At 40.8% G+C, this 122053-nt stretch overlaps 5 protein-coding genes across 10 annotated transcripts; all 5 read left to right on the top strand.

Annotated features, from left to right (window-relative positions):
• The first annotated feature begins 1357 nt into the window (after positions 1-1357).
• LOC137594780 (protein shisa-5-like) lies at positions 1358-9427 on the top strand. Its single transcript, XM_068314290.1, has 5 exons — positions 1358-1490; positions 2439-2592; positions 2904-3046; positions 5849-6097; positions 7401-9427. Exons 1-5 carry the CDS (start codon positions 1424-1426, stop codon positions 7586-7588), a joined length of 801 nt encoding a protein of 266 aa, XP_068170391.1. The 5' UTR covers positions 1358-1423; the 3' UTR covers positions 7589-9427.
• A 139-nt stretch (positions 9428-9566) lies between these two features.
• LOC137594782 (protein shisa-5-like) lies at positions 9567-13200 on the top strand. Of its 2 annotated transcripts, XM_068314291.1 has the most exons (5): positions 9567-10454; positions 10745-10898; positions 11048-11199; positions 11342-11500; positions 12014-13200. In XM_068314291.1, exons 1-5 carry the CDS (start codon positions 10388-10390, stop codon positions 12139-12141), a joined length of 660 nt encoding a protein of 219 aa, XP_068170392.1. In that variant the 5' UTR covers positions 9567-10387; the 3' UTR covers positions 12142-13200. The 2 variants fall into 2 exon arrangements, with proteins under 2 accessions (XP_068170392.1, XP_068170393.1); XM_068314292.1 differs by lacking the exon at positions 10745-10898.
• Positions 13201-25736: 12536 nt separating this feature from the next.
• itga7 (integrin, alpha 7) lies at positions 25737-62708 on the top strand. 5 transcript variants are annotated; one of them, XR_011035350.1, is made up of 27 exons: positions 25737-26230; positions 45444-45571; positions 46129-46208; positions 46425-46680; positions 48256-48387; positions 49048-49155; positions 52748-52955; positions 53219-53415; positions 53552-53640; positions 53728-53855; positions 54041-54136; positions 54269-54330; positions 54606-54775; positions 54871-55020; positions 55643-55758; positions 56118-56304; positions 56411-56485; positions 56675-56754; positions 56898-56975; positions 57326-57428; positions 57546-57749; positions 58045-58161; positions 58280-58393; positions 58789-58887; positions 58984-59109; positions 59437-59601; positions 60807-60946. XR_011035350.1 is itself a non-coding variant. In XM_068314286.1 (26 exons), the coding sequence occupies exons 1-26, from the start codon at positions 26013-26015 to the stop codon at positions 60960-60962; spliced, it is 3477 nt and encodes a 1158-aa protein (XP_068170387.1). In that variant the 5' UTR covers positions 25737-26012; the 3' UTR covers positions 60963-62708. The 5 variants fall into 5 exon arrangements, 4 of the variants coding, with proteins under 4 accessions (XP_068170387.1, XP_068170390.1, XP_068170388.1 ...); XM_068314286.1 differs by lacking the exon at positions 59437-59601 and having other exon boundaries at positions 60807-62708; XM_068314288.1 differs by lacking the exons at positions 25737-26230; positions 59437-59601 and adding an exon at positions 38808-39292 and having other exon boundaries at positions 60807-62708.
• Positions 62709-64181: 1473 nt separating this feature from the next.
• npffl (neuropeptide FF-amide peptide precursor like) lies at positions 64182-65691 on the top strand. Its single transcript, XM_068314293.1, has 3 exons — positions 64182-64382; positions 65005-65120; positions 65520-65691. The coding sequence occupies exons 1-3, from the start codon at positions 64236-64238 to the stop codon at positions 65638-65640; spliced, it is 384 nt and encodes a 127-aa protein (XP_068170394.1). The 5' UTR covers positions 64182-64235; the 3' UTR covers positions 65641-65691.
• Positions 65692-79941: 14250 nt separating this feature from the next.
• Positions 79942-120673, top strand: LOC137595465 (protein phosphatase 1 regulatory subunit 1A-like). The gene is made up of 7 exons (XM_068315600.1): positions 79942-80293; positions 92862-92922; positions 104455-104492; positions 104655-104718; positions 106958-107140; positions 117799-117927; positions 118578-120673. Exons 1-7 carry the CDS (start codon positions 80213-80215, stop codon positions 118649-118651), a joined length of 630 nt encoding a protein of 209 aa, XP_068171701.1. The 5' UTR covers positions 79942-80212; the 3' UTR covers positions 118652-120673.
• The last annotated feature ends 1380 nt before the right edge of the window (positions 120674-122053 follow it).

Here is a 122053-nt window from a genome sequence, read left to right as displayed (position 1 = left end):
CTCAGGAAGCAGCTGTAGAGAGACCATCAAGCCCAACTTCATGCATGCAGTGCAGAGATTATTCAATTACAACATACTCTGATGGCATCTTATTAGCTGTGCCTCCAACTACAGCAGGGGGAAAGGCCCCGTAGGATATTGAGACATCCAGTGTGGAGCAGACTCAGGATGCTAGCGTGACTAAGATAGCTCTGAAGGAGCTAGACCATTGCTGGGAGGAACTGGAGGAGAAGTTGTCTCCTCCTGAGGAGACAAAAATTCAGCTGGAAAAGGGCAAGTGCTGCAGCAGGAAGAGGTGGCCTCCACATTTCAGCTGAACTGCATGGAGAGATCCTCAGCTTCCAATCAGGCTCAGCTTCAGGAGAACAAGGAGGAGACCTCTCTGGAGGATAAAGACAAGACCAACACCTGGAAAGATCAGAGCCCCATTCCAGAAAAGAAGGCACAGAAGATGTGGTCCATGCTTGATATGGCTGGCCACACTGAAAGTGTCCATCTCCAAAAGGCTCATTCTAAAATAACTTGTTTAACACAGATAAAAAAACAGACAGACAGGCAAGATAGATACTTTATTAATCTGAACAGAAATTATGTACATGTAAAAATGTAAAAAAAAGTGTTAACATGTAAAAACAAGTAAATACCAGAAACATCAGGCCAAAGAAAGATGGTGTAAAACTGAGAATGTTTCTCCTGAATTACATCACATCTCTGACCCACCGTAAAAAATAAGATGTAATAAAATGAGCAGACAAATGTCCATTGGTGTCCTACATGTTATTAACTGTTTATTAGATGAATAATTTATTAGATGCTGATCCGTTCTCAGTGGAAACACCGTTGATGCAAGAAGAGGACTGGATGATGGTGAAGGAATAGTTACCGTCCTGTGAGAGACACTGAACAGTTTGACAAGTTCGACGGAGGCCTGGTTCTCTGGAAAAACATATAGCACAAAAAACTGAACAGAAAAATCGTACACACACACACACACACACACACACACACACACACACACACACACACTCACACGCACACAACCTCATCCAACCCTCGTTGGATTAGGAAACCCGTCTACCTATAGTAATGACGTGAATGACTGTGAACGTCATTACTATAGGTAGACGGGTCCTTAACCATGTAACTTCTATAATATTTACATTTCTAATTGTAATTGTGAAAATAATTCATCAGACTTACAACATGAACGTTTTCATAGCATTACGCTTCGGTTTAGCGATGAACACATACTCTACTGGCTCAACACAGACTGTGACGTAACGGAGCGGTGGGCGGGACTTCGCCACGTGGGCGGGACTTCCACCGTGTGAGGAAACAGTATTTTGTTTGTAGACGGTCTTCAGCCAATTGCCTCAGATCCTACGTCCTGTTTGCAGCTACCTCACAGGAGTACAGTGTAACCATGTCGTTAGGCCCGTCCAGTATCGGTGTGCTGGTTTTATGTGTTACTCTGACCCCTTTTGTATCTGGTGAGTTTGATTATACGTTTTTCTTTGGTTCGCTGTTGTTATTGTCATCGCTACAGTAGAACGTGTATGTATGTTAGCTCGGTTAGCTTTAACTCGTAGCTGAAGCCGATGCTAAATTCTGGGCGATGCCAGTGCCGTTAGCTTTGGTGACTTTGATAACTTTTTGATGTTAGAATGTCTGTTCTAGGTTGACTCGTTATAAATCGTATTCAGTTGCTCTTTATGTGTTACCACTGCGACTGCCAAAGCACTAACCACAAAAAAACGCCGACCCAAATAGTCGATGACGAGTGCTGCTTGTACTCTATTCCACAACATGTAACCACACTGAGTAAAAGGCCACCGCGTGGAATCGTTTTAAAATGCATGCTCTGTTGCAGTAGCCAGAATAAAACATGTTAGAAACTGTTTACTCTGTATCCATATCTCTTGGATAGCGATATGTTGACGTTTTAGTGTCCTTTCGCTTGTTACGGTACCGAAAATATTGTCAAGGTACGAATACAACTCTCAGCTGAGAAAATGCGTCACATATTCGTCAGGATAGTGATGCCATCGATGGATTGATATACCCATGTCTAACCGTTCCCTTACAGAAGTTTCGTTTTGCTCAGATGAGGTTGGCCACCCACCCTCCTGTGAACGCGTCTGTTCGCAAGAACTGCACGCATGCGCACACTGGATTTTACCCAATAAACGAGGCGGCAACAAAAAAATTCACAATTATGAGACAACTCATGGTATTCAAACCAAAATAGCGCTAGAGATGAATGTATTGCACAACAAAACTAAGAGACGTAAATAATCGTCGGTCTAATGTAAATAACCCGAAATTCACTGATGATGTGTTTAATTGGGGTGGGGTTTTTCCCTATGGTGCTCCTGATAGGTGACCAGCACCAGTGACAGCCAGTCTAACCTTTCCTGCTCTTGTCTGCTTTCTTACAGCAGGGATTTGGGACTGTTGGTCCTACAGAGATGAAGACGATGTCTACCACGGGGCGAAGAAATGCAGGATAGGATTTTGCTGTGGCACCTGCAGGAACAGATACTGCTGTCAGGATAGCTTCTGGCGTTTGTCGGAGGATAAGCAAGACAACTGGTAATAAATTATAAATAAATTTAACTAGAGTTAGCACTAACTAAGATTGAAACTTAAATGTGTGCTTCAGATACATGTATAGAAGTGGTTACAGATGAGATGTTAACGCTCATTTTGCCATGATTTTTGCACTCAAACAAAGGGAAGTGGTGATTTCGTTTTAGTGACCAATCAAATGCAACTGGCACCAGCCTTCTGTTCTCATACAATAGAATAAATCCACTTTATCTTAGCCTTTCTTTACGTGATTGTTTTGTACCAAAAAACTAATAGGAACATGACTATTGCCTGACATGAATTCTTTTTTACAGTTACAGTTCCAGTTACAGTTCCGAAGGATCACAATTGCCCTTGGTGCTTGGTATCGTCAGCATTGTTGTCATTATTCTCATCATCATCTGCTGCTGTATTTGCCCTTGCTGCTGCTTGTACAAGATGTGTCGCAAACCGCAACGTAAGTAGCAGCAATCAGTGGGGTTATTTGTGTTGGGGAAAAATTTTGGAGTGTGTACTGAGAGTGGGAGATGTCAGTCTACTTCCCAAGCACTGCCGAAACACCCTTGAACAATGTTCCATACCCTTTATAAGTTGCTCGTGTGTGTGTGTGTGTGTGTGTGTGTGTGTGTGTGTGTGTGTGTGTGTGTGTTAGGGGCCTGTACCCACTATGTATAGTATATATGCATACAACTAATTACCAGTGTGTGCTAGAGTGGATTAATTATTTCCCTATGGGGGTTACAGTAATACTATTGATGAAATTACATAAACATTTGTTCAAGGTTTGTACTGTTTATCGTGTCTTACATAGCCAGGATATCGTTCCATTACTTTAGTTCTTCCAACTAACACATTCTCTGTTATACAGTTGGATATGAACTTTAAAAGCCACTGCAGATTGTACTCAGTGCAACCATGAGCATGTTAACAGAGGAGAGGCAGAGTGCCTATCACATTTATAGGTTATAGATTAATGTCAGTTACATCTTTAATAAGGAAAGAAGAAAAATAAACTTGACAGAGTCAAAGATTAAATTTAAAAAAGCAAAAGTAAATTTCAATGTTTTTTTTAGTTACATTTTGTAGCCACTAAAAAACATGAAACACTCAGAATCGTCCACTACAGTTGTATGCAGCATCCCAGGACACACACTAACTATACGTGATTCATGGTAGATGATTATAAAAGAAACTACTTAAAAATGTTTGTCAAAATTTAAATACATGTCAGTGTCAGTGAGGCATTGGTGTCTCATTTTGTTTGTCTTAACTCTTGACATGTAAGAGCAAGTCAGAAAACCTCTCAATGTGACCACATATGAGGAAACTTATTGCTCTCTGCAACATTTGATTTTACTGAATTATTAGGAAATCGTCATCTTCCCCTTCTACAGATTGATGTAACGAAGCTGTAATGTCGGGTATGCCTCCCAGAATGTGGACAGTCAACATTGTTACTAAAGTCATCACCAGATCAGAAAGGAGCTGTTAAACTTTTAAGGTGTTGTTAGCCTTACAGGGTAATTTATATGTCATATCTTGGCTTACAAATGAAAAGTATAAGAAACATTATCTGCTTTTAATTAAATCACTCGCATTTTCATTAAATGGGGTTTTCATTAGTAAAAAAAAAAAATTCATTGGTAAAAAAATAATACTGAGGTTTATTATTTTTATTTTTTTGACACAAGTCCACTGGTACAAAAGAAAATCAATGGTAAGTTTTTAAAGTGCTGTGAATTTGTGTCAAAACAATTGTTTTTACTCATTCTCACACAACAGTCTGGACCAGACATGTATTTGGTTGTGCTCAGTACCCCCAGACTATTTTTTTGTTCCTGCATTAAGTGCTACTTTCAGTATGCCACAAAGGGACCATAAATCTACCAGTACACAGTAGCCATTGGGCCAGTAAAAATATCAGGGGGGGTAACATTGTGATACTTTTTTTTAATGTATGCGTCTTAAAACTTGACATCAGTAAATGAACAGTGTCTCCATTGCATGAATGGAGCAGATGGAAAACAACTTAGACACCGACATCTGTAACTTAAATGTGTCATAGCATCGCTCTGCAAATTTTGGGTCCACCTAGGGTGGCAGGTTTTGGATCGCCACTTCATCGGCGATTGGATTTGAAGCTGATAAATAACTACGATTACTGCAGAGTCATTGGCTCAGTGGATGCAGATTGTGCAGCAAGATCCAGATTTTAGAATTTGATTCCGCTGTTAAAATAATAGAGGTAGAACAAATTTCTTTGTTTCTTTTGCAAGCAGCTTGTCTGCTCTTGCAGTACATTCTTGATTGAGGCCAAATGCACATGACTGAAACAAGCATTTTGAAAGGAACAAAAATGCAAAGGAACAAAAACATGAATTGGAAACATTTCCAAACTACTAACATTAAATGTTCTCGTAAACAAGGGGAAATGTTTGCGGACTTTCACGTATTATATTTTACAAGCTTTGTGTTACCAGAGAGTCACCTTGAGTCATCTCTTCTCTGTTTATAAATGGGTGGATGTAATTGGAGTTTTGTCGTAAAGTTCTCAACCATTGCTTCTGCTGCTAGCGTTTGACTTTTTATAGTTTTCTCTTGTAGTGCTTTGGCTGGATATTACATATTTATTCACATCCACTTATTTATTCATGCCCACGTAACACGCGTCTCTTTAGGATTTCCCCGTCTATGCTGTGTGTGGGTTTGGAGTGACTCTCTGCACACTGTTGCATTTCCTGTCTGTGGTCATAGCCTGAGCTCTGAAAGGGAACCACAGAAGAAAGCACAAGCAAGAATGTGAATTCCCTGACTTGAGCTTGTTGCGTGTTGGGATCATATTCTGGAATGTCTGAGCTCCACCTCGTGTGACTCATTGTTTCCATGACAACAACTGTCGGGAATAGATCCCACTTCATTTACAGGAAGTGGTTGTGATGTCTCCCTCTTATGTTGAGGATGAGCAGACACTACTCAGATTTATAATATTTTTAGCTTTTGAGATTTTTGTTTAGAGACGTAACGCCTTGCTTTCTTCCCTTTATGTTCAGCGCAGTTCTGTTTTTGAAAATATTTCCTGTGGTAAAAATTAAGTCAAACATTTTGTGTAACCTGAAAAAAAAATTGTTCAAGTTTGTGTAACAAAACAAATGGCTTCTTTCAGACATTGTACTTCTCTTTTTTTAATGTTGTAATGCTCTGTACCAAGCTGGCATATATTAGCCATGTTTCTCATCTGTTCTGTTGTGTTTGCTCACAGCTGTAATAGCTACCACCACCCACACTACAGTGGTCACTAGTGCACCTCAGCAGTATCCACGGCAGCCAATGGAAGCAACTCAACCTGCATCCTACCAGGTCGGCCAATTTCCACCCTACCAGCCCGTACCAGTGCAGCCGGGTTACGGATCACAGCCCACGCCTCAGGGGTATGGAGCCCAACCCATGCCATCGCCCTATCATGCACCGCCATTCGCAGCAGGACCGCCACCAACATATCAAGAAGCCAGTGAGTGTGGATTCTTGTTACAGATGTTATTGTGACAGACACTTTTTAAATCGTGTTACATAGCTCAAACATGGTTAAACCTCCATGGCTTTCTGCCACTTCAAGATAATAACGGGCTCCATGGAGCCTTAAGGGCTGCATATTATTCCTCGGGGATGAGTCACATTCAGGAAAGAATTTGCCCTCCAGAGGATCAATGAATTATTGGTGGAAAAAAAGAAATGTGTCACACATTTTTGTCAGTAAATAAATGCTAAAATGATAGCATGAATAATAGCACAATGGGCAAATAAAATGACCTTCAATAATCTTTGGAATTTAACCACATTCCAATTAAACTATCACTTTTATGCTCTGGGTTGATTTAAAGGACCTTCTGGCTCCCAAAAAACATCTTTTCTTGAGAGGATATTCTGTTCTCTAAAAAGTTATTTGCACTAATAACACTTAATCAGAAACAGAATAGCTCTTGTTTCAATGACCATCAGTATTTCTTAATCTAAGCCACAATCCCAGTGAAACAGGAAGAGAAATGAGGGCGGCAGCGGCTCAGAGGTAGAGCGGGTCGTCCAATGGTGTTCAAGATCGGCAGTTTGATTCACGCTCTCGCCCAGTCACTTCGGAGTGTGAGCTGACACTGGGAGGTGTCAGCTCACCTCTCGAGCACTGCCGAGGTGCCCTTGAGCAAGGTGCCATCCCCTGTATAGCAACTTGTACAGATGAACCACAAAAACGTGCAACCATAAAGCTGCTTATATTGTTATATCTATAGGAGATATTACAGCATTAATGTTTATCAACCAGATATGCTTAAAAGAAACGTTGACAACTTTGTTACATAAGGTAATATTAAGTATGAAGTAATTTTAGCTTTTGTTGAATAACACTAAAAACTAAAATATTTTCTATATAAGCAGCCTTAAGAAGCGCGCACAGCTTTCCTGCATGATATAGGAAAAGCTTAAGAAGGAGATAAACCTTGCTTATCTGCTTGTCTGATGGACCTTTTAGGCTTGTCAGAAAAGTGGATAACTACAGTAGGGGGTGCATACTGTGGAAAAAAGCACCATCTAACTTGGGACACATTTTCATGCAGTATCAAAGTTTGCAGGTTTGTTGCATCAGAAAAGGCAAAATCTGACATGGAGGGGGAGTAACTGCTGCATGTAGGAAGTTGTGTCATGTCATGATTTATTTCTAGTAGAAATCATTGATAACTGTTTGGACAGAGCTGCACTGTAATTTTTGTTTTTAGCATTTTTCGCCATTTTAAGCTATTAACTTGTCTTCTGTCTGTGCCCAGCCGGTCCGGCCTACCCTCCCAATCCAATGCCTTACAGCCACGCTGCATTCACCTCTGACCAGCCAGCGTATCCCCTGCAGCCTCCTGCACAGCCACGCCAGCCCGGCGCCCTACCTACAAGCACAGACTACCTAGCCCAGCCGGCATACAACCCGGATTATGTTGCACCACCACCTAAAACAGGATAAGGAAGCCAAGCTCTCTCTGTGTGCTTCAGCAGCATGTTGGAACTCAGCAGAACTGGAAAGGTTTCATCTGAACCAAAACAACTGAATTCTGATTGTCTTGATTCAATTATAAAAAAGCTATGATGCTTTTAGTGGTTGTAGTACATCTATTCTATGGAAGAGTTGCCAAGTGAAAATGTTTATACCTCTTTACTTGTATTGCATGTACTTACAGTTTACAAGTAGTAGAGTTTGTATTTCATTTCAACGTTTCTTTGGGGCTCCATTTTTGTCATCAATTAAACACAGAACCACTGAGCCTCATTTTAAAGAGTTGATGAAGATTTTTAAAAAAGTATTTTCCAGTCTTCTAAACATGTCTTTTCGCCCTCCTAGTCTAAACCGAGCACTGGCCGAACCCACGTGACCCCTTACGTCACGTCACCATCTTCAGTGATGATTGGGGCTTGCTGCCGCTGTAATTCAGACACATGAAGTTTTTTGTATACTTTTTCATGTGTACTTCCACATTGTTTTCTGTCTGCAGCTTTATAGATACTACTAGGGAACAAGTCAAACATGTATAAACTTGTCATAAATATCAAGTCATTGTCAGTTGACTACTGATATTCAGATTGTCACAGCGTGGGAAAGCATCAATAAAAGGGAATGTCATCCTGCCACTTCACAATAAGCCTTATACACTGGGGAAATTATCTAAAAATTAGACTTTTGCATGTATGTAAAGAAGGCTACACAAATATTTTCTATTTTACTCAGGATAATTTCATGTTTTTTTTCTGCCCAACTGCAGCGCATGTACAGTAACTAACTGAAATGCATTGGTGGCTGAGAAATAACCAAAGAACATTTTCATTCATAATGGAACAGTCGTGAAGTTCACAAACAAATGTCAGATGCAACAACTGTGCCTTCTCTATCATTTTACTTTTATCGTGTTGCCGTTTTCAAATCTTTATTTTCTAGTTCATGATTGATTTGTTAACTGCTGTTTTGAAGGCGTACAGTCACTGCAGTGAAATGTATTCTACATTGATGACTTCTGCTTTTTGAGGCCTTTGAATTTCTCTTCCTTTGGTTATAATGAAAACTGCATGTTTTGAATTTAAAAGGTCATTTTCTTACTCAGTATTGTTTAGTTCTCCGTGTTGAATATTATAGGATATTATTTTATGTAAATTAACGTCACCATTGCCTTGATTAGACTGCAGTAGCACAGCAGTCCAAACTAGAAGGCTTTTTTTTTTGTCCAAGAACTAGACTAATAAATCCTCTTTTCTTTGTTTTGTCTTTCTTGGTTGTCACAGCTCTCATTACAATTTTCTTCCAACTGAAACGATTTGACAGTTGTGTTTCTAAAGTGACTTTTTCATAATATTCATTTCAACTTCGATAAGGAAAGTTTGGCTCATGTGACAAGCCGGACATTGATCTTTGGAGGAACTCTGCTGTTTAATGTCCCTCATTTAGATGTTGTCGTGGTCAAGTTTAGCCATGCTTCATATGATGTGGAAATGATGTTGAATCCCATCTATGCTGTTACTGCTTTTATTTTACCAGCTGATGAGAGAGAAAAAAAGTTACAGCTAATAAAAAGGGCCTTATATTTCATATATCCTGTTAGTTTGTGAAGCATTTATGAGGAATATGCAAGTGTTTCATTGACCAAGTGTTCTGTGTATGGTATGTCATTGTTAGCTTGCCTTTTGTCTGAACGTTATACCAATACATGTTTGCTTCCTGTGATTTCAGTCCTTTGGCTTGTGATTTTAATTTGAGTGTTTTTATGTTAGAGTTGATTATTTGTGTTGCATTGAGAAATATACCAGCAGAGATTTATTATTGTTTGTCTTTTTATTAATTGGCCAAAATTAATTGGCCTTCAAACCACTGCTGAAAATATATAGACATTTCTTTTTGTAAAAACAAAACAAAACCCACAACTAAATTCTGCTATGTGCAATAAAAATGTTAATGTAATACACTTATTTTGTTTTTACCCAACTTTTGTTATTGCATTTACAGAATATAAGTACAGTACACTTCTTTTAAGTATGATAATCGAGTGATATAAAAGAAAACACACAAGACCAAATAATTGTAACCACAAAGTAGAAAATAAATATACAACACAAAAAAAAGGTCATAAGTACAGTAGAATGTCCATGTCCGATATAAATCTATTGTTAGATACCCCCGTACTTCTCAACCACTCTGTCAAGTGTACTGACAGATGGGTCTAGTCTCTTACAAAAACCTGGCGTTTTGTCCACTGGCAAGGTGGACATAACTTCAAAAAATCACATTGCTGAACTTAAAACCCAGTGCACAACAAAAAAAAAAATTAAGTATATTGCTCCGAAAGCATTTCTTAATCTTATTTGGACTGACAACCAGAGATAAAGTGGATTATATTCTCATCCAAAGCTCCTCTGCTCACCATTTTTTCGTGAATGTGAAATTAGGACATTTTGCACAATCCTGCTGACAAACCAATAGACAGCCAAGAATGTAAATATAACCTCTTTGTTAAAGGAAACCACATAGCGTGGTGGTTTATGCAGGAGGCAGTTTTTTTGCGTATTTGTCTTTAGAACAGTACTGTAATCTTAATTTGGAGTTGGAGTTTCAGGAACTGCGAGAGATGAACAGAAAGGAGCTCTACCATAGGCACGTCTATGGGATGAGGTGAGGAATGCTGTTAGACAACTAGCTACAGGGTGTGACAGACAAAGGTAACAACAGTTGTCAAACTGCAGAGTCAAAATCATTTTCTAATTACACAACTTCATTTCAGGAATGGTTTCAAATATTTTGCCCATTCTAGTGTGTGCTGCATTTGTGATCCTACTGCCGGCAGTATGGGGTGAGTTTTATTTACTAGAAATGTACATTTGTCCAGGTGTGCATTTTTAGGATTTCCTCCTTCATGTGCTGACAGATACAACGTGAAACCAAACCAAGTCAGTTAATAACCAGGTACTGCAGTTTTGTATACACAACTTTGCTCTTACTTCTTAACTGGCTGTTTTGACTTCTAATGAGAGATTTTACTTGTATGCTGATGAACTGTCTGTTTTTGTCTATAAAGAGAGCTTCAGCTGGTTTGTTAGTTCAACTGACCCTGTGTTTTGTGTGTTTTGTTGGTTGTTACAGCTGAATATTGTTACCAGCATTGGCACACGGATGGCTACTTATACAAAACTCAGCTATGTAATGAGTACTGTTGTGGAACCTGCAACAGGAGATACTGCTGTGATAACAAGTATTATCGTATTTCTCAAGAAAAGCAAGAGGAATGCACTGGAGGGTGGGCTCCTGCTTTGAACCAGTGTTTTGTTTAATGTGATTAAAAAACTGTTTGTAGTTGTGGAACACAGGAAATGTTAGCAGTTTCATGAAAATAATTTCATTGTTTTCATCTTTGTGCCTCAATGAAAGTTTGTCTTTTGCCTGCAGACCTATCCACGAGAAACACTCTAAACTCGCTGTGATTCTGGGAAGCATCTTTGGGGTGGTCATACCTGTCCTCTTCTGTGTATGTCTTGTCATCTGCTGTGTGGCTCCTTGCTGCCTGTTCTACAAAAAGTGTAGAAAAAGACGAAACCGAAGTAGGACATACTTTTCATTACATTTTTAATTTGTGTAGGCTGCTGCAGTGTATTTTATAAAGTGCATTACAGTGTGTTTCAGTCAGTGTGATATCAGAGAACACTGGACATGATTCTCTAATATCTCTGACTTTGCCCACAGCTGTGACAACCACCACCACCGTGGTCAACACACCCCTGCAACCACTCTCCCCCTCTGGCTATCATCCGTCCCCCCCTGCCTACCAGCCTGTACCTGTCCGGCCTGTATTCACAGGCCCGCTCAACCCTACAGCACCACCACCCTCCTACTTGGAAGCTAGTGAGTTATGTCATAGTTGTAAAGTTAAGAACTTGTGGTTTTCTTTTGGGTGGTGTCTTAGACACAGAATTACAACATGGCCACATCCAATGGGTTCATGACTTTAGTTTTCTCAACTTTCCAGCATAATTGCCCATTAGCATCATCAACATTTGTGTCTTGTGTTTACACAGAAATACACTTCTCAAGTATTTTAGGAAGTTCTACTTGTTGTTCAACAGATTTTTTTCTGCATGCAGCACAAATTGCTGCATTTATCACAACTGCACAGTCAAAATCATTCCAACATCCTTAACAAAATCCTTCATCAGAGCACATTTTGGCAAATCACATGCCATTAAAACATTATTGCAACATTCATAGATTTGCTTTGAGCTACATAAACTGTTCATGTGTGATCTTATTGTTACTAAAGTTGTTACAAGTCAACAATCTCAGACAAAAAGAAAACCCTTGAAAACTGCAACATTTGTCAATAATAATGAAACAAATACTTGTTTTGTGTCCTTACAGATAGTCCAACTACAAATCCACCCAATCCAGGGCAGCCAATGGGACTCCATCCCAGTCAGCCACCTGTGTTTGATGATTTTTCACAGCCGCCCTATAATCCAACTTATGGTCTAAATCGGCAGGTTTAGATTCAAAAACACACTTTTGAAAACCCTGGCTGCACCAATGTTCTTTTCTTTTCAAATGTAGCAATTAATGTTAGAGCTTTACACCTTTTGCCAAACTGAAAATTCGATGTCTTAAATACTTGACTTAAAAACTTATCTCTGCTGCAATTTGCAATTACTGTAACCTGCTAAGCTTGTGCTTGTCAGGGATGCCGTTGCCATAAATGGATGTACACATGAAGTTGAGAGGAGCTCCTCTGCAGAAGATCACCGTCTTTGCTGCAGGGGAGTGCAGACGTTTTGTGGAGCAAGAAAAATTACAGTGACTTGTGTTGAAAACAGACTAACAAACTGCATTCTTGTGTCTGTGGCTGTGCAGGAGACCTCCAGTCCAGAGGAGAGACTTGTCTTTAGTTTATTGATATGAAAATGAAAGATGTAATAAGATTTTTTTTTTAAATGTAAAGGACAAACTTGAAGAAAAAGTTGTATTGAAAAACACACAAAATTAATGTGCAATTAATGTAACAATAATATAATATACACATAAAGTTTGACAATAACTAACATTTTTACATGCCGTCTGTTTGACAGTTTTATTAATCACTGAAGCCACAGTCATGTCCATGTTTTGCTTTACTGTTTTTTATAAAACAAATGTAATCATAATGGTGTCAGTGTTGTGACAAATCAATGTGTGATGTCTGCATGTGCAAAGCGAGTTGAAGGGCCAAGTAGCACTGGACATGAGTGTGACATCTCCACAACATATTGTGTGTCATCCACAACCCTGAATTTTAAAAGGCAACCAGCAGCCATTAGCAGCTAAAGGTTAAGAAAAATGACCAGAGGCATCACAAATATCCTTGTTTTTTTGTTGCTCACAAAATATTGCTTGTACATGTGTAAACATCTTTAGCTGTTGTTGTGTCCACAAATTTTTTTTCCCCTGTGGATCCTCAGAGTAAATGCACAAAGGTCATATCAAGAAGTCTCTTGTTGCAGCACTGTTGCTTCTGCCTATGTGTCTTTGTGGAAATGGTTCAGTGTAGCACTGAATAAAAGTAAAACTAAAATTCTTCCAGCACTCACTTGGCCTATTTTGTCTCACTTGGCCTAGATTTGAAATATCTGGTGAAATAACATGGAAACTATTGTAAGTAAAAATCAAGAGTTTAGTGTGAAAATGTTAATGAAAAATAGGATCCAGTGAAATTCTACAATTTGATACTGGTTATTAACATGGAAGCTTTTGAAAACCAATGGCTATTTAAAATAAAGTTGGTGAATGTTATGAGCCTTTGTCATGATTTTAAATCATACATTTTACAGTTAATAGTGACATAGACGTGTATAAAGGTGTTATGGCAGGCAGCTGTAATGTTTGGATGGTCCCTAAGGATATTGTTCCCAGAAGTGAGGTAGACAGCCTCCCACTGCTGGCACTGGGTGATGAGGAAGACGCTCGATAAAGAATCAATGTCTCCTAAATTTCAAACATAAAATTTAATTCCACCATGTTGCAGTATGAGGTAAGCTTCACTTATATAAATATATATGCAAATATTTTGGGGGTGGGAGGGGGGATTTTTGTTCATATCTCTCCCTCCGTTGATGTCTGGTAGTCAAAGAGAAACAGAAAGTTATTAGTCATCAAGTGTCATTGCTGTTGTTATGGTGTGATTGATACCTATTTTGAAATTTTAAATATTCTTAAAAAAGACTATTTTTCTTATTTTAATTTTATAATGTCCTTTTTTATTCTATAACACTGTTATCTGACCCATTTCCTCCAGATGTGTTGTAACTGCTTAGGGTTAAGGTCATGTGGGTTTTATCATGACAATCATGTGTTAGACTCACAACTGTAAGAGAAGATGCTGTCTTCCTGAGGATAATCAGGAAGTGACCCTGACGTCAATGCCCCAAACACAAAGGACACAAAGACCCATCACCACATTCACTAGACAACTTTATCTCTGCTGCAATTTATTTTCAAGTTATTGGAAACTAACGTAAAGTTTTAAGACTTGTTGATGTGGAATCAGTTTGTGAAATCTTTAACAGTGAACACATCTCGTCATGATGGACATATTTGATGTTATGTTCCTCAGAGGTGAGACATTCCTGTCTGATCAAATAATATCAGATTGAACAAGTACTTCTGAAAAAAGCTTTCTTGTCGAACAGGTTTCATAAATACTCTTACATACAAACTTAATCCTTGTATGGTGTTTGGGTCTGTGGGACCCGTTTTCTTTTTTTTTTTTTAAACAAAAAAGAACTCAGATTCATTGGCCTTGGCTCATTTTCTGTGAAGAACATATATCAGAACACATTTTCAATGACCACACACTGTACACCCCCCCTACACATTTATATTACATAGAGGATGTTCCATAAGACCTAATAAGAGTGGAAATCGTAGGTCCTGTGTACCTTCACTCTGTTCTCCTCCTGTCTGTCTGTGTGTGTGTGTGTGTGTGCGTGTGTGTGTGTGTGTGTGTGTGTGTGTGTGTGTGTGTGTTTGTGAGTGTACATGTAAGTTTTGTGTTTCTGTCCCTGCTCTTTCCACACAAGGTTGCAAAATTGTCGCAAAATTCAAGCACGAACACCACCTGCCCTCACATTTTACCCTCTGTCTTGCAGGAACCATCTCATACTCTATCCCAGCTGCAAATTGGGGGTGGGACACACTAAATATAGCTTTCCCAGTATGGTTCCTTATCACAATTGATCAAGATGGCCATAAGATTCTCTTCTCAGAGGTACTTGCAATTAATTTTGGAAGAGAGAAGATTTTGATGATAATGTTGAGGAAGAGGTTTCAGATTGTGAGGATCTCATATCTGAAAATTCATGTCTTCTAAGTTTGTGTACACGGCTGACACGTCCCTGGTATTTTATGTGCCAAAGAAAGGCAAGAATGTGGTACTCATGTGTACACTGCATAATGATGGGAGAATCTGTGGCCAGGAGCATCAGAAACCAGAGATCATCATGGATTACAGTGCCACAAAAGGAGTAGACAACATGGACAAGCTGGTGACTGCCTATGATTGCAAATGGAGGCCACTCCATTTGGCCACTAGTGATATTCTTTGACATATTGGACATCCCCGAGTACAAAGCGTTTAGCATCTGGATGGCACTGAATCCAGAGTGGAACAGAGGGAAGCTCCAGAGGAGACGCCTCTTTCTCGAGGAAGTGGGAAAGGCACTGGTCAGGCCTCAAATCCAAAGAAGACATGTTCCAAGAACCACAGCCTCTGTAGCCATCATGAAGAGGATTCAGGAGGAGAATGCTAGTGCCCCATTCATCTGACCTAGAGAGCCACCATCTGCAAAGCCTGACATAAGTGTGTGATGCTGTTGCAGTATATGTCTGACATTCATGACTTGAGAGAGAGAAAGGTGTTCCTGATCTTTTCATTATTCTAGGTTGCGGCCAGCAGCAACAAAATGAAGCGCTGCAAAGTGTGTGGACCCAAGAAGGACGGAAAAACACAATATACATGCATCAAGTGCAAGATGTCCATATGCAACATAGACACAGTAAAACTCATGTGATGTATAGGCTGCCTATGGTTGACATGTCTAGACTGACATGGTTACTGTATGTGTTCAGCTTGTGCTGTGTAAACTGACCTCTTCTTCTCTTCTTCTTCTTTTCCTTTCGGCTTTTCCCTTCAGGGGTCACCACAGCGAATCAGTTGCCTCCATCTAACCCTGTCTTCTGCATCCTCTTCTCTCACACCAACTACCTTCATGTCCTCTCTCACTACATCCATAAACCTCCTCTTTGGTCTTCCTCTAGGCCTCCTGCCTGGCAGTTCAAAACTCAGCATCCTTCTACCAATATATTCACCATCTCTCCTCTGGACATGTCCAGACCATCTCAGTCTGGCCTCTCTGACTTTATCTCCAAAACCTCTAACATGTGCTGTCCCTCTGATGTACTCATTCCTGATCCTATCCTTCCTGGTCACTCCCAGAGAGAACCTCAGCATCTTCATCTCTGCTACCTCCAGCTCTGTCTCCTGTCTTTTCCTCAGTGACACTGTCTCTAGACCAAACAACATCGCTGGTCTCACCACAGTTTTGTACACCTTTCCTTTCATTTTAGCTGAAACTCTTCCATCACACATCACACCTGAAACTTTTCTCCACCCGTACCATCCTGCCTGTACAGGCTTCTTCACCTCTTTTCCACAATCTCCATTGCTCTGGACTGTTGACACTAAGTACTTAAAATCCTCCACCTTCTTGATCTCTTCTCCCTATAACCTCACTCTTCCACTTGGGTCCCTCTCATTCACACACATGTACTCTGTCTCACTGTGGCTAACCTTCATTCCTCTCCTTTCCAGGACAAACCTCCACCTCTCTAGCTTCTCCTCCACCTGTTCTCTGCTCTCACTGCAGATCACAATGTCATCTGCAAACATCATAGTCCATGGAGATTCCTGTCTACCCTCGTCTGTCAGCCTGTCCATCAACATAGCAAACAAGAAGGGGCTCAGAGCTGATCTCTGATGCAGTCCCACCTTCACCTTGAACTCCTCTGTCACACCTACAGCACACCTCACCATTGTTTTACAGTCCTCATACATGTCCTGCACCACTCTAACATACTTCTCTGCCACTCCAGACTTACTCATACAATACCACAGTTCCTCTCTGGGCACCCTGTCATAAGCTTACTTTCCTGAGTCCTCTCGGTGTCCCACTTCTTTTTAGCTAACCTCTTTCTCTGCATACACTCCTGTACCTCCTCATTCCACCACCAAGTCTCCTTATCTACTTTCCTTCCAGATGACACACCAAGTACTTTCCTACCTGTCTCCCTGATCACATTAGCTGTAGTTGTCCAGTCATCTGGAAGCACCTCCTGACCACCCAGAGCCTGTGTTAACTCCTTCCTAAAAGTCATGCAACACTCTTTCCTTTTCAGCTTCCACCATTGTGTCCTCCGCTCTGCCTTTGTCCTCTTAATCTTCTTACACAGTCATCCTACACACCACCATCCTATGCTGTTTTGCTACACTATTGCCTACCACTACTTTACAGTCACTGATCTCCTTCAGATTACACTGTCTACATAAGATGTAGTCTACCTGTGTGCACCGACCACCACTCTTATAGGTCACCCTATGTTACTGCCTCTTCTGAAATAAAGTATTCACTATAGCCATTTCCATCCTTTTTCCAAAGTCAACTACCACCTGTCCTTCTGCATTCCTCTCCTGGATACCAAACCTGCCCATCACCTCCTCATCACCTCTGTTTCCTGCACCAACATGTCCATTGAAGTCTGCACCAGTGACAACTCTCTCATTTCTAGGTATGCTCTGCATCACTTCATCAAAGTCTAACAAGACTCCTTCTCCTCCAGCTCACATCCTACCTGTGGAGCATACTAAGTAACAACATTGCACGTCACACCATTGATTTCTAGCTTTAGACTCATCACTCTATCTGACACTCTTTTTACCACCAGGACATTCCTAACAAACTCCTCCTTCAAGATAACTCCTACTCCATTTCTCTTCCCATCTATACCATGATAGAACAACTTGAACCCTGCTCCTAAATTTCTAGCCTTGCTACCTTTCCACCTGGTCTCCTGGACACACAGTATGTCTACCTTCCTCCTCTGCATCATGTCAACCAACTCTTTACCTTTTCCTGTCATAGTTCCAACATTCAATGTCCCTACTCTCAGTCCTATACTCTTGTCGTTCCTCTTCTCTCTCTTCTTACAGGCACACTTTCCTCCTCTCCTTCTTCGACAAACAGTAGTCCCATTTCCACCATCGCCCTGTAGGTCAACAGCGCCGATGGCGGTCGTTGTTAACCCAAGCCTTGACCGATCCGGTATGGAAGTCATAGGTTTGATTCACATGTTTGATTTGGCAAAAGTTTTACGCCGGATGCCATTCCTGACGCAACCCTCTGTATTTACACTGGCTTGTGTCCTCTTGCGGCTACATTCTGTGTAAACTGACCTGAATGAGTTAAATTTCTAATGAAGTTCATATAAATAAAAATCAGTTGTTATGGAAAACCTTGCTTCACTTGTAAATGTGTGGAGGTTTTTCCACTCATATCTTCATTATAATTGATTTTCTTTTTTTATTACATTTTGTTAAAAAACAATTAAACGAGTGGCACTTTAATTCATAAATATGATCTAACAAAGGTTAAAGGTCAAATTTTAACTATATATGCTTTTTATATTACTTGTAATTGGGATGAAGTAAACATCTGTTGAGTATTTTAGCATAAAATTGTTAGATTTTGTTGTAATAAAAACCCCCAAATTCAGTGGGTCCACCAGACCCATTGACACTGGCTGAGTAACAAAAATATGAACAGCACACAAGGGTTAAGCGTTCTTTTAAAAAAAGCTGATTCTGACAAATGGTAAGCCAGTCAGACCAGTATATAACAATTAATTTTTTCAGATCTTTTTCATGTTGTACTCAAATGCAAAATTCGAAGAATTATTAAATGAACCTCTCCACTACATTGGAGATTTTTTTGAAAATATTTTATTTTCCCAGTGTAATCATGGAAACAGAAAAAAAGAATGATCATGACAAAATTCTTTGTGTAAAAAAAATGTAACAATTCTTTTAGTTCTTTTGAATTGTGTTTTGGAAAGGAAATGTGACAGCAGATAAATAAACCCATTCATTTATACCTTACTTCCAGCTCATTATTATTTCAACAAATCACATTGTTGTGATCAAATACTCATTTAAAAGATTTCTCCCTATATCCGAAGCAGCTCTGCTGTTCTTTGGGGACACATCTTCGGGACCATTGTTCCCATTCTCTTCTGGTTGGGCATCACTGTCTGCTGTTTGGTCCTTTTCTGCTCGTGCTTCAAGAAGTATGAAAAGCGACACAGACAACCACAAAGTAGGTTGTATTTTCTGTTACCAGTCATTCTTTGTCAGATGTCTGCAAGAATTCTTAGTTGTGGCATATGCTGTCATTGAAAAATGGAATCACATGCACGCGTGAATTGAGATTAAAAATTTTATGACAAACCTTTGTGCAGTTGGCATTTTATGTCCAAGCCAAACTTATTTTCAAACCTGTAGCTGTGATGACCACCACCATGGTGTATACTCCACCCCTGCAGCCTCTCTCTCCAGCTGGATATCTGCCATCCTACCCAGGTTACAAGCCTGTGGCCTTCCAGCCTCCATATGTAAGCCCACCCAACTCTTCAGAGCCACCAGGTTCGTACGTGGAAGCTAGTGAGTGTTTTTCCTTTTATTTATTTATTTATTTATTTTTCAGACATTTACAATTTTTCACATCCCACTGAGTGACTGAGATGTATTTCATTGTGATTTAGCAATATTGTAATTGATAAAATATTTGAATGCTTTTCCTCTGATTTCACATAACATTGAGGGTCATATCTTAGAATTATGGGACATCAAAGAAATTCTAAGGATATTTTGTCACATATTATTGGAGGTATGCCGAATGTTTGACATGATGTGTTTCTCCGTGCCATTGAGCTCAGAAGAGGTCACTGGCTCTCACTGAGTTAAACTGAGGCACAAGTCTGTGTAATTGCATTACACAATAGTTTTTTCTTTAATAAAAAGTTGAATGTACACAATTTTTCACGAACAATCAACCAAAGATTTTTGCCCTTTCAGCTGATCCGGCTTACTCTGCAGCAGCATTCATTCCAGTGCAGCTGATGCATCCTAGCCAGATTCATGCACCACTGCCACATTGAGATGAACTTCCACAGCTGGCACACAGCCCTGTCTGTAGCCCAAAAGAGGAAATAGCTGCTGTGTCACAATGAAAACCACTTTTGTATGACAGCAAATCTGAGAGACCTATATTTTAATATTGATGCATAATTAAGATATTATTTCATCATGATGTTAAGATAGTTGTCTAGTTTTTTTTCAAAAATTGGATTGACTGTTGAAATTAATTTTAAAAAAAAAGAATGGATAAGTTTCTAAACAAGTGCTGTTCCAAAATAATCGACTCATGATCAGTAGAGGCCAGTAGAGGTCGCCTCTGTCTCATTTTTCTTCTTCTTTTCCTTTCGGCTTTTCCCTTCAGGGGTCGCCACAGCAAATCAATTGCCTCCATCTAACCCTGTCTTCTACATCCTCTTCTCTCACACCAACTACCTTCATGTCCTCTTTCACTACATTCATAAACTTCCTCTTTGGTCTTCCTCTAGGCCTCCTGCCTGGTAGTTCAAAACTCAGCATCCTTCTACCAATATATTCACTATCTCTCCTCTGGACATGTCCAAACCATCTCAGTCTGGCCTCTCTGACTTTATCTCTAAAACCTCTAACATGTGTTGTCCCTCTGATGTACTCATTCCTGATCCTATCCATATTGTATGGAAAAGTTGTCATAGTTCAAACAACAGTATGTAAGATACAGCATTACAAACAAATGAGCTGTGTTTGTCTTGCTGTAACAGTCAGAGTATATTTATTGTCTTGTTCAGGGAAATCTATTTTCATCGTATCATATGCAGTATCCAGAGCTGAAGCTATTGTCGTCGTAGAAAGATGCTGGTGCAGTGAGATTAGTGTATTGTTGGTGATGTCAATGATAATTGGAGTGATTTGTAATAATTATGTCACAACATTTCTTAACCAGTCCCTGAGCTGCGATCACCTTGGAGTGACCTTACCTTTCTGCAAACTCATTTTTTGCTTCCTCTTTTTGCTCCGGGCGGCAGTGGCTCAGCGGTAGAGCAGATATCTTGTAGACAGATTGCCCCAACCATCGGCGGATCGAATCACGCTTCCGCCAGGAGGGAGTGTGAGCTGACGGTGGGAGGTGTCAGCTCACCTCCCAGCCACTGCCGAGACGCCCTTGAGCAAGGAGCCGTCCCCCCTACAAGCTGCTCAATTGGGGCGCGTTCCTGAAGCCGCTGCCCGTCACTCTGCCTCCCGATTTGTGTTGTTTGATGTGTGCTAACTGCTAACTGCATGCTTACAGGCCCCCCTGTGTGCTTTGTTTCATGGTGCCTGTGTATACACTGATTGTCATTAACTAACACAAAGAACATGTAAAAATACCTGAGTGACTATGTAATTTCCCTGCGGGGATTAATAAAGTGTACTATTTCTTCTGCTTACTTATAATTGGGTCACACAATAATCAAACAGAAAGCAAAGTTTCTTAACAATCAACACAAGTGCAACTTTTAAATAAGTCGTTGGCTTTTGGTGAGCCCTTTAAGTGGAATATTCCGACTCAAATTCGGAATACTTGTCAGATCCAGATGAGACTTTAATGCCTAGTAAATTGTCAGGGGATGTAGGCATGCATTTTACGTCATCGTAGACATTATTCAAGACTTTGCAAGGAACATTTGGATCCCAATGATGATGCTGATTACCAGCAGACTAATCCTTGGATCAGAATGTAATGTAATGTAATGTAAACAAATGCTGGTAAAACGTTAACTTCTGGGTAGCTGAAGAATATGGAGATAAAACCTTTTAATCTCTATTATGTGCTAGGAGACACTATAGAGAGAGACACAATGTCCTAATATTCTCTGAATTCATATGTACAGTCTTGCAGGCAGATTCTAAATATTTTCAAGGTTTCATCAGACTGCAGGTCAGCATTTCAGAGAAGTTTCCAAACACATTGAACACATTCAGCTGTCTCTTCACCACGAAGTGGTAAAATCAACAAACTCACAACGTTCAGCACGTTGTGAAAGAATGTGGATGGTCTTTTTGCTCCCTGTGAGACATTATTTTTGAAGTAGGATGTATTTTATTAATGATGATGATGTTGATAACCCTTTTATTGGCACATTTGTGTCATTCATTGTCAAAACTAAGCTTTTCCCATAAGAATTAATCAAAAAAATGGAGAACTTTACCAGTTTACTTCATATAAGTCCATGATAAAAGAAATGTAGAGTCACACGTAACCTATTAGTCATGGTAGTTTTTTTATTGATGTTATTTACCGTATTGGCCCGAATATAAGACACTGTTTTTTGCATTGAAATAAGACTGAAAAAGTGGGGGTCGTCTTACATTCGGGGTCTAGACATTATACCCATTCACAACGCTAGATGGCGCCAGATATCTTTAAAGCGAATACTGAACTTAATTCCCCAGGACAAAGCGAACCTCTGTGACGAAGAAGACAAATAAAAAATAGCGGTAAGAAAGAAAGAGAAGAAAATAAGAGAAGAGATAACAGAAAATGAAGAAACGTAGCGCCAATCTGGAGAAAAGTGGGTCGGTTCTCGGATGGTAGCAAGGTTGGTGCCACTTACCATTCATTTAAAAATGTGATTGCACTTTAGTTCACATATTTAAATGTTCAGATATTAAGATGTGATACAGTTTTTGCATGGTTTGAATGAGGCAAAATAACATGCTTTTTCTCGAATATATTGTTATAATCATTTGTTTCAGATGTACTGTAATTATTTTCTGTATAAAAATCAAATTTGGTGTTCAAAACATCTTTTTTCAAACTTGAGTCTTGAAAAAGAGGGGGTCGTCTTATAATCAGGGTCATCTTATATTCGGGCCAATACGGTAATTCTCACCTGAAACTAAAAATGACTGTATTTGTTACTTTACATTAAGTCTTTTATCTCCAAAACGAGAGTCCTAAAAAGTCCCATTCCCATTCACAAAAATAATTCTCGCATTTTGGATTAATAAGGTAAATTAAATCCAAATCTTTCATGTATTCTACCTACTATGTTTCTACAGTAGTCCAGAATGGACAAAGCAGTCATTGGCTTTTTCGTTACCAGGTCTCAGACAATACAACACTGACAAATGCCACCAGTCCAAACACACGGGAGCTTTTTAACAACGAAATCAGTGGGACAAGACCAGTGTGCTCAGACTATATTCCCTTCCTGTGGGATTGTGCACAGTTAAATAGCTGTAGTGGGTGTGCTTGAATTCAATCCTATAATGACCAGCAGTGCTCCCTCTTATAGAATCCTTCACTATCCATTAATCAATACAGTAATAGTGCTGACTGCGGCTACTTCTGTCACCAAAGTGATGGGGGGTTATAACAGGAAAAATGACCCTGCCTGTTTGTACTGCTCACTGCTTGCTGTCTAAAATAAGATTCTTCCTTGAAGTGTGGCTCAGACTGCTAATGACCACTTGTGTATGGATGCCAGTCAAGGCCGCCAGCGAAGATAATCTTTACCTCCAGCCAATACGTCTGTTCTTTTCCCTTCCATCCCCTTCTTGTTGCGTCTTTGTCTTCCATCCATCCCTCTGACTGTGCTTTGTTCTGTCTGAAAGCGTTCTTGTCTGGCGTCCTGCCTGAGCTCCATTAAGATGTTTTCAACATTTTCTCAACATCCCACACCATTCCTGTAATGTTTTTGCTTTTTCTTCTGCTCTATGGAACATTTATGGTGTTTGTACTGTCTCAAAACTGAGCTGCCCTGCACACAGGGAACTGATGATGGTCTCGCATTGGATATTCAAAAATAAAGTTTCAGATATTTATTCTGGACACTATAATGCGCCTGTGATCTATGTCTTGAAGCCTGCTGACCAATTTGTACTGTGTGTCCTCCTTCTGGCAACGATGCTCCAGAGAGATAGTCACTCCCACATGCTTTAAAACACAAACTTCACAAAATGATATATGTTTCACTATTTTAAATCTGATGTGTTTTATTATTTATATTTTTACACATTTTCCCAGTTTTCTCTGAAGTTACAACAGATGTAACCATTTTTATAGCATCACCATGCTAGTTGGAGCATGAATTTCAGGATGCACATTGTTCTCGTCAGAATGAATTGTTTGAACTTTCGTACTTTTGTCTCATCGTAGAGTCAAAAATCTCCTTGCATCCCTTTTCTGTAAGCACTTATTCCTACAGGGTGACTGGGGGCTGGAACCTATCCCAGCAGACACTGGGCAAGTGGTGGGGAACAGGAGTCACTATTTCAGTGAAGAAGCCGCAGCACCATAGAAGGAATCCAACAGCCCAAGTGTAGTTCAGGCAATTTGTTTACGAAGTATCTAATATCTAAAAAACTACTGACATTCCCTACAGCCAGAGCTCTGTTTTGGCATTTTAAGACACTAAACTAAGATGATGAACATGGTATAAACATGCTAACTTTGGCATGTGAGCATTGACATTCTCAACTACAACTAAACGTCAGTTTCGTGAGGGTAAGATTTATTGCAGGAATGCTGGATTTGACTGTGATCATTTTGGCTAGCTGTACCTGATAAAGTGACAACTGGATATGACGTGAAAGCTCATCAACTCCTTTTTAATACCACACAAGGGCAGCAGGTGGCAGGGGACGTTTGGCACAATGCCAGCGAGGTCATGCAAGGAGATCGGCTTCATCTTCCCGGGATCTGGTGTGTGTAGACAATGATGATGATTGTGCAAAGGGACACTAATCTTTCTTTTAATCTGCCTTCATGTGCATATTTTTATGGGTCTTTGCTGCTTCTTTGTCAATTTGAAGATATCTTATCAGCAAGTCAGATACCATGAACAAATAAATAGTCATGATAACTTGAGTAAAAAAGGCTTCTCGTTAATCGTTTGAGACATAAATTCACCCAACTACAACCCACACAATAAAACACAACACTTGGATTGTTACTTTGATACCTAAATCTTATCTGCATGAACAAATCAGGCCTATGGAACTCTTATGCCCACTTAACTGCAAGAAAACACTTTTGATGCACACTCAAAATGTGAACATTTACCTATAGAACCTCACTTCTATGGGACTGATCAAGATCAAGATCTTCCTATACTATTAGTATATAAGTGGTGTGTGTGAGGTTTATGGCCTAGAACATTTGATGTGACACTCTGACAGCTGCACACAGATTGACTGACAAACACAAATCAGCTGGTTAAAGCAGCAGCTGTGGGTGAGAGGGAACAGCCAAGGTAGGCATTATGGTGTTTGTCTGACTGCCTGCAGGAACATGTGTAAAACTATTGGACTAAAGCATCTTTAATAAACAGCAGTCCTGTAATGTGTCTCATTATATAAGAGAAAATTGAGCAAAAATCAGAGCAAATACATTTCAACCACAGTTCTTTTTCTTCAGGAGATAGTTTGCTGGGTCACTGTGTTCATGTTTAGCTGCTATAGTATTTTAGAATTGTTCCAGATCGCTGCCACCTGAAGTCAGATGTCTGGTAATTTAATGTCACTATAAAAGAAAAAACCTTCAATTTTGTCCTCCGGCTAACTTTTTGATGTTCTGACTTTCTTATTATTGACAAGCACCTGTATCACCAAAGATTGTCTACAGAAAGAGGCAGTTTAGATCATGCAAACTCAATAAATAAATAAATAATTCTGCTGCCCCCCCCCCCCTCTTTCTCTATTCAATAGCCTCCAAGTATCTTGACAACCTTGCCTGGTATTTTGGCACCAGTCCCTAGAGTGTTGATGTCAGCTGAGAGAGGGTAGGGTGGGGGGACTGAAAGAGAGAGAGAGAGATAGAGAGAAAGAGAGAGAGAGAAGGGGAGGAGGGGAGGGGTGAGCGGGCTATTCAAGGCACTTGTCCTCTGTCTCCCTTGGAGCTTAGAGGAGGGGGAGGCGCACATGCATTGAGAGAAACACTCGCACACACATATGCTAGTAGCAACCACATTTTCACAGCCTGCTCTTCAGACTGACAGCAGCAAGCGGAGTTGAGCGCCAGCACCGCAGTGCAAGGGAGGAAGGAAAAGAAAAAACAAGAGAGACATCCATAAAGGAGAGGAGACTGCACAGGATTTGCTTTATTTTGTCACCTTTAGGGCTCAGGGAGCCATAAAAAGAAGCTGCCCCCTACTCTTTTTGAACTGGCTTGCTCTGTACCTTGCTATGGCAGCCCCAAAGGGACATGGGAACCCCATCTCACTCTCATTCTGTTCCTCTCATCCTGGGACGACCCTCCTGTGGGCTCTGTTGACCCTTCTAAGCCAAGTGTTGGGCTTTAACCTGGATACTACTCACACACTCCATAAGCTGGGAGACCATGGCACCTTTTTTGGTTTCTCTCTAGCACTTCACCAACAGCTTACCCCTGAGCCTCAGAGCTGGTGAGTGAGTGAATGCGGCACTGAGCCTGCCTCAGGTGTCAGTTATGTTTCTGACCTTCTGTTACATTGTGTGAATGAGTTGTTCCCTGAATCTCTATCACCTGTATGCTTAAGACATTCAGCATACGCAGATTTATCCATTTCAGGCCTTTCAAAAGCAGACATAGGAGTTGTGTGGCCACTGCAGTCAGCATTTTTATGCTGCACCAGTCCTTGCATCTGCTAAGTCATTGGTACTCTCATAACTCTGCACTGACTGCAGGAGTTTTAGTATGTGCAGCATGAACAGCCTGGCCTCTGAGTTAGAAGACAGTGATTTACAGTGAGTGGAGAGTGGATCAGAGTAGGTATGCTGAATCAGCTGGATGGCAGCAATTTTTGGGATAAAAAATGTTTTTAAGTGATTTCTCCATAGCAGGTCTGACATAGATGCCACACTAAAGGACAGGATGTATTAACAGTTCAATACTGTGTCGAGCTTTGTGTTTTTGCTTATTTATATTATCATGCTCGCTTTCAGATCGTCTGTTTGAGAACTGATGTGTGATGTGTGACTGGAACACTCCCAAGTCTCAGCTCTCCAGAAATCATGAATAAATTATGGCTGCCTGTAAATCTATGGAATTGTTTGCTACATCACTATAAATAGGAGGCTGCTTTAGTTTTTCTTTCTTTCAGTTTTGTGATTAGTATGTTCACTGATGAGTTGAGAAAAAAAATGCTACTGTGTGGTCCTATTTTCTGCTTTAAATTTGTATAGTTATAAACCGGTTAAACTTTCCTGTACATTAATTATCCTGTACAACCTCATAAGTTTCTCTTTAACAGTTTATCTAAAGTACATGTGTCAAACTCAAGGCCCAGGGGCCAAATTTGGCCCACCACACCATTTTGTGCGGCCCGTGAGAGCATAAAGAGTGTCCAAAAAATAGGTCAAAAGCATGCTTTGATCAGAACCATTTCCCACAATGCAGGAATTAAGCCCATTTTAACTTTGACAAAAATGTTTTCAACAAATTTAATGTCCTAACTTGTGTTTGAAGTTATTTCTCTTTATTTATTTGGATAGTTTGATCCTTGATTGATGGAGTTCTGTGGGTTTCATAGCCTGACAAAATAAAAGAATTTATGTTATTACAGAGCAACCAGCAAACATTTTTTCTTTGCAACTGTAATGTTTGTAACTTCAATAAGTAATAAATTCAGAGGTATTTAACATTAAGGAGTTCTTCTTCTCCTTTCTTCTTTTTCCTTCAGGAGTAGTTACATTTATTTTACATGACACTGAGTTACATTTAGTTACATTTATATTATGCTGATTTGGCCCTTGGTGAAAATGAGTTTGACACAAAGAGTATAAGAGAAATGTGACAAATTAAATTGACAGGTGGAGGTAGAGTTGTTCAAATCCTGCATTGAGATGTGTGAATACCACAAAAAAAATCCTTCATAAAAATTACATTAAATTCCAAGTTTGAGATACTATTTACAAAAAATTTGAGACTATTAAAATGTAAAAAAGGTTCAAGTACTGCACATTATTATACATTCATTGTTGATTGTGTATTGATTTTGTACACTATAGCATGAAGAATATTTGATTATGCATATGTTTTTATATACCGGTACTGAATGATTTGTTAATACAATATATACTGTCAACATTTACCGGACTAAAAAAACGTTTTATAGAAGGGAATTCATTTGTAGCTGAAAGCTGCAGTGCTTTATCACTCTGAATACCAATAGTGCAACAATATATAATGAACATCCTTTTCACAAATTATTTGAACCTATTTGAATAAGGTGAACAACTAAGCTTGTGTCTGTTTTGGAGCTCCATAATTAACTGTTGGTTCCTCAGTTACTGTTACAGGCGACAGTCATACTGTCGCTTGTAAGACAAATGACATCAGCAGCGACTGCTACAGTGTCGGTCATGTCCCCCATCTGAAACCTGCTCACTGTCAAGAAGCATTCCTGGAGTTTATTTTAATAACTGAGGCTGAGTTCATAACTGAGGTCAAAGTGTCAACAGCTACCGAAGAGAGGGAAGACGAGGGAACTAGCCTTTGAAGGAGACAACGATGAGCTCACCTGATGTGTTGCCCCTCCTGAGGTGAATGATGCTGTTGCCAGTATGTTGTGACATCACTAGTACTGGATCAATGATGAGTTAACATCTACTGTATCTTTGAATGACTCACATTTCTGTAGTCATGATTCTGCAAAAATGTGGCATTTTATTGAGTTCCTTTTCAACTTAATGTCTGAACGTCTTTGTCATCCTTTATATATCTTGTCCTAATCTAATAAAACTAGCGGGAACCCGTGGAAATTCCACGATAAAACAATAATATCAGACTTCACACCAAACATATGAAAACCAATGTATTGGTATTATAAACCAAGCGCACCCATCACGCAGTTCTCCCACCAGCAGGCAGCTTATCCCAGTCTGACCCAGAACTGGCGTTGGCATCTTTGGCGAGGAACGTGAAAGAATGAATGAATTAATGAATAAAATAAATATATAAACTTTATGACTCATAAAGAAAGAAACAGACAAAAAAATATCCAACTGAGAAGCATGTCAATCGACTGTTATACGTCAGAAAATAGCCAGTTTTAACTGTCCATTCTGTGGGTACATGTAGACACAGGTCACACACACTAAAATCACAGCTGTTTTCGTCGCAGGGAGACGCCCCTCGGATAGAAAAAGTTTCAGTTACGCCGTCCACACGACAACGAATACCCGGCGTTTTCAAAAAACTTCACTTTGGCCAGCATTTTCGTCCAGGATATCTGCGTTGTCGTGTGAAAGAAATGCTAACCGACACAGAAAGCTTCGCTGGCCGATGCCTTACGCCATATTGTTCACATGATTCTTTCTGGCAGAATTGGTTGGGTGCCATGATTGGAGTTGGTGGTTAAAAATTGTGAGTGTGAGGTTTTCAAGTGACCTTATTCAAATGTCTAGGTGGGGATATATACTGTATATATATATATGTATATATATATATGTGTGTGTGTGTGTATATATATATATATATCTCAGCTCATCGTGGATTTTTGATAGGCAGTCACGTGATACGCGCATTCTATTGGCTGATGGCATCCGGAAGTGCGCTCGGTTCTGTGAGTCTCGGACTAACTTGAGACACAAAAGTGGTTTTTTTTAGCAGTCAATAAGGCTGTGGGAAAAGGTTTTACAAATAGAAGGTGGTTTATTATCAGTATGGGGTCATAAATGTTTACATTACTGTAAATGATAAACAGTTTGTCGTTCTATCACAGAATTCATGAATAGCGTGTTGTTCCTGGAACGCATTAACCGCAAAGAACGAGGGTGCACTGTATATACTGTATATGTGCAAGCTGTTGTTTACTTAAACAGATGTACAATGCTATTTAGATACATTTATAGATTTTTTGACCATCTTTACAGCGATCTGTAAAGATGCTGAGAGGTTTGAGAGTTAACCAATAATTAATGGTTACATGAAAAGTGAATCATAATTTGCGACACAGTTCAATGAAAATTGGAAATGTAGGAGACAAGGTTAGACAATGTTTTGCTGGAGGTTCATTCACCAACCAAATACCCATTGTCATGTGATGACTTTTATTTTGGTATTATAAAAATTCAGTTGACCAGTGATTGAGGCATGAAAAATTATTAGAATATATAAATTGTTAGTTTCTTTTATAAAAATAATTCTATATTCATTTATACTCAACACTAATATGCTACTTTGGCTCGAACACGACTGGCAAGGGGAACCCAAAAGCACGACAGAGTAGCAGGCGAGTAAAGTCTCAGAAAAGGTTTAATTATACAGGCAGGGGTCAGATACGTCCAACAAGCAGATGAATAAGCTAAACGACAGACGAACGGGCAGTGTCCAAAAACCAGGCGGGATCATACAAAAGATGGCAGTCCAAAAACCAGACAGATGAATCCGAAGAGGGTTTGACGAAAGGCAGGGTCCGGGAAACAGGCTGAGTCAGTCACAGGAGTCAGAGCAACAGGCAGGAATCAAAGGCTGGAGAGTCAGTGTGAACACTAAACGATCTGGCAGAAAACAGAAAGCTGAGCTGGCGTTTGGAGAGTAGAGGCTGATTTGGGAATGGCTGCAGGTGTGTGAAGGGACGGCAGGTGCAGGGACTGAACTGACTGTAGATGAGAGGATCTGGAATGACATACATGTTAGGAGAAAAAAAAACGAAGAAAAGGAAAGCCTAATTGTCCGGAGACATGACACTTTGGTGGAAAAAATGAAACTTTTGATATAGTTATTAATTAATTTCAATGTAATTTCAATTTATTTCAATGCTCAAATTATCTGTAGATTTAGAAGAAAAACATTTAAATCACACTATTAAATATCCAACAGACCGGAAAGTACACTGCTGGGTCTTAAAACTTCCAAATTCTTCTTCTTTTACTTTCGGCTTTTCCCTTCAGGGGTCGCCACAGCGAATCAATTGCCTCAATCTTACCCTCTCTTCTGCATCCTCTTCTCTCCCACCAACTACCTTCCTCTCTCACTACATCCATAAACCTCCTCTTTGGTCTTCCTGTAGGCCTCCTTGAGGGCAGTTCAAAACTCAGCATCCTTCTACCAATATATTCACTATCTCTCCTCTGGACATGTCCAAACCATCTCAGTCTGGCCTCTCTGACTTTATCTCCAAAACCTCTGACATGTGCTGTCCCTCTGATGCACTCATTCCTGATCCTATCCATCCTGGTCACTCCCAAAGAGAACCTCAGCATCTTCATCTCTGCTACCTCCAGCTCTGTCTTCTCCTCAGTGACACTGTCTCTAGACCAAACAACATCGCTGGTCTCACCAGTTTTGTACACCTTTCCTTTCATTTGAGCTGAAACTCTTCTTTCAGAAATCACACCTGACACTTTTCTCCACCCGTTCCATCCTGCCTGTACACGCTTCTTCACCTCTTTTCCACACTCTCCATTGCTCTGGACTGCTGACCCCAAGTACTTAAAATCCTCCACCTTCTTGATCTCTTCTCCCTGTAACCTCAACTGCCAAATTACTTGAACAAAATACAGGGGTCATCTGGTCAAAACCCCAGGACAGCCCTTATGACATTATGATTTTATCATTATAGTGGACTGTGGCTCAAACCGCTTCAAGCTGATGTTTCCACACTTTCATTTAGTGAAATGTATTATTCAGATAGGAACACAGCAGTTACCATTCCTGTCTGAATGATATATTTCCATTAGAAGAAGAAGCTTTATAATGGTTCCCTCCCTGTAACACTGCAGCTCAGATTTGGGAGTTTCCATCCTCCTATTATTATCCATGGTCCTCTAATGTAAGGTCTCAAGGAATTGCCTCAAACATATTGTAATTAGATTCCACTATCTCATTTTCTCTTCATATTATGATGGTTTGGGTGACTGTCGCCTGTGGTCATGCTGTGTTCTGCTCATTATGTGTTGTATGACCAGATTCTATACTGAAAATGATACTAGTGCTTTGATGCACTTAGTCATGGCTGTATCAAATCTCTTAAATGCCATTAGAAGTTGGGGTTGTCATAAGTATAAGTTGGACAGTATGTCCGAAACAGAATATCAGATGAGTCACGATTCACTTCAAAAGCATGGCCATACAAAGTGGGGAACAGACTCAGATTTTAATACAGCTGGGAGGTTTATGGAATGAATGTCTTCTTGTTCCATTTTACACTATCTATTCAGTACAGATTTATGGCTGCTGCAAACTTCCAAATCCTTTTAAATATTGCTGCAAAGGCTGAGGCAAAGGTCAGCCCATGTGACACAATGCTCTCATATTCAGTGATTTGCTGTAATCAGATCCTGCTCAGTGACACATGGGAAGGAAGTAGAAATATGCCACACTCAGTTGGAGATAAGAGCGTAACTCTGGCCTCCTGGACATTAAAACTTTCTATGTAATCTATTTATATTGTTGTCCTTAAGCAGAAGACCCTCACAGCTCAACTTCTGCCAGTGTTGATGGCAGACAGAGGATGAGATTAGACGGTATTTCAGTCTGAGTTATGTGTCTGTTTGCTATTTATACTGCAATGAGAGGTGGTTCCGCTAATATTTCACTGCCTGGTGAGGACAGAAAACCCACTGAGCTTCATCAAATCACTGCCAATCTCACTGAACTCAACCACTGCTTGAACTTCTTCTTCTCCTTTTGGCTTTTCCCTTCAGGGTTCGCCACAGTGAATCAGTTGCCTCCATCTAACCCTGCCTTCTGCATCTTCTTCTCTCACACCAACTACGTTCATGTCCTCTTTCACTACATCCATAAACCTCCTCTTTGGTCTTCCTGTAGGCCTCCTGCCTGGCAGTTCAAAACTCAGCATCCTTCTACCAATATATTCACTATCTCTCCTCTGGACATGTCCAAACCATCTCAGTCTGGCCTCTCTGATTTTATCTCCAAAACCTCTAACATGTGCTGTCCCTCTGATGTACTCATTCCTGATCCTATCCATTCTGGTCACTCCCAAAGAGAACCTCAGCATCTCTGCTACATCCAGCTCCTTCTCCTGTCTTTTCGTCAGTGATACTGTTTCTAAACCAAACAACATCACTGGTCTCACCACAGTTTTGTGCACCTTTCCTTTAATTTGAGCTGAAACTCTTCTGTCACACATCACACCTGACACTTTTCTCCACCCGTTCCATCCTGCCTGTACACGCTTCTTCACTTCTTTTCCACACTCTCCATTGCTCTGGACTGTTGAGCCTAAGTAGTGTACTTAAAATCCTCCACCTTCTTGATCTCTTCTCCCTGTAACCTCATTCTTCCACTTGGATCCGTCATTCACACACATGTACTCCGTCTTACTGCGGCTAACCTTCATTCCTCTCCCTTCCAGGACAAACCTCCACCTCTCTAGCTTCTCCTCCACCTGTTCCCTGCTCTCACTACAGATCACAATGTCATCTGCAAACATCTTAGTCCATTGAGATTCCTGTCTAACCTCGTCTGTCAGCCTGTCCATCACCATAGCGAACAAGAAGGGGCTCAGAGCTGATCTCTGATGCAGTCCCACCTCCACCTTGAACTCCTCTGTCACACCTGCAGCACACCTCACCACTGTCTTACAGTCCTCGTACATGTTCTGAACCGCTCTAACATACTTCTCTGCCACTCCAGACTTCCTCGTACAATACAAAGTTCCTCTCTGGGCACACTGTCATAAGCTTTCTCCAGATCTACAAAAACACAATGCAGCTCCCTTTGGCCTTCTCTGTACTTCTCTATGAACATCTTCAAAGCAAATACTATATCTGTAGTACTCTTTTTTGGCATGAAACCATACTGCTGCTCACAAATGCTCACTTCTGCCCTTAGTCTAGCTTCAACTACTCTTTCCCATAACTTCATTGTATGGCTCGTCATCTTTATTCCCCTGTAGTTGCCAAAACTTTGCACATCTCCCTTGTTCTTAAAAATGGGCACCAGTACACTTCTCCATTCCTCAGGCATCTCCTCACTATCTAAGATCCTGTTGAAAAACCAGTCAGAAACTCTACTGCCACCTCTCCTAGACAATTCCATACCTCCACAGGTATATTATCAGGGCCAGGTGCCTTCCCAGTCTTCATCCTCATCACTTCATCCTGACTAATCTTTGCTACTTCCTGGTCCACAACATTCACCTCTTCTAGCCTTTGTTCTCTCTCATTTTCCTAGTTTATCAACTCTTCAAATTACTCTTTCCATTTTCCCATCACACTACTGGCACGTGTCAATACACTTCCATCCCTATCCTTAATCACCCTAACTGACTGCACGTCCTTCCCATCAATGTGTCTCTGTCTTGCCAACCTGTAGAGATCAGTTTCTCCCTCCTTACTGTCCAACCTAGCATAAAAGTCATCATAAGCCCGTTGTTTGGCCTTTGCTACCTCAACTTTCACCTTACGCTGCATCTCCCTGTACTCTTGTCTACTTTCCTCAGTCCTCTCAGTGTCCCACTTCTTCTTAGCTATCCTCTTTCTCTGTATACACTCCTGTACCTCCTCATTGCACTACTAAGTCTCCTACTAAATACTTTCCTACCTGTCTCCCTGATCACGTTAGCTGTAGTTGTGCAGTCATCTGGGAGCACCTCCTGACCACCCAGAGCCTGTCTTAACTCCTTCCTAAAAGTCACGCAACACTCTTCCTTTTTCAGCTTCCACCATTGTGTCCTCTGCTCTGCCTCGCCCTCTTCGTCTTCCTCACCAACAGAGTCATCCTACACACCCCCATCCTATACTGTTTGGCTACACTCTCGCCTACCACTACTTTGCAGTCACTGATCTCCTTCAGGGGCGGCACAACACGGCGGACCCGGGTTCGAGTCCCACTGATGTGTCTGCGTGGGTTCTCTCTGGGTTCTCCGGCTTCCTCCCACCTCCAAAAGCATGCGCTTCAGGTTGATTGGCCATTCCAAATTGCCCGTAGGAATGACTGTGTGTGTGCATGGTTGTATGTCTTTGTGTGTGGCTCCGCGGTGCACTGGCATCGTGCCCGGAGTGTCTCACGCCCTATGCCGCCGAGATAGGCTCCGGCTCCCCGTGACCCACTGCGGCGGATACAGCAGTGGTAATCTGAAGATGACTGACTGATTGATCTTCTTCAGATTACACCATCTACACCACTGCTTGAGCTAACACTCTAATATATGTGGCAAATGCCAGGAAAACAAAATATCCCAGCCTTACAATAAAGTAGCATTTTATTTTCACATTAATTTTACAACTGCAGTACACACACAAATACATTGTATGATCATTTATTCATATTTCCCATTTTCTGCCAAATGTTATTAACAGTCTACAGCCATACTATAACTTCATGATGACATTGCAAACACACTGATAATTACATGTTTAGATTGAAATTAAATTTATTTCCCATTTTTATTTTGTGCATAATCATGCTAAATGATACGTAATCCTCTTTGGCTTTGAATCTCTGTACAAACCAACAGACAGATCGCAACCATTGAGAGTCATCAGCATGGTTAACAAAAACAAACATTCAGTTTCAACAAACTTTCATCTACCCACCTGAATTTAAACAAAACCAGACCAAACAAAACCAACCCATGCCAAAATAACCAAACGAATCCAAACAAAACCAATCTACCCCAAAACCAACCCAACCCAAACCAAACCAAACCGAACCAAACCAAATCTGTGACACCACTAAATCCATTGCTAAAGGATAATGAGTAACTGTTTACTCAGGACATCTGCTGGAGTAGTTTACAAATTTTATGTAATTTCTTTACATTCAGGACTTTCCTGTTTTGGAGCGCTTTGACAAAGAAGGGCATCACTTCTAATGTAGGTCACACATCATCTGTTATTGTTTCCTGCTGAGGGAGAATGATCTGGCCTTGAAGGACTATTCTCCTTTTTGACCCAATTGTTAGCTTTCCTTTTCATGTAATGTTCTGAATCATACTAGTTTCCTCTCTGTGGACATGTGTTTTATTGACAAATTAACACATTCTAACAATAACCGCACAACCCCTATCCCTAGTCCCCTCATGGCATGCTCAGATCAACTCACTTTGGTCCGAGCACAGCTACACATTCACATTGTCAGATGGTTCATGTTATATTTCAGGATTCATGGAGATTGCTGTGTTGCATTATTTTATGGTTATTACTGTATTATCCCCCCTTTCACAACAAAGGTAACCCACAGCTAGTTCAGGGCTGGTGCATCGAACAGCTCATAGTTTGTAAACCCAGTCTCCTTTTCCATAGATATAGAGCCACAGCAGAGCCATGTCATTACATTAGAATGTAGAACATCTCAGGGGACAGTGAGGCTCATGTTTACCAGGGACCCTCCACTAGTTCTTTCATGAGGAGTTGTATGGTCTCAACACTAGCAGATATGATCCTGGACTTTATATCTGGAATTAGATTTCACTGACTGAGTTAGTGTCTAACACAGAACTTTATAAGACCTAACAAACATATCACTGAACTGAAGGCTTGATTAACACAGCTTAAACATGGAGTAGAACATGTAAGGAATAATTGGAGGAACTCCACATTTAAAAGATTATGAAAGCATTAAAATACATAGGATAATGAACTAAATAGCAAGACTTGAATATGTTGTTTAGCATTTTAGGTAATACTTTCTGTGTGGAGGACACTAAGGCCCAGGACTGTCCACACGATGCCGGAACTTTTTGAAAACGCAACTTTTTTGTTGCATTTACGCCTTCCGTCCTCAGGACAACGCAGATATCCGGAAAATGCTGGCCTAGGTGGATTTTTTTAAAAAAACGCTGGGTCTGCGTTGTCGTGTGGATGGTGTATCCGCAACTTTTTATAAACGCTGACGTCTTGCCTGCGACAAAAACTGCTGTGACGTCATATTTATGGGCCCGTGTGTACAAACATGATGGATGTACGAACCTTGTTGATGGCAGCATTCTTGCAGGCGTCTTGTGACAACAAAACATGGAGGATTCCTATTGGATAAAATTTGACTCAATACTGCCACCACATGGTTTGGCATGCTTATAGCCATCTTCGAAAATGCACTGATGCGTTTACGTGTGGACGGAGATTTTTTTGAAAATGCTGTCATGTGGACGCGAATCGTTTTCGATGCGTTTTCAAAAAAATCCATCATCGTGTGGATGGGGCCTAAGTCCAGCATGTTATAAGCCTCGCATCACATGAAATGTAACACTGGGGAATACGAACAGAAGAGATCTTTCCTGGATCCTTCCAAACACAAGATGCCTCCATATGCACCAGATTAGTTGTTGTCAGTTAAAGTTACTGTATTTCCATTGTTTTTGGATTAGACAAACTTGTTCTAACACATTTACCTTTCTTTTTGTTTAGTACTTATATAATTGAGTGTAAATTGGGCCCAGCATGGCAGCTTCACACGTTTATAACACAGGGGACGTCTGGGAGCTCATTTGCATTTAAATAGGCCAAATTCAAGCTGCTTTTTCACCCTCAGCAACAGTTGAGAATGAACCTTCCCCCATTTCTCTCTTAAACTCATCTCATGATTTTACTGCTGTGTTGCAAAAAAATCCTAGAGGTCATTCCTGTGACAACCTACTAACCCAGTTAGCAGCTTTGCAGCAAAAGATGTATAATCCTGATTTTACAGTCAAGCATGCACAGAAACCAATTTACAATCCATGGTCTTTATTAGCTGCTAGCTACCCCCTGTCTGTTTAGGCACCTCCCATTCCTTCACTCAGTGTTGCCTGTGTCTGGACAAAAGCTCGGTGGGAAGCAGTGCTGCCTGGCAGAGAGCTTTCAGGAATATTACTATGTGGACCGCATGCTCACTAGGAGGAAATTGGACAATCTGCAGAATCAGGGGGATGAAACAACATGGATCACATGGAGAATTAACAAAAATGCATGTTTGGTGGGATAGAAAGAGCTGATTCTGCATCTGCACGTAGAGATAGTTGGCAGATAAAACACTCAATTTGTCCAGCATTTTCACTACAAATATTTATATTTGATGTGAAATTAGCTTAACTGTTATCCCTATTATTTTACGAACATAAAAAAGCAAAACTCAGCATTAAATTATCAAATGAAGTTGACTAAATATATTTGATCTGTAATTGGGGGAGGGGTTGAGGGTTGGATGTGGACGGCAGTAATGGGGATGAATAAATCTTGGAAAGCCTCCACTTTGGTTATATGTGTGTGTGTGTGTGCGCGCACATGTGTGTGTGTATGCACGCGTGTGCGTGCGTGTGTGCGCGCATGCTCGTGTTTCTGTGTGTTCGTGCATCCATTTGGAGACAGTGGGGTTGAATCTAAGATGCAGTTTAATCAATCCCCTGACATAAGGTGTCATGAAGCGCCGACAGATAACAGATATTGGAAAAAAGCCATAAACAGCAGAAATGAACAGGAAATTACAAGAGATGTGAAGACTCTTTATTTTATTTTATCAGAGGAGATATGTTGGTTGATTATGACGAAACTCTTTGGTTACAAAAAATCATCATCATCACCATCATCAGTGTTTAACTGCATTGCCTAATACAGTTAAACACTAACCCTAAACCTAACCTTAACCCTAATCCTGATTAGGTTGTAAGGGCCAGAAGGTAAAATTTGCCATTTGTTAGCGTAACATGACGAGAGGAAGAGGAAATCGGAGATGGGAACAAAAGGGATACTCTAGACCAGATAGTCTCTTCTATGAAAGAGTTAAAGAGTGAACCTGATAAGTTAAGGAGTGACTTTGATGAGTTAAGGAGTGTGTTTGATAAAAGGTTGGAAGACAAGCTAAAACCGGTGCTGGACGTCATGGAAGAAATGGAAGGATGAAATGAAGAAAATGCGAAAAGACATTGATGAAAAAGACCGAAGAATTTTTGTCTTAGAACAGGGACAACAAAGAAAAAGAATGGATAATTTGGAGCAAAGCATTCATATAAATGATGTGATCGTCATTGGCATCAAAATCAAGCTGAGGAATTACGCACATGCTGTGGCCAGAGGCGACGGAACTGAGCACAGCGCTGACATCAAGACTCTGGAGCAACAAGTGATTTCTCAATTGAGGGATCTTGAGATAACTATAGATCCGAACCAGATTGAGACATGTTACCCATTACCATCTGAAGGTAGGAGACCACCTGCAGTGCTTATAAAATTCCAGAATCATAAACACAAGATTCCTCTTCTGAAACAAGCCTTCAAGCTGAAAGGAAAAAATGTCTACATTAATGAGAATCTCACTAAGAAGAATACTGATATCGCTAAAAAGGCTAGACAACTAAAGAAGAATGGACTTATCGACAACACCTGGACGAACAACTGCAGGATCTTCATCAAAACAAAGGGGCTTTCTCTGGAGCAGATGAAAACAATGATGATCAGGAGTGCAGAGGAGTTGGTGAAATACGAGCAATAAAGATGGGCAATAGTTGTTATTATACCAAAGATCAGTACAACAGAGTCACATCAATAGTGGGAGCTCTACACCAATTTTGGTACACATCATGGATTCCATTGAACAGGTAAAAAACCATTCAACATCATCAATGTCAGAAACATGAATTAACAAACAAAAAAACAAGGATTTCTGCTTGGAGACTTAATGTTGACAATATAATAGAATGTGAATGAAGGTGAAGTCAAGTCTGTTATATTAACATAAATAAATAAATAAATACATCAAGTAAATATTTATATTTATTAAATATATATATATATATTACATGTGTTAATATTTAAAAAAAAATAAAGAAAATGTATATAAAAAATTACAATCTTTTCATCTTGCCATCTATGCAATGCCTGATTCTTTATACGGACACCTAAATCGCATGATTTAGGACAGGATGATCAGGTTATCAGGAAACCTTTTAATGATCATAGTTATGGTTTATTTAATGTATTTGTTTGTTCATGTGAATGCATTTTCCATGGATGGATGGAAGAGTAAGAGAACTGTATGGTGTTTCAAATGTCAGATTTATAGAAAAAACAACAGACAGAAAGCAAAAGACAGAATTTAAGAACCAAATCAAGAAAATGGGTAGACCAAAAGATAGAAAACAGGGGAATAAAAGAAGTTGATTAATTAAACAGGGAAGGATAGTGTAAGGGTGATCTCTTCTTTACGTTTTGGACCTGAGGGCCAGTCATTTCCCCGTCTAAGTCTGGAAATGGTTGCTCACGTATTGATCAGTCATGGGCCAGGTGGTGAGCTTAGGGGTCGTTAAAAATGCATGTGAATTTAAGATGGGGTTCTAAAAGCTTTGTGTATAAAATAAGTCTATATTTCCATTTCGTATGGATGCGTAATTATTTAGTATTTTCCTTTTTTTGTTTGTTTGTTGGTTTGAATAAACTGGCCTTATGACGTCACTGAACAATGTGCTGAAGCAGGAAGTTGAGTCACATCCGTGGGTAGTGAACCGCCACATCTCAAAGGGGTTTTGGATGGTCTAGCAGCTGTTTCTGTCTGTCTTTTTGTTGTGCATTTGCCAACTCTTTCTCTTCTTCTGCCGAGAGAAGGGCACAAGCCGAGATGTGAAAAATGTGATGATTCACAGTTTGTTCACCTCATTCTCAGCTGCCATTTTCCTATCAGCAAAAGTGACAGAAGAAACTGGAGTCAGGTGTGAAATGGCAATTTTCTGAAACTGTCACAGTTGATGTCGTTGGACAGACTGTAGTCGGCGTGTTGATCCTTAGTTTACACAGTTATCGAACAGCCTTCTGTTGTCTGGTGTAAATTTGCACATGTGGGCTAGTTTATAAACAAATACCATTTGTGCTCTCATGCCTCTTTTAATGTCTGCATGCTTGCACGCATTTCCTCTGCATGTATGTATATTTGTGTATGCATGTGTGCACGCGTGTATGTGCGTATGTCTGTGTCCAGGCCAGAGGTCACAGTCTTTTCGCAGGATAACAAAAGACCTTAGGAGCCCCTGGCCCCCATGCTGATCTTTTAGAGCCACTGTCTATAGACTATTGCTCTCAGATGGACAGATGTTAAAGGGTGTGAGCAGATAGATTATGAGAGATCGACTGAATGGTTTTGTATAATGGAAATGTTTAGAGTGTATGTGATTCAACATTACACAAACTTTGTAAGACCTTTATGGTCCACGCCTGGAACATTCCAGAGCAGGGTTGGCTTAAAAAACTTTCTGTCGCTCTTTACTAAAATTTTAAGTGTTTGTCTTCTGCTCACATTAAAACTCTACAGTATAGTAATTTTGTTTATGTTTGCCTATTTTATGTCTGTAACGCCATTTACCTGTTTTACTCCTTTTTGGGTCACAGCGCAGCTTTGCTCCTTCCAGAAACAAACAAAACAGGACTTCGGTATTACAAAATGCTTTTTCTTTTTACAGATGTGTTGATGGACTTTGTATACTTTCATTTGCTGCTGTTACCAGTCATTTTTAGTAACCAATAGGTTATAGCAATTTTTCACACACACACACACACACACACACACACACACACACACACACACACACACACACACACACACACACACACACACACACACACACACACACACACACACACACACACACACACACACACACACACACACTAACTTTTAAAAGCTGTATCTTTTAACAGTTAAAAAACTCCTGAATCTCTCCCTTTCAGTGGATCCACTTTAAAATTCCAGCATCCCTGGAAGAAATCACGATTTAAGGATTTCTTATTTAGTCATGGTCATGTGATGTTTATCTCGTCAGTCCAGCCTTGCTGCTTACTTTCAGGGAACTCGGACGAGCATAGCGATGTGCTTCCTGAGGTTGGGAGAGAAGTTAAGCAGGATAGGACTGTGTGTGTGTGTGTGTGTGTGTGTGTGTGTGTGTGTGTGTGTGTGTGTGTGTGTGTGTGTGTGTGTGTGTGTGTGTGTGTGTGTGTGTGTGTGTGTGTGTGTGTGTGTGTGTGTGTGTGTGTGTGTATGTGTGCAAGGTTGGGTGGGGGATGGCAGTGCAATGGTATTGGGGGAAGGATGGTCAGAACGGGGAGAAGAATGACTTTTGGGGTCACTGCACACGCTCCCTTCATCAAATTGATGGTAAGATTGTATCGCGGTGAAGGTGTACTCTAATCTGTCTGTGATGATTGGCTGGAAAACAATGACAGAGGGCAGCTTAATGAATCACTTTGACATGCGAAAAGCATTTATTGGGATTTTTGGAAATGTGTTGTGATACTGTTATTGTTTCAGTGACAACAGCTGATTCATTTATCCTGTACCATGTATACCATATTCACAACACATAGATACAATCAAAACTGCACACAATGAAAACACCGGACAAAAAAAAAGAAAAGGTTTCCCATGTTTTGTCGGATATAGCTACATAAGAAAAAGGTCAGTCAGTCTGTCATCTTCAGAGTACCACCGCTATATCTGCCGCAGCGGGTCACGGGGAGCCAGAGCCTATCTCGGCGGCATAGGGCGTCATAAGAAAATGGTGATAAAGTTAATGATGTGACGTTATTATTACTTTCAAAGATGTAGCTGAGATTTAAAATCTCTTTGCTGAGGATCGTTTCCATATTATGCATTTGTTTGGAAAGACTTTCATGATCCCCTGATGATGAATTTCCATCAGCGTCTAGCACTCCATGATGTTTGTATTTCTACTTGTAGTGGAAATCATTCGAATATATTAAATGGATTCACCATCAACATTAGCACAAACAGTATGATTCCCTGAGAATGAATCCTAATAAAATACGAGACAACATTTCACCTACCACTCTAAATAAGTTACAAATCTGCATAGTACTTTGCTTTATAATCCACCCAAAGCAAAATGATGTAATGTAATCACAGGAATGGCTGTTACAGCTCTGTGGAATACGGGTGTATGTTAGTATTTCATCAGACAACGTCACTGTCACGCCTAAGTACTGACACCTCTGGTTCTGGTCCAGGGAGCAGTAGTAGCAGCATACCCATAACCCGTAATATATAACACACACACACACACACGCACGCACGCACGCACGCACGCACGCACACACACACACACACACACACACACACACACACACACACACACACACACACACCGTATAAATGCATTTACTGAAAGATGAGCATGGCGGTGGAGATCATGATCAGACAACATCTCTGACTCAGTGCTGAACAATGAAATGAGCTCAGACTCGATGGGAGTCATTCTATCTGTGCCAAATTTAGGACATGCGTGTCTGTCTGTATGTTGGTCATGTTCAAGTCTCAGTCACTTCATCTCAAAGAATGATGGAGAGGACTGAGCCAACAAATATCTTCCATTGGATGGCAACTAAGTGAATTAAACCATTTTTAATTGTTGAATTCTCAAGAGTAAACAAAAACCCCAGAAGCTAATACATTTTTAATGCATGAAACCAAGCAACTGAAAATAATCATCATGAAAAGCAATGACTAATGAATGATTGATGTTTTTGCAAGAGACTTTATTGAAGCTATATAATCAATTCCTGATGTAACAAAGAAAAATAAATAACTATTGGTAATCATACTAAATTTAAGGCAATTCAGTCACCTCCCTCTTACCTTATTAAATCAGTGCAGCTTCTTGTCCAAATACTGGAATCTTAACAGACCTTCCATCTTCACCCCCTACCCCCCATCCCCAACACCTGTTGAAGCATCTGTACATGCGGGTGAAAGGTAGAATAACTCCTAAACATAAAACAGAGCTCCCTGGAATGTGGCGCTATAAACGGGATTACACAGGGCAGCACATCAACAGAACCTGTCAGAGAAAGAAGAAAGCAGATCTAATTGATGGATTGGACAATATCAGGGCTAGCTTCCATGTCGGGGCAAAACATTTTATGTGTGTTCTGCCACAGGGAAGAAAGTTAAGGTGTTTTTTTTACATTGGAAGATAAAAAAGTTATGTTGAGAGGGAGGGTACAGCATTGCATAAATCATATTCCATTTTCATATCCCAAATTCTGATTGCCTTGTCTTTTCTTTTCTTTTCTTTTCTTTTCTTTTCTCTTTTCTTTTCTTTTCTTTTCTTTTCCTTTCTTGTCTTTTCTTTCCTTTTCTTTTCTTTTCTTTTCTTTTCACTACACGTGCTGCCTCAACATGTTTCCGTGCTCCCTTTACCAATCCACATTTCTTTCATGTGCATGCCAAAAGATGTTTTTGTGGTCACATAGATACCAACAGTCTGACAGAAATTAAACATGCTAGCTCAAAAACCAATATCTAAACAGGCCCAGTGTTGTGGAGAAAGTAGCATAGTTGTGCAGCAGTTTTGAAAATGTCACTTAAACTTCAGCAAATAGTTTCTGATGGTGGGCAATTACAGAAATCTGTGGGATGATGATTTTACAGACAACTGGAGATGGAACTTTAATCAAGTAAATAAAATTCTAATCAAAAATTTAAAAGCTATAATGGTTTATATGTCATAATTTTTTTTTTAAATAAATGGCTTGAGTCATATCAGTATTATACATCAGATACAACCAGCGCTGGCTGACTTATTTTGGCTGGTTGTTGTTTGTGACCACTCAGACTACTGTTCTCTCTGCTGGCCTGTACAGGGTTCAAGTCCTACTATCAGCTTGCTACACTGTATTTATAGGAAAATACTTCCACAGGGATCATTCTAATTTAAGCACGTACATAACAAGGTAGATATTTATACTTAGATATGTTTGAGGGGACTTTTGACACAACATCATCATTATAGTTAGGTGTAGGCACAGTGGAAATGCTATTGTTGTGACACTCAGTTTACTGTTGATCCCTCACACTCTGGTTTTCTTGCCATTTTATACTAAACTGATCATTCTCCTCACCTACTGTTTCCCGGTGTCTTGCCTCCATACACTGCTGACAGTGTTGAGTGGAATGTGGCTCAACGTCCAGTTTTTAAATAGCACCCTAGTGTGAGTCAGTCAGTCCTAATAAGGCAGAAGGCAGTGACACTGGACCTAAAATACCAGCAACCACCTGACTGAGAATAAAAACTTTCCTCGTCTAAATAGCGAAGGATGATTGTTGATAGCTACAGTATGTTTGTACAGACAAGATGCAGTATGTCCAGACTCTGCAGAGCGGTTTTGAATCAGTTTCAAGTTGAGATAAAATGATAGCGCGTGGGTGGTCTCAGCAGGAGGAAAATATGTGACAACCCTGAAACAAACTCTTGTAGTTAGGACAGCACTAGTGGACAAACACACCTAGTGGACAAACACACCTAGTGGACAAACACACCTCGAGTTTGAATTCAATATGATTTCATGTATGGTTTTTTTCATTTTTATCCAGCAACTGGCTCATGAAGCAGGAGAATCATCTCATGGATTGTTTTTCTACACTGCTTAAGGGCTGACCCAACTTTATCTGACCAGAATCAGCTCCTGCTGCTCTGCCTTCACTGACATGTCAGATTATCAGCAGCTTTGACATCTGCCAGATATTTTTCTTTGACAAGCACTTTTACTGAAGTCTGGAAATTGGTATATGAATCAATCTGAGTGATATTGAATGGACCACAAGAGTGGCTGGTGTGTAGTATCCACTCTGGTGGACCACTTGGAACAAAATTTGTGTGCCGATATATCTTCCCAGTACTGTACCTATGAAACAGAGAGATGTAATCATTCAGTGGATGACATGAGGCACTGGTCTGGTTTCTTCAGGATCCTGGTGGGGGCACCGCAGGCCGCAGGTCAGGGCCCTCTGCGGGGGAGTCGGCCAGGCGCCCTGTTCAGGTGTCCAATCACCCCAGAGGAATACGACTGTGAGAGGGTGGATATTGATACTGATGGTGAGTGTACTGTAGCTGAGCTGAAACCATAGGTTGACTGATTGATGTTAATTAAATGAGCAAAAATTGTCTAAATCAACTCCTCAGATAGTTTTTGTGGATTTTTTAGTTCAATTGGCTTGTAAACTTTTAATTTACAACTAATTATTAGTCAAAACAACCAATTTAAACACAAAATTTAAATTATGACATGTTACTAGTTCAATGCAAGTTATTTATTTAGTACTTGACACCAATCGATAGTTGGAAGCTGGAAGACATTATTTAAGTAGTCCACAAAGATAAATGCACTTTTTATCTTCGATCTCTAACGTATAAGGTTTTCAAGACAAGTTCATTTGATGCATGATTAAGTTGTTATTATATCTTCATATCTTGTGACGCTTCTAGAAAATGTTTCCAGTCTAGTTGACTTACTTTAAATTTTACATGTTTCATCATGTATATTGCATTAGAGAGAAGTTTTAACTGTTGTTTGCTTTCTGTAGTTCAGATCCTGATTTTTTTGCAATGTGGAAACTGTTATCATTACGGTTTCCTCCTGTGCTTCCCTTCAGTGAGCCTGAACAGAGAGAGCAAAGACAACCAGTGGCTGGGAGTGACTGTCAAGAGTCAGGGGATTGGAGGAAAAGTGGTGGTAAGTGAGGATCACATAATGTAAACACATCAGGACAGGAAGCTGCAGGAAGGTCTGCCTTGTCTATGGAAATAGTAATGCTATTTGACCTCTGACCTGGTGAACATTTCCAGCTTTTATTTGGAGTCCTTCCTGTAAAAAGTAAGATATATGATTAACAAGCAAAGGAAAATCATAAAGAGCAATACTCCAATTCCATGTTCTGTCTCTCTTTAGACTTGTGCTCACTTGTATGAACTGAGGCACCGTGTCAGCAAACCGTCAGAGACCCGTGACCCTATCGGACGCTGCTATGTCCTGAGTGAGGACTTGACGGAGCGAGACGACCTGGATGGAGGAGAGTGGAAGTTCTGTGAGGGCCGACCTCAGGGACATGAACAGTTTGGCTTCTGTCAGCAGGGCCTCGCTGTCAGCTTCACCCCAGACAACAACTTTATTCTGTTTGGGGCCCCTGGGACATACAACTGGAAAGGTAAGGTGTCTAGTTGACCTGCAGAAGGCTGGACCACAGAAACAAGGCTGACAAAAATGCTTGCTTTGATGTCATATTTTTAAAGCTGAATTATTTCATTAATTATTTGATTACATCCCACAAAGTGGTGGTGTATTGTAGTTGTTAGTGTTTGTGTGTTCGTCCGTTCATCCACCCGTCTATCTGTTCATCCTGCCATCCGTCCACCAAATATCTTCGCAATTGTTGCAGATAGAAAGGTGAAACAAAAAGCACATTACTGGGGCGGCAAAAGGGATGAAAATGAGATGATGACCTTGACCTTGAAAAACTAGGTCAAGGTCAAATTTCAACTTTTGTTCTCTGAGGAAGATAAGATAGAAAAATGAGGGAGAAGGCCAGTTTGAGTAAGACCGTAGATCAAAGCTAGTGCTTTGATCTATGAAAGTAGGTCAGAGTAAAATACTTACATTCAGGGGTGTCGCGGGATGTTGCAGACTCTGACTGCCTTGGTTCTAGTCTATACTGAGATATTTTTGCAAATATCTCAGGAACCGGATAAGATAGAAAGACAAAACAAAAGGCATTATATTCATGGAGCCAAGGGGATGAAAATTGGATCATAACCTTGACCTTGAAGAAGTAGGTCAAGGTCACATTTTCACTTTTATACCTTTTTATGTACACATCTCTGAAACCTCATGCCAAATAGAATGTACCAGTTACATGTTGGATCATGGGTCTTTTATTAAATGACCCTGACCTATGAGAGTAGGTCAGGGTAAAATTTTGATTTCAGGGGTGTTGCGGGATGTTGCAGTCTATGAGTGCCTTGTTAAAAACTGAATTCATTGATGAGCTCTGTGACAGTTTAGAGTAATAGTAGAGGTAGAGGAGACAGAGCCAATCAATGTTAAAGCGTAATTAAAAAAAATAGAGTTTAGATGAATCAACTAGTAGCAATGAAAAAGAATCACATTGATTTATAAACCAATCTCGTGATTGGATTCAGCAGCGTGCACTTAATCAAAGAAAGATCAGAGATTATTCTGATGTCATATTGGTTTGATTTATTTTGTATCGCTGTTGTTTTTCACGTGAAATCAATGCTGTGTTTTACTTTGTTACAATCTGTTAGAGCTTATTGTAATTCATGCGTTGAACTGTATGTCATCAGAGAGAGAGAGAAAGAGATAGACTTGTCCCAGATTCATTCAAACAGGTTTTGATGCCCTGTTTTCATGACAGCATTTTTTTGATGTGTAGAACAATTGTCTCACACAATGATAAGTAAAAATGATTTGAAATGTTGTAGTATGCATACAGAGGCAGTGGTTTTTGGTTTAACACTTTACAGATCACAGCAGTGGTTCAGTAAATCGACTTTGGAGAAGCATTGATGAGCTTATTGTTGTCTATCTATTAACTAGTTAAACTGTGATTGCAAATATGATCATAAAAAGCAAACACATTGTATGATTTGTTCTAGTGTTTATGTTGTGTGTATGTGCATGCATGTGGTGTAAGTGTAATGTTGTAAATTGTGTGGCTGCTCTCTTGCGACTTTGCTGTGGCCCTCACCTTTTCCCATTCTAGGTGAGATGAGAGTCCAGCTCCTAAACCAGACTCTGCTTGACCTTGGTTTCTATGACGACGGACCCTACGAGGTGGCAGATCAGAAACAACTTAATGCCAAGCTCATCCCTGTGCCCTACCACAGTTACCTGGGTAGGATATGCCCTCCCTGCTCACTGCTGCCTTTGCAGAGGAGAAAGAGAGGGCTGGGGGAGGGTGACATCAGGGCTCATACTCTACCCCAACATGGATGACTGCGGTGACTAGAAACAGCTGACAAATGCCTCTAATTGGTCACTTCCTGTGGATTATTTCTGGAAATGCCTATCTATATTTGTGACTCACAACACCCTGAATATGACAGCCTCATTTAAAAAAAAATATCTTTCCCGTGTGAATGTGGGTGGAGGCTGGTAAATTGTTGTGATGCCAATATTTGCTCAAGTGTGGAGCACTCCCTGGGAAAATATTGACCATATAAATAACTCAATAGTAGTGATGTTACCCTAATTTCATCCACATCTAAAAACAAAGCAGGACAAAACTTTAGAGAGGGTGGTGTACAACTAGTCAGGGTACAGTCTGAGCCTGAAGTGTCATCTCTCCACCTGGTGCACGGTGGTTTTGCAGAAGAACGCTGCAGAACCACAAAGAACAAAAAGCAAACAATCACAGCCTGTCTCACCTGCACCTCCCTCTCCCCTTTTCTCTCTTTTTTCACTCTTTCCTCCCCTCACCATTTCACCACCCCATTACTCCCCATCCACACTCCCTCCACTGTCTCTTTCTTTCTCTTCCCGTCTCGGGCCATAGGGCTCTTGTTTATGGCTAGCCCCATTGAAGATGCACTGCTGTACAAAACTCTGGAGCCCTCCAACCGGCCCACACCATTTGAAGATGTAGCTCATAATAGCTACTTAGGTTTGTAGGCCTGAGGTGTTTTTGTTCAGACTAGATTTGGGCTTGTAGTGGAAGTAGCAACTCCCTGTCTCTGTCTATGTCTTAATCCTTCCTTCCAATCTCACCTTGTTTCTATGTACATAGATATTTAGTTTGCCACTTGTGCACTGCTTGAGGCTGCATCACCTTTACTGTTATAAAGAGACAACTATCCAAATTTAGTCTAAGTGACTTCTTTGTCTTGCTCTGACTTCTTATTTGACAGTCATAAATAGATGGTTGTCTCTTTGAGTAGCAGCAGGGCGTGTTTTGTCTCTAGATATCTGCTAACTGTAGTGTGTTGAATCGATCTGCATGTGTGTGTCAGTATGAAGCTTTCCAGGCGGTGGTTTTCTTGTGGTTTGAAAGGTTTAACCAAAGCTGTTTAAATCAATCCACTGGACTGTGCATTTTAAAATTAACCCAGGTGATGTGTCTCATGCTAATGACCCTCATTAGTATACAAAGGCTCGGTGACACTTGCATTACAACGAACCCCCTTTGACACCCCTTGGCACCCCATCAACCAACGTTGAGGAGCCAGGAGGGTTTCAACTACGGTTGTTGTAATGTGAATAGCACTGACCACACCCCACAGGGTTAATAAGCTGGGACAAGACCAGCCGCCTTCAGAACTGAAGAAGCCTCTTGGATGAGAGGCAAAACGTTTTCAAGAAACTTTCTTTAATTCCAGTGGATTGATTTAAACAAATTTGGATAACCATGACCTGGATAACTGAGAACCTACACAGACATCTCGAAAGGTTTAACTAACAAATAAATCCATCCGTACAAGTAGCCGTCTTTAGGCTCAACATGGGGCACATTGGTGGTTTGAGCTTAATGCTAACCTTAGCAATTTAACATAGTCATTTTGACTAGTTGATCTTTAGCTACTGTAATGTTATTAACTACCATAGCTTAACATCTCAACATGCTAATGTTTGTTAGCATAAACTACACACGGGAAATAAGGTTAGTGTCTCAGGTATTTTGTCATATGGATGTCGGTGCCAGGCATACAAAGGAAGGTTCAGCAAAGTTATTGCATTTCATCCTGAGAGGAAAGTAAATGTCTGTGTTAGAAATATGGTTGTTGATTTATTACAACTAGATGCAAACCTCACAGATTGTAAAAGAAGATCACCTCTGTCTGTGAGAAAGTCTGTTTGAATCAAATACTTATTGTTGAGATATTTTCTCTGCATCAATCACAACATAGACCTGCTGGAGGCGTCAGGCAACACCAAACTATGATTCATCTTCAAGTCTTGTTATAGTTTGTAATAATATAATATTTCTCGACCACAGAGGACTGACATTTGTGTTTTTTAATTTAAAAAAAAGAACATAATATTGTTCTGCGTCTTTGGTGTTTACCCTCAGTTTAACACGCCTATTTGTTGTTATTGTGGGGTTCCAGTCATTACTTTCCACTAAAATGTGTGGATCTGCCATAAATCTCTTCATTCACATACCTCCCAGCCTGCTTACCCTCCCACTCTGCACAACGAGCTATCTCCTTGGCAACACTAATTCCCACAAGACCTTTTAGCCTTCATTTATGACTCACATGCTTCCATTGATCCTAATCAGATGATATACCACACCCAAGCATGTTTATTAAAATGATAGAGACAGTGTTTCATTTAATTCTAATTATTTTCTCATGTCCCTGGGTTTTACTTGTGTCCTTTAATATGACTAAATACATAATTTACATTCCGAAAGCCGTAACTGTAAAAAAAAAAAAGGACATCCTAATTCCCTCCTCTGATGCCAATTGTGTGAAAGTTGTCTCTTCTGGTTTGAACCTGAAACAGCATTTATGCTTGTGACCTTCAGTCTTGACTTTATTCTACATAAGTTGAAGTACAAAAGCAAAGATGTGTAAAACAAGCAAGCAAACAAACAAGCACAAAACAAATATTATTACTTTTTAAAAATATGTACAGTAATTAGATTTTATGTAGCTATTTTCTTGGTGGCATGAGACAATATGTAAACTGAGCTAAGAAATCAGAAGAACAGCACAACATGGAATAAAATCTATCAAGAAAGAAGAAGGCAGATCTGTAGTTAGTAAAAATAATGTAAAATATGAAATGTACCAATGAATTCATGGTTATTACATAAGAATATCAAGAACATTGTTGACTGAAATGATATTTAGTGCTTTTGAATTAATGTCTCTGTCCATTCAGATTCAGTCCATTCAGATTCTGCAGCAATTCTGATGCTACTGTCATCACAGGACTGTTGTCCTCACCTCAACTTGTGCTTCATACAGAGAAAATTTAACAGATCAAACAATATATATGAAAATAAATAACAAAATACGAGTAATGACATTTGTGTCATTGAAGAAATAGCTAAAATCAGAATCCCAAATGAAAATGTTCACACAGAAATATGTCACATTTGTAACATAACAGTAGTGAGACAGAGTTCCATGTTTGAGTGCAGTGACTTTGGGTAGGGGTGGAACATTTAGCTCTCTGTGCTGCTTTAAGCATCCACCCCCCCAATGTTGTTTTATAGCAACGTCTTTGGAGCGAATCTGCATGTTAAACCACCCTCGGTGGTAGAAGTTGCACCGCTGTCTCCACCCGCCCCTGTTTACAGGGTCTGTGTTACAAACTGTTGCATTCCACACCTGTCACCCTGGAGCTGTTCACTGTCTCTGTTGTTGTCTCCTTTTGCATGTTTACTCAGCACTAACAAATGCAGCCCCCTCCCACCCTGCACCCGTTCCCAAATGCTCTGATTGATTACCCTCCCTCTTCACCCCTCCTGCCTGTTTTTATATTGCATGTGGTGTCTTCTGTTGAAGAATGTTTTATATGATGCATTATTTTCCACAGCTTGACAACAAAACACACACACACACACACACACACACACACACACACACACACACACACACACACACACACACACACACACACACACACACACACACACACAAACCCCTCCCCTATCCACTTGTTCACTGTGCTGCTATACCTTATTTATATGCATCCTCACATTCCTACACACACACACACACACACACACACACACACACACACACACACACACACACACACACACACACACACACACACACACACACACACACACACACACACACACACACACACACACACACACACACACACACACACACACACAGGCTATAAATCTGATTAACATCCACCCACTGTTTATACACTGCCTTTACTCGGGGCGAGCAGCAGCATCATGAATCTCACGAGGCATTAGCTGAGACCCATACATTTAATTCTATTAGCATCACAGGCCGCCCTCCGGCTCACGCTATTGGCTGCACAGCCATCGCCGGCTTCCAGCAACCCTCCACCAGCAAGCTAAGCACACAGAACATTTACACCCATCATGAGTTTGACATATAATCAATAGTCACTTAAGGTACACATTTCATTAGTCAGAAGATGAGCAGAACATCCTTCACTGGGAGGAGACGAGTCTCCCATCCTCATGGTCAATACTAACCTATGACCCTCTCCTCCTCTGGTCTTGTTTTGCCCTCCATCCTGACTCCATCTTCTTCTAGGGTTTTCAGTGGACTCCGCCATGGGGATAATGAGCCTTGGCGAGCTGACCTTTGTTGCAGGTGCACCTCGAGCCAATCACACAGGAGCGGTGGTGCTGCTGAGGAAGGACAATGTGCACCGGCTGGTGCCTCAGCACATTTTCTGGGGGGAAGAGCTTGCATCCTCATTTGGGTACTCCGTGGCAACGGCAGACTTGAACAGTGATGGGTGAGCAATTATTTGTTGAAACAAATAATTGTATGAATAAATTATATTTCATTGTAATAATTGATTTATGTTCAAAATGCTTATGTTAGATCTAGTACAGTGACTTGTACAATATTTACCTACAATAAGATTGAAATGTTCAAAAGACAAAATTTCAGTGAAGTAAAGAGATGAGTCAAGAACTGTCAAATTTCCCTTCAGTGCTTTATGGAACTTTTTAGAATGAGTATTTTTTTTAACCCTGTCTCTGTTTCTGTTCCCAGTTGGACTGATCTGATCGTCGGAGCTCCTAATTTCTTTGACCGTAAGGCGGAGATAGGCGGGGCAGTTTATGTGTACCTGAACCCCTTCGGCCATTGGGATGATCAGGCTCGGCCCATCCGCCTCAACGGAACCTATGACTCCATGTTTGGAATGACGGTGGGCAACGTCGGAGATCTAGACCAGGATGGATATGGAGGTGAGAATTAAAGAATTTAATAACATGTATGAAATGTTATTACCGGGTAAGTACTTTCACCACCAGCTAGTGGGCTATCAATCCTTTAACTTCTGTTTTGTTTCTAATGAAGCACACTGTCTCCAAATTCATGTAGATATCGCTGTGGGGGCTCCGTTTGATGGAGACGGCAAAGTTTTCATCTACAGAGGCTCAGATTCTGGAATTGAAACTAAACCTGCTCAGGTGAGTCCCGAGATTCATTCAGTATGATTGAAGTGATTAGAATGATTAAATCAGGTGATGACTCATCACAGCTTCTTATTTCATCAGGTTTTGGATGGTCGTGACTTTGACGTGAGACGTTTTGGATATTCCATCTCTGGTGGTCTGGATATTGACACCAACCACTACCCAGATGTCGCTGTAGGTTCTCTTAACGATTCTGTGGTACTCTTCAGGTGAGATAACTTTAATAGAAAATTCTGAATGACATGCATTTTATGGAAAATCCCAAGTTTAAGTAGAACACCAAATAAATATGAAGCTTATCATAAGACTTGAATTCTTATAATGCATATTTAGCACAATTTAGTGGGGAAAAAATGCTTTCTTCATCTCACTTTATGCTCTTTGTGTCCCAAAGATCTCGACCAGTTATTCATGTCGTAAGAGAAATAGCTATTGACCCTCAACACATTGATCTGGAGCAGTATAACTGCAAGGGCAGAGATGGAGTTTGGTAAGAAGGGATTATGTGACAAGCATTTTGCAAAAACAAATTAAACTTGAGAAAACGTCTTCTTCTGCTTTACAACACCGTCACAGAGCACACAGATAACACTTCTCACTTTCACCTGGCTGCTGTTTTTAGTGTGGAGGTCAAAGCCTGCTTCATGTTCACATCCTATCCAGAAGACTACTCACCACACATCAGTAAGTCACGGCCAGTTTGGTTCTTCTATCAAATAGGACCTCGGTTCTGTCTCTCAGTGAAGGAATAATTTCTATTTGCACTGTGAAGTAACTCAATCTGCAGGACTTTATTTTGGAAAGATCACAGCTGTTCCCTCAAATGGGAAGGTGGGGGGGTTCATAAATGTTAGGCCCCTGGTGGGCTCTTTAAGTGCTCTCTGTGTGCTTCCTGACATTTCTGTTCTTTCAATCCCTTTGGTTCTCCTACTCCTCTCCCATGTTTTATTCCCTTGAAGCCCTGGTGGTGCGTTTTGAAGCTGACACTGAGCGCAGGAAGTTGGGCCTCCCGCACCGTGTGAATTTCCTGGGCCGCAGTTCCCTGGAGTCAGAGTATATTCAGACAGAAGAAGTGGACATGCATCGACAGCGTCACCCTGTGTGCACCACTGCTGTCTTCCAGCTACATGTCAGTAACACACACACACCCTTTAGGACTACAAATGAACTCTTTGACCAAATCTCACAAAGCAATTGATGGGTCTTTTTCTTCTGTCTATGCAGGAAGGCATCCGTGACAAACTGCGACCCATCTCCTTGGCGATAACCCACACCATCAAGCCTGTGCCACCACGTCGCCACTCAGGCGCCACGAGGCTGGAGAAGTTGGCACCAATACTGAGTGTTTACCCCTCTAACACGCTTCACTCTGAGGTCTGAAAGCAAAACAGAAGCACAAGTATTGTACAATTGAAATTTAAAAAATCTCTTTCTTTGTTAATTTTTTTTTTACAATAAAAAACAAATCCTTTTGAGACACTCTGTTCTCTTCACACAGCATTCAGTTAAATACAATTCTGCTACAGGGAGATCCTTGGCACACGTTGAATGATTAACAACAAAGACTGAGTTAAAGGATGTTTTAGATCAGCATCTTCTTCTGCAACCTCATGCTGATTCTCCTTTTATCTACTTTCTGCATTCATATTTAATTCATGCTGCTATATAGAAAAGCCTACAGCCGATTAAAATAGAAAATTGTGTATTTTTATTTTTGATTGCATGTGAAAACAAACAAAAAAAAGCATCTTTTGTAATTTCCCAGAGCACAAGGTGATGATTTTTTTGTGTGTTTTGCTTAATCTGTAATTAATCGAGATAATACATGCATTCTCAGGTGAAGCTGCAATCAGGGGATTCCATTACTGAAAAAACAAATCTTTTGTTAACACATGTCACCTTTTTCATGTTACATAATTTAGTCCTAATTTAAACTTTAACATCAGAGATCAGAAATGCTTTTTGATGCAGCTCATCTGTCTCCTCCCCTCTGAAGGTGAACTTCCTGCGTGAGGGATGCGGCAATGACAAAATCTGCCAGAGCAACCTGAGGCTGAGCTACCAGTTTGGAACAAGACCTCTGAACTCTGACCACTTCATCCCTCTGCCAAAGTTAGTGTCTCCAGAGCGCAATCCTGTTGCCTAGCAACCGATAATCCATGTCTTTACGACAAAAACATACTCCTTACCAGCGGATAATAAACTTCCATCTCTAAGGTCCATCATAAGTTGATATTGATGATTTTATTAATGGTTGCTAAATTATATATTCATAGTTTTTTCATCAGCTACACAGAAATTAGTGCATTATTTTTAGTAGTTTATGACCATCTTTATTTACATTTGTACATTTACATACAATCAGTAATTTTCAGTCAAAGGTACTCGAGGTAATCACACACATATCTGTAACACATTGTCTGTACCAGATACTTGTTTCTTTTGAATAACTTCTCCCTAACGTTCCACAGAGATGAGTACGATGTGCAGGTGTTCTCCCTGTCAGACCAGCGGTTGGTGGTGCTGGAGGTCACCGTCACCAACATGCCCTCCAACCCTCTGAACCCCGACGAGGACGGAGATGACGCCCACGCTGCTCAGCTGCTCATTTCTCTTCCAGACACTCTTTCGTATGCTGGCTCCAGGGTCCCACCACAGGTAAGAGATGATGGAAGAAGAAAAAAAACCTTTGTGGAGGCATATCAGGTATGTGTTTAGATCTCTAAGTTTACTGAGTGGTTTTTGTTTTTTTTGCTGATTGTAGATGAGATGCCAAGCGAACACGAATGGATCCCAAGTTGAATGTGACTTGGGAAACCCTGTGAAAAGAGATACAAAGGTAAGGACAGGCAACAGCATGAGTTCATTCAAAGCTAAAGTGGGTTTGTTTCTGGCGTGCCTTTTTGTAATCATCTCCAACAACGTGATAAAAGTCAGAATAATCTGACTTTAGCCATCTCTTCATCACGATCAAACGTCTTAGACTTACTGCTTTTTCTGACATCATCATCATTTCACTTTTTTTCAGCTGACCTTTTCCATCAACTTGAGCACATCTAGCATTACGATTGAGACCACTGAGCTGACGGCTGATCTCTCATTGACAACGTAAGCGCCCCCCCCCTCCCCACACACACATGTCAGCTGAGTAGATGATGGGCCCATTCCTCTCATGTCCAGCTATGATTACTTAAGTGCACACAAACCAGGTGATGTCTGATCCCAGTGCTTGCTCATGGTTTCCTCCTCAGAATCAGTGAGCAGCCTGACCTTACACCAGTCACTGCTTATGCTAAAGTCATCATAGAGCTCCCTCTGTCTGTCATCGGGTGAGTAGGTCTTCAGTACCTTCATAAATGTGTCTGCTTTAACTGTCATTCTGTGTTAACCTGTTCCAAGACTGTTTTTTCATGATGTTCCCTCTGTCATGTTTTATCTGCATTGTTTCATACATATTACCTCCACATTAACCTGACATTTCTGGTCCTGTTGGAAACGATTTGTTTTTAACTTCTTTTTGATAGAGGAATTTAAAAATGAGTATGCATCTGAACCATTAAGATATGCTAAATCCATAGCTTGTGTTTAGATTTAGACAGTACAGCTACCATACCCTTTATAGACTGTAGTATGTTTTCAGCTGTCTGAGCCACTGATGTAATCTCTGTGTTTACTGCAGACTTGCTCGTCCCCATCAGCTGTTCTTCAGCGGGACAGTGAAGGGAGAGAGCGCCATGACCAGTCTGGAGGACATTGGCAGCCCTGTGGATTTGGAGTTTGTGGTAAGAAACCTATCAATGGGTGTTCGTATGTGTAGAAGTTAATCTATTATAAGGTGGCAAAAATCAATTATGAACATAGATAACTGCTGATAATGTCTTCATGTATGTTTTTGTCAGGTCTCTAATCCTGGGCAAGCTCTGCAGACACTTGGTTCGGCCTTCCTCAACGTCATGTGGCCTTATGGACTGTCCAATGAGAAATGGCTCCTTTATCCATCTAGCATGAAGTTTGAGGGTCACCCAGACACACACTGTACCTTATCAGGGGCTATGAATCCTCTGAAACTGTACAGCTCTTTACCACAGCTTACCAATTACACGGTGAGCAGGAAATCTCAATTTATCATGACACATTTAATAAATCATCAACATTTGAAAATATTTTTTCCAGATAATTGAGTTTAGATGGTAGCTGTCATAGTTAATTGTCATCAAGTAAAAAAACTGTGAGCTGGAAAATGCCTTACGTCAGTAACATTTGAGGTTGCAGGTGGTCAAATATATTTCAGTGAAAGTCGTCCTCTATTATTTTCTGCACCATTACACTGTAAGGTATAAAAATCCAGATTTTTTTAGATTCCAATTTATCTATGTTTGGACATGTGGTTATCTTCAGTCTGGACGAACGCGTCGCTCTCACCCAGAGGACCAGGGTAAAGTGATGACCAAAGGGAGCACAGGACGAAACACCCCAGCTGTGGCAGCTTCAGAGAGGCGAAAGTCATTGAAACTGGTAAAAAAAGACAACAGGAAAGACATTACCTAAAGACTATTCAACACACCCAGTGGATCAATTTTCTTTCTTAGCTACTCTTGTCAGTCTCTGGTTAAGTCATCATGTTTTCTTCCAGGATTGTCTCTTGGGGTCGGCGCGTTGTGTTCTGTTTCAGTGTCCCCTCCACAGCTTCTCTGGTCAGGCTGTTCTCACAATCCGTGCCTGGCTGTGGAACAGCAGTTTTATTGAGGTAAAAGAAACCCCCGCCATCATCACATTAACATCTAACAGTACATTACATTTACAGCTGCTGGCACATGAACACTGAGGTAAGTCAACTAAATGAACAGTAACTGCAGCAATTTAACTAAAAGGATGAAGCTTTAATGCTAAGGCAGTAAGAAAACTGCCATCATGATATTCAGCTTTAGTCATCAGTGTAGAATTAGCAAGGAACACCTATCCGACATGGTCTTTGTTGAGGTTACAGAAGACCAAAATTTTCTTTACAGGGTTTATGGGATGTGAGGCGTCACAAAATATATCCATGATCACATGTCACAGGCCAAAATGTCAGGGTTAAAGTTTGCATTAATAACAGTTAGGAACATCTTCATTCGTGTCTCTATTGTGGTTGTTTCTCAGGAGTTTTCAGCAGCCAGTGCTCTGGAGCTGCTGGTGAGAGCAAACATCACGGTGAAATCCAGCATCAAACATCTAGTACTCAAGGATGCTGCAGCCCAGGTACCTCAGTTCATAGATACACATCTGATTTATTCACTGTGCAGTGTAATCTCCTTCTAAAGTTGCTTTTCTATCTCTTCCTCCCTTCCCCTGCAGGTTCCAGTAATGATCTACCCTGAGCCTGGTCTGGTTGACCAGTACTGGATCCCCTGGTGGATCATCCTCATAGCTGTCCTGGCAGGGATCCTACTGCTGACACTACTGGTCTGCATACTGTGGAAGGTAACACAATACTTAAATGAAATTGTAACACTTTTTAATACATCCGCTATGTTTCAGTGTCCCAAAATAGTAAAATGATGAGAAATAATTTCAAATGATTACAAATATATCTCTGTCACCTCACCTCATGAGTGTTACTCAGGCTTTTCCTCTTTCTGCAGTAGTCCACTTATTTCTGTCTATTTTTCAGTTCTGATCTCAACCATTTTATTCCTTCCAGCTCACTCATCTGTTATTTTCCTTTTATTAATGTGTGTCATCCTTTTTGTTTTGTCTCCTTCTGTTTCATCTGGGTCCTCTTTGTCTTTGTGGGAATCTGTTGCCCAGTTTGGGTTCTTCAAACGCAGCGAGCCACGCCGGCACTATGAGACGGAATACTACCGTGCCCACTTGGGGGTCCAACCCTCGGAGGCGGAGAAGCAGGCATCAGAGCTATAACATAGAGAATATTCCCCTCTGGCCTGCTCTCCCCTCCTGCTTTCCCTCCATGCGGTAAAAATACCAACGATCGCTTCGGTCTTCGACCCACACTGACGTGGCTGATGGTGTTCATAATAATGTGAAATATAAACAAAATTATGCACTCTTAATAACAAAAATTCACAGTGGAATGGTGGTTAACTAACCAAACCTTTTTTTAGCCCTACCTTTTTTAGTCACAGTAGGTACAGTGGGTTTGTCCGATTAACTGGAATAATTGGGCCAGATATGGAACTAAAGGTTTAATTAAATAAAAAAAGTCATTAATGAAGTGTTTTCATAGACTAAAATGGTGAATACTGCTGGCACACTTTACCTATAAGCTAGTCAATGAAGCTAACATTAGCTAGATGGGTTGGTTGTGTTTCCCAGTCGATGATCTAAAATATGCAGAAATTGAAAAGTGAGAGGAAGAAGCCTTATTCCCATGCACATCAAATAGACAAGAAAATGACCCATGAATCAGAGACAAAAAGAATTATTTCAAAGAAGCCTGTTTCATAATCTCCAAAAGACACATCACTGATTCAACTGAAAACAGGAGGTTAAGGTATTGATGCCGATCTGTTGTGTTTTCTGTTAAATCACTGAGAGGAATTATGTCATTTTTCTAAGGGACTCCTTCACATTGTTCTTTCAGTCTTTGCTTATTGAACACCATCCAACCATCTCTGTTCTGTGTGCTGTTGGAACACAGTTGAATCAACACTTGTTCATTCTGGCTCCAGTCTATGAAAAAACTCACCATCAAATGAGCACTTACTGCACTTATTGTACACTGTCATTCAAGACTTTTCTTTAATTTGACCAGGTGCCAGAATCAATCTGTCATTAATCTGAGTGCTTTTGTTTGTATTATGTGCAATTTTTCTTAACACTCAGCACTTTGGCTGTGGGGTTGTTTGCAATTCAAGGAGACCTTAGTTTGATGCTAAAGAATGCAGAGCATGTTGATGTGTTTTTATCCAAAAGTCACCTTGACTGCAGATCATCAGATAATCACTTTTTAATTCTCCTCTGTCTGAAATGACCTAAAATGATGTGATTTTAGTGGAATAAATAGCATTTTATATCTCTTACTTGGAATGATGCAGAAAAGAAAATAGACTCTATACAGCATGACATCATGTAATTTCTTTGCTTCCTTCCTTCGTCCTCCTTTCTCCCTTTCCTCCTCATTACACCTCTACCTGCATTCATGTTTCCTGTGCCAACAGTGCGGTTTCTTCCGGCGGGCCCACTACAACGACAAATTGCCTCAGTACCATGCGGTGAAGATTCCTCGTGAAGATCGACCACAGTTCCAGACGGAGAAGTCAGGAGTTGTTCATAAAAAGGAATGGGCCACGCACTGGAGCGACGGGACCTCATAACTCCCTCTATAGCACTGACTGACTAAATTAATTCAAATCCCCATGCGTGAAGCTCATTCTGTCTTCGCATTGGAACTAATGGACTAAAAGGTGCACATAGACTGAGACATATCGTGCACTCTGGACTGTGTCAGTACTTACATATTGGTGGTCTGTTACACAATGGACAGATTTATATCCTCCCAGAATGTAGTCTGCTAACAGCTGGGATTGGATAGTCTATTTATACTGTACATACACATCAGTGTTTTACAGTAATTACTGAAGGCCAGCAACTAAATTAGAAAAAGTGTAGGAGCTCAATATGTTTTACAGCCTGCAGAAGGAGCACTGATGCTCACACGGACCTCATTGTCTGCTGTTTCTCAACTGCCAGATCAAAGGACGTTTAAAAAAAACACACAAAAAAAACAACAACTCAGAGACATGCATGAATGCACAAATATACAGTATAATGAGTGAGACTGATATGGCCAATGATATATAACATATTTTTTATACAATTTCTTTTGTTTATTTTACTCAGTGGTAAACATTGGAAAACGTCAATAATCTGTACAATAAATGAGGTGAGATGTTTGCAAACACTGAATGTGTTATTGTATGGGCTTGCTCATTCCTCTCAGCTGACTAGAAAAAAAACACTGAATAAGTCCACATGACAGTTTTTGTATATCTTTATTCGAGGACTTTATTTGTCAATATCATTTGATTTTTGCTAATATGTCAGTCAATTGTACTGTATATTTATATTGTCTGAGTGAACTTGAATAAGAATAAGCCTATGACAGCCATGGCCATAGAACTGTTAGTGTGTCCATGTGTAAGTGAAAATGAGCCAAAGATTGATTTTTGAAAGAATTTCCAGGCTCATAAGGACATTCGTGAATTTGGTGTGAAAATAAATCCTTAATAATTCTCATATCTGACTGAAATGGCTTTTGAGCAACACCAACTTTATGTTTTTAATATGTAAAAAGATTTCTCCTGCAGATCATAATGTTTTTATAAATAGTTGTTGAATGCTTTAGTTGCATTACATTAACCTGCTTCTCACACTAATGCATATTCAAAGAATATCAGCCAGGCTAGAATAGAATATTAATTTCAGTGCTGACATTTCTTCGTCCAAAAAAAGTGCCTTACTGAGAAAATGGCAGATTGTGACCAGCTGGTGACAGGAGGCAATTTGGGAATGAAATCTGATTAGTTAGTGTGATGTCTGTCGACAAATAATTATCAGTCCAACAATTAAACAACATGGACAGAGAGAAGCAGAATATATTGGCAAGCATACTTTTTTTTTTTTAAGTAATGCAGTTGGAAGTGGCTGCAACGCATGAAGAGACAGCTTGTTTTAATTAAGTATTGCTGGACAATCTTTGTTGCATGAAGCTCCTGTTGCTGTTTTGACATCCCCTCTCCCCCACCCTATTTTTACATGACCCAGTGTTTAATTTATTGTTTTGCTGCACTCTCTTAACAATGTAAATAAATAAACTCATCAGATTAAGAAAGTTGTGTCATCCTCAGTTGAATTTTAGCAACTTTTGTAATTTACTCAATTTTGCAGTTCACATAGAGACCACTAGATGGAGGCAAATAACAACTGGTCCTCTTGCTATCAAGTATAGTACAGTAATTGTTTTCTGTGTGATACAAAAAGGAAGTGACAGTGATTCAGAGTGTAATTGTCGCCATTTTAGGTCTGTAACAAAACAACCACAACGTAATAAAAACATTTGTGTGGAATAAATTTGTATGATTCTATTTCTTGTGGTAATCTTGTTTCAAATCCAATCAGTTGCCCCTGGTCTATTTAAAAAAGGCCCCCCACTACCCATTCTCTCCTGATCACAGATGAGTCTTACCACTTTAATTCCTCTTCTGATAGATAGCTAGACAGACAGACATCAGACAGAAAGACAGAGACAGACAGACAGACAGACAGATGTTATTCATAGCATGGTCAGCCATTTGTGTGTGTGTGTGTGCTTACGTGTGTGTGCTTACGTGTGTGTGTGTGTGTGTGTGTGTGTGTGTGTGTGTGTGTGTGTGATGATTAGATACTTCTTTAATACTAGATTTGACATTAATGATTTTTCTTTTCATTGTGTCTAATGAGTGACAACTGGCTTACAATACACGTACGCCAATACTTCACACACACATAAACACACACCATGTGATGAAGCCGGTGCCACTCTCACAAATGATGATAAAAGTTAATTTAGCAGGAGGGAGGCTGACATTTAACAAATGGTTTTCTCTCCTTTGGGAGGAGATTTTCTCTGAAATCTCTTCAATCAGCAAAGTAAAGAAAAACAGCCATAAAACCTCCTCTTCTGCAGCGTAAGCAAGGGATTTGATGACTACATTGTGTCACTATGGTACATTTGGAGAAAGCATACATAAAGCACGGTCACTGACTCTTACCATCATAAACATACTGTATGTATGAAAGTAAACGTACATACTCACTACAATGTAGTCTCTATAATACTAAATCATTTTTTCAAAAACATTTCCACAATAAACATAAACATTAATGTATGAAACAAACTCTTAGTTTTACCTTTTACTGAACCACGTCACTGTAAAACTTGCTGTTATTCTCAAGCAATAATCTACAATATAAAAAGTAATAGGCCACCGACGGGTTATTGTTGTATTTATTTCTTTTATGATTCTCTTGTGTCTGATTTTAGGTTCATTACATTTTTTCTTCAGCTCATTATTGTTTTCCTGTTTAATCTGTTGAATTCTGGAGTGTCTTTAAGTCGGTAATGAGTGTTCTAAATGTCTGTATACGCTCAGACCAGTGGACAACAGGGACTGGAGGATCAGAGTCCATTTACAGGGATTTATATGTTTAATAACTGAGAGGCTTCTGTCGCGCTACCCTAAGGGCCACATAATGAGGCACTCTGGCTCTCAGTCATCACTAATGTCCTGATCCTGCTAAAGTCTCAAATTAGACAGTCCGTCCTCCATCCTGTCCCCTGTTCCCACTTGAACAGTGACATCTTTCTCATGCTCTCTGGGGGTTTTGCAGCCAGAGACCTTGAGGTGTATATAAACCCAACGAGGATGTTATCCTCACTGAAGTTAGAATTACACTGAACGAAGAGGACACTTAACCCCAAGCAGTACGACTTTTTGGTTGTTCTCTTGGTACCAAGCCTTTGACTTCAATCGGTTCCACTGTACAATTGAAATCTCTTCCTTGCCTTTGCCATCAACATTAAGCTGACCTCCTCCCAGTTTGAGACCATGGACACAGCTGCAGTGGGGACTGTCCTGGCTCTGGTCGTGGCGCTGGCTAGCATCAGTCAGGCTCTTCACATCGACGGCAGTTTGGACAGAAATGACATGCTGCCGGGCTCAGACGAGAACACGGTGGACCACTTGCTGGAGCTGGTGAGACAGCACAACATGATCTAACTTGAATTGCAAAACTCATTTCAAGTACTTCAGTATTTTACCTTAGCTTTTGGATTTGACTGTAGCTGCACCAAGGAACAACAGCGTTTATGTCAAAATTTCAATATTGCAAAATTAAGTGGGCATATTTTGTCAGTAATTTGTGTTAAAATACTCCATTAGTTAAACTGTCAGTATCAAAGTGAAAGAAAAGTGCTTCATAGCCTTGAACTAAACACACATTTCAGAGAAATTGTCCCTTTATTCCCTTCATGTGATGAAGTATGCAAAATATTTTTTAACCAACAAATAAAATCCCATTCAATTTAGATTCCAGAAAGTCTTCCACTTCACAAGAAAGCGTGAAATGCTCCAATGTACTTTCAACACGCTGCCAGAACAGGACAGAGCAGCAAGACTCAAATCACTGAGGAAAATGTGAAGTTTTCCTATTGTGGTGTGCAGAAACAGACGGATCTGGGTTCTGCAAAACACTTTGCAGAAAGATAGCAGCAGATGTGTATTTGATAGGGTGCAAGGTGTCTTTCTTCAATCACATTGAACTAAGAGACAGTGCATGTGGATATTTAATGTTCGTATGTGTGCTGTTGTGCTCCAGGCAAGTGAAAACATAGAAAGAAACAGTGACGATCGACTGCTGACCGAGGTGCTCAGAGCTTTGCTGCTCGGGTATCAGAGAGAAACCAGGAACTCTGTCCTCCATCACCCACAGAGGTGAGGAGTCTGGGATTATCACACATACAGTGTAAAATTATCATGGAGCAAAGAAGTCACTTACTGGGCTTTCTACAATCTGCAAAAAAGCATTTATATGAAATTGAGTTACTTTTTAGAAGTACTGGAGGCTCACAGGTACATTTGGATAAAACAAACAGGAGCTGCAGAGCCCAGGAACAAGTCAGGGTTATAGGGGCTTCTGGGAAGAAAACATTAAAAGTGCCCCAGCAGAGACAGGTAGCACTGATCCTTCTTGCTCTGATCATTTAAATATATGAATAAATTAACTCGAGAATGGAATGTATCAAAATTGTCTATGTGCTGAAATCTATCCTTTATATTAGGTATTTCAAAAAGGTTTTAAATCCATGGTGTTACTTCCTGACTCCCTCACAGGTTTGGCCGCGGCTCCAAAGGGCAGGTGGTGCCAGAGGATCAGATGCATTCCCATGACTGGGAGGCTGCGCCCGGTCAGATCTGGAGTATGGCTGTGCCCCAGAGGTTTGGAAAGAAATAATCTGGCAAAGAGATCCACAAAGAGTCCTGGCAACAGATCGAACAACAGGCAGTGCTGGTTGGACACACAACATTTGAATAATGAAAGCTCATTTCCAGCATTGCTCCATCAGGCCTTACTAGTTACTCTAAGTTCACTTAAAGATGATAAAAATTTTGTTTCTGATGTTGCATGTTGATAAATACATCATTTCTATTTGTTGTTGTTGTTGTTGTTGTTTTGTTTTGTTTTATACGTCTCATTTATCCTGACTAGAATATTAATTAGCAGTGTTTGCTATACATTCTTTTGCTACATATTTTGATATTCATTTGTTCTCTTGTCAAATAAAAGAGCTCTGAACTCAGGAAAGAGAAAGGGATTTCCTTATCACATTAAAAGTTCCTTAAAATAATGTACAAAAACAAATTCAGAAAACAACACACATAAAGAAGTAGAATGCAAAATATTCTCAAACAAAAAAAATCTTACATAGATGTAGATGTTAAACTACTCCACTTTATATCTGCAACCCATAGATGTGCATGATTAGTTTTTTTGGTGCATGGATGGGATGCATGGAGCCCTGCTCTGCAGAGCAGTGGTTGCTGGGTTTTGTGTGTGGTGTATTTAAGGGCCACCTGGGGATGCAACATGCAATAAGCCCCAGCACTAATTAAAACACAGCAACATGCAATTACTCTACATTTTCATGGTTTCCGCAGCCAATTACTGGGAAGGGAAGTGTACGAATCCCTCTTAGGAAGAGCCTTTAATAGTCTGACCTCCCATTCCCTTTTACAAGCACAGGAGGCAAAATGAAGGATAACTGCATAGGAGAATATTGACAGATGATCTCTATATTTTTACTTATGATTAGGTCACTGTTATGTTGCATCTGTGTCAGATGTTTTCTCAACATTTACACTTTAATCAAGATCCATTTTTGAATTATGCCTAAGACACTTTACACTAGGGCATATTTTTCTCGTTATCTCTCATGAGACATTGTATTTTAAATTTTTGCGTCTTTGTCTGTCAGCATGCTGCATTTTTACATGATCTATAATTAAACCAAACAAAACAGGAAAACAGATTTATAAAATAAGAATTTAAGTGTATTAAAATTTTATTCCAGTACAGCAGCAGTTCTAAAATATTGTAGAAATTTATTAGTGATGTATAAATTGGTTGCTACGAAGCATCTTAAATACTGTTGAACCAACAGTGATCAAGAATGATCAAGCTAACTTCTGAATATTTGAACATCATATGAACCAACAGATATTTGGACATTTTCAGCTCATATTCTATTAATATAGACATGGATCTGTGACCACCATTACATGTGATCTTGTTTACTCCCTGATAAAAATTGGTTCTACTATTTATTAGCAAGCTAAAGCACAATGTGCGTGGATTTGCCTTATAAGTTATAACCTTATAAGTGACCTTTACGTCATTAAGGTCAGGGCATCAAGTTTCTAATATTTGTTTCAGCTGATTGATTCAATGATTACATTTTTTATTATAGAAAATGGTCAGATTTTTTTATTTCAATGAGAAAGGCGTGTGAGCTGTGAAAAAGAATATAAGGCTACGTGAAATGTGTTACAACATGAAGATAAAGAGAGAACCTAGAACCAAGGCATTCACAGACTGCAACATCCCGCGACACCCCTGAATTCTAAATTTTACCCTGACCTACTTGCATAGGTCAAAGATCAAAGCTAGTGCTGTGACTTACTTTCATAGATCAAAACAGTAGCTTTGCTCTATGGCAGGGCTCAAAATTGCGAACATTTTGGTCCCATATGCGCCCAAATTTTTATCAGTGCGACTACTAAATATATTTGGGAGCACCAGTGCGACTAGGGAAAAAAATCTGGTGCGCCTTTTTTCCCCCTCTTCTCTCTTGCTCTTTCTCTCTCTCTATAGAGCAGGGGTCACCAAATGGCGGACCGTGGTCCGGATCCAGACCGCGTGATGGTTCTGTCCGGATCCGTGACCACTCCATGATAAATTCACGAGAGTAGATTTTCTTGGCGCATTTTTACTTGCAGTTCGCGACAACAGACGGCAGGCGCTGCTCCTTCAGTTAATACAGTAATAGCTCCACTCAGTTCAGCCAATCAGATCGTTTGTCTACCCTGCGCTGTCAGCGTACCAGAAAGTGAGACAGATCGCTACCGCTGTGAGTTTACCGCTACAGCGGAGCACAGAAGAAGGGAGACAGCATAGCTCCAAACGAAGGGAGGTCAATGAGGAAAATCGCTGGTTAACAATGAGTGGACGAAATTCATGTTTATTCCTCCGTCAGGCAGTTCAAAAACATTTTACCTCATATGGTCTGAATACGCAGCATGAATTAATTAATAACTTAAAGCGCCACTATGAAACAAAGCACAGTTTTTGCGCAGAATTTTCCCTGAAGCTGAGGGCAAAATGAAGGAGAAAAATGCAAACAAATGTTCACTAAAGGCATGGTGGAGTTTAGGGCAACAGAAAACATCTTTTAGTGATGGGACAGTTGTGAATAAGTGCTTAAAAGCTGTTGTTGACATTTTGGTTAGGGGAAAACAGAAAGATGAGATGTGTGGAAAAACTCCCAACGTCAGCTTCAACAGCAACCAGGAAATCAGAAATATTAACATCTGGATGCAGCTAGCACCATGCATCCCTGTGGACATTGATGAGTTGTAGTTTGTGTGTGTGTGTGCGTGTGTGTGTGTGTGTGTGTGTGTGTGTGTGTGTGTGTGTGTCAGCTTCTTTCACAATGATAGGAGCTCTTTGCTGAATTTAACACCACTATGAAACACACACAAGAGGAGAGGACATATAAGCAGCAATAAAAGATGCTGATCAAGTCCAGTGGTCTCTTTCACCACACATGACAGAGACCACCACAAGGTGTGCACAGGCACCTTGTGTACAAGGTTACTTGTGTACAAGTAAATGACTGTCAGGCCACATGCCCCTTTCTCTCATGAAGAAAGTTCTGTTTGCATTTTCCCCTGAAAGAGCCAGTTTTTATTCATGCTTTCTGAACATGTTTTTTTTTACTTGAAGTGTAGGCCTTCAGTTCTTTAGGCTGGGATGTCTTTAATTTACGAGAAAAAGGATTATTCAGCTCTTTTTGCACTTTATTTTTTAATTCTCAGGTTTGTGTGTTCTTCAATCTAACATAATGGCTTAAAATTTATTTGCCTGGGTCTACTTTTATTTATGGTGAGGTAGAAGAGCTAGCTGTGCACTCACGTAAACATATCCTGCATTGAAAATTGATAATAAATGATAATGTAGATATAGTGGCCTGCTATAAGACACAAATTGGACTTGGGTTTGGACCTTCTACTAAGAGGAAATTTTTCTAACCGGACCTCCGTGACTTTTAATTGAATACCCCTGGTGTAGGGGGTCCTCCTGAGGAGAACTTTGTGGCTGGGCCTTCAGTGAAAAGGTGGATGAAAGAGGGACTGAGAGCCAGGACACCCAACTAATGTTACAAACATATTTACAAAAGTGTTGACGGTTCTGTGAATAAAATACATGCCATGTTACATATATTGTCTGTACGCCTTTCTTTTGGGTAGGTGCTCCTAAAGTCTTTGCTGGTGCTACTAACTTCTAAATTTGGGAGCATCAGTGCTACCAAGAAAAAATAATAATTTCAAGGCCTGCGCCGACCATCTTCCTCGTCTTTCTATTTTATCCAGTTCCTGAGTGTACAAAAGTATAAATTTGACCATGACCTAGTTTTCTCAAGGTCAAGGTCATCATCTCATTTTCATCCCCTTTGCCGCCCAAGTAATGTGCTTTTTTTTCACCTTTCTATCTGCAATGGTTGCGAAGTTATTTGGTGGACTGATGAATGAACAAACGGATGAACACTGACAATTACAACACATCACCGCTTTGAAGCGGGATGTAGTCAGGGTGTGGGTGCCGCTGTACAGGCAGTTGCATCATCTGATCTGACAGCTGAATTAAAGAAAGACACATCTGACTTTCATGAGTCTGCAGGGGCCCCGAAAAAGCATCAGTGTGCAGCCATTATAAGAGACAGACAGAGAGACAGACGGACAGACAGACAGACAGACAGACAGACAGAGAGACAGAGAGACAGACACACACACACACACACACACACACACACACACACACACACACACACGCACAGACAATCATGCCTTCTGCATTCAATAATCATCCATCCATCCATCCATCCATCCATCCATCCATTTTCTTCAAGACAAGACGATTATAATCATCTTGTCTACAGTCACTTTTTCTTTATCACTGGTGTTGCTGGAGCCGATCCCAGCTGACTACAGACAAGAGGCACATTAAAGACAAACAGCCACTCACACTCACAGACAATTTAAAGCTGATAAATTCACCTCCGGAGAACCCGGAGAGAACCCATGCAGACACGGGGAGAACGTACAAACTCCACACAAAACGGAATTTATGTAGCACACTAGTCAATTTGACACTATCTTTTGCTGACCCTTCACTCCTGCTTCCTCTCATGGCAATCACCTTTGAAGAGAGAGAGATCTCAGTCATTTCCAGCCATGACTTTGACAAAGCACAGATCATCACATACGACAGACTAGAGTTAGTGTCTACTTTAAAAATGTCAGTGTTGATAGGAACATGCTGGAGTGCTCCTGTGAATGATCAAACAATTTCAAGTTATATAACTTTACAGTGGCTTGTTTTTAACAACAGCTAACAATTTTTCCCGCATATGAGTGAGACATACAAAACATCTGACTAAAAGTCTGCTTGAGGCTTCAGGCTCCCTCATCAAACTTGATAGATGAAAATTTCACCAGCACTGACTTCCAAACTATTTGTGATGTCACTAATTATGTTCGCACATCTGTCTCTGAAAATCTGGTTTTCATTGAGTACAGGGATGATAATAATAATCAGGGCAGAGAGCAGTTGTCCTTTTGATGAAAGGATAGAGGTTCAATCTTTAAATTTCACTGGGTTACAACCTGAACCCTAATTAACTCTCTGGGCACCCTGGCTAAGGGGTAAGATTTGTCCTCTCATGTTTTTGTCTCATCATATCCCATTTGATCACATTTCAAATTCTCTTCTCTTCTCTTCTCTTCTCTTCTCTTCTCTTCTCTTCTCTTCTCTTCTCTGAAGTTTCATCTAATGAAAAATTGTAAAGTGTTCTAAATGGGTTTTTTTGCAAAAAATCGTCCTCTTCGGAAGCACTTTAGTGCTTTCATCTAATGTAAAATTGTAAAATGTTTGAATGTGATAAAGTGTTTTTGCAAAAATCAAAAAAATCTCTTCTATTCTCTTCTTGTGGAGTTAGAGACAAGCGCTTCCACAGGAAATCAGAGGTGTACTGAAATCCTCAAGTCCAAAAGAATGGCTTTAGCCGACCTGTTGGATACTAAAGTACAGGGTGCACTGGTCCGATCCAGGGTACAAAATATCACCGGTGGATGGATGCTCCCTCTAGCTTCTTCTTTGGCCTGGAAAAGAAGCATGGACAGACCAATGTGATCCACTCCCTGCTGTCTGACACAGGACAGGAGCTGACAGAGCCTGGACAGATCAGAAGGCGAGCTGTGAGTTTTTATTCATCTTCGTATGACAGTGAATACCGAGAAAACCAGCCACTGTTAGAGGAGTTCTGTGCAGAGCTACCTCAGGTCTCCACGGAGACAAATTCACAACTCGACCAGCCACTGGAACTAGAGGAACTCCACACTGCCCTGCAGAACATGCAGTGACGACGACCTCCGGGTATCGATGGTCTGACGGTCGAATTCTATACAGCCTTCTGGGACATTCTAGCACGTGATATGCTGGAAGTGTTCACCAAAAGTCTAGCCTCAGGCTCTTTGCCACTGTCCTGCCGGAGGGCGGCCGTTGCCCTCCTGCCTAAAAAAGGCAATCTGCAGGACATCAAGGACTGGCACCCTGTGTCACTGCTCTGCACCGATTACAAGATTCTGTCCAAGGCTTTGGCTACCAGGCTGAGGGAAGCTATGGAGCAGGTCATCCACCGGGATCAAACCTACTGTGTGCCCGGCAGGTCCATGGCAGACAATGTCTACCTAATTCGTGATGTTTTGGAGGTTTCCAGATCATTGGGTATAAACGCTGGTCTCATTTCATTAGATCAGGAAAAGGCATTTGACCGTGTTGAGCACAGCTTCCTTGGACAACTATGGAGAGATTTGGGTTAAGCACCAAGTTTATTGCCAAGATCAAGGTGTTGTACAGTGAGTTCAGAGTGAGTTCAGAGTATTCTGAAGTTTAACGGCAGTTTGTGTGTCCCCTTCAGGGTGCATCGGGGCATCCGGCAGGGCTGTGCCCTGTCTGGGATGCTCTATGCACTCTCTCTGGAACCCCTCCTCTGTAAAATCCGCAAAAGCATCGACGGTTTGATTTTACCTGGTGTTAGAGAGCATTCTTTTATATGCCTATGCTGATGATGCTGTTGTTCTTATCAAAAACCAAAGGTATGTTGATGTTTTGGTGGATTTGACAAAGTCATTCAATGTTTTAACTGCTGCAAAAGTAAGCTGGAACAAAAGTGAAGCCCTTGCTGTTGGTGAGTGGCATGGCAACCTCCCGGTTCTTCCTCAAAACTTGTGTTGGAAGACTGACGGTCTCAAATATCTCGGTGTGTACCTGGGAAATGAGACAACAAGCAAGAAGAACTGGCAGGGCGTCATTGAAAAAATAGAATGGAAACTTAAGAAATGGAAATGGTTGCTCCCCAGAATGTCGTACAGAGGTCGAGTTTTAGAGATAAACAACCTGGTGGCCTCACAGCTGTGGCACCGCTTGGCCTGTATGGACCCTCCATCAGGGTTTCTAGCCCAAATCCAGACCAAACTTGTCAACTTTTTCTGGGATGGGCTGCATTGGGTGCCTCAAGGAGTGTTGTTTTTATCAAGAGAGGAGGGGGGACAGGGCCTCATCCACCTGACTAGTAGAACAGCCACGTTCAGATTACAGTTCATCCAGCGGTTTCTGACCGGACCAGCGGATCTGACGTGGTGAGAGGTGGCCAGCTGCATATTCAAACGTGTGAGTAACTTGGACCTGGATGATGCACTGTTTTTAATGGACTCTAAGTTTCTAAAGTTAAATGGTTTGCCTCCGTTTTATCTTGGTGTTTTTAAGTCATGGGCCCTATTTAAAAGCAGCCCAGGAAAAAGCTCTGACTCTCTGTTCTGGTTCCTGAAGGAACCACTAGTTCATGGAGCCATGCTGGATGTCTGCAGTGGAGCCACACCTGGGCTGTCTGCAGCGCTTTGCAGAACCAGGACCATGACCCTCCAGCAGCTGGTGGACAACGCCAGGCCTGCGTTGGCGGATTACCAGGCTGTGAGCTCCCTGCTGAACATCCAGTCCACCAGGGTGGCTCAGAGGGTGCTACAACTGTGGAGGCAAAGATTCTCCGGGAAGGAGAGAGGCCTCTTCCTGGACTATAGTACAGGGACTGTACCGGACAGCAAAGATCCTTTCCCTGAGGTCCACATCAGTCCCCTGTTTGGAGAACTGGAGAGTCCTCTCCTCGGAGATGAACGACAAATCAGCCTGCACACGGCCAACAAAAAAATACTGTACAAACAATGTGTAAAAGTAATCAACAAGAAAAACCTGTGAAACAGAGCACCCACTACCTGGGCCAACAGGATGACGGGAAATGGACCTGACCCACAGTGGAGACTTCTGTACAAACCTCCCCTCCAGAAAACAGCCGACCTCAAGTGGAGGATTTTACATGGTGCCATCGGTTCCAATGCTTTTATCTTTGTTTTCACCCCTGCGTTGTCCAGCCAGTGTCCCTTCTGTCCCCTTCGTGAAACAGTCTTTCATGCTTTCAGTGAGTGTGGGAGACTCTTCACTCTTCTAACGAATGTTTTTAATTTGTTCAGTGAAAATTTTAGAATCAGGAAATTCATCTACGGTGCTGGGTACAATAGATCGAATCAGAGAAAGTGGCAGCTTTTAAATTTTATTTCTGGAGAGGCAAAATTTATGTGACCAAGAAGAGGAGAATTGAAAAAAAATACTGTTCAAGAAGCAGCTACTGTTTTTTGCTGTAACATCAGATGTCGCTTAAAACTAGAATTTGGTTTCTATAAATTGACAAAAGACCTGAATAACTTTAGGAACATCTGGTGTTACAAAAATGTCCGATGCACTTTAGTTGATGACCACCTCACTTTTGCAAACTTCCTGTTATAATGTACTAGTTTTTATATTGTATTTCCCTTTGTTTATTGGTGTTTAGTGTTTTTGAGTGTTTAGTGTTTTTGAAGTTTCATCTAATGAAAAATTGTAAAATGTTCTAAATGTTCTAAATGTGATTGAAGTTTTTTTGCAAAAAAAACCAACAACTTCTCTTCTCTTCTCTTTTCTTCTCGTATCTGACCTGATCTTGTCTAATCTCATCGCATAACTTGTCTATTTAGATATCTCATCTCATTTAAACTATTGTCTAATATTTTCTCATCTTTTCCCATCCTGCATCTCACATTATTTTATACCTCATCTCATCTCATTTTATCATTTATTTTTTTATAATGTAAAATGTCATCAAGGAGACTTTCAATATTTCCTGAACAACACCAAAGCTTGACTTTAATACTCCTTTTCCTTTCGGCTTTTCCCTTCAGGGGTTGCCACAGCGAATCAATTGCCTCCATCTAACCCTGTCTTCTGCATCCTCTTCTCTCACACCAACTACCTTCATGTCCTCTCTCACTTCATCCATAAACCTCCTCTTTGGTCTTCCTCTAGGCCTCCTGCCCGGCAGTTCAAAACTCAGCATCCTTTACCAATATAATCCCTATCTCTCCTCTGGACATGTCCAAACCATCTCAGTATGGCCTCTCTGACTTTATCTCCAAAACCTCTAACATGTGCTGTCCCTCTGATGTACTCATTCCTGATCCTATCCTTCCTGGTCACTCCTAAAGAGAACCTCAGCCTCTTCATCTCTGCTACCTCCAGCTCTGTCTCCTGTCTTTTCCTCAGTGACACTGTCTCTAGACCAAACAACATCACTGGTCTCACCACAGTTTTGTACACCTTTCCTTTCATTTTAGCTGAAACTCTTCTATCACACATCACACCTGACACTTTCCTCCACCCGTTCCATCTTGCCTGTACAGGCTTCTTCACCTCTTTTCCACAATCTCCATTGCTCTGGACGGTTGACCCGAAGTACTTAAAATCCTCCACCTTCTTGATCTCTTCTCCCTGTAACCTCACTCTTCCACTTGGATCCCTCTCGTTCACACACATGTACTCTGTCTTACTGCGGCTAACCTTCATTCCTCTCCTTTCTTGGACAAACCTCCAGCTCTCTAGCTTCTCCTTTGGGCTGTTTCCTGGTCTAACTACAGATCACAATGTCATCTGCAAACATCATAGTCCATGGAGATTCCTGTCTACCCTCGTCTGTCAGCCTGTCCATCACCATAGCAAACAAGAAGGGGCTTAGAGCTGATCCCTGAGGCAGTCCCACCTCCACCTTGAACTCCTCTGTCACACCTACAGCACACCTCACCACTGTCTTACAGTCCTCATACATGTCCTGCACTGCTCGAACATACTTCTCTGCCACTCCAGACTTTCTCATACAATACCACAGTTCTTCTCTGGGCACCCTGTCATAAGCTTTCTCCAGATCTACAAAAACACAACGCACCTCCATCTGGCCTTCTCTGTACTTCTTTATCAACATCCTCAAAGCAAATATTGCATCTGTAGTACTCTTTCTTGGCATGAAACCATACTGCTGCTCACAAATGCTGACTTCTGCCCTTAGTCTAGCTTCCACTACTCTTTCCCATAACTTCATTGTACGGCTCAATAGCTTTATTCCTCTGTAGTTGTCACAACTCTGCACATCTCCCTTGTTCTTAAAAATGGGCACCAGCACACTTCTCCTCCATTCCTCAGGCATCTTCTCACTACGTAAGATCCTGTTGAACAACCTAGTTAGAAACTCTACTGCCACCTCTCCTAGACACTTCCAAACCGCTACAGGTATGTCATCAGAACTGACTGCCTTTCCAGTTTTCATCCTCTTCAATGCCCTTCTCACTTCATCCTGACTAATCTTCGCTACTTCCTGGTCCACAACAGCCACCTCTTCTAGTCTTTGTTCTCTCTCATTTTCCATGTTCATCAACTCTTCAAAGTACTCTTTCCATCTTCCCATCACACTACTGGCTCTTGTCAATAGACTTCCATCCCTATCCTTAATCACCCTAACCTGCTGCACGTCCTTCCCATCTCTGTCTCTCTGTCTTGCCAACCTATATAGATCCGTCTCTCCCTCTTTACTGTCCGACCTAGCATACAAGTCATCATAAGCCCCTTGTTTGGCCTTTGCTACCTCTACCTTCACCTTACGCTGCATCTCCATGTACTCCTGTCTACTCTCCTCAGTCCTCTCAGTGTACCACTTTTTCTTAGCTAACCTCTTTCTCTGTATACACTCCTGTACCTCCTCATTCCACCACCAAGTCTCCTTATCTACTTTCCTTCCAGATGACACACCAAGTACTCTCCTACCTGTCTCCCTGATCACATTAGCTGTAATTGTCCAGTTATCTGGAACCACCTCCTGACCACCAAGAGCCTGTCTTAACTCCTTCCTAAAAGTCATGCAACACTCTTCCTTTTTCAGCTTCCACCATTTCGTCCTCTGCTCTGCCTTTGCCCTCTTCATCTTCCTCACTACCAGAGTCATCCTACGCACCACCATCCTATGCTGTTTGGTTACACTCTCGCCTACCACTACTTTACAGTCACTGATCTCCTTCAGGTTACACCGTCTGCACAAGATGTAGTCTACCTGTGTGCACCTACCACCACTCTTATAGGTCACCCTATGTTCCTACCTCTTCTGGAGGAAAGTATTCACTATAGCCATTTTCATGCTTTTTGCAAAGTCAACCACCATCTGTCCTTCAGCGTTCCTCTCCTGGATACCAAACCTGCCCATCACTTCCTCATCACCTCTATTTCCTGCACCAACATGTTGACTGAAGTCAGCACCAATGACAACTTTCTCACTTCTAGGTATGCACTGCATCACTTTATCAAAGTCCCACCAGAATTTCCCCTTCTCCTCTAGCTCACATCCTACCTGTGGAGTATACCCACTGGAAACATTGAACACCACACCTTCTATTTCTAGCTTCAGACTCATCACTCTATCTGACACTCTTTTCACCTCTAGGACATTCCTAACAAACTCCTCCTTCAAGATAACTCCTACTCCATTTATCTTCCTACCCACACCATGATAGAACAACTTGAACCCTACTCCTAAATTTCTAGCCTTGCTACCTTTCCACCTGGTCTCCTGGACACACAGTATGTTTACCCTACACTCCAATTAGGGCTCTCCGCTCTCAGAATACAGGTCTCTTGTGTGTTCCTAGAGTTAAAAAGAAGTCAGCTGGACAGAGGGCCTTCTCCTATCGTGCCCCTTTACTATGGAATAATCTCCCTATAGCTATTAGACCGTCTGAATCCATAGATATCTTTAAATCTAGACTCAAAACATATCTGTTCTACCTAACATACAAGTAATATCGGGGGTGGCAGTCTCAGTGTTTAGGTTTAGCCTAGTCCTGCCGACGAGCCGTAGGATTTCTTAGGTAGGCCCCTGCCTCCATTAATCCTCTGCCATTCTGCTCCCTGTCGCGCCACTATTGCCCCTGTTCTCTCTATCTCTCTCCCTCCTTCTCCTGTTCTCTCTCTCAGGCCTTTGTGTGGTGGATCATCGGCAATCGGCTACCTCTGTCTGCATCTGTGGCTGGTGATATCAAAAACTGCACAATGGTCCTGTTTCACCATCCTCTAGGGGAGTCTGGTTTTGTCTCATTTGGTTCTGTTTTGGTTATTGGGTTTTGGCAGGGTAATCTTACACTGTAATTTTTTTTTTTTGAGAACAATGACTTAGGCACTGTTTGGTTTGTCCTCAGAGTGGTGGATCCTTGGCAATCGGTGACCTCTGTGTGCTTCATCGGCTGGTGGTGACTTGCTGTATTGGATGGATCAGCGTGCCTTTGTCATACATTTATTATTGTTATTGTTATTATCATTGCTATTATTATTGTGTTGTTAATCTGTACATGTGATGTCTATTGCTTCGTCTGTCCACTCCTGGAAGAGGGATCCCTCCTCTGCAGTGTTCCTGAGGTTTCTCCCATCCATTTTTTCCCCTGTTAAAAGGGTTTTGGGGGGCATTGTTCCTTATCCGATGTGAGGGTCGTACTGCTCAAAGTGCACAAAGGTCAGAGGGATATCTTCCATGTGCAGATTGTAAAGCCCTTTCAGACATTGTTTGTGAATCTGTGCTATATAAGAATAAATAAACTTGAAACTTGAAACCTTCCTCCTCTGCATCATGTCAACCAACTCTCTGCCTTTTCCTGTCATAGTCCCAACATTCAACGTCCCTACTCTCAGTCCTACACTCTTGGCGTTCCTCTTCTCTCTCTTCCTACGGGCACACTTTCCTCCTCTCCTTCTTCGACCAACAGTAGTCCAATTTCCATCGGCACCCTGTAGGTCAATAGCACCGATGGCGGTCGTTGTTAACCCGGGCCTCGACCGATCCGGTATGGAAGTCGTAAATTTGATTCCCATGTTTGATTTGGCAAAAGTTTTACGTCGGATGCCCTTCCTGACACAACACTCTGTATTAATCCGGGCTTGGGACCAGCACAATAAGACACTGGCTTGTGTCCTCTTGCGGCTACATTCTTGACTTTAATACTAATGATTTTTAAATCTAATTTTAAGTGTGTGTATGTGTTTCAGTGAAAGATAATTACATTTATGTGCTAAGACCACCACCAGATTACATTTCATATGATAAAAACATGTCATGCAGACAGGAAAACTTCCCTTTTCTCTAAGTATCTGTTTCCTTTGCTCATCCACACATAAGATGACTGTGTAAACACCCTGCTGGGGTTTGTATGACCCAAGATGCTCCACTCAGCTGTCCTCAGTGTTCCTGTTAAAATTCCCTTTTATGACAAAAGATTAAAAATAGATGTACATTTTCTTACTTTTTAGGTGCAAATGCTTTTCGGTGAGAATGAAAACATTATTGAACAGTTTTGGCCTGGGGGCCATACTTTATATCATGAATTTGAAAACGGTGTTAAACATTAGAAATCTACACACTTGTGGCACTTGCCAGCTACTGTACTAAGCTAATCCATTTTTTAAAGTTGGTACGAGATAGCTGATGCTGAAATTTACTTTTAATTAGTTTGATAAATTAAAAGTTTGATGGTGAAGACAAATTAATGGCAGTGATTTGGTTTCATGATTTTAGGTGAAATGTTTATTTTCAACTGTAATCCAAAACACAAAGCCCAGATCTCCTCAGACATCCTCATTGTTTCTCCAGTCTACAGACATCGAAATATATTAAATCTTCTCTAAAGCTACTTGTCAGTGTCTGAAGAAAACTGCAAAAAGATCTGCTCATCTATTTCCTAAATGAGGAGTCAGGACTGGAAAAGATAACTGTATATTAATAATAATGTAGACATATACACTAAAATTAAATGTTCTTTAATATTTCAGTGTAAAATGACAACTTTGATATAGAAGGTTCAAGCTTCACAGAATGGAACTATTTACACACACCTACAAGGCTATTGAAAATCTGGAACAAAACAGCAGACATATGGTGACTTGCTGGTGTCAGATATCAGGGCCCTGTAGACGTGTGATGGAGGGCCAATCACACGAGACCATGAGATCAATAAAAATTGTTTTGACCAGAAACAAGCTAAGTTAGATATAAAATAAAAAATATTTTTCATAGCTGTATCTTAAATTTGTCTGTAAAATTTACTTCATGATCTGGGTAAAAATGCTGGTAAACCAATGCAGATAAAAATTTAACTGGTTTTACATTTTAAGTGTGTGCAAGAGAGTGAGTCACAGTGTACATGCCTCCTTCTTTGTCTGAAACACCATGTTGACATAAAATATGTAGGATGGTGATTTTTAAAAATATTTCCCCTTGAAGAAGAAGCTGAATCCTGCAGTCTTCCTTCCACATGCGTTGATAGAGAGAGATGTCTTTGCAATTCTCTCTCTCCCCTGTGTGCAGGGCCTTGCTCCAGCACAGCCCTGATCCCAGACATCCAATGCAGGCAAGAAGAAATGCGACTAGAGGGTGGGACTTGTACGAGTGGTGTCAGACGCAGCCAATGAGAGTGAAGGAGAGGTTTTCCTATCCCAGAACGCCCTTGCCTCAGCGATGAGAGCCAGGAGAGAAGGAGAGAGAAGCACGAGAAGACACCAGCTGAGGATAGGAAATATAGAGTAGACTATAAATAGGGCATCATCAGAGGAAGCTGTGTTAAAACATAAAGAAGAAATAATAGATAATTTAATTAAAGCTTACAAGAGTAATCAGTTTTCCCTAGGTTGAAGTGCACTAATTTGCATTCCCTGCTTCGATCAGTCTTTAACCTTTTCTCCCACGGATCATCACATCTTACTCCACTTCGTTGTGTCATCCTCTCTGAAAGATTTGGCAGCCATGGAAACTGGAAGCCCCAGAAAAATACAGTTCACTGTTCCCCTGCTGGACACCCACCTGGATCCAGAGGCAGCAGAACAGGTGAGGAAGAGGGAGAAAGGAATGGGAGAACGGGGGGGAAGTGGGAGATGGGAGTTGGGAGGTGGGTTGGCCGATCCAGGACTTTTCTGTATGTGTCGGTGAGGAAACTGGAATTTTATTAAAAATTACAGTGGAAAACATGTGAAGGGATACAATAACTTATTCTGGTCACTTTACAAAAAATAAATAAGAAAATGAGACATTTATTCCAGTATCAAGAACAAGCAGGTGCAGATAAGAGGAATAAAAAGCACATTATTTGTTGTGCAGTATTACTTAAAATAACACAAGTTTCTTGTTAAGTACCCTGTTTCGTCAATGCAGAGTAAAAATGATTAATTTAAAACTGATTTTTCCTTTGCCACTGGGGTGCACCAGGGTTCTTGAGATGTTGCGTCTCAGTGGTGTTAAGAGTGAGCGGCGTCATGGTGTGCCTCCAGGGTGTTGGTGTTGTTGTGGTTGGAGTGACTGACTGCACACACTGCGCAGCTGAGAGATGCTGACTAAAGTTGTCTGGTGGTGTCACAACATAACCTTGGTATGAAAGAAAATGCTCTAAGCCATAACAAAATGTCTTCATAACATTGTCAGCTATATTATCACGTTGTCACAGGATGACGATGACATAAGCATTTGTTTCAGGCTCTTGTGAGTGAACCTCTCTTAAAAACACAAGGGAATTTTTTTTTCTTTGTAACAGAATTATACCCAGTGGGTAAAATTCACATAATTTAGAAAATGTAAAAAAGAAAAAAAACCCTCCCATTTTCTAATTTTTTATAAATATGGCATGAACTTGGATGACAATTCATATTGAATGAGCCTTGAGTAAAACAGAAATATAAATGAGTCTTGTACTCTCCTTTTCTTCCATCTTCCCACTGTTCGGCTGAGGATATTACTGTGGGTCGAGTGTTATGCATATATGTTATATGTAAGTTTGCCCTTCTGAGGACATTTGATTTTATGGTTGAGGGGACAATTCAGTCTGTTTATGGTTCAGGTAGACGTAAAGCTTCTGGTATGCTGAAGATATATAAGATGACCAAGCTCACTTGTAAGGAAGTGTCTGAGACTCTTCTGCCCTGTGGCGGTGTTTACTTTTGGTGATAGTTATGTATTATTATTTTAAATAGATAGATAGATAGATAGATAGATAGATAGATAGATAGATAGATAGATAGATAGATAGATAGATAGATAGATAGATAGATAGATAGATAGATAGATAGATAGATACTTTAATAATCGGAAATTGAAAAAAATGTCCATCTAATATAATTCAGCATTTAGATTGAAAGCAACATAGATTAGATTAGAAAGTGTTACATGTGTTACAAGTGTTGCCTCCAATTACATGAGATCAAATTCAGTGCGGAAGGATTTAATGCAGCGTTCTTCTTTCAATAGCTAAATGCCTGTGTTTAAAATCTCTTCCTATTCAATTTGCTTGGGCTCTATATATTTAAAGTTAATTTGTTTATCTTTAATTATGAGAATTAATTTTTTGAGACCGCAAAATTTCCTCCCATGTAATGCTCTAAAGGGAAACAAAAAGGCATGACTTAGGGCATCATTGTATTTCAGCGGCATAAGAGCAAACAGAGTGTGGTCAAATATTAAAGAGCTATTGTTTAGAGTTGAAGTGAATAAACTCATTTGTTAATGTAGATGTGCATGAACCAAACCAATATGGAACCTTTTCAGGCAAAAACATCAAATGTGAGAAACACAGCCTCCAATATGTGATAAATAAAGAATTAAAAAATTTTTTTTTATTGCTGATAGGACCTTGGAGCCTGTGTGAATGAAGCTGATGCTAAAGGTGGAAATGATGTCTCATTTTTAAAAAAGTTTTTAGAGTGACTGCTGTATTTGACGTCCTGCAAACAGACATCAAGTGTGAAAATGACTGGTGAGCAACTCTACAGGTGTCAATGATAACCCAATATGATGATGACTACAAGAATCTGATTCCTATTTACAGTACTGCTTCCTATCAGGTAAATGTTTGGTCATAGTTCACAAATGTATTAATGCATGAGTTAATGAGGGAGTGAGCCTTTGATAAAAGATTCCGTCTACTTTCACTCCCTTACAGACTTTTCAGAGCATGCATAAAGGTACTGCCCAAACTTATGTACTGCTTTAATAAAAATAACTAACTAAAACACAATGTTGCTTTTATGGTTAGACCAGTCACAGTGAACACTATGCATTAGTCAAAGAGCCTGCAGACATGCCTGTGATATGATAAAATTAAAATAGTTCTACCAGCGACTTCATTAAAACAGAAGTTTGTGTGTCTGCTCTGCAAGCATAAGTACGTGCTGCTGCATTGTCTGTTGACCCCAGACTGCTGCCACCAAATGAAATCAAATAGTAGTCATTGTTACTATGGTAACCACTGGTGTCACAAAATAAATTGGATGTCTGGAGTCTTCAGCTTACAATTTTATTGAAGATGTCAGCTGATGGGTACAAAGGATGGGTGGCAAGATTATTCAGGCCTAAAGCTATGGAGCTCATTAATTTGCTGTTTATTAATATCATTTGTCTGTAAGTCAGACAGATGTAACTACAATGGCACTAGAATGCCTTAAAATCCATCCAACCATCCATCCATCCATCCATCCATCCGACAATTGGAATCGTCGCGTCTTCAGCTGCTTTGCGAGTCACGGGTGTTACTGATGGGCGAGTGGGGGGTGGGTTACACCCCAAATGTACAAAACAAAACAAAACAAATAATCCCATTATCTGGATCCCCTCCAAAATGTGGTTATATTTTCCCTGGCCCATGGCCGCATCCTTCTGTCCAGTTTTATAGCAATCCATCATTTGGTTTATGTAAAACTGACAAAAACTGCCCACATAAAACCATCAATGTTTGTAAAAGGGAGAAAAAAAGTCCCCAACTCACCCTTTGATCCAAAATCACTCCAAAACCTAATAGGTTCTTCCATACTGCATTTCCATCCCTCCCACCAAGGTTCCTGAAAAAGTGGCATGTAGTTGTCTGTAAACAAACAAAAAATGAATGAACCAACAGATTCACCAGCAGCATTACTTCATAATAATAATAATCCACCTTTAATTGTCCACACAATGGGGAAATTATGTTTTCCTCTCCAGTTTTGTACATGCATATATATGTGTTAGTCAGCATACACACACAAACATTGTATGCATTGTATACATGCCTGTAGGCATGCAGTTAATAACAACGAGTGCAGGGAGTTGGAGGGACGGGTCGCAGCTTCGGGGGTGCGCCCCAATGGGCAGCTTGTGGGGGGGACGGCGCCTTGCTCAGGGGCGCCTCGGCAGTGGCTGGGAGGTGAGCTGACACCTCCCACTGTCAGCTCACACTCCGAGGATGTCTGGCTGGAGCGGGAATTGAGCCGCCGATGGCTGGGGCTGTCTGGTTCCAAGGCGTCCGCTCTACCGCTGAGCCACTGCCGCCCCACTTCCTAGTTAAAGGTAACTTAACTCCAGGACTCAGGCATTGAAATCAACACCTTCAGCCTGACACTTACTTGTTCTTGTACCAGCGAACAGATGTCCTTTTACTGTAGCTGTACAGGTCAATTTCAACTGAATTCTTTACTGTTTTAGCATTTAGGCCTTGATCTTAATAAGCATGGTCAAATTTTGCTTGATTGCCACTGATACTTTTCCCTTTTACACTGCATTTTCCATTAATTGAAAGACCCCTGTGGGCATCCACGTTATCCTGCATGTGTAGAGAGAGAAACAGGATAGACACAGAAAGTCCAACAGTTGTTGTGAGCTACACCAAAAATAAATAAATAAATGCTTGTCACTGTGTTTGAAAGCACTGTGAATGTCACGCTGAGGGGGCTTCACCCGTGGTTCAGTAATCTCTGAAACCTGACACCTCCCAGCATGGTGAATCAGCCTCTGTAGAGAACCACTTATCATCCAGAACATCCTCCCTGAGGTCCAAGCCTCGCAACAACAGCATAACACTCATTCTCTTATCCAGACTCACATACAGTGTGTGCCACCCTTATCACATCTCACATTGGAGTTCAGTGTGTACTGACTACACCATAGAGACCAAGACAGTGCCAAGATAGTGGTCTCTGGTCTCTCCCTGTTATTATTAAACATAGCTATGGGTAGTTTTAAACATGCTGGATTACAAACTGATCAGGCACACCGACCAGTGTTTATACCTTCTGTCTATTGACAGCTTTAGATTCGACATTAAGATGTCAGAGTGGTATTGACTTTCTTATGTGACTGACAGCTCACAATCCCTTTATTAAGCCACTTAGTAGAGCTCAATAAACTCTTGGAAAAGATCAGGAACATCACAAGAGGCTTCTTTAAATCAGAGATCTGCTCAATAGTGTTTGCTGAGTCCAGTCCATGACCACTAAATAATCCCTCTTACAGGTCTTTTTATGAAGTTAAGATAAGTAGTTGCCAATTGTAACCTCGTCTTGTTGGTGGTCGCCACAGCGACCACTAACAAGACGAGCCGAAAGGTTTAGTTGGTGTTACCATACCTTGACTTAAAACCTAATTAACACAGTGAACTTAAAAGAATGGTCGAAGGAATCTGTGCTACCTGAGAAGTATGTGAATATAATGTGAAAGTGTAATGCATGATAAACACAGCTGATTTACCATTCATTTAAACAGAGCTTTTTCTTTGACAGCTTTAATTTAAAGTGAAGAAAGACAAGATGTCTGTTGATGTGACTAAGTGCTTTACAAGTAAAAGCTGATTGATTGATTGATTGATTGATTGATTGAAACAGTTGATAATGAACTCTTCTAAATATTCTAATGGGTTCAGTGAGGAATGCAGACCGTAAGCTGGACCCTGAAGGCACTGGTAAAACTAAAAATTAATTATATATTCCTCTTTTTAAAAAAATACTTTACTGCAGTTCACATATAATTAACTGTATGTATGTGCTATGTGTGTGCATATGTATGATGAGGCAGTATGTTATGTAACCTGGTGAAACACAAGGGGAAAGACGGATGTTGACATTCATCCTGAAATTATCTTGAATTACTTCAGAAGCCCTTCACCAAGGAAGTCAGCTTTCTTCTTGCTGAGATGATGACGAATCATATCCGTTTGCAGTGAGGTGTTCTTTTATTGCAGGCCTTTCATGGATGAGTGTCCTCACTCGTTCTCTCTACACTGATAATCTTTTGTCCTTCAATGAGAACTTTACTATCACTGTGTTACCCCAGGGGATCAATTTTCTACAAAGGACTTTGGATTGCAGTAGAACATCGCATAGTGCATATGTCTTGAACACAAAGAGAACCTAGACCTGTTTTTATCACAAGGTCATTATTTTATACATAGAAACAGTATGTTTTTGTTGTGTTAAAATCCTTTCTCTGAGCTTACTGAACTGCTTGTACAGCAGACCTTTTAAGTTTTGGACGTGTTCATGAAGAATAATGAGATCTCTACACCTTTTTCTCTTGTGATTATACCACCCCAGTGAACCTGACTAAAGTAACCACTTACACACCATTAGCTCCAACTATTTACACGTGACAAGATGATTTGCACTGGTGTTCCTTTAATGCTTAATAGGCTTGTCATAATTAGTCCTAGTATTTTTAGCATTACAAATATACTCACTGTCAATGTGGTTCTGATGTTCGGTGTATTTACAGACAATTTACATTAGGTTTGCTAATGTTTAGAAGGTAGTAGTTGTCACAGTACAAATAGTTACAGTTAACAGCCATAGAAAAATCAATATTTATCGAGCTTTGTCTGTTATCAGCTTTCTGCTAATTCAGTAATGACTACAGATTGTCACGAGGCAGTTGTCCAGGATCCCAACTGTTATTCAGTGATAGCATTTAACCTCTATTACACCAAAAATATGGATTAATGATGGGGGGGTGGGGTGGGTGTTCTAATATAAGGCTAATTTGCAACGACAAATGCATTTATGTGGGAAAAATAATTACTGTCTGGCTCATGATAAGCAACAACATTTATTTGACTGAATGAAATGTGAGATGTGTATAAAGGGATAGATGAGACCATGGATTGACTCCAGACTTTGTGGTAAGTTTAATTATAAACATTTTTGACTTTGTAAATTTGTCTCTAGATTAATGTAATTTCTAGAGGACAGGGAGGCAAAGGACAGAAAACAAATCAGGACTAAAAAAAGCACAAGTCCATGATCTGGGTATTCATTGTCCTTATAATATAATAAATCCCTCTATTCAGAGCCAAATGTGCCTTCATTTGGCTCTGAATAGAGGGATTTATAATAGCTGAGAACACTGGCCTGAACAGTACTGAGATTAGACTTTAAGTGACAGGATGAGGGATGAGGAATCGCATGAATGATTGAGCATCATACTGAATCTCTGACATCGCAGCACCGAACAACACATAACAAGGCGGTGGCAACATTTCATTTTTAAACCCTTTTTACCTGCATAAATTTATTGCATGCTGGTGCCCTTTTTCTGAATTAGGGATGGAAGCCTGTGAGCACATTGTTTTCATGAAGGTCACAACTGAACTCTGAGCGTATTGCAGAAGCACTAACCTCTTATTTTCTTACAGAGAAAGGACGGGAATGGCTTTACTCCTCAATCTAGATTTTTAGTCAAAACATTATTCCTCATGTTTGCCCTCCCTATGGTAATTATTCCATGACATTAAACAGTTCCCATCCCATCATAAAGTCAAACAAACAAACAAACAAACAAACAAACAAACCACAAGGGTAAAGTATGACACATTTTGGCTGTCTTTAAATCTATGTTACTCTACGTTACAACCTCTAACCTCTTGATGGTTAGAGGTTGTTGCCTTCTATTTTGTATGGCTAGTTTTATGTGTAAGAGGTGAGGATTAGTTTGAGTCTGGGTAATATTATCAAGGAGGCAGTGATGGGTTGCTCAATACTTTTTTATCCTAAGCAAATAAATATCACATCTGGTAAACTGCGGTGTTTGTGTGAGTGAAGACTCAGGGAGTTTGCTCTGCTGCCGGGTGAGGAGAATAGCAATGACTCTGGGTTTAATCGCTACTTCACAGCCGTGGCTGATTGTGCTTCAGTGTGGGCTCAGGGTTTGATTTTCTTGGCATAGCACCAAAACAAACACAAAAGGCCAACAGATTTACAATTCACACACAAAGAAATAAAAATAAAGATAACATAAAATAGATACCAACAAAAGAAAATCAGCCGTAAAAATGAATAAAAATCCCTGAAAAAAACTTACAGCTAGATGTGATTTGAAACATTCTGCAAGTCTGACTGATCCGAACCACAGAGAGATAGTTCAGAATAATCCTGTGTAGTTTCAAGCTTTGAAGTGTTTGCCACAGCTTTCTCAAGGGACCAGTAACATCACAAAACTATGGCTTTGAAGATTCTAAGTTGTTTTTCATTTTATTGTCAGTGGGATATCAAAAAGGACCCCTGTACAACTGAACTTTTAAGGCCCTATTTAAAACTAGAAAGTAGTTGTCTAAAACTATAAAGTAGATGTCTGAAGTAGTCTGGTGTGGCCCTCAGGTATCTGAAGTGAGATTATTGCGAAAACAAAGAAAAAAAACAAAGAAAACAAAACAAAGATTGTTTCATAAATATCCATTCTGTATATAGACTGCAGGTCTCATCTGACATTACTCTGTCTTTACATGACATAAAGTCAAATTCAGTAATTAGCTGTGGTTAGCATCATCTGTAAGACTATCTGTGGAGAAGAGGGACTTACACACTGAGGATAGCGGTGACTGATTCGTTCATGATGTTGTTTTATTTAACAGTATTGCTAATCAATTTGTGTTATCTAGGGCACTTTGCAACTGCAATTTGCCCCCGGTTGGATCTCCCATGGCAGAAAGGTTCTGGGTGAAAGGTCAGTCAAAATGTGGTTGAAAATATCCCAGATGATAATTACTCAAACGCATGAGTGCATACCAGCCGCTTCCCTGCTGACTACTGCAGGAGACTGAGAAGTTTAGACTAAAGGCCTTCAGTTGGCATGGCTCCCCGGCTCTCATCCTATGGATTGGAATTTACTCTAGTGTATTAAATGTTTCCTTGCACCTTCAGGCTGAGAAAGGGTTCTGACTGTGTGCATGCAATGAACACCAGGTCGGAGTGCCCACCCTTTCTGGAGTGCTTGAGACGGGTATTAGAAATGCACCCATACAGGGTTAATAACAGCATAACCTGGAGGGAGTAACAGCCAGACTGACTTGAACCTGAATGGTGTTCAGTTGTTGAACTTCTATGCTACCCACAGTTACTCCACAACAAACACCATGTTACAGCATAAGGGTCCACAGGTGCGTGTGGCAGCAGTACACCTTAATACATAGATCTACGATCAACTTTGTAGTTATTCTGTTCAGGAGAGGAGCTGAGCTGCCAAATGATCACCACCTGGTGGTGAGCTGGGTCAGGTGGTGGGGAAAATGCTAGACAAATGGGGGCGGCAGTGGCTCAGTGGTAAAGCAGGCGGTAGAGCAGGTCGTCCTATGATTTAAGATCGGCGGTTCGATTCCCGCTCCCGCCCCCCCAAAAATACCCGGAGGTGAGCTGACAGTGGGAGGTGTCAGCTCATCTCCGGAGCACTGCCGAGGCACCCTTGAGCAAGGTGCCGTCCCCTTTACAAATTGCTCATTTGAGGCGCACCAAGAAGGAGCTGCCTGCCACTCTACCTCCCCTGCATGCCTACAGGCCCCCTTGTGTGTGTGTGTGATACAGGGGCCTGTACTCACAAACATAAATGTATGCATGCATTTGTAATCAGTAGCTAGAGTGTGCGTTCTTAATTTCCCTTCGGGGATCAAACCAGTATATAAAATTAAAAAAAAAAAAAAAATTTAAATCTGAAAGGCACAAACAGATAGTGAAGGTCTGCTGGGAGCATCTGTCTGATGATCCAATCAAGTTGGTCTACAACTTCCACTTTCAGCAAGGCCTTGCTCATGTTATGTGGTTGGCGGGGGACATGGAATCCAAATGGTCCATGTTCCATGCTTATCTAGGGAGCTGCGTGGAGCTGTGTTGACACGACTGCCGGTGTTGGTCATGACGGTAATCTCCAAACCTGCTAGTAGACACCAGAGGTGAGGGATACCGTCAGGCTGAAGGAGGAGTCCTACAGGGCATTTTTGGTCTCCAAGAATCTAGAGGCAAAGCAATGCACAGCTTTGGTCATCAAGGAGGCAAAGAACCAGTTGTGGAAAATGTTTAGTGATACCACTGAAGACCCTAAATTATAGAATTCTGGCAAACCGTTCGATGACTCAGGGGAAAGTGACCCTTTGCCCACATTATGGGACTGGAAGGGACTTGCTGACTTCAACTTGAGGGAGTAGTCGGGCAGTGGAAGGAATACTTCAAGGAGCTCCTCAATTCCAATAACATGAATTCCACTAAGGAAAAAAGATTTGAAGATGGGTTGACTCATCACTGGGACTGAAGCTGGTGCAGCTGTTAAACAGTTCTATTGTAAAACAGTCCTATTGGTGGGGAAGTAAGGTTGGACAGCACATTGCTCCGGTCCGTCCAGTCTCCAGTATATTTCTAAAGTCAGAGTCTGGTTTGCTTTGCTGACAGTGTCAGACTGGTTTCTACTTAGAGTTGGACTCCACCAGAGCTGCTCCTTGTCACTGTTTCTGATCTGTGGTCCTACTGTCCTCGTCAGACAATGACCTCCAACTCACTCTAGAGCCATTTACAGCTGAGTGTGGCCGGGATGAGGATAAACACATCTAAATCTGAGGTTATGGTTCTCAGGGGAGTGCCCACTCCGATTAGGTGAGGAGTCCCTCCCTGAAGCGGAGGGGTTAAGTATCTTAGAGTCGTCACAAGTGAGGGAAAAATGAAATGGGCACTACACAAGTGGATTGATGATGTTTCACAGTGATGCAGTTGCTCTACCAGTCAGCTGTTGTTAAAGAGAGAAATGAGTCATGAGGTGAAGCTCCCCATTTATCACTCTGTCTATGTTACAACCCTCACGTGTAGTCATGAGCTCTGGGTTCAATCAAAATTTGTTTGATGACGTCTGATGATGAAAGAAGAAATCATTCAGTGCCTCCTGTTAATCACATGGCATTGCAGTACTACATCACTGTGATTTGAAAGGAAAGAAAGATCAAGGCTCCTCAGATCTGAATGCCCAATTAGACTGACAGTGAGACTGGCTGCTCTTTTTTTTATTGCAGCAAATTGTTTTTGCAATTACAACTGTGTTCAGGCATTATAATCTAAAGATAGTCAGTCAAGATTAACAGCTGCAAACTACAAGTGTACAGTATCTGTGTGTCTTTCTGGAGACATAGAAAGGATGCACTATAACAGGTGTCAAACTCATTTTCACCGACGGCCACATCAGCATAATGGCTGTCCACAAAGGGCCAGATGTAGCATTAACATAACTAAATGTAACTTGATGTAATGTAACATAAATGTAACTACTCCTAACGTTCAATAACTCAAAATGTATTGCTTCGTCAAGTTACAAACATTACAGCTGCACAGAAAAAATGTGTTTGCTTGTTGCTCCGTTATAACTTAAATCCATTTTATTTGTCAGGCGATGAAACCCACATAACTCCATCAATCACGGATCAAACTATCCAACTGAGTAAAGAAATGGAATATAGAATCTACTAAAAATAAAAAATAAAGGTTGACTCTGTTCTCAACTAAATTGGTTAAGCTTTTAGGTTAGTTTTTGATGAGGAGATGATGTCTGTCCTTGAACACACCAACTGGATCCTCTCTCTATCATCCAAGATGCTCGGTTATGTTACACAACACAGCAACTAAGCCATCGCACTTCCAAGTATGGAATGGCACATCCACATGGTCCGAGTTCATCTCCAGCAAAAACAGCTGGAACAGACTGTGATCCAGGCCACGCGCCCCAATGAAGTTCAGTGTTTTCATGACCGTGGTCATGTCATCCAACCCCAGCACTTTCCAACACAAAGCTTCTTGATGGATAACACAATGATATGTTATCAGAGGTGTGTGGCAGTTCATTTTTTTTGCAACCAAGCCCGTTTTTCCGCTACACATTGCCGGCGCACCGTCTGTAGTTAATCCCACCAACCTTTCCCAGGGCATTGCATTTTTACTCACGGACTTCTCCACCCCATCAAAAATATCCTGTCCTGTCCCATGCATTGCAGCTACATCCAACAGGTCCTCAGTGACAGAAAGGTCTGAGTTCGCGCCTCTAATAAAAATTGATAGCTGCGCTATATCCATTTTGTCTGTGCTTTCATCAACAGCTAATGAAAAAGCTATGTAGCTTTGTGTCTCGTCAGCCAGCTGTGTTGCCAGGTTTTCTGCCACTTTCTTAACTCGGTCTGCAATGGAGTTTCTTGATAAACTGACATTTCTAAAATTCTGTATTTGGTCGTGATGCACCTGCTCACAGACCTGCAGCATGCACTTCTTCCCACTGAAAAAGACTTGGAAGTGTGGGCTATTTCTTTATCCACAATAAAGCTGGCTTTCACTAAAAACATGTTTTTGCAGATTTCATGAACACACTCTGCTAAAACTGCAGTTTGCCTTTTAATTTTCTTTCATGAACACTAACTTTGGCGAATTTAGCTCAGTGTTTGGTGTCGCAATACCGGCTTAGATTGTACTCTACACCGCCGAATACTCAATCTGCAGGGATAGACTCCAGCTCCCTCAGATGACCCTTCAAAGGATGGGCATTAATAATTCTTACAAAACTTGTGGTCTGCACAGGAAATGTATATAAATTAAAGGCAAAGAGATATGATTGGATACATCTAATTCTAAACATTTATCTACAACATTGGAAATTAACTTTGGTGCTCAAAGGTAACAGATTTTTTCCTGTTCTGTTTTTTTTCCTATTTCTGTTCTCCTTATTCCTTATTATCTGTTAGTTAGGCTGACAGATAAATCAAGTGTCTGCATACTTCAGGAATGGCGAACAGTTCTAACTATTGCAAGTTTTTACATCTAGCAAAGCTTTCAAACGCTACGCTGTAGATTTTGAGTGGAATGTGAATTTTCTTACATGTGCAGTACTGCATTATCCCAGAATGCTCCAGCAGTCACAAGCCAAGAAGCAAGTAGGTCATGGCAGACTGTCCTGCTGATTTTATTGCACAGCACAGTGACACTCACTGTGGCTCTCAACTGGCTCTGACATCTTCAAAATGTACTACGGCCAAAACCAAAATATGCTTCACCCAGACTGTGCTATGTCCTGCAGGCATCAACATATAAATTGATGTCTAAAATTGCTGCTGAACAAAAATAAATCAGCAGGGCTTGACTGAGCGTGATTGCCTAATGCTCAAATATGTCAAATTTCAAAGCGTTATTGGTTATTTTGATTGGCTGTTACAGTATAATCCATTAAGTTTCCTAGTCTTTGTCATTACAATCTGAAACACATACATATTAGATAAGCTTTTTGAAGTTTTACTATTATTTTTATTGGGGAAAAATTGGTCACAATGTACTCAAACAGGAACCATTTGCAACCTTAGAATGAAACTGTTCTACTTTTTCAGATCAGAAGACGAAGACCCACACCTGCCACTTTAGTGGCATCTAGTGATCAGTCATCACCTGGTAAGGCAAACACACACACACACACACACACACACACACACACACACACACACACACACACACACACACACACACACACACACACACGCACAGTAATTTCTAAACACCCGTTTCCTGTTTTTGATTACTGTACTATCTTTTCTCTGATATCTGGAGGCACACTGACATGGCACAAATGACAACAGACCTAACACATTTGAAACTAACATTCAGTCATTTGTTGTGATGCCTGGAAGATAAACAAGGAAAATAAAGTCAGTCAGTCATCTTCAGATTACCACTGCAGCGGGTCACAGGGAGCCGGAGCCTATCTCAGCGGCACAGGGCGTGAGGCGGGGGACACTCTGGGCACGAGGCCAGTGCACCGCGGAGCCACACACAAAGACATACAACCATGCACGCACACACTCATACCTACGGGCGATTTGGAACGGCCAATCAACCTGAAGCACATGCTTTTGGAGGTGGGAGGAAGCTGGAGAACCCTGAGAGAACCCACGCAGACACGGGGAGAGCATGCGAACTCCGCACAGAGCGGGACTCAAACCCGGGTCCGCCGTGTTGTCAGGCGGCAGCGCTAACCACTGCACCACCGTGGAAAATAGTGTTCCCATTTAAAAGCAATCTCTCAGGAATGCACATTGACATGTATTTCACAGGACAACACAATATATTGCTTGATGATGTTGTATTCAATGCAAAGAGTCAAAGACATTTGAAATTCCACCCGAGACCTCTCTGTGTGGAGTCTGTTCTCCTAATATGTATGTTTGGGTTCTTCTCCGGGTTCTCACCTCCTCCCACCTCCAAAATCATGTAACTTGGGCAACTTGGCCACAATACATTGTTCAAGTGTGAGCATCAATGGTGTCTGTCTTTTTGTGTGGCCTTGTATTGAACTGGCAACTTGTCCAGAGTTTACCCTGCCTGTTTCCTGTAGTCATTCGAGATAAGCTCCAGTTATGCACTAAAGCAGCGGTTCCCAAACTTTTCACCCTCTTCTACCTCCCGACTTAGCTGACGCACCCCCAATGCCCAAAACATGAAAAAAAGAAAAGAAAGAAAAGGCGTAGTCTTTATAGCCATATAGGTATCAAGTTTAATAATATAGGCTCATGTTAACACAGAATAGATTGTGCAATAATGGGCCTAATGATCTCTTGCTTTAGAAACGGTGGGGAGAATAATTGTAACAATATAAAAATGACAATAATAATATTTTAAGTCAAAATGGTCGCCGAGCGAGCCGACTACAGATGAGTGATGAACAGCAGTTATTACTATGCAGTGCTCCCAAATATAGTTAATAGACGCACTGATAAAAAATGGGCGCATATGCGACCAAAATGGGCGCAATTTCGAGCCCTGCTATGTAACAAATAGGGCTATTTAACAAACTGTAACAGTTATCAAATGGTAACAAATACGCTACTCCGCCACAAAGAATCAAAATAACATAGGCCCAAGTTCAACATCATATTTTCTCTTTCGAGTACGAGTCTCATTGTGTTCTTTACCCCCTTCTCCCTGATGAGGTGTCCGGGTGAGTTTTCTGTGTTCTGTGCTCCTCATTTTCAGTTTCCCCTGTCTCGTCATCATCACTCCCTTTTTCCTGCTGGATTTCTTCAGCTTGGTAGACTGCACAGCTCTCAGTTGGGCCAATGTATCCTGTCCTCTTTCATTTCTCCCAGATTTAATACCGGACTGCCCGTTTTCAACCAGTTATGCATTTTGGCATATTATTGTTGTTGCTATCACAACAAGCTAGCACGTAGCTAGGAGAAAGCCAAGTGCATTTTGGGTATTTTTTAAATTTTTATTTACAATGTTCCCAAAACGTTTTTTAATTGAAAATTACAAATGATTTCCGTGAATGAATTTAAATATTTAAACTGTTAATACTCCATTAAAAAGTGTTTAAATTATTTATTTAATTATTTATGTATTTTAAGGTGCTCAGCTGCCATTACACTCGCGCACCCCCTAGCGGCAGCTCGCGCACCGCAGGGGGTGCGCGCACCACACTTTGGGAATCCCTGCACTAAAGGGATCTGCATGCTGGAGCAGAGCAACAAAAACAACCACGTCCTCTCACGGGACCGCAATGATCAAACACAAAAGTGCTCCTTGAGCAAGTTATCTTGTTCGTTGACTCATCCATTTGCTTCCAGTTTCCTTCCCTGCCTCTGTTGTATCATAAATGTGCAGCATAGCAGGCAAACAGCTGGAAATATGGCAAGCAAGCCATGTACTCAAGATGTGAAAACTACGGGTGTTTTTCCATCCATCCATCTTCCACCGCTTATCCGTAGTCGGGTCGCGGGGGCAGCATCTTCACCAGGGAGCCCCAAACTTCCCTTTCCCCGGCCACATCCACCAGCTCTGACTGGGGGATCCCAAGGCATTCCCAGACCAGTGTTGAGATGTGATCCCTCCACCTGGTCCTAGGTCTGCCCCGAGGTCTCCTCCCAGCTGGACGTGCCAGAAACACCTCCCTAGGGAGGCGTCCCGGAGGCATCTGCACCAGATGCCCAAACCACCTCAACTGACTCCTTTCCATGTGAAGGAGCAGCGGCTCTACTCTGAGCCCCTCGCGAACAGCAGTGTTTCTCACCCTATCTCTAAGGGGGACACCAGCTATCCGTCTGAGAAAGCCCATTTCAGCCGCTTGTATCCGCGATCTCGTTCTTTTGGTCTTGACCCATCGCTCATGACCATAGGTGAGGGTAGGAACAAAGATTGAACGGTAGATGGACAGCTTCTTCTCTCGGCTTAGCTCCCTCTTTGTGACAACAGTGCGGTAAAGCGACTGCAATACCGCTCCTGCTGCCCCAATTCTCCGTCCAATCTCACGCTCTATTGTTCCCTCACTCATGAACAGGACCCCAAGATACTTAAAGTCCTTCACTTGTGGAAGGACCTCATTCCCCACTCGGAGAAGGCAGTCCACCAGTTTCCTGCTGAGGACCATGGCCGCAGATTTGGCCTCAGATTTGGTCACAGGCTGATGACGCAAACAGGACCACATCATCTGCAAAAAGCAGCGATGCAATCCTCAGGCCACCAAACTGTAAAGCCTCCTCACCATGACTACGCCTCGATATCCTGTCCATGAAAATCACAAACAGAATTGGTGATAAAGCGCAGCCCTGGGGAAGGCCAAAAGCTACTCGGAACAAGTCCGACTTACTGCCGAGAACCCGAACGCAGCTCTCACTTTGGGCGTACAGGGATTGGATGGCCCTGAGGAGAGGCCCCCTCACTCCATACTCCCGCAGTACTTCCCACAGTATATCCCTGGGGACTCGATCATACGCCTTCTCCAAGTCTACAAAACACATGTAGACTGGATGGGCATACTACCAAGCCCCCTCTAGGATCCCTGTGAGAGTAAAAAGCTGGTCCGTTGTTCCATGTCCAGGACGGAACCCACATTGTTCCTCCTCAATCTGAGGTTCGACAATCGTCCGGACCCTCCTTTCCAGCACCTTGGAGTAAACTTTCCCAGGGAGGCTGAGGAGTGTGATGCCCCTGCAGTTGCCACACACCCCCTGGTCCCCCTTTTTAAAAAGAGGAACCACCACCCCAGTCTGCCAGTCTTTAGGCACTGTCCCAGACTTCCACGCAATGTTAAAGAGGCGTGTCATCCACGACAGTCCCTCAACACCCAGAGCCTTCAGAATTTCCGGGCGAATCTCATCAACACCCGGGGCTTTGCCACCGTGAAGTTGTTTAACTACCTCGGTGACTTCGCCCCGAGAGATTGACTCGGATCCCCCATCATCCTCCAGCTCCGCCTCTGCAACAGAGGACGGGTCAGTTGGGGTAGTTGGATTCAGGAGTTCCTCAAAGTGTTCCTTCCACCGACCGACAACCTCCTCAGTCGAAGTCAACAGTGTCCCATCTTTGCTATATACAGCTTGGATGGTCCCTCGTTTCCCCCTCTCGAGGTGTCGGACAGTCCTCCAGAACAACTTTGGTGCCGTCTGATAGTCCTTCTCCATGGCCTCTCCAAACTCCTCCCACACCCTCTGTTTTGCCTCCATCACAGCCAAGGCTGCAGTCCTTTTGGCCTGCCGGTACCCTGCAACTGCTTCAGGAGTCCCCAGGGTGTTTTTCTTTGTATGAAAAAATTATAGTCCATTTAGGATTCCTGCTGCGACACTGTTGTATTGTTAACAGTGTTTTGTCACTTGAGAAACAGCACACCTAGCGTTTTTGCCAAGAAAATGGAGAGAAAATAAATTAACTTCCTGATTGAGCTGATTGAATAGCATCATCTGTGGTCTGTTTGCCTTCCTCATGGTTTCATGTTCACGTGTTTGTGTTTGATTCAGTAATTTGGTGTTCTGTCTAAAATAAATTATGACAGGAACTCCTAAATATACTCCATCTGTCTGTCCATCCATCACCCATCCATCCATCCATCCATCCATCCATCCATCCAACCATCCATCCATTCACCCATTTTCTTGTTGACGAGAAGGTCACAATCATCTCGGATTGTCTCATCTATATCTGCTTGTTCGACTTTGGGAGTCATGGATCTCCTGAATCCTATCTCAGCTGGCTATGTGCAAGAGGTGGGGTACACCCCTAATGAAACACCCAATGGGGCCACATAAAAATACTCACACACGCTTTTGCCTATCGACAATTTGGTGTGACCAATCCACCTAAGCTGCATGTTTTTGGAGGTGGGAGAAAGCAAGAGAACCTGGGGGGAACCCACACAGACATGGGGAGAACATACATTATACTGTATAATGCTGCCCCTAACTATACTCCTAAACTAAAGGGAGATTAGGGGAAAAAATTAAATAGAAATTTAAAAGGCTAATTAGTGAAAAAATGCTTCTTAAACTAAGGTATGTGGATGTGGACAAAAGCAGGGAAAATCAAATAAAACATGTTGGATCAGATATTTATCAGTAGAAACAAGATACTGAAGCTGCAACAATAAACGATTACAGCAATAATTGAAACACATGTGTCTATTAAGTGTTGACAAGTTTTCAGTGTCCTGAGCAGCAGTAAATTGAATTTTCTTGGACTCCAGAGGGTGGTTGTGGTGATGGTTGATAGCTCGGCTGAGACTGATAATGCTGATGAAATGATGCTCAATGAGAGAACTGCTGTCAGGATGGAATGAAAAATAAAGAAAAAGTCCAACAGTAGAAAAGAATAACCCTCTTGACTAAAACTTTTTAGATAGCGCTGAGTCGACAGCGTCAATCTTCTCTTTTGCTTTTTTTGTTGGTTTTGGTTTCAGGCACGGGCAGTCTGCTTGGCCTCTTGTATTTATGAGATTGCAACCAAATGTGTTAGTATTCAATTTTAAATTTTTATTTCTCAAGGATACCAATGATCAGTTTGTGTGTGTTAAAACACAAACCAAACACATGACTCTCCAACAAGCGTACAAGGTTTTCTGAGGCTAAATCTTGCTGATGTAGGTGACCTGCTGAATTTAACTACAGCAAGAAGAAAAGAGAGAAAAATGACCTTAATTATCGGAGGAATTGTTGTGTGAAGCATCTCAGACATTTTATTCCTTGTAGGATGAATTATAATAATTTGGTGATCCACTAACTTTCTGCCAAAACTATATTTTGTCCGATGCTTTTGATTGCGGTAAAAGAAACTTTTCCAGCATGCAGTACTTTGTAAGCTGAGTTCTGATAATCAAAGCAGGCTAATGGTAGCATGTAAATATTCTTAACTTACGTGAAATATATTCATAGATGACCACATGTTGACATTGTCACTGACAATACCATTGAAATGAAAGCACCATGGTCTGGGAAGTCACTGTCACATAATTGTCTCCATGTTTACCGATGTCATTATACACATTATGAGTGAGACTGCAGATTCTTGTACATATTCACAATTGTAATTATGCATTTTGAGAATTATTTATACATCTTATAACTGAAATTTAATATAACATGAAAATAATATAGTATTTAAAAATACTATACAATACTTTTGCTATCTTGTGACTGTGGGTGGGAGACACCGAGAGAATAATAATAAAACCTGTTTTAAATAATGGAAAAATTGTACTAGATAGATATACTTTATTTATCTCAAACTGGGACATTTATTTAGTATCGCACTTGACTGCTTCTCTCCGTGTGTATCTCCTCCCCATGTCATAAATTGTGACGTTTTGGAAAAGAATTAATAAAAATAAAGATTTAGATAGAAGGCCTGACAGTGGAAGCAAAATCATATATGCGTGTGTGTGTGTGTGTGTGTGTGTGTGTGTGTGTGTGTGTGTGTGTGTGTGTGTGTGTGTGTGTGTGCGTGTGTGTGTGCGTGAGAGACAGAGAGAGAGAGAGAGAGAGAGAGAGAGAGACTGCAAGAGTGGGCATGTGCTATGTGGGGAATGCAACGATACTGATATGATGATGCGGAACGTGCTGATCCATTAATGGTGTGCCACACATCAGACGCATCCCTGCATTATTTAATTCTCTGCCGATTGCTCTGCTCTGTGCACTGTTAACCCAAATAGCACATCACCCACAACCTTTTGTTACCTACTGCTATTGTATTTTGCATTTATTGATGAGCTGTCAACTTAATGTATGACTCCCAGTTTCTTTTTGCATTCCCAAACCTTACCTCTGCTAATAACATCATGTTTTAGAGTGGTAATCACAGAAATTATAGTTCCATTTTCTATTACAAATTCAATTCCATTACAAGTTCCATTTTCCCTAGTTAGTAAGTTAACTCGGGAAAATGGAACTTGTTCTCCCTCTCAGAAATACATGTTGGCTGATTAGTTAAAATAATTCTCTTATGTAGAGTTTTAGGGTGCAGGAGAAAAAACTGTATCTGACAAATATAAACTAATCTCTTTGTGCCAGAATCCATAAGAGCCTCATGTTATTATTTGTTTAGAAATGAACACAAACATCTCATTTTGTCTCTGTCTTTCTCCGACTATTGTGTGACATAAAAATGTAAAGCACTTTTGAAGGTTGATGATAATGAATGTCTGTTCAGACTACTTTGCTCTTTCTACAAATTTCATGATGTTCTCATTTTTCTTCATTAAATTGAGCACAGAAACTATGAAGCAGCACAAGTTGCAGTAGGCAGCTAAATTTAAATGGCTTGGCTGAATGAAGACTACTGTAATCAGAAGACTCATCTGTTCTTGTCTGGTTTGGTGTCAGAGAGTCGGTCACGAGGGACGAGCACTGATTTTATTCGCCTTCTCTGTCATTCTGCAGCGCAGATAGTCTCAAATATTAATACCAGAATTAATATATTTGTTTTCTGGACCTGGATGTGCAGTACTTCTACTACTACTACTACTAGTGGTAGTAGTACAATTAAAACTTCTTCTTCTTCTTCTTAGAATTGAAAACAATACTGTTCAAGAAGCAGCTACTGTTTTTTGCTGTAACATCAGATGTCGCTTAAGACTAGAATTTGGTTTTTATAAAATGACAATAGACCTAAATAACTTTAGGAACATCTGGTGTCACAAAAATGTCCTATGTACTTTAGTTGATGATCAACTCACTCTTGCAAATTTCCTGATATAATGCACTGATTTTTAAATTGTATTTATTTTTATTGGTTTTTAGTATATTTGAAGCACATTAGCACTTTCATCTAATGTGCGATTAAAGTGTTTTTGCAAAAATCAAAAAAATCCTCTTCTTCTTTTTCTCCTTCTTTTCCTTTCGGCTTTTCCCTTCAGGGGTCGCCACAGCAAATCAATTGCCTCCATCTAACCCTGTCTTCTGCATTCTCTTCTAGTAAATCAATTTTAAACATTAAATGAAAATCTGTGTTAAAACTATTCATTTTCTGTTTTATGTTATCAAATGAATCTTTTCATGTTAATGATGTTATTCTAATTCAGGATATATTGACATCAATGCTAAAATGTTAGAGCCACTCAGGATTTAACCGTGATCATTTGCCCAATGTGTAACTTGTAGAGTGTGGTGCCTTGCTCAAGGGCACCTTGGCAGTGCTCAGGATTTGATCCATACTTTGGTCTTGAACTGGTCAATCACTGGTCCCGAAGCCAAGACCTCATGGACTGAGCTACTGACACCCTGTTACAGACTGCATACCACACTGGGGACATGGAACACTAATGTCAGACTGATACATTACATTGCCCCCACCCCCACCTACTGCGTTTTGCGTCTTGTGTTTTGTATTTAGTATAGTTATTTATAGTATTTAAAGTATTTAGCATAGTTAAATTTAATGTATGAATGTACAGTTGAGACACCACCTGCCGAAAACAAATTCCTTGTCTGTTTTTCAACAAATGATGGCAAATAAAACTGATTCTGATATCAATTAATGAAGCCCTGACTTTAGCTTTAGGAGGTCACTTACATGATCGACCCATTTCCTGCGCTGGATTTGAAACTAAATCCACAATGATTGTATGAATATTTCCTTGCAGAAGTGTTTTTGACTGAAAACACAAGCAGTGTAAAGATGCTTCCATGTAACAATCAAGTTCAATTGTTTTTTTAAAAAAAAATTTTTAAATTTGCAGAAAGAAAGAAAGTGGTGAATGAAGAAACAAGAACATCACTGGCATTTTGAACAGCTTACTGCATACATTAAAACAGAACACACACACACACACACACACACACACACACACACACACACACACACACACACACACACACACACACACACACACACACACACACACACACACACACACACACACACACACACACACAAAGTTTACAATGTATTCCTTGTGCTTCAGGATGCATAGGTTGCCAAGCAACAAGATGTTGTCCTAGAAAAAACTTCCAAGGATGGAAATGCGATTGATTTGGGTCCAACATCCTCACTAGTGATCAGAGATGGGGTAACTGTATTACAGTTTCACATATTTGCAGCAGGTGTTCAACCTTTTCTTTTCATTTTCCAGTGTGGGTGTATAACCACAGTGAAGTATTCTTGATGTTTTCAAACATACATCTACATTTCTGTGCAAATTATAGCTGCTTGCAATGCAATCACGAAAACTAACTAAAGCCAGCCTTGAATGTAATTAAATTAACGTGAATTTATATTAATTTCTTAACATCTCAATTTTTTTATTTATTTACACAAATACCTCCCCAAAATGAATCCTATAGCAGTGTTACACTTCAACTGTATTAGTCAATACTGCTGCTGATACAAACACGGATTAGGTCAGTGAACTTTTTTAATGATGATTTTAAAATCGAATGTCAAAAAACAAAATAACAGCTTGTGACTCAACCTATATAAATATATTATATCGATGCATTAGTTTTTTTTAATTTTATGTACTGATTTTATCCACGAACGTAAATTAAGAATGCACATTCTAGTTAGTGGTTCAAACACATGCATGCATATTAGTGAGTATAGGCCCCTGTAGCACACGCACACACACAAGGGGGCACGCAGGTATGCAAAGGGAGGTAGTTGCGGGCAGCTCCCTTTGTGGAGCGCCCAAATGATCAGCTTGTGAGGGCGACGGCACCCTGCTCAAGGGCGCCTCGTCTGTGCTCCGGTGGTGAGCTGACACCTCCCACTGTCAGCTCACACTCTGGGTGTTTTTGGGCAGGAGCGGAAATCGAACCGCTGATCTTGAATCATAGGATGACCCGTTCTACTGCCCGCTTTAACACTGAGCCACTGCCGCAAAACAAAAAAGACAATTTTTTCTTAAAGAAGACATCCTGGAGAAATCTGGTGTTCGAGCACAGAAGACATGAAGCTGCCCTTATTAGGATAATTAGTTATTAAAAGGTTATTAATTGTTCTCCTCTTAGGTCTAAGTGCAGTTAATATATTTTCTGAAACATGTCAGTATGTGTTTGTACAGGCCACTGAAACAAACACACACACAAGGGGCCTGCAGGAATGCAAAGTATATACATTGGGATGAAGAGTGACAGGCAGGTCCTTCATGGTACGCCCTGATTGAGCAGCTTGTAGGGGGGGGGCAGTGCCTTGCTCAAGGGTACCTTGGCAGGGCTCAGGAGGTGGGCTGACACTCACACTGCCAGCTCATGCTCCAAATGTTTTTAATCCACACGGGTCTTGAACCAGTGCCTTTCGGTCCCCTGTCCAAGACTTTGTGGACTGAGCTACTACTGCCCCTGTGTATGCAAACTTCTGAGCAGGGAATGAACCCACAATGTGTTTATGTTCATGGGGACATTCACAAATATTGGGACTGATGACAATTTGTATTAGGTTGAAAGTTAGAGCCAGCAATGTAAACTATAGGCTACCTGTACGAAAAGTCTCTTACATCTGCCTGTTATTATATTACTTTTTTTAGGGTTGTGGGCGGCACGGTGGCACAGTGGTTAGCGCTGTCGCCTCACAACACGGCGGGTCTGGGTTCTGAGTTTGCATGCTCTCTCTGTGTCCGCGTGGGTTCTCTCTGGGTTTTCTGGCTTCCTCCCACCTTCAAAAGCATGCGCTTCAGGTTGATTGGCCGGTCCCAAAGTGCCCGTAGGAGTGAGTGTGTGTGCGTTTTTGTATTTTTTTGTATGTGGCTCCGCGGTGCACTGGCGTTGTGCCTGGAGTGTCCCCCGCTTCATGCCCTATACAAGCTGGGATAGGCTCCAGCTCCCTGTGACCCGCTAAGGCTGATACAGCGGTGGTACTATGAAAATGACTGACTGACAAATTTATGTACATTTTCATCAGTTGTGTAATAATAATTTGTGTCATGTAATTTCTTTTTTCCTACAAGATAAGTATCATTATCATCACATTAAAACTAATGTCATCTAACAGAACAGCCCTGCAAAAAATCCTGTATTACAGTTAAATTAACACCTCTATGAAAACTGATCTCACATAGGGAGGTCAGGAGGGAGGAGGATGAGAGTGGATTTGCATCTCCTCTGTCAGCAAATTAATAATCTCTGAGTGCAGAGTTCTAAATATGACATTTATCCATAAAATATGACAAAACAAAACAAACAAAGCACAAACAAAAACAGAGCAAACATTTGCGGCATGGTGGCGTAGTGGTTAGCACTGCTGCCTCACAGCAAGAAGGTCAGGGTTTCAAACCCCATCATTTCCAAGATGGCCTTTCTGTGAAGAGTTTGCATGTTCTCTCCATGTCTGAATGGGTTTTCTCCGGGTTCTCCGGTTTCCCCCATTATCAGGAAAAACATGCATCCAGGGAATTTTAGGTCATGTTGGAATATAGTGGCAGCGGCCTGGGGTGCAGCGGCTCTGGACCAACTATCCATCTGGCCTTGAAATGTCGTTGTACCATCCCTGTGTGTGTATAATGACAAATAAAGAAAGTTTGACTTTTTGACTTTTGACTGTTTGCGACCATCTGGCTGGAGTTCATTCTATATCAATGCACAGCTGCTATAGTACACTGACATCCTGAACAAGTGATCTGGTCATGTGCTGTACTACTGGATTTCGTCTTTTGTTTGACAGTTCATTCTGTATCTCCTTTTCCCCTCTTTGGTTCATTTTCTACAATGTTTATTTGCTTTCTAACAGAAATAGATGAAGATCGTCTCCCAAACCAGTTGTACAAGGTAATCAAATCCATGTTCTTTGAAAGCCTGTTTCATTGAAATGAGATTATAAAAAATTTGATTGAAAAGAATGATTTTTTCTTCTTTTAAATGAATTTGAGCAAGCTTTCCTATCTTGGTGCTGTCTGCATGTAGCTAATATATAATGTTGATGCTTTACAGGCAGCCTTGTTGAACTCTCCTCGACAACGACGAAAGGGACAAAAAGGAACGCCTACCATGAAAGGTAAATATTAGTGCTGTCAGGCGATTAAAAAAATTAATCTAATTACAGGATTTGTAATCAATTCATCTAATTAATCGCATTTTAATCTCATACCTGCTAAAGGCCCCCAAATAAAGAATTTGAATTCTAGGACAAAACAAAATTGTGGTGCATGACTAATCAATAGAATGCACCAAGAAGAGAAGATTTGAAATCCACATTTTTATTGGTTAAGTGTGCTTTATAAATGAAATTCAAAAGAAAAAAGGTCAAGCACATCAGCAAACCAATTAGGACAGGTGCATTTCTCAAAAATGCAATAAAAATACAGTTAAATAAAATAAATAAAATTCAGAAATAAAATAAAGCTGAGTCATAATAGGCACATAAGCAGACTCTCAAACAAAATGAATACTAATACAATACAGCAATTCAAAATGAATAGTATAACATGCCTCTAAATAAGGCAACATCAATAGCAAGATGCCAACAGGCTTTTCCTTTAAAAGGGTAAGCTAACGTTCAACTCTGTGTCCTTGACATGTTTTGCATTTAAATGATACGTTAGGCTGGAGCTGCTTCGGTGATATGAAAATTCTCTTTTTCAAAAGGTACAAATAATAATAATAATTACAATAATAATAATAATGGAATAGATTTATATAGCACTTTTCTGGACACTCGAAGGCACTTTACATCGGATCCATTATTCATTCACCCTCATACATACTTGGTGATGGTGATGGTAAGCTACGTGTGTAGCCACAGCTGCCCTGGGGCAGACTGACGGAGGCATCTACAGTGCAGATTGGCAGCACAGAATCACTGCGTTTTTGTTGATAGTCCCATTTTTGTTCTTTTTATAAATAAACTTTCAGCCCAAAGGTCCGAGTGGGCTTGCCTCGCTCTCCTGTGTCGCGTCCATCTCTGTTGTCAGTCACCCTGCTTTTGACTACTGGCGCAGGTATGAAGTGACGTCACTGCAGCCTACGGGTCCCTCAATGGGCCAAATTTAAAATGCTCGCACATTGACTTGCCACTAGCGATTAATTGCATTAATTTTTATAGCGCGTTAATTTGCAGCGTAATTAATTAATCTAGTTAACGTGTTAAAGTGACAGCCCTAGTAAATATATATGTTGCTTCTATATAAGCTTCAGCTCATTTTGGATGTTATTTTCTGGGAATACCATTCTAGATTTAGGACAAACTTTCGAAAATGTCAAATTATCGTTCGGTGGGGCAAAGTTTTCAGTAAGTTTAACAATCCATGGTGTCATATGTCTATGTCAGTTTACTCGGTGAAGTAGCTAAACTAATGATGGAAGTTTCTTCTGACTTGGGTGTCCTGATTCAACCTTGAGGCCAATCAGTGCTGCACTTGCCGCAGCAAGGACTTATTATCCCAAATTTTCTGACCGTGGCTTCTTCCAATTTGCATTTTCCATTTGATATTAGAAACCCTGAATCATGCACCACTCAAAGAAAGCCTGAAGAACGATAGAACGATAAATACACACACACACACACATGCACGCACGCACGCACGCACACACACACACACACACACACACAGCAAAGGTTCAGGTTGCGAAGAAAATCTCGTTTTGAGTATAGATTTTCAGTTAAATACAAACAGCACAATTTCTAATGTAGAGAAGGCAGAGAATATGTTCCAGTGTAGAAATGAAAGGGAACAGTGATGAGATGATAACTTAGAAATTGGTGCTCTGGGATGTTTATTCTTCAATTAGTTTCACAGCTCTGAGCATGATGAATCAATTCTTTGAGGAAACCCATGCTAATCAGTGTACTTTAGTTTGCCACTACATGGAGATAAGAATAATAACTCCATGGATATAGGACGGTGAGGTAGGTAATTAACTTTATCATATCCCCAGACTGCTGCTTTTACCTGCCCCCTTATTGGAAACACTGCTGGATATTAATGAAGTCTTGCTCATTTATTAAAAATGTTGAACCTACATTGGTGTTTTTTAGAACTTTATTTATATTTGAATCTCTAACCTCACTAACTCCTTCCTACATTCTATTCTCCCTTTGGTTCCCCTCATTTCACGATGCTTTCCTCCCTTGCTTGTCCTCCTTCTCCTTCATGTCCCCAATGACTTTGTGCTATCTTTTTTGCCACTTCAACATCTATTCTTTCATTTGCTAACTCTGTCCTCTTTAAAAAAAATTCATCTTTTGTTTCTTTCTTCTCTTTCATCTCACCATCGTTCACGCTGATGCATACCAGAGCTGCAATTCCTGGTGGAGCACCACCTGTACAGACAGCAGCAGGGAGCTGGGGACGAGTGTTCCTCAGAGAGCTGCCTGTCAGACCGCCCAAGCCCCGACTCTGTTCCCACAGGGGAGGATCTTCCACGGGATGATGAGGCCACTGCAGAGGCCTTTGAAAAACTGTGCTGCCAAATGGAGGGTAAGTTTGGAGAGGGCAAATTATTTTTTTGTTTGCATGGTTTTAAAATTCCATCTATGTATCAACAAACAGCTCCTTGAAAATCTACAGTGACTTGAACAAACTGCAATCAGCTATGACTGACAATGCTTTGAAAGATGAGACCCTTCCTGTTTTCCCATGTTTGTGACGATGGAAACTGCACAAACAACTTAAAGTGAGTTTATATGATATTTCAACAAGGGTGGGAGACATACTCAATGCCAGACTAACAAAGTAAACATTTAATAGAATGGCACACCTCCAACAATGCTCAATCTTACCCATCTTTTTAGTTTACCAGCCTATGTTTCATCCCTACACTATGTTTTGTGGATATTGTTTCAGTCATTTTTGTTTAATTATGGGAAAGGTCAAAAATATGTAAGATTGCAATGTTAAAAAATTAAATAAGACATTCTAGAGCTGCCCCTTAAAAAATCTGCACCAAATGACCCACGATCCCAAGAAATTTCATGGAAATCCATTCTGCAGATCCTGTCAAATCATTTGGACAAATGAATCAGTCAACAAAATATGCAGAAGTGAAATAAAAATGGGGCGGCGCGGTGGCGCAGTGGTTAGCGCTGTCGCCTCACAACACGGCGGGTCCGGGTTTGAGTCCTGCTCTGTGCGGACTTTGCATGCTCTCCCGTGTCTGCGTGGGTTCTCTCCGGGTTCTCTGGCTTCCTCCCACCTCCAAAAACATGCGCTTCAGGTTGATTTGCTGATCCCAAATTGCCTGTAGGAGTGTGTGTGCGTGTTTGTATGTCTTTGTATGTGGCTCCGCGGTGCACTGGCGTCGTGCCCGGAGTGTCCCCCGCCTCACGCCCTATGCCAGCTGGGATAGGCACCAGCTCCCTGTGACCCGCTATGGCGGAAACAGCGGTGGTACAAGACAATGAATGAATGAATGGAAATAAAAATGCCTACATAACATATAAAAAATAAAACTTCTTTTAGTAACTCAGCAGGATGAGAAACTGAATTATGCATTTACATTCTTTCACTTACTTGACTTTTAAAGCTGCTTGGTGCTTTCTGGTAAACTCGTAATCTGGGAAATAAAAGAAGAAGAATAGCAACCACAGGACAAACTCCCTCTCTCCAAATGTCATTATCATTTCATATCAGTTACCTTATAATTGTTACATTTAGGTGAATTTAAACTTGTCTAATTTCACCTTTTTTTGGAGAATTCTAAGCACAAATGTCATAAACATATCAACATAACAAGAGGGGAGAAAAATACTGCAAATATGACCTCCAAAACATGGATGGTTACATACCTAGAGGTTAGAGGAGAGGATGCTGAGAGTTTGAAAACATATTCAGCTCATTAGCATTTGAGAACACTGCATAATTAGGAGGAATGTGGGCTAGAAGTAAAGCAGGGAATTAGGTGAGAAGAACAGGAATATTTTAAGGGGATGTACAGTATGTTAAGGCACAAGGAGGAAGTCAGGAAAGAGGAGGAAAAAGACATTTGAAGAAAACTGAAATGGAAAACCGTGTGCAGGATTAGTTTAATATTTTGGGAATAGTGCTTATTTGCACTTTTACGAATGTAGCCGCAAGAGGACACAAGCCAGTGTCTTATTGTGCCGGTCACAAGCCTGAATAAATACAGAGGGTTGCGTCAGGAAGGGCATCCAGCGTAAAACTTTTGCCAAATCAAATATGCGAATCAAATCTATGACTTCGATACTGGATCGGTCGAGGCCCGGGTTAACAACGACCGCTATCGGTGCTGTTGACCTACAGGGTGCCGGTGGAAATTGGATTACTGTTGACCAATAAGGAGATGAGGAAAGTGTGTTTATAGAAAGAGAGAGAAGAGAAACGCCAAGAGTATAAGACTGAGAGTAGGGATGTTGAATGTTGTAACTATGAAAGGAAAACGTAGAGAGTTGATTGACATGATGCAGAGGAGGAAGGTAGACATACGGTGTGTCCAGGAGACCAAGTAGAGAGGTAGCAAGGCTAGAAGTTTAGGAGCAGGGTTCAAGTTGTTCTATCACAGTGTAGATAGGAAGAGAAATGGAGTAGGAGTTATCTTGAAGGAGGAGTTTGTTAGGAATGTCCTGGAGGTAAAAAGAGTATCAGATAGAGTGATGAGTCTGAAGCTAGAAATCGAAGGTGTGATGTTCAATGTTGTTAGTGGGTATGCTCCACAGGTAGGATGTGAGCTGAAGGAGAAGGAGAAATTCTGGCTATACTTTGACGAAGTGATGCAGACAATACCTAGAAGTGAGAGAGTTGTCATTGGTGCAGACTTCAATGGACATGTTGGTGCAAGAAACAGAGGTGAGGATGAGGTGATGGGCAGGTTTGGTATCCAGAAGAGGAACGCAGAAGAACGGATGGTAGTTGACTTTGCAAAAAAGGATCGACATGGCTATGCTGAATACTTTCTTCCAGAAGAGAAAGGAACATAGGGTGACCTATAAGAGTGGAGGTAGGAGCACACAGGTAGACTATATCTTGTGTAGACGGTGTAATCTGAAGAATATCAGTGACTGCAAAGTAGTGGTAGGCGAGAGTGTAGCCAAACAGCATAGGATGGTGGTGTGTAGGATAACTCTGGTGGTGAGGAAGATGAAGAGGACAAAGGCAGAACAGAGGACGAAATGGTGGAAACTGAAAAAGGAACAGTGTTGCATGACTTTTGGGAAGGAGTTAAGGCTCTGGGTAGTCAGGAGGTGCTTCCAGATGACTGGACAACTACAGCTAATGTGATCAAGGAGACAGGTAGGAGAGTACTTGGTGTGTCATCTGGAAGTACAGGGAGATGCAGCGTAAGGTGAAGGTAGAGGTAGCAAAGGCCAAACAAGGGGCTTATGATGACTTGTTTGCTAGTTTGGACAGTAAAGAGGGAGAGACGGATCTGTACAGGCTGGCAAGACAGAGAGACAGAGATTGGAAGGACGTGCAGCAGGTTAGGGTGATTAAGGATAGGGATTGAAGTCTATTGACAGGTGCCAGTAGTGTGATGGGAAGATGGAAAGAGTACTTTGAAGTTTTGATGAACATGGAAAATGAGAGAGAACAAAGACTAGAAGAGGTGGCTGTTGTGGACCAGGAGTAGCAAAGATTAGTCAGGATGAAGTGAGAAGGGCATTGAAGAGGATGAAAACTGGAAAGGCAGTCAGTTCTGATGACATACTTGTGGAGGTTTGGAAGTGCCTAGGAGATGTTGAAATAGAGTTTCTGACTGGGTTGTTCAACAAGATTTTAGATACTGAGAAGATGCCTGAGGAATGGAGGAGAGCTGGGCCGGTGCCATTTTTAAGAACAAGGGAGATGTGGAGAGTTGTGGCAACTATAGAGGAATAAAACTGTTGAGCCATACAATGAAGTTATGGGATCAAACAACTTAGGGTCAACAGTGCAGAGCAATGGAGAGTGCGGAAAAAGGTGAAGAAGCATGTACAGGCAGGATGGGACGGGTGGAGAAACTTGTCAGGTGTAATGTGTGATAGAAGAGTTTCAGCTACAATGAAAGAAAAGGTGTATAAAATTCTGGTGAGACCAGCGATTTTGTTTGATTTAGAGACAGTGACACTGAAGTTTTGGAGAGAAAGTCAGAGAGGCCAGACTGAGATGGTTTGGACATGTCCAGAGGACAGATAGTGAATATATTGGTAGAAGGATGCTGAGTTTTGAACTGCCAGGCAGGAGGCCTAGAGGAAGACGAAAGAGGAGGTTTATGGATGTAGTGAAAGAGGACATGAAAGTAGTTGGTGTGAGAGAAGAGGATGCAGAAGACAGGGTTAGTTGGAGGCAACTGATTTGCTGTGGTGACCCCTGAAGGGAACAGCCGAAAGGAAAGTTTATTTGCATTTTTACTACAGGTTAGATGAGATGATCAATCCACTCTGATGTGAATACTGTATGTGTGTAGACATTAAACCAATAACTCAAGTATCCCATTCAAAGGTAGAATTTGCAAAACCGCCCCTGAAAAGATAAAAAATATTACTTTTATTTGAATTTTATTTTTTAATTTAACCTTTATTTAACCAAGCAAGCAATTAAGAACAGGTTCTTATTTACAAATGCAGCCTGAACTTACAAATGCAGCCCGAACAACTTGAAACACAAACTCTTTCTATTTCCCTAATGCTAACCTAAGCTATCTGGTGACTGATATATTAAAGATATTAGTGTGATATTGATCTCAACTCTGTAAGACAATCCCTTTAGTGAAATGACTCAAACCAACAGCTTGGCAAAAAGCTTCCCTTCTGAGCCAAGAGATGACAAAAAGCAGGAGCTCTCAGCTCAGACACATAACTCACCTTAATGGCAGGTAATTATATGGTCACAGAGTACAATACATACTTCACTTTTATTCAGTAATGACCCAGCAACAATGACCTTTTGCTAAACGGGGTGCTTGTTGTTTATTGGAAATAAGTTTTAATTCACTTCACAGATGCTTTTTGAAATATGTTGAAGCTTGTGGACCAGATTCCAAAAATAATCATGCTGCGGAGGAACTGCATAAACTCTGGATTACATCATATGAAGTCTGAATGACAAGAAGATGACACAATAAACAATGTCTGTCAACACCAGCCCTGTTGGGGTGGCTTTACGTAACAGTTTTAATTCAAGTGTGTTTACACAACGAGTTTGTCAGCTAGTGTTGATTGATGAGATGATAATTTATGATAATTAATCAGATAGTCTTTTATAGTCACTGCTGTTTAATGAAAAGAGTGGAACTGGCCACAGGGATATAAAAAGTACGCAAAAGTATATCAGTTCCAGAGAGACCAGATTATTTTCATGTCATGACATTTTCTGTTTCAGCTCTATCTTCACCACAAATATTTGACAGATTTAGTTACATACTAATTAACAGGGCACAAGCCAGTGTCTTATTGTGCTGGTCCCAAGCCGGGATAAATACAGAGGGTGTCAGGAAGGGCATCTGACGTAAAACTTTTGCCAAGTCAAACATGCAAATCAAATTTTTAACTTTCATACCGGATCGGTCGAGGCCCTGGTTAACAACGACCGACATATTGGTGCTCTTCACCGAGAGGGTGCCGGTGGAAATTGGACTACCGTTGACCAATAAGGAGAGGAGGAAAGTGTGTTTGTAGGAAGAGAGAGAAGAGGAACACCACGCGTGTAGGACTAAGAGTAGGGACGTTGAATGTTGGAACTATGACTGGAACAGGTAGAGTTGGTTGACATGATGTAGAGGAGGAAGGTAGACACACTGTGTGTCCAGGAGACCAAGTAGAAAGGTAGCAAGGTTAGAAGTTTAGAAGCTGGGTTCAAATTGTTCTATAATGGTGTAGATAGGAAGAGAAATGGAGTATGAGTTATCTTGAAGGAGGAGTTTGTTAGGAATATCCTGAAGTTAAAAAGGGTGTCAGAAAGAGTGGTGAGACTGAAGCTAGAAATCGAAGGTGTGATGTTCAATGGTGTTAGTGGGTATGCTCCACAGGTGAGATGTGAGCTGGAGGAGAAGGAGAAGTTCTGGTTGGACTTTGAATAAGTGATGTAGAGCATGCCTACAAGTGAGAGAGTTGTCATTGGGGCAGATTTCAATGGACATGTTGGTGCAGGAAACATGTGAGGAGGAGGTGATGAGCTGGTTTGGTATCCAGGAGAGAAATGCAGAAGGCCAAATCGTGGATGTCAGAAAGACAACCACGATTTGGTTGACTTTGCAAAAAGGATGAAAATGATTATACTGAATTCTTTCAGTATGAGACAGGAACATAGGGTGACCTATAAGAGTGGAGGTAGGAGCACACAGGTAGACTACATCTTGTGTATAAACTGAAGGAGATCAGTAACTGCAAAGTAGTGGTAGGCAAGAGTGTAGCCAAACAGCATAAGATGGTGGTGTGTAGGATGACTCTGGTGGTGAGGAAGATGACAAGCGCAAAGGCAGAGCGGAGGACGAAATGTTGGAAGTTGAAAAAGAAAGTGTTGCATGACTTTTAGGAAGGAGTTAAGACAAGCTCTGGGTGGTCAGGAGGTGATTCCAGTTGACTGGACAACTAATGTGATCAGTGAGACAGGTAGGAGAGTACTTGGTGTGTCATCTGGAAGGAAAGTAGATAAGGAGACTTGGTGGTGGAATGAGGAGGTACAGGAGTGTATACAGAGAAAGAGGTTAGCTAAGAAGAAGTGGGACACTGAGAGGACTGAGGAGAGTAGACGGGAGTACAGGGAGATGCAGCGTAAGGTGAAGGTAGAGGTAGCAAAGGCTAAACAAGGGGCTTATGATGACTTGTATGCTAGGTTGGACAGTAAGGAGGGGGATATTGATCTGTACAGGTTGGCAAGACAGAGAGACAGCAATGGGAAGGACGTGCAGCAGGGTGGTTAAGGATAGGGATGGAAGTGTATTGATAGGTGCCAGTAGTGCGATGGGAAGATAGAAAGAGTACTTTGAAGAGTTGATGAAAGTAGAAAATGAGAGAGAACAAAGAGTAGATGAGGTGGCTGTTGTGGACCAGGGTGTAGCAAAGATTAGTCAGGATGAAGTGAGGAGTGCATTGAAGAGGATGAAGAGTGGAAAGGCAGTCGGTCTTGATGATATACCTGTGGAGGTATGGAAGTGAATAGGAGAGGTGGCAGTAGAGTTTCTGACTGGGTTGTTCAACAGGATTTTAGATACTGAGAAGATGCTTGAGAAATGGAGGAGAGGTGTGCTGGTGCCCATTTTTAAGAAAAAGGGAGATGTGGAGAGTTGTGGCAACTACTGAGGAATAAAGCTGATGAGCCATATATTGAAATTATGGGGAAGAGTAGTTGAAGCTAGACTAAGGGCCGAAGTGAGCTTTTCTGAGCAGCAGTATGGTTTCATGCCAAGAAACAGTACTACAGATGCAGTTTTGGCTTTGTGGATGTTGATAGAGAAGTACACAGAAGGCCAGAAGGAGCTGCATTGTGTTTTTGTAGATCTGGAGAAAGCTTATGACAGGACTCCCAGAGAGGAACTGTGGTATTGTATGAGGAAGTCTGGAGTGGCAGAGAAGTATATCATTTGTTAGAGCGGTGCAGATAGTGGTGAGGTGTCCTGTACGTGTGACAGAGGACTTCAAGGCAGAGGTGGGACTGCATCAGGGATCAGCTCTGAGCCCCTTCTTGTTCGCTATGGTGATGGACAGGCTGACAGACGAGGTTAGACAGGAATCTCCATGGACTATGATGCTTGCAGATGACATTCAATCAAGTTCAATCAAGTTTTATTTATATAGCGCTTAATCATGGCAGCAGACATTTCAAAGCGCTTTAACAGACAGAGAAACCCAACTGAACCCTCCAGAGCAAGCATAAGCGACAGTGGCGGGGAAAAACTCCCTTGATGAGGAAGAAACTCCGGGCAGGACCCAGACTCTTTTGGGCGGCCATCCGCCTCGACCGGTTGGGTGGAAAAGAAATCAAAGGAAGATAAGAATAGCATCAGAGAGAGAGAGACAGAGAGAGAGTGACAGATAGGCCAGACAGAGACAGTATCAATATGGTTAAGGTTGCTAAAGTCAAGGCACAATTACAGCTGCGTGTATGACTGTATGGCGGCACAGAGGAAGAAAGGAAGCAGGACCCCAGCCGATGGATAGTTGAGGGGTGGTACTGGTGGGCTTGGAGGAGAAGGTCTACAGCACATGGAGAGATGGGGGTGATACTGGTGGGCTCGGAGGTGCAGGTCCACAGAGGAAGGTCCACAGCGGCTGGGCGGATGAGGGGTGGAACAGTAAGATGACACCAAGGAAGAGAGGCAGCAGGACCCCAGTCGATGATTAGGTGAGGGGTGATACTGTTGTTTGGGAGGTGTAGGTCCACAGCAGATGGTCCACAGCGGATGGGTGGATGAGGGGTGGAACAGTATGGTGGCGCGGAGGAAAAAGGAAGCCGGACCCCAGCTGATAATTAGGTTAGGGGTGGTACTGGTGGGATGGGAAGAGCAGGTCCATAGCAGATGGGTGGATGAGGGGTGAACCTGAGAAATTGTGATCTGTAGTGAGAGATCATTACAGATCTCTCACTGTCCTGGAAAGCACAGGAATGAAGGTTAGCCCCAGTTAGACAGAGTACATGTGTGTGAATGAGAGGGACCCAAATGGAAGAGTGAGGCTACAGGGACAAGAGATCAAGAAAGTGGAGGATTTTAAGTACAGTCAACCCTCGGTTTTTTCGAACATAATCTGTTCCAGAAGGCTGTTCGAAAAGCGAGTTGTTCGAAATCCCAAACTATTTTTCCCATTATAATTAATGTAAATAATTTTAATCCATTCCAAGTCTAAAAAACAGGGTTTTTTAAAAACTATTTTACACCATAAACTGCATTGTATACTGTTTACCATAAATAAAAAGGGGTAGAAATAGACATTGTGTTTTATTTTAATAAAAGATATCCTATCGAACTTTGAACCGTATGCGCTACGGAGGAAGCATCCTGGGCATTCGAGTTCGCTCGGCTCCCAAGTGAGTCACGTTCAGGTACGCTAGGCTTCTTTTGGTTTACACCATAAACTGCACTGTATACTCTTTACCATAAATAAAAAACGGTAGAAATAGACGCTGTGTTTTATTTTAATAAAAGATATCCTATTGAACTTTGAACACGAATGCGCTACGGAGGAAGCGTCCTGGGCATTTGAGTTTACTCGGCTCCCGAGTGAGTCGCGTTCAGGTATGCTCGGCTTCTTTCGGTTTGGTCGAGAGCCGAATTTTGGTCGAGTTCAGAGACGTAAAATTCTCGGATTTTCTGGTCGAGAACAGAAGCGTTCGAAAACCGAGCTTTGACTGTATTTAGGGTCTACAGTGCAGATCAATGGAGAGTGCGGAAAAAGGGTGAAGAAGCATGTACAGTGGTACCTATACTTACGAAATTAATCGGTTCCGGAAGAAATTACGTAATTAGAAAATTACGAAAGTAGAGACCCGTTTTCTATGCAAGCCCCCAAAAATTCCAACATAAATGTTTTATTAAGTATAAAAATGCATCAAAACATGTAACAAATACATGGTACGATTAGATTATTACACAATAAATGAGAGTTGTGCATAACGTAAAAAACAAAGAATAGAGTAAAAAATAATAATGACAGTCATTTACCTTTTAACTGCTGTCCCCATTGTTTTTTGCCCTCTTTGGTTCATGCGCTCCTGCTCATGATGCTGAAAAACAGAGTGAATTCCAGGCCCTCCTTTTGAACTTATCCAACCACCCGCGCACCCACTCCTTAAACTTCCTTTTGTTTTAATAACGTGGCGATTGTAGATGCATTTCGGCCATATTCTTTGGCGAGATCAACCAAACGCATCCCTGTCTCATGCTTTTCTATGACCTCTTGTTTTGTGTGTATGGACAAAAAAAACCTCTTTTCTTCGTCTTTTCTTTTCCTCTTTACTCCGTCACTTTCTTGGGGTCCAAAACTATCAGACAACCTCATGTGCCGAATGCCGAAGACACTGCATAAACACTATCTAGCTGCACACAGAGGTGGAGTGGCATCCCTCTTAGCCAATGGGATGCCAGGAAGAAACGTAATAGGTAATAGCCAATGGCAGAGCAGCTATGAGAATGTTGCGTTCAGGAACCTGTGGGAGATTCGAGTATCAGCCGATGCTGTGTTTTTACATTATGTAAGTCGAAATTTCTTTTGTAAGTAGAGATAATATTTTCGTGCTGAGAGATTTCGCAAGTAGAAAATTTTGTAAGTAGAGACATTCGTAAGTAGAGGTATCACTGTACAGGCAGGATGGGACAGGTGGAGAAATGTGTCAGGTGTGATGTGTGATAGAAGAGTTTCAGCTACAATAAAAGAAAAGGGGTATAAAAATTCTGGTGAGACCAGCGATGTTGTTTGATCTAGAGACAGTGTCACTGAGGTTTGGACCTCAGTGAGTCAGAGAGGCCAGACTGAGATGGTTTGGACATGTCCAGAGGAGAGATTTTGGATATATTGGTAGAAGGATGCTGAGTTTTGAACTGCCAGGCTAGAGGCCTAGAGGAAGACCAAAGAGGAGGTTTATGGATGTAGTGAAAGAGGACATGAAGGTAGTCGGTGTGAGAGAAGAGGATGCGGAAGACAGGGTTCGATGGAGGCAACCGATTTGCTGCGGCGACCCCTGATGGGAAAAGCCGAAAGGAAAAGAAGTTACATACTAATCAACTTTTTTTTCAGAAATAGCATATAGGACTAAGTACTTGATTCTAATATGGTTGCAGATATTTACAATTTTTTTTAAAAATGACAGGCCTCACCAACAGATTCAGATTTACATTTAGTTTCCGAGGGACACTTTACAGTTTTAATTCAGTAGCATAATCTTGTCAGTGCTGCAAAGTGGGTGCAAGCAAAAGATAAGCAAAGAGTCATATGAATAAACACCGATGAACAATCAGTTCTCTGCTCAGCACATTTGCCTTTGTCTCATCATCCACAACTTAATTCAGTACTCTTCATATCTATAATATCAATAATAAACATTTGATTATATGAAGCACATTTGGTACAATGTGTTGTTACTTAAGTTTTTCAAAGGTTCAGGTTAGTTTTTTCAGATGATGAATTGACTTGAATTAAGTGTTTGTGATATCATCCTTAGTAGTTTTTCACCCTCTTGTTGTCCTCTGTTCATCTTTCTGCTTCCTGCAGAGTTCTCCAGAGAGAGTCTATTAGAAGCTGCCGGTGGGCTTGAGTGTTCCCTCTCTGAGGAGAAAGTAGGCTGTTCCAGCATTACCGATGCGGCAGATCTCTCACCACAGCAAAACATCACACAAGCAGGTAGGAGAGTCAAAAGAACCTCAGTAAGAAAAAAATAATAATTCAGGGACAGACTGCTCATCATTTGTTCACTGAACAGACATTATTTGTATGTTTTTATTTATTTATTTTATTTTTTATTATTGTTAATTTATATTTCTATGCCTATTTATGATGTTCTATTTATATATTCTTGATGGGTTATTTATTACTCTTTCTATTTGGTGCTGTACTACTTTCTATGTGCTGGTTCTTTCTGTGTGCTTTTTCTGTGTTTTGTGTACTTACTGTGCTGTGTGCAACAGAGAAATTAATTCCCCTGATGGAGCCTCCTTAACGGATAAATAAAGTTATACTCTACTCTACTCTACTCTACTCTACTCTACTCTATTTACTGAACAGCATTAATTTATGTTAATTACAGGAATAATTAATTAAAGTGTTTCTATAAAATTCAGTCCACTAACATATTTTTAAACCATTTACCTTTGGAGGGAACATGAAGGTAAGATGAGATGAAAGCACTTCTTATTTCACAAACATGTTCTAACATGACCTGAGAGGTTTCAAAAGAAGTGCTACAAATTTAAACATTTTGACATAATTTAGCATTACATTTAGCAACCCTTTATATTCAACAAGACTTTTGTGTTTCTGTCTCTCTTTTTCAGACACAAAAGCAGCAAGTGCAAGTCAGCCAGCAGAAGTGAAGATGGAGAAAAGCAGCCTGAAGAAAGAGAAATAGAGTGTTTTTCTCTACACCACAATGCTGCTCAATCTGCTCAGCCAGCCGAATGCAATGGCAGGAGTTTGCATCTGCAGATTCAGTTTTTAGATCCAGCAGGGCATCTGCTTTCCTACACAGGTTGGCCTTAGTTACCAAGACAAAAGCAAGAACAAAGGTTTCTACAAAAATCCAGAATCAAGGGGCAATTATTACATTGTAATATATTTGATTTATACAAATTCCCATGCACAAAAAGAAAGGAAAACAACAGAAGAGTCAGTCACACATTTGTTATCATGAGCTACAATGACTCACAATGTCCCCTTCACTGCTCAGTGGACACACATGCTCTATTTACAATCCTTTCAGACAATTTCTGTCATTAAATAGGTGCCATGACTTCAGCAAATCCTTCACAATGCAATAAAATGTAGTTGTAGGCTACCTCTCAAAATATAGGGACCAAAACCATCCTGTTTCAATTTAATGCATCATAATTTACACATTTTACAGTTCAAGTTTGGAAATCTACATATATGTTCAGTAAGTTCCACTGAAATCACATTGTGTGCTTTCTTGATTTTCTGCTACGGGATATAGCAAAGGTCACCTTAGTCAAATATAATCATATAAACTATTTTGATCAATTTGGAATAAAGGCCAAACAACTTGCTGTTCGTCCAAAATAATTAATAAACAAAATATTTTTGGGTTGAGTTTGGGTTATTTTTGGTTGTTGGTCAACGTATTTGACATCACACAAACATGAACATTTTTGATGGATGGATGGATGGATGGATGGATGAACACTGAGTGTTTTCTGATAGGTGTGACAGCCATCCAACATTTTGTTGGTGGGGTTTTCATCTTAAATTCATCTTAAATTAAATTGCATAGATGTGATCCTTCTAGCACATAATATCATACATTGTACTAGTTATTGTTACCGCATATTTGTATGTGACAACAAAGCTCCTTTATTTAAGAAAAAAAAAGATGCTTCTTTCAGGGCACAGTTTGAGTTGAGTTGCTTGTACTGAGGTTATTAACAGAATCCCTGTGTTAAAGATTCCTCTTTATCTACCTTACAAACAAGAACACAATTCTGGTCCGTCACCTCAGATCACTAAATGAGCCGACAAACAAACACACTGAGAGAATGCCTCTCTGACGTCAATGTGAGGCTTAATTAGCAGCACATTAAACAGCATCTAAACATACCTGCTGTCTGCTACATGACAGACAACGTTTGTGTGTTTACCTCACTAGCTGCTGTCAATTACACACAGACACCCTCCCCCACCCACACACACAAAAACACACACGCAGACACTTTCATCTTGTCTCTCTTTAACAATTAAACAATTACAATTTACTTCAGAGGGGGTTAACGAAATGGGTCTTCATTGGGAACAATTTATTTTCATTTACTAAGAGCAATTTCCACTTGTTTTTGCAGTAGCATCGATAACTAGGCTGTTAGCAACTGACTTGTTGATCTCTTGTTTGACTCTTGAATGCTTTGTGGGAGTCTAACCCTGGTCACGAGACTTCCAGCATAATATCAAATGTAACTTGTAAACCACATAGAAATCATGAACAATTTGATGAAAGTATCATAAAAGCTGATGTTTGATTTTTAATTCTACAAAAGACATCATCACTACGCTCTTTAAATATTTAGCAGTGGCATTATGTAGGATATGTCCCTCCAAAGTCCTCAGGTTATACTTGAGGTAACTGAAATAAACAAAACAGACTGAAAGAAAAAAATGCACAATAATAACAGCGACACATTAATAAATATTACATTAACAAAGACAAAGAAATTAGAAGTAAAACATTCCCATGTAAGGATTTGTTGTTGTTTTTTTGCAGTCTGTTTATGGACAAAGAAATGGTGGTTCTGCTTTTGGATTGTAATGTTAAAATTTACATTGATTAAATCTGGGGAGTTTTGTTCCAATTTTACTTGAATTGAAAGATGATTACACATCTAATCTAAAAAATTTTTTTGATAAATAAAATGTTTAAATTTGTGATTGTTGTTTTTTTAAATTTTCATTTACTTAAGATAAGTCTGTGAGTTTTGTTATTAAATTCAAAGCAAAGTCAGTTTGATCTCCATGTTCTGCTATTTTAGAGAACTTAAATATCCACAGAATGAAATCCAGGATTCACCAAAAAATGTATTTAGGTTTAGTTTTGTCAAAGGAAAGTCTCCAAAAATCAAAATTGCACCATTGCTCATGCGTTTAGTGGAGGTTGACTCTGACTAGAACCTAAAAATAGGCTCTTTGCAAATAAATAATTCAAAGAGTCAGAGCCGGAAGCATAAAAGCCCATACATTTTTCATGCATTGGACTGGTTTTCAGACATTTATTTTGTAGTATTGCGGCACATTAATCTGTGTTATCAATTCAGACAGTTCTTAACTGCCAGTGTGGAGCTGATGATTTCTATTGAAAGTGCTTGCCATTAATGCTGATTGCAGTCCTCACTTCATGTCAATGGATTGTAGCTTTGATTAGTGAGAAGTGCAGACTGAAACTTTGTAATTAGCTGGAGAAAAGAATCTGACTGGAGAAAAGACATTTTGATCATACTGTACATATATTTGTATGTGCATAATGTACACATTTACTGGAGAGGTAAGTACAGGCAACCAGTCAATTTGAATGTAAAGTGGCTTAACATGTCTAAAGAAAAGAAGAAAACTGAAGTCTCTTCAGTATGCTCAACAGAAAACTTGAAATACAGTATGAGACTGAGTTCCATATTCAATGACTTGCGCACCAGGAGTAACTTCCTTCAGTCTGCTCTGCAGCTCCTCTAGCTGGAAGAGGAGAGAACTGACATGATTTGTTTACCTGATCTTTGAGGGTTGTTTGACTTTAGTGAAACGCAAATATAAGAAAGGACATGTTTAAGATTCATTGTAGGAAATGTGGGATCAAGGTTCTGGATAAAATGGGATGGTCCATATTAATATCTTCCTCTGCCCATGCAGAGGATTCATAATGGCATCTTTAACACACACAGGCTCTACCTTTACTCCCACTGACGAGACATCAGTATTGGTGATATATGCATCAGTAAGCCTTTCTGTCCCAACTGTAATTACTTTTCTAGAGCATATCTCGCAAACCAGCTTGTCTGAGATTTAAAGTTGTATTAACAATAATAAGTAGCTTTGCCTTTTGACATTCTGATTTTTTATTTATTACTGAGTCATTTTTTGTTTCCATGGAAACAAGATTTTAAGGTGACTCAAAAGGTTGTTGGTCTTCACAGACAATATCACAGAAAACACAGATGACTCTCTAAAACAGAGATCTTATATACTTTGGGGTGAGGAGGTCGGGGGAACTTAAATGGAAAGGACTCCCATTTTAATGCTGCAAACAAATTTACAAATT

Source organism: Antennarius striatus, chromosome 5 (assembly GCF_040054535.1).
Source record: "Antennarius striatus isolate MH-2024 chromosome 5, ASM4005453v1, whole genome shotgun sequence".
Classification (NCBI taxonomy): Eukaryota; Metazoa; Chordata; class Actinopteri; order Lophiiformes; family Antennariidae; genus Antennarius; species Antennarius striatus.
Note: the sequence above shows the minus strand (reverse complement) of the source record. Positions and strands in the feature narration are given on the sequence as shown.

Coding starts and splice junctions, on each gene's coding strand:
- LOC137594780 (XM_068314290.1), top strand. CDS start 1,424: ATGTCGTTAGGCCCGTCCAGTATCGGTGTGCTGGTTTTATGTGTTACT. Junction 3,047..5,848: donor GATGTGTCGCAAACCGCAAC/GTAAGTAGCAGC, acceptor GTTTGCTCACAG/CTGTAATAGCTACCACCACC. Junction 6,098..7,400: donor ACCAACATATCAAGAAGCCA/GTGAGTGTGGAT, acceptor GTCTGTGCCCAG/CCGGTCCGGCCTACCCTCCC.
- LOC137594782 (XM_068314291.1), top strand. CDS start 10,388: ATGGTTTCAAATATTTTGCCCATTCTAGTGTGTGCTGCATTTGTGATC. Junction 11,200..11,341: donor TAGAAAAAGACGAAACCGAA/GTAGGACATACT, acceptor CTTTGCCCACAG/CTGTGACAACCACCACCACC. Junction 11,501..12,013: donor ACCCTCCTACTTGGAAGCTA/GTGAGTTATGTC, acceptor GTGTCCTTACAG/ATAGTCCAACTACAAATCCA.
- itga7 (XM_068314286.1), top strand. CDS start 26,013: ATGGCAGCCCCAAAGGGACATGGGAACCCCATCTCACTCTCATTCTGT. Junction 46,209..46,424: donor GGATTGGAGGAAAAGTGGTG/GTAAGTGAGGAT, acceptor GTCTCTCTTTAG/ACTTGTGCTCACTTGTATGA. Junction 59,110..60,806: donor TGGTCTGCATACTGTGGAAG/GTAACACAATAC, acceptor CTGTGCCAACAG/TGCGGTTTCTTCCGGCGGGC.
- npffl (XM_068314293.1), top strand. CDS start 64,236: ATGGACACAGCTGCAGTGGGGACTGTCCTGGCTCTGGTCGTGGCGCTG. Junction 64,383..65,004: donor TGGACCACTTGCTGGAGCTG/GTGAGACAGCAC, acceptor GTTGTGCTCCAG/GCAAGTGAAAACATAGAAAG. Junction 65,121..65,519: donor GTCCTCCATCACCCACAGAG/GTGAGGAGTCTG, acceptor ACTCCCTCACAG/GTTTGGCCGCGGCTCCAAAG.
- LOC137595465 (XM_068315600.1), top strand. CDS start 80,213: ATGGAAACTGGAAGCCCCAGAAAAATACAGTTCACTGTTCCCCTGCTG. Junction 80,294..92,861: donor ATCCAGAGGCAGCAGAACAG/GTGAGGAAGAGG, acceptor CTACTTTTTCAG/ATCAGAAGACGAAGACCCAC. Junction 92,923..104,454: donor TAGTGATCAGTCATCACCTG/GTAAGGCAAACA, acceptor GCTTTCTAACAG/AAATAGATGAAGATCGTCTC.